The sequence below is a fragment of the Lepidochelys kempii genome, chromosome 3 (genome assembly GCF_965140265.1).
Source record: "Lepidochelys kempii isolate rLepKem1 chromosome 3, rLepKem1.hap2, whole genome shotgun sequence".
Taxonomy (NCBI): domain Eukaryota; kingdom Metazoa; phylum Chordata; order Testudines; family Cheloniidae; genus Lepidochelys; species Lepidochelys kempii.
In genome coordinates this window covers 206,076,558-206,220,736 of record NC_133258.1, presented here as the reverse complement: position 1 = coordinate 206,220,736, position 144,179 = coordinate 206,076,558, and the positions used below count along the sequence as shown (strand labels likewise).

Sequence of the window (144,179 nt, the reverse complement as noted above, 5' to 3'; positions counted from 1 at the left end):
GAGGTCTCCCTACCAACACTACAGAAAGAGGGATTCTAGGTGGACTCCTCCTGAAGGTTGAAACAGCAGACTGGACTTCTACATAGAGTGCTTCCGCCGACGTGCACGGGCTGAAATTGTGGAAAAGCAGCATCACTTGCCCCATAACCTCAGCCATGCGGAACGCAATGCCATCCACAGCCTCAGAAACAACTCTGACATCATAATCAAAAAGGCTGACAAAGGAGGTGCTGTTGTCGTCATGAATAGGTCGGAATATGAACAAGAGGCTGCTCGGCAGCTCTCCAACACGAGTTTCTACAAGCCATTACCCTCTGATCCCACTGAGAGTTACCAAAAGCAACTACAGCATTTGCTCAAGAAACTTCCTGAAAAAGCACAAGATCAAATCCGCACAGACACACCCTTGGAACCCCGACCTGGGATATTCGATCTACTACCCAAGATCCATAAACCTGGAAATCCTGGGCGCCCCATCATCTCAGGCATTGGCACCCTGACAGCAGGATTGTCTGGCTATGTAGACTCCCTCCTCAGGCCCTACGCTACCAGCACTCCCAGCTACCTTCGAGACACCACTGACTTCCTGAGGAAACTACAATCCATCGGTGATCTTCCTGATAACACCATCCTGGCCACTATGGATGTAGAAGCCCTCTACACCAACATTCCACACAAAGATGGACTACAAGCCGTCAAGAACACTATCCCCCATAATGTCACGGCTAACCTGGTGGCTGAACTTTGTGACTTTGTCCTTACCCATAACTACTTCACATTTGGGGACAATGTATACCTTCAGATCAGCGGCACTGCTATGGGTACCCGCATGGCCCCACAGTATGCCAACATTTTTATGGCTGATTTAGAACAACGCTTCCTCAGCTCTCGTCCCCTAAAGCCCCTACTCTACTTGCGCTATATTGATGACATCTTCATCATCTGGACCCATGGAAAAGAAGCCCTTGAGGAATTCCACCATGATTTCAACAATTTCCATCCCACCACCAACCTCAGCCTGGTCCAGTCCACACAAGAGATCCACTTCCTGGACACTACAGTGCTAATAAACAATGGTCACATAAACACCACCCTATACCGGAAACCTACTGACCGCTATTCCTACCTGCATGCCTCCAGCTTTCACCCTGACCACACCACACGATCCATCGTCTACAGCCAAGCTCTGCAATACAACCGCATTTGCTCCAACCCCTCAGACAGAGACAAACACCTACAAGATCTCTGTCAAGCTTTCTTACAACTACAATACCCACCTGCAGAAGTAAAGAAACAGATTGATAGATCCAGAAGAGTTCCCAGAAGTTACCTACTACAGGACAGGCCTAACAAAGAAAATAACAGAACGCCACTAGCCGTCACCTTCAGCCCCCAACTAAAACCCCTCCAACGCATTATTAAGGATCTACAACCTATCCTAAAGGATGACCCAACACTCTCACAAATCTTGGGAGACAGGCCAGTCCTTGCCTACAGACAGCCCCGCAACCTGAAGCAAATACTCACCAACAACCACATACCACACAACAGAACCACTAACCCAGGAACTTATCCTTGCAACAAAGCCCGTTGCCAACTGTGCCCACATATCTATTCAGGGGACACCATCACAGGGCCTAATAACATCAGCCACACTATCAGAGGCTCGTTCACCTGCACATCCACCAATGTGATATATGCCATCATGTGCCAGCAATGCCCCTCTGCCATGTACATTGGTCAAACTGGACAGTCTCTACGTAAAAGAATAAATGGACACAAATCAGATGTCAAGAATTATAACATTCATAAACCAGTCGGAGAACACTTCAATCTCTCTGGTCACGCGATCACAGACATGAAGGTCGCTATCTTAAAACAAAAAAACTTCAAATCCAGACTCCAGCGAGAAACTGCTGAATTGGAATTCATTTGCAAATTGGATACTATTAATTTAGGCTTAAATAGAGACTTGGAGTGGCTAAGTCATTATGCAAGGTAGCCTGTTTCCTCTTGTTTTTTCCTACCCCCCCCCCCAGATGTTCTGGTTTAACTTGGATTTTAACTTGAAGAGTGGTCAGTTTGGATGAGCTATTACCAGCAGGAGAGTGAGTTTGTGTGTGTATGGGGGTGGGGGGGATGTGAGAACCTGGATTTATGCAGGAAATAGCCCAGCTTGATTGTCATGCACATTGTGTAAAGAGTTGTCACTTTGGATGGGCTATCACCAGCAGGAGAGTGAATTTGTGTGGGGGGGTGGAGGGTGAGAAAACCTGGATTTGTGCTGGAAATCACTTTAGATAAGCTATTACCAGCAGGACAGTGGGGTGGGAATAGGTATTGTTTCATATTCTCTGTGTATATATAAAGCCTGCTGCAGTTTCCACGATATGCATCTGAGGAAGTGAGCTGTAGCTCACGAAAGCTTATGCTCTAATAAATTGGTTAGTCTCTAAGGTGCCACAAGTCCTCCTTTTCTTTTTGCGAATACAGACTAACACGGCTGTCACTCTGAAACCTACATCTAAAATGTAGATCCTTAAAACCAGTGCTTAATTTGTAATGAAAGAGGTTCCCGGGGCTCAAACAATTAGTTGCTGTGGCTCAAGTAATTTTTTTTACATTCATAACTGATGCAGCAAGCTCAGAGGTGCCGGGTAAAGTCCTCTTGATGCCTAAATTTCTGTTTATAGGCATATGCAAAGCCACCCAAGTCCCCATAACCAGCACCTAGTTCATGCCTAACCCCTGTCAGGTTCCTTCAACTAGACATTCCCTAACCTATCATGCCTTAAGGACCCATGGTAGGTTTTCCTAGAACAAGGGTTCTCAAACTTCATTGCTCCGCAACCCCCCTCTGACAACAAAAATTACTACATGAGCCCAAGAAGGAGGACCAAAACCTGAGCCTGCCCAAGCCCCACTGCTCTGGGGGCCACAGCTGAAGCCCAAGGGCTTCAGGCCCAGGCAAGGGGCCTGTAACCTGAGCCCCACCACCCAGGGCTGAAGCCCTCTGGCTTTGGCCCCGGGCCCCAACAAGTCTAATGCCCTGACAATCCCATTAAAAAGGAGTCGTGACCCACTTTGGGGTCCCGACCCACAGGTTGAGAACCACTGTCCTAGAACATTCCCATAGTATCAAGCCCCACACAGAACACAGCCAGAGGTGAAGATCATGCCACTGAATACCCAATATCCGAGTGATGGGAACCCTCTTGTAGGATATGAGAGACCCATGTGCAAATCCTCAATCTACTTGCTGTGGAGCAGGGACTGGGACATCTGTAAAATGGGGATAATCGCACTTCCCTGCCTCACAGGATGTTGTGAAGTTACAGTGGGAGATGGTTGGGCATTACGGTAACGGGGCCCTATATGTTCCTTAGATAACTAAATAGGTAGCTTGTAGAAGGAATAGTTTTTATTCCTCTGCATAGAGGCAGAGTCCAGCTTGTATTCTAGCCCTTGGAGATTAGGTTTACTACATGTTTGTTCTGTTCAAAACTTAGTAATAACTGTTGAAAATAATATATTCTAATTTTGCATTTACATATCATTAAAACTAATTCTGGGCCTCTCCCAAATCAAAGACAGCCACACCAGATTCTGCAGTGATATTGTAATTATGGCTGATACCAAACTCCATTTCACCTTTTACATCAATCAGTCAGAGATGAAGTGAGGTCACTGCCGCTGAAGGTGTAACGAATACAGCTAGGCTCCAAAGCAAGATCCCCAGTTTGTCTCAGGCATTTACATCTCACCTTATAGCATATGCTCACTGGTATGTCTTTGAATAACTCCAAAGATGAAATGATCATTTCATATCAATTGCTTGCTTTAATCTAATTCTGCTTTTGCCTCACAGGATGGGTACCAACCCATCTGGGGAAGAGTCTCCCTTTACTCTTAGGTCCAGTTCTTCTGTTTGTTTGTCTGCTTGTGCACTTCTGCCGTCTTCCCAGTTAATGACCATCACATTAGTTTTACTATTATTTATTTATATTACCTTAGCACCTGGGAGCCCTATCATGGCCCAGAATCCCATTGTGCTTGGCCCTGTATAAACACAGAATGAGAAGATGCTCCTTGCCCCAAGATACTATATCACATTGTCTACCCTTTGAGGAGGCTAGCAGGAGACTGCAGTAATGCCAACCCCAAATGTTCCAAAATCAGAGAATCCTAGAACTGGAAGGGACCTCGAGAGGTTGTCTAGTCCAGTCCCCTGCATCCGTGGCAGGACTAATTATCTAGCCCATCCAACCTGTTCTTAAAAATCCCCAATGATGGAGATTCCACAACCTCCCTAGGCAATTTATTCCAGTGCTTAACCACCCTGACAGTTAGGAAGTTTTTCCTAATGTCCAACCTAAACCTCCCTTGCTTCAATTTAAGCCCATTGCTTCTTGTCCTATCCCCAGAGGTCAAGAAGAACAATTTTTCTCCCTCCTCCTTGTAACAACCTTTTATGTACTTGAAAACTGTCATCATGTCCCCTCTCAGTCTTCTCTTCTCCAGACTAAACAAACCCTTTTTTTTCCCCAATCTTCCCTCATAGGTCATGTTTTCTAAACCTTTAATCATTTTTATTGCTCTTCTCTAGACTTTCTCCAATTTGTCCACATCCTTCCTGAAATGTGGTGCCCAGAACTGGACACAATACTCCAGCTGAGGTCTAATCAGCACAGAGTAGACTGGAAGAATTACTTCTCGTGTCTTGCTTACAATACTCCTGCTAATACACCCCAGATTCTTTTCTCTGTCTGTTGTGATCGGGTGGTTATTTCGTTCAAGGGAATATTGACATTTTAATTTCCTTTTCCCTATGATCACATTGGTGTGCTTTTCCCCTCTGTGCTAAAATTCTCTTCCTTATTAGTGAAGTGTGTGTCAAAAGAGTTCTTTTCTTCTGCCTGAGCCTATTCAAAGCAAGATATGCAATTTCACATGTATAACTGGAGGGCAAAAGTTGGTGAAGAGCATCTATAAATGGATTAGTAAATGGTGTATTGTCCTGTATGAAAGCACTCCCTATCCTGGATTTATTGCTAAAAGCATCCATCTGAACTAGAATCCAAGACTCTGCATATAATAGTCAAAAATGTGCCATGGCCAAGGATTGATTAAATGTTATGTTTTACCATGGAACAAGCTATTACCTTAAATTTCTCAACAAAGTTCACATCTATAGCTGACTGATTTTTTTCCCCCAGAGAGAATAACATAATATCCTTTATTGGACCAACTTCCGTTGGTGAGAGAGGCATATTTTCGAGCTACACAAAGCTTTTCTTCACTCCCACTAACTTTCCTTGAGCTTCTGTAGTTGTATGAAATTTTATTATGTTGATGACCTCAACAGCTATTCAAAGCTTTTGTGCCTTAGTATCACTGATGAAAGAGAAACCAAAAAACCTCCCCCTTTCTGTTAGTTTTTTTCAATAAAATGTCAACTCTATTATATGTCTGTCACCTCTATTACTGTAATGCTGGCTCTGGAACCGTAATAGGTTTCATTTGTAACCATTTTTTAACAGGTTTGAAAAACCTTGCTTATGACAAATTAACCCATGGGAGCGAGTGGTCTGTCTGCTGAAGAAAGTGTCTGCTTAGCCTCTTTTGTGTTATTATTTTATTTGACTGGTGACCCAAAATGTCCTAGCATCTCACACATACAGAAGGAAGATACTACTACTAAGAGCTCTCTGAGGCAAGAGATGTATTTATCATTTCTATTATGTTAGTGCTTCGAGTCCCCTCTTGAAGAGATCAGGGCCCCATGATGCTAAATTCAGTACACATCTAGATGGAAAAGATGGTCCTTGCCCCAAAGACTTTACAATTTAAGGCCTTGAACCTGCAAATACTTATGAATATCAGTAACTTGAAGCACATGGCTATTCCTACTGAAGCCAAGGGAACTACTGATGTGTTTAAAGTTAATCATGATCTAAGTTTATGAAAAGAGGCAATAGGTGTATTTAAAAAAAAAAAGGGCAATATGAAGACCAGTTAACAAGTCCCACTCTCAGAAATCTTCTATCTTTAAATCGAAATATACACTAACAAAGCTCTTTCCCATCTGATTGATATACCAAGTATGGAAGATGACTAATTGCATCCTCTAATCCACAATTTGGTGGTATATGTCAGTGCTGGAGAAAGATTTATAAAGACAAAGGGGAGTTCATATTTAAAAACAGAAGGAAAAATCCTTCCAGGATGGGAGTTGTTTAGATACTTGATTTCCCTTGGATTCACAAGCTCTAACCAACACCCATTCAACAATGACACTAAAAAACCTTTTCCCTCAAACCTCTCTTCCAAGGTGTTGCCCTTTGACAAAAGCATCTTTCAAAGTACAAATCTAGGAAGACAAACCAGCTCACAGGTAAGACCTTTCTGAATGAACAGAATGAGAATTCCTCAAGAAAATATTTTCCTTACTATCCTTTGCATAGTGACAGCTAATTAACTGCTTGCCAGGTTTTACAGCTTCACAGTCAAAAATGACAATTATAAAATGTCATAATTAATTAGAAGTTTAATGCTAGAACAAGCACAGTAAAGGTCCTATAAATATTCAAGCAACAGAAGCATGTCTACCCACCAATAGACCTGATTCTGCAGGGTAAAAAAACCCAAAATACTCATAGATGTCAGTAGGGATTTAGGCCCAGATCCTCAAAGGTATTTATACGTGTGTCTAGGCTGCAGAGCGAGGCCCCAAAACATTGCATATCATCCATATGTTAGGTAAGATAAGGGCTCAGAAGCCCTTATTTCTCATGTTAATTTTAAAGCTGAACGTTATGGCCAACAGGTCAGCTCCCCAGCTGGTAGAAATTGGTGCAGCTCCACTGAATGGCAAAATGTCGAGTTACATGCACTGGGGATCTGGCCCACTCAGTTCAATGAAGCTTCACTGATTTATTCCTGCTGGGAATACGACCCTCAATTTCCCTCTGAACAGCGGCTTGGCCTCTCTTCAATTTGTACCCATAAAATACTAAACTGTGTGGGTGCCAATCAGCGTTCTTGTTCCTCTAACTAGGTGATTCGTGGTCTATGAAGCAGCTGCAAGTATTCAGCTCTGCACCCATAATTCAAACATAGGGCCAGGGTCTCAGCTGGTGGAAAATTGCAGAGCTTCACTGAGGTGAATGGACCTATGCCAATTTATACCACATGAGGATTTACCCCATAGCATGCAAGTTAACAGGAGCAAATTTCATGATGGCAAATTGCCCCACGGGACTGTGGAAGACAGGAATTTTTAGACCCTGATCCAGCAAAAACACTTAACTCTGAAAATACAGATTTTCCCCCTGAAGTCAATGCTTAAAGTTTAGCCCTTGCTTAAGTTCTTTGCTGGATAAGGGCCTAGAGAAGCCCTTTTTTTGGCTCCCAGCAGCCTTAGAATCAAGGAAACGGCAAAATCATTTAGAGCAACCTTCCCCTTCCCAGCTCCCCTTCTTCAGCTGTGTCAAGAAAGTGTTCAGCATAGCTGAGGACCCAGCCCTGTGTATCTGATCTACAACAGGCTCCTAGAGGTAAAAGACGCTATCTCATTGATCCCTGAATTGTTTGGCCCCATTGTGTCTTTGTTGAGGTTTTTTCTGTTTTCTTCTCCTAGCTCAAGGTAGCGATTTTTTTCCCCCAATGCTGAGATAACTTTGCAGAAAGCACTTCCATGGTGATGACCGAGCTGAGAAACCTTGTGACACTTCTGTGTCAGATTCATCCTCACATGCACATTGGAGCAGAAAGAACTCCGTTCATTAGCATGATGATCAAATCCAGGAGAGAGAGAAAAAAAAGCCTTGAATATGGGGAAAAATAAATACCAGAGAAGTAAAGGTGCTCAATTTTTTTTAAAGAATGAAACTTATCTTATGAAGTCTTAACACCAGCCAGAAGAGGCCTGGACCTCTTAGCCATCTGATTGTTGTTTTGATGAAACTTCAGAAATCCCCACATATTTTAACCCTGCATAAGTGTCACTGGAACAAATAATTGCATTTTTTTAAAATGACCTTCATGTTTGTTTCAAGGCTTTGCATCCTGTGAATTGTTGCATGCTATTGACTCACATTCTGAACAGCTTCCTCAGTGAAAACAAAAACAAAAAACCCACAACAAATAAACTTCTTGGCTTGGCTTGTTAGAACTACCCTTTGGCACTCAATAGCATTCCTCAGTGCTCTTGGGGCTTTTCACGGGTTTCAGTTACATTTTAGGGTGACATTTCTAATAACTATTTCACGTTTCAGAGTAGCAGCCGTGTTAGTCTGTCTTCACAAAAAGAAAAGGAGGACTTGTGGCACCTTAGAAACTAACAAATTTATTTGAGCATAAGCTTTTGTGAGCTACAGCTCAGTTCATTGGATGCATTCAGTTTTTTTCCACTGAATGCATCCGATGAAGTGAGCTGTACCTCACAAAAGCTTATGCTCAAATACATTTGTTAGTCTCTAAGGTGCCACAAGTCCTCCTTTTCTTTTTTTAATAAATATTTGTGGACCTTGGCAAAATGTGAAGCTCTCTGGTCCAGATCTTAAAAGATAGATACTTAGGAACCTAACTAGCGTGACCATGTGTCCCATTTTGGCCAGGACAGTCCCCTTTTTAAGCTCTGTCCTGGACATCCCGACTTTTTGTCAAAAAAAAAACCAGGCATTTGTCCTGATCAGTTGGCAAGACCAAACGAACAAATGGCCAATTTACCAAAAGAAAGGGGCGGAATTGGGGGGGGGCAATGCAAAGTGCTGCACACTGAGGCTTGGGGAGGGGGTCAGCCCCAGCCAACATGGGACTTGGGCACTCAGCCCCAGTCCCAGCCTTGGGCAGCATGGAGCTCGGGGGGGTCAGCGCCATCACTGGGCAGTGTGGGAGGGCAGTTCTGGTGAGCCCCAGGCCATCCTGTCTTTACTTTATGAAATATGGTCACCTTACACCAGGGGTTCCCAAACTTGGTTCATGGCTTGTTCAGGGTAAGCCCCTGGTGGGTCGCAAGATGCTTTGTTTACCTGAGCGTCCACAGGTATGGCCACTCGCAGCCCCTAGTGGCCTCGGTTCACCGTTCCTGGCCAACAGGAGCTGCGGGAAGTGACGCGGACTGGGTCAAGCCACAAACCAAGTTTGGGAACCCCTGCTCTACACCTACCTCCAAGTTCAATTGGAGTTAGACACTGCCCCACACTGGCCTGTTAGGAGTTAAGAGAACTCTAGGGAGGCTGCACAAAAAGCAGCTAATAGGAAAGCAGCTGTGAGGAGCAGCCAATCAGGGCCAGGCAAGCCCATATAAGAAGAGCAGCAGGGAGAGGAAGCCCAGTACTGACTGGAGCTTGAGGAGGGAAGGTCAGGCTCCTGGCCAGGAAGAAGGGAACTAGCACCCTGGACAGAGAAGTGCTGCTTGCAGTGACTGAGGGTGCAGCAGAAAGCTAAAGATGGCTCCTGGTTGGCTGCAGGGATTTGCAGGCTGAGGTACTGAGGCAAGGGCAAAGAGGTTGCTGGGGCCATGGGGAAGTGGCCCAGGGAAATGAACTGAGGAGTCAGAGGGGATGTAGCAAGTGGCAGCCATCTAAAGGGTCCCTGGGCTGGGACCCGGAGTAGTGGGTGTGCCTGGGTCCCACCCCCTTCACCACTGAGGAAGTGGCCAGACAGTTGGCTGCAGTTGCCACTGAGGGAAGTGGGTGGATAGCGGACTGCAGTTCTCCCAGAAGAAGGGAGAACAGAACCAGATACGGCCAGAGGGCTGTGTCATGAAGAGGAAGCCATGGTCATGGGAGCGATGGGGGTCCTGGAGCAGTAGTGATGACGGTGAACCACCACCAGAGCTAATCCCTGGGACAGCCAGAAGGAGGCACTGCAGTGATGAGTGAATCCTGTCACAGACACCTAAAATACCTCAGAGGATCTGGGCCACTGCGTCTAGAGTTGAGTGTAATTTGTCTGCAAGCCTGTCTGGTTGATATACTACTATGCGAGGTGCCATGCAAGTGTGTGTCTCATCCCTGCGTTACTTCTGAGCCTGAACCTGCTTAGCCTAATGAGTCATCCTAGAGCCAGAGAGAGTGATGAGTCAGAGGCAATTACCTGCTAGTCTTGTTATAGGCCCCACACCATTCAACCAGGGTTCAGCCAATCCACAGGTCAGGACCCACCCAGGGGATCCCAAGGCAGGTAAATAGGCTCCTAAGGACAGCAGTCTCTTCAAGCTGCTTAATGTCACAACCTGGCTGGGAGCACGGACGTTGGCTTGATGTTCTGATCACATTGGTGCTTCTGCCCCAGCTGGCCCCATGTTCCTGCTCCAGCCTCAGCCAGGCTCCTGGTGCTCTTGCCACACAGATTAAGCCTAGTATTGATTTATTTTATACCAGTTTCCCACCCAGTGTAACTCACTGAAATCAATGAAATTACTTCTGACCTGTGCTAATGTAACTGAGGTTGGAACCCGGTCCCTATTATTCCTTATTTGCATTGCTCATGCAATGCCAGTCTTTTCTCTTGAGCAGAGATTTCCCAGATGTCAGATTATATGATACATTCATTATCTAGTTTAAAATCCATGAGAATCTAGATTAACAATGGGATACCACCTTTTATTTTACTTGAAACCTAAACCACATTTGATCCCAGGTCTAGAATCTGAGATTAATGGTTTATGCATGAAGTAATTGCACCATCCAGACTTCAAAGCACTTATGCTATTAATGAGAATGAGACGGTAGGATTTTTCAAAAGGGCCTAGGTGCCTCAACGTGGGAGTTAAGACCTAGGGGGCTTTTGGCAGTGACTAGGCACCTATCTGCATCATTAGGCACCTAAATGTTTTTTATAAATCTGGCCTTAAGTGACTTGGGAACAACTCCCATTGATTTTCCATGGGATTAATGGTCCTAAATTACTTATCGGCTTTTGAAAATCCCATTTGTATTTCTTAGAGATGTTCTGAAAGAAATTCTGTTTAAATACATATGTTTAGAAATTGTCAAACTATTGAATTAACTTAGATTTTTGCTAACAGTTATTGATTACTGTGTCACACTCCTTTTCCTCAACTGAGCAAGCACCTAGACATATGAGAGAGAATTCACAAGTGTGAATATGTATTTAAGGGGCCAGATTCTGAGTTAGTGCAAATCAGCGTCACGCCATTGACTTGGCTGAGTTAGGCCAACACTGAACTCCTTTGAAAATTCCACCCTACCTACACAAAACCCACATAGGCAAATGAGTCAGTCTTCCTAATGCAGGGGAAATCCAACAAGTTCCAGGCACCGATATCTGAGTTGTCATGGAACCAAGCTGCTACCATCCATTTTTACCTGCAGCTCTTAAGTCTACTGGTCTCATGCACAGTGATTACTCCACGGGAAAGACTACACATGAGAGCATCAGAGATTCATCTCAGGGACCTTGACCCCTCCTTAACAAAAGATGCAGAAAAATGAAGTGATACCATTCAGCATGAGCCAGCCTCTCTGCTGGTGCAAACAGGAGGTCCATGCAATGAAAGGCTCCTTCTACAGTTAGGATCCGAAAGTCCTGTATGCAGGTGCTAGCTTTAGGATGGGGAGCTCACCTGTTACTCCATTGTCACGCTGTCCTGCAGTGGCTCAAGAGCATGCGTACCAACTTCAGGGCAGACTGTTAGGAAACAGGACACAACCCCCAAATTGGCTGTGAGTTCTGTACTTAGATCCTGGTGTCCTGCAGCAACATCAGATGTTCTTCCATCTCAGTCTTGCCAAGAACGCATTGCATGCAAGTAGCCTTCTCAGCCTTCTTACAGAAAAAGGGGACATTGCATGTCTTCCACATTGGGCTGCTTTAACTTTAATGGTGCTCATTTCACCTCCTCACTGATGATGCTTCTTCTGGTGATGGTCTCTTCCCTCACTGGAACCTGTCCAGGTCAATGGCATATCTCCTAAGCCATAAGGTCTCCTTACTGATGTAAATAGGTACTTTTGCTGCATAAAGAAACTGCATCCCATTTGCATCCTATGAAAAATGTTGGCAAGGGGGCCTTATGTTAGTGCTGTACGTGTGTATTTCTCTTTACTGCATTATTTTAGAAACAGAATAACTACTAGCTACATGGTAAGCACATCCCATAGACTTGCGGGGGCTGACTGAGATGTCAAAGGGCATGTTTGGAGTGGAGCTTGAAGGTGTAATTTCCTGCTGTCGGAGACAGACCCGTGCTAGCTCTGATCAAGCTAGTGCACTAAAAATAGAAGGGTAGCGGCTGCAGCGGGAGGGCTGGGAGGGACCAGCCGCCCCATGTACAATCTCATCCAAACCCCTAGATACCGTCTCAGGGTGGTTAGCCCCTCCCACAGCTGGTGACCCTTCTATTTTTAGCAGACAGGCTCAGTTATAGCTAGCCAGGGTATGTCTACTTGGTCTGGAATTTACACCTTGCAGCTCCACTGAGCACACACCCATAAACTCTTTTGACTTGTCCAAGGCCATCAGCGGGTCAGCCAGAACAACACGTGGGTCTACATTCCAGTGCCATAATCACAACCCATCCTTCTGTCTCAGTGTCTATCCAGCCCTCGGCAAATCACTCATACCTTGCCAGCATCTGATTGTATTAGTCAAAACAAGCAAAGTCACCTCTCGTGAAAACATTCCACTAACACCACTCAGGCCCTGGTCTGTATTTCCATTCCAAAGCCCCTACTACTCAATTCTCCCACTCGCTTCCAAGTCCCTTTTCAGCGTCTCTTCCTTCCTCCCTCTGTTGGCACCTCATTCCTTTTGGCCTCTGAGCTCAAGATCCAAGTAACGATGGTTACTTTTAATTTTATATAGAATATTATACTCAGTTTAAAGCCAAAGGCAAGGATTCTTCAATGAATCTACTTTATGACATCCTCTTAGATATTGTATCTAAACCTGAACCAAAGCATCCCCTTGACCATACATGGACATTGGTACAATAAAGGAAATCGGTAGCGATCATTAACTCGGAATTCTTTTCTGCGGTTTTTGTTTTTCCCAAAGAACGAACACATGATAGGTTTCAGTCCTATCGGAGTTGTACATGTGAACAGGTCTAGATTTCCCTGTGTCTCTGATAGACCTCATAGAGGGAAAATTTTCATCCACAACACTTTCCAACAAAAACCAGATACCAAAACATCTGTTTCACCAAATTGTTTGCATTGTGGGGAGGGAGAAATCAGAAAAAGTTGAACCATTTCATTTTGACCTCTCCTTAATGAAACGTTTTGATTTTTCATTTCAAAATTGTCTTACATTTTTTAAAAAGCCCCAAACTGAAATAAAATATTTAGTTTTCGGTTGAACAAGAACATTAGTTCAACAAGACATTAATTTTTTTGTAACCTTTCTATTTGCCAAAACTTTCAGAAAATTTCATTCAACCCCAGATCAGTTTTTGTCAGACTTGACAGTGAACTGAAAGATTGGTTATTCACACAACTCTGCTCTCCGGTGACTGGGTGAGTAGTTTCCTAGCCTAGGACAGCAAGGTCTGGAGCTTTGTGGGTATATACCTTATGGGAGCTTTCTGTCGTCTGTACAACTCATTGTGTGGTATGATTGAGCGAATCTGATATGACTGGAGTATGAAAGTATCTTTCCCCCCTCCCTTTCTTCCCTCTGCTTTATGGCCATCTATGCTACAATGCATTTTTGTCTGCATTCCTTTCCCTGGGCCGGCAGGAGTGTCCCATGACCTCTGGAAGGAGGGTCCCAATTAATGGGGTCTTTTCCCTCCACTCCAACCTGATGTTCTCCTTCCCTGAGACTTTTATGCTTCTCAACAGCACAGAGTCTGCCAGACTGGGAGTGAGACCTCTCTACTGTGTCCCTGAAAGTGTCATCTATGTACCTCTCCTCTCACGAGCACCCACCTCTCCGTCTCCACCTTAGCTCCTCCCGTTCAGCCCCTCTGGTCTCCAGAGCCCGTGCTGGGTCTCTGGAGGACATGAGTTGCTTGCACCAAATGTATACATACGCCACCTGCCCCCAAGGCAGATAATCCTATGTGCTGCATTCAGTGCAATAAACTGGACAGTCCCCACGCTGCTGCTGGACTTCTGCCTGCATTCTTGCAAGGTTTTTTGTGAGGAGGGTTGTTGGCTTAAGTTTAGAGGATGTTTGTTAGGTGTATCTGCCTCTCATGTGCCCTCTCTAAACTCCCCCACAAAACTCCCCCCCGGTCGCTAGCTCCTCCGGTCGCTTAGAAGCTGCCTTTTTAATCCCCTGTTCTCCCTGAGTTAGCTCTGCCCCCTTGTCAAGGGCTTTTAAAGGGGTCAGGGACCAAAGCATGGCAGGCTAGAGCCTCGTTAGGAAGCTCTCAGCCTGGCCTAGCGAACTGCTAGGCTCAGCACACAGCCCCCTGAAACAGACCACAGGATCATCTTTAATCCAGCAAGCACAGGGCAAGCAAGCAATGAACAAACTAGCAGACTCACCCCAAGGGTCCTCCTCTACCTGGAGAACTCCCTCACAAAACTCCTCCGGTGGCTGCTCCTTTTCACTGGCTTGTGGGTGGAATGTTTAACAAACAGGGCAGTAGCCAGAAGTTTAAAGACAGAGTGGGTAGAAGGGTCGGAGTTGGCTGTCTGCATCAGGCATGCCATCACCTGCTTTGGAGTTCGACAATTCAGAAGCACAGGACCTGGAACGATTATGGATCAGTGCTGTGACAGTTAAATCACAAGTTGGGTTACAGGTGGCGTATGATATACGGACTCAGACAAGAGAGCAGGAAGAACTGCTCCTTAAGCGTCTACCTAGAATGTGTAGAAAGAAAAATTATGTTATCATGGGAGATTTCATTCTGGGGGGCATGTTTGAGGATCCTCATGTTGCCACTAGTAAAACATCCTTGGAAGATTATAGATAATTTTCTAACACAAAAAAAAGTATTACACCTACAAAAGGTCCCCCCCGCTGGTATTAGCTCATCTTAAGTGGTCACTCTCCTTACAGTGTGTATGGTAACACCCATTGTTTCATGTTCTCTGTGTATATAAATCTCCCCACTGTATTTTTCACTGAATGCATCCAATGCGTGAGCTGTAGCTGATGAAAGCTTATGCTCTAATAAATTGGTTAGTCTCTAAGGTGCCACAAGTACTCCTGTTCTTTTTGCGAATACAGACTAACACGGCTGCTACTCTGAAACCCAACTCAGAGTAATTCTACATTTAGACCTCTTTCTGAAAAGATGAATTGATCACTGAACTCAGTTTTAGTGGCTGCCATGGTACAAGTGAATGGGATCTAATTACTTTCATTATGTGCAAACAGAATGCAGTTCAGATCAGAATGTGTGTGCACACACAGACCAATTTTCAATAATTGTTTTCAGCTATGAACAAAATTACTTGGTTGGGCAGAAAATTTTAAACAAAAAACATCAATGATAATTGGAAGTTCTTTAAGAAAACTTTTAGCTGCCCAGAAAAACCCCTCACAATTCCATAATCATGAAAGAAGACTTCTTCATTTAAAAATACCATCCTGACCAAGAATGGAAATGAAAGCTGCAATTAAAAAAAAGTAAAAGAACTATATAGAACAAATGAAAGAAGGGTAACTTAATAGCAATGACCATAAATTAGGAGTGAAGAGCTATAGACAATTAATAAGATTAGCTGAAGGTCTCAATGAAAAATCTCCAGCCAGTAAGGTTAAGAACAGCGTAATGGAGTCGGCACCCACCTCTTGCGAGTGCCCCCTTTTGTTGGCCGATGTACATGCAATCACAGCTCTTTTCAGGGGCTGCACCCACCTCTCACAGGCGGCCCCCTTTGGTTGCTTCGGTGTGAGCTTGCTTTTCATTTTAGTTCTTATCTCAGGGTGGCACCCACCTCTCACAAGCACCCGATGGTTCTCTTGGTGGGTCTTCAGTGACTCAGCCCTCCGGCCAAGCTACATAAGCAGTCTCCCCTTCCAGGGTATACAGTCTTGAATTCTTATCACTGCCCTGATATGGGGCTGTAGCTTTTAGGCTTCCTAGAGACACTGTCTTCTTCAACCACCCAGCCAGGGCCCATCTCAGTACCCACAACTAGTGTCCTTTTCAGCAGCCCTCCCTGGGCTCAGTCTACCACCAGGACCCATCTCGGTACCCTCATCTGGTCTGGCCAGGTTCTGTGCTTGGTCCCCCCAGCCTCAGCCTTCCCATGCTGACTTTTCATGGCCCTGCTGCTATTCTATCCAGCCAGTCAGGCACTTGGTCTTTGGTAGCCTTCATTGGGCTCTGTTCAGCCTGATGAGTTCTGTGCAGTGAGCTGTCCATGGTCCTGCTGTTCATCTAGCCAGCCAAGCACCCAGTCCTCCCTCATCGAGCTCCACACAGCAACTGAAGGCCCTGCTCTGCTGCTTGCCTTTTATTGGCCACTCCAGCAGTCCCTCTGATTGGCTGCTCCTCTGCAGCCACTCTAGGTTGCCTGGAGGACTCCTCACTGCTCTACTCTGGGGCAGAGTGATGCAGGGTCACAAGGGCTCCAGCAGGGCACCTCCGGACCTAGTCCACCCTGTCATAGACAGTAAAGAGGAATCCTTACAATGGGATAGGTCAGTTAGGTCAACTAGATATGGATGGTATAATCTTCAATAAAGATGCAGAAAACAAGTAAAAGGCAGAAGTGCTTAATAGATATTTCTGTTGTGTATTTACAAAGACACTGAATGAGGTAGTCTACCTAGGGATGTACTTTTTATTCCATCAGTAACCAGAGAGGATGTTAAAACAGCAACTATTAAACATTTTTAAATCATCAGGACCAGGTAACTTTCACCCAGAGGTGGCTAAGTTGCTCTCTAAATCATCGGTGCGGCCTTTTTAGCAAACCTTGAAACAGTGGGGAAGTTCCAGATTACTGAGAAACAATCCAAAATTCTGCCAATATTTGAAAACTGCGAACAGAATGGCCTCAGTCTGACATCAGTTCTGGGCAAACCTATAGAAAGGCTGATGGGGATGCAATTAAAGAAATAAAAGATGATAGCATAATTAATGCCAATTAACATGGCTTTATGGGAAATAAGTCTTGTCAAACAAACTTGATGTCATACAATGAGATTATAATTTGTTTAATAAAGGTAACAGTGTTGATATAATGTACTCAGACTTCTGTAAAGCATGGCATTCTGACTACAAAACTAGTACTATCCAAAATCCATGTAACCTATAGTACATGGATTAAAAATTGATCTCACCAAGTAATTGTAAATGGGGAGTCATCAGCCCATGGCTTGTTTCTAGAGGGGTTCCAGAGGGAGTTGTTCTTGGCCCAGTATTAAATGTCTTTATTGATGATGTGGAAGGAAACAAAGTCATTGCTGGTAATGCTTTGAGATTGGTCAAAAATTGATCAAATGGTAAATAATTACAAGGACAGGTCAATTATACAGAGCTTGGTAAGGTGGGCTCATTTGAACATGTATTTTCATGAAGCCATATGCTAGATCTCTACTTTAGAGATAAAGAGTATAGGTCATGCTTGTAAGATGGGGGACTGCATCCTGGAAAGTGCTCTGAAAAGGACTTAGGTGAAATAGTGGATAACCAAGTGACCACGCACTCCCAGGGCCTTGCAGTGGCTAAGAGGGCTAATGTGAGCCTGGGATGTATAACCAAGAGCAGCAGGAATAAGGCAGTAATATTGCCTCTGTATACAGCAGTTGCTGGAATACTGGCTCTGGTGTTCACACTTCCCAGAAGATGTAAAAATTTACTTTAGTGGGTTTTGTGCCAGGCCTTAAAAAAGCAGCAGATAGTTTCTCTGGGGGGGGGTCTACCAGAAGAAAGCTAATGCCACTTTATTAAGGCGAGAAAAGGGTAATTCTATTTGTGAATTTAAGAATGCTTTCCTGTTGGTACAGAAAGGCCTTTCTTTGGGTGGTATATGGTTTCCTAGAGCAAATGTGCAATCAATAAATACCTGCCTGCTGATAAGTACTTGATTTCTCCTTTTGATATAGGCTTGCAATACACACTCTGACTCAGATATTAAATATCTGTGACCCAAAAGAGGAATGTCTTTGACAACATTTTGTCTTTCATGAACAGGGTCATTAAGTAACACTTGTAACTACTAAATCTAGGTTGTGTGTGAAAATGATTTCAGTGAACACAGAAAACCCCAGGTTTCTTTTCAATCTACTGATGTCTTTTGAAAGCAGTTCCTAAGCCTCCATTTCAAAGCCTCTTTCAATCTCTGCAAATTGTTGGTAACAGCTAAATCGAGGCAAACAGCTCATAACACGGTAACTCAACAATAAGCACTATCGCTGATTCTTAGAAGAAACTATCACTTTTCAGATCACTGCCACAGGAAGATATCATCATATATACTGGAATATTTAAAAAAGAATTCAGCTTTTATCCATATGTCAATTGCATCTTGCAAGGTCAGTAGCTTTACTGTAATAGACACAGGCAAAAATAGCAAGAACAACCATAATCCACCACTGTGATCAGAAGGCCAAGCTGATGGGTGAAATAAATGTTGTCCTCCCAAACATATCTTTAATTCAAAGTGATCTTTCACATGACATGTGCAATACTTAAAGATTCAATGATAATTCAGAGAATTCAAATCTAGTAGTTGACTTGCTGTTTGGTTGTTTAGTGTTCCTATTCTTTGGAATCACATTTCACAATTCAGTCTTTACGAACTTCAAAAGAAACAATCCATTTGTGTGCATTTAATGTCATAAAACCTTATAAATTCTGATTACGAGAATGATTCAGATTTTGTGAAACTTCTGCCACACTAGTCAAATGATTTTTATTAGAGCAGGTCAAAATTTTCAGACAAAACATTTTTCCCTCAGAAAATGTTGATTTGACTAAAAATTCAGCTATTTCATGGGAATGTATTGATTTTGTCTAAATGGTTGATGAAAAATCAAAAATACTCATTCTGATAAAATGAAGCCTTCCAATCTTAATATACAATACAAATGACAGTCAAAATGAAGCCTTTCAATCTTAGCCTAACACATTGTGTTGACCTTATCAAAACTCAAAAAAGGCCAAAATGGAATATTTTTACAATATTTCCTTGATTTTTCATCTCAATTCTGGATTAAACAAAATTTCAAGATCTTGGATTTTCCCCCGGACAGAATTTCCATTTTTTGACCAGCTCTAATTTTTATTCAGTTGTTTGGATTTATATTAATACCTACAAAAGGTGTGTAGTAGGATCCTCGGTGGTTTGGGTGGCCTAATGGTTAGCATCCACTCAGTCATGGGGTCGTGGTAAAGGAATCCGGGCTGCCCACTCTACCAGGCTCCGACCCAGGGCCCCTAGGAGGGTCAGCAATGTTGACCCCCTGGAGGGAGAAGGGGTCGGACCCTGTGAGTTACCCTCCGTGGGTCACTCCCTCCACTTATGGTCACAGAAAAAGAAAAAGGAAACCAAACCATCAGCCACAGCTGGGTCCAGCATACAGTCCTGGTACTTCTGGGAGGCACCCTTCACCCCTTTTGGCAGGAGCCTGCAGGGGAGGTCTGTCCTCTCCAGCCTTCTCCCTTCTGAGCTGGGTTGCTCCCTTTTCAACCCTGTCTCCAGCTGGAGCATGCTCCGCAGGGATGGAGGGGCAGGGCTAGCTGGACCCAATACTGCCCTTTAACCCCTTCCATCCCAGTGTGGGGTTTGTACCACACAGTGCCTATCTAAAACTCCAATTAACTTGAACACAAATGAAAAAAGAAAAGGAATACTTGTGGCAGCTTAGAGACTACCAATTTGAGCATAAGCTTTCATGAGCTACAGCTCACTTCATCAGATGCAAACCGTGGAAAATACAGAAGATGTTCTTATACATACAAACCATGAAAAAATGGGTGTTTATCATACACATTGTAAGGAGAGTGATCACTTTAAATAAGCTATTACCAGCAGGAGAGTGGGGTGGGGGTAGAGAAAACCTTTTGTAGTGGTAAACACCCATTTTTTCATGGTTTGTATGTATAAGAACATCTTCTGTATTTTCCACAGTATGCATCCAATGAAGTGAGCCGTAGCTCACAAAAGCTTATGCTCAAATAAATTGGTTAATCTCTAAGCTGCCACAAGTCCTCCTTTTCTTTTTGTGAATACAGACTAACATGGCTGTTACTCTGAAACAAATGAAAAATGCACTTAGTCAAGCAAAAAACAGCAGCTAACCCACTTCTATAAAACTAAGGGCTTGTCTCCACGGTAAGTTCCTGTGAATCTACAGTGCACCCGCTTGCCACACAGTAACGTCCCGTGTGGCCACCTGTAACAGGGTCCCCTCAGGGGCCACCTGGCTCCTGCCGCCGCTGGGCTGAGAAAATCACACCAAGAGAGACCTTGGTGCAGTGCTTATCTGGTGCTTTTATTTACAGGTTGTGTTCCCACCACCTTTCCACCATACATATAGTCCCCTTCTTTCAGTTCACCAGCAGGGGAGATGGGGCAAGCTTGCTCTCTCTTCACTTCCCCTCACTGCCTTTCCTCTAGTGCAGCTTTCCTCTTTTCAGCTTCTTCCTCCTGGCTTCCTTCCCTTGGGGCTCTTATCCAGCCCCAGCCTGTTCCAGCTTCCCCAATCAGGGCCAGATGACCCACCCAGCTCCAATTCACCTCCCTTAATTAGAGCTGGAGTGACAGAGGGTTGGCTAAGCAGTTTTTTGCTTAGCACCCTGTCACACCACCGCTATGGCACAGTGACAGTCCCAGAATGCAGCTTGGTGCCAAGCACTTGGAAGCAGTAATATGCTAAGCTGTGCCCTGTGGTGTCCCCGTGGGACATTCATGCATGGCAAGCTGGTGCACTGTAGTTTCAGCCTCCGGCTTGCAGTACTGTAAGTTGCCATGTAGACGAGTCTCACACCCCTAGCAGAGCACCTCTCCCCCACAAACCTCTTCCCTCCCTGGCACCCAGGATCAACATTATCAAAGCTGCATCCATCTTTAGGCATCTAAATTCAAGCAGCCTGCTTTATAAAGATGCTTAGCACATGCCAGTCCTGTTAACTGTTACGGCCTTTTTATTTAGATGCCTAAACATGGTTGCAGGAGCCTAATGTTATGCCCCCAAGATCAAAAATGTGAGCCTAAGCACTTAGGCTTTGCAGCATGCCCTGAAGATTCAGCAAATGGCCAAGCAAGGAAAGGAATTCCAAAGCTCAGAGTCTTTCCCAGGTCTACTCTACTGCCAGCCACCCCTTTTTTTAAATTGGGGAGGACACCAGCTCTAGGATCCCCACAGCAGTGGTGTGGCCCAAGGAGAGAGGTATTCTCTCAAGTAGGCAGGTCCTAGGTCATTTGGGCTGGGATGTCACCCAAGGAGCTAGGCACCCATCTCCCATTGAAAGTGAAGGCATTCAGCTACCTCTGGCAGGATCCTTTTCCAAGTAAGCAAAAAGACACCTTAACTTCCACCCAGATAAGCAGCCAGTGCAGATCCCAGAGCACTGGGGTTGTGTGTCCCGGCCTAGATATGCTACTTTATAAGGGGGTTGCTGAATTCTGGAGCAACTTAAGTTTTCCATGCTGCCTTGAGTGACCCTGCAACCCCATGTGCAAGGTGCCAATGCCACTCACTCCAATTTGGCCCGGCAGCCCTTCTCTCATGATGGAAGGGTAGCTGGGCCAAATTTGAGCAGCATTCTGACCCCATGAGACTGCTTGGCACCCCACCACCACCTTGGCAGTCCTTCCAGTGCCCATGGGCACCAGCCACCCTCAGCTCCCTGGGAGAAGTGAAGCTGGAACCCCCAGTACCCAGGCAGTGGGCAGACTGGCTCTGCTTCCTGGGGATGCAGAGGGAGGATGGGGTCTGAGGCTCCCAGCACTGCCTGGCCCCTGCTGGGGATACTGCCCTTCAGCCTGACCCTCTCCAGGTAAGAGCTTGGGGCTGGGTAGGGGGCAGCAGCAGACAGTGTATGTGGAGCTGGGGCCAAGGGGAAAAAGAGTGCAGGGCTGGGTGCAGAGTAAGCAGAGTGGGAGCACAAAAGGGAAAATGTGTGGGACTGGGGGCAGTGCAGGGGAGGCCCGTGTCTGGGCTCCCTCAGGAAAATTCAGGTTGCCCCCCTGCTTCAGAGCAGGGCGTGTCTCTGTGTTTGCACCATGCTGAACATAACAGAGCTCTGATCTTGGGCGAGGGCTCTGGGCAGTACTGTAATCCAAACAAATATTTAATGCTGCCACGTGACCACAACGGGATCCCTGATTCCAGCAGTGTTCTTCCACAGATGAGCTTGACCCAAGTTGTTCAGAACTCTGTGGTCGGGGAGTGAACGTGCATGGGCCCTCTGAAGACATCAGACAGTTCTTAGGCCTTGATGCTTCCCAGCACAATACGCTGCCCAAAATAAACGATTTGCCCTGGCCTGCTTCCCAGCATGTGGCCAGGCCGTGTGAAGGGCTTGTTACCCTGTAAGTAGGAGCAGCTTTCCTAAGAGGACAGACAGCACTGGGCCATTGCCTCGTCTCCTCTGGTGTAAAGCAGCACAACCCCACAGCCAGCCATGCAGTCATGCTGATCGACACCAGTCCCATTGTGGTTTTATATAGTCGTTACCTCAAGTAGTTTTCAATGCCACACTCGTTCAAAGGCTTTGCAAATGCTTCTTTTCAATCAACCATTGAGGGCTTTCGCCTACGGAATATGCAACTCTTCTCTCCTTTCCATTCAAATGCTATCACCTGGCTATATTGACCATATCATGTAGGCCCAGCCCAGCAGTCTATGGACGCAATTCTCATTGAAAGCTGCCATACCAAAGCACTTGCCATCCATGGCCTAAGGTCTTGCCTTCTTCTGAGGATGTCACTACTAGGGGCTATTATTGTTTTTAAATTATTATGTGTAGGGTTTGCAGCATGCCCAAATGCCATTCACTTTGACTCCCTCAGGGAACTGATGGACAGGATCCCCTGGGAGAATAACATGAGGGGGAAAGGAGTCCAGGAGAGCTGGCTGTATTTTAAAGAATCCTTATTGAGGTTAAAGGGACAAACCATCCCGATGTGTAGAAAGAATAGTAAATATGGCAGGCAACCAGCTTGGCTTAACAGTGAAATCCTTGCTGATCTTAAAACACAAAGAAGCAGCTTACAGGAAGTCGAAGATTGGACAAATGACCAGGGAAGAGTATAAAAATATTGCTCGGGCATGCAGGAGTGAAATCAGGAAGGCCAAGCGATGGTAAGAGTAACAAGAAGGGTTTCTTCAGGTATGTTAGCAACAAGAAGAAAGTCAAGGAAAGTGTGGGCCCCTTACTGAATGGGGGAGACAACCTAGTGACTGATTATGTGGAAAAAGCTAATGTACTCAATGCTTTTTTTGCCTCTGTCTTCACAAACAAGATCAGCTCCCAGACTGCTGCACTGGGCAGCACAGCATGGGGAGGAGGTGACCAGCCCTCTGTGGAGAAAGAAGTGGTTCGGGACTATTTAGAAAAGCTGGATGAGCACAAGTCCATGGGGCCGGATGCGCTGCATCTGAGAGTGCTAAAGGAGTTGGCGGATGTGATTGCAGAGCCATTGGCCATTAGCTTTGAAAACCCATGGCGATCGGGGGATGTCCTGGAAAAAGGCTAATGTAGTGCCCATCTTTAAAAAAGGGAAGGAGGAGGATCCTGGGAACTACAGGCCAGTCAGCCTCACCTTAGTCCCTGGAAAAATCCTGGAGCAGGTCCTTAAGGAATCAATTCTGAAGCACTTAGAGGAGAGGAAGGTGATCAGGAACAGTCAGCATGGATTCACCAAGGGCAAGTCATGCCTGACTAATCTAATTGCCTTCTATAACGAGATAACTGGCTCTGTGGATGAGGGGAAAGCGGTGGACGTGTTGTTCCTTGACTTTAGCAAAGCTTTTGACACGGTCTCCCATAGCATTCTTGCCAGCAAGTTCAAGTAGAATGGGCTGGATGAATGGACGATAAGGTGGATAGAAAGCTGGCTAGATTGTCGGGCTCAACAGGTAGTGATCGATGGCTCCATGTCTAGCTGGCAGCCGGTATCCAGTGGAGTGCCCCAAGGGTCGGTCCTGGGGCTGGTTTTGTTCAATATCTTCATTAATGATCTGGAGGATGGTGTGGATTGCACCCTCAGCAAGTTTGCAGATGACACTAAACTGGGAGGAGAGGTAGATATGCTGGAGGGTAGGGATAGGATACGGAGGGACCTAGACAAATTAGAGGATTAGGCCAAAAGAAATCTGATGAGGTTCAACAAGGACAAGTGCAGAGTCCTGCACTTAGGACGGAAGAATCCCATGCATTGCTACATACCTAGGGATCGAATGGCTAGGCAGCAGTTCTGCAGAAAAGGACCTACGGGTTACAGTGGACGAGAAGCTGGATATGAATCAACAGTGTGCCCTTGTTGCCAAGAAGGCCAATGGCATTTTGGGATGTATAAGTGGGGGCATTGCCAGCAGATTGAGGGACGTGATCATTCCCCTCTATTTGACATTGGTGAGGCCTCATCTGGAGTACTGTGTCCAGTTTTGGGCCCCACACTACAAGAAGGATGTGAAAAAAATTGGAAAGCATCCAGCGGAGGGCAACAAAAATGATTAGGGGGCTGGAACACATGACTTATGAGGAGAGGCTGAGGGAACTGGGATTGTTTAATCTGCGGAAAAGAAGAATGAGGGGGATTTGATAGCTGCTTTCAAGTACCTGAAAGGGGGTTCCAAAGAGGATGGCTCTAGAACTGTTCTCAGTGGTAGCAGATGACAGAACAAGGGGTAATGGTCTCAAGTTACAGTGGGGGAGGTTTAGGTTGGATATTAGGAAAAAACTTTCACTAGGAGGGTGGTGAAACACTGGAATGCGTTACCTAGGGAGGTGGTGGAATCTCCTTCCTTAGAAGTTTTTAAGGTCAGGCTTGACAAAGCCCTGGCTGGGATGATTTAGTTGTGGATTGGTCCTGCTTTGAGAAGGGGGTTGGACTAGATGACCTCCTGAGGTCCCTTCCAACCCTGATATTCTATGATAGTACCATAGTACTTAGGAACTGCAGTCATGGGCCGGGACTTCACTGTGCTAGGCGCTGTACATAGACAGAACAAAAAACAGTCCCTGCCCTCAGGGGATTACAGTCAAAATTTAAGAGACAATGGACAGACAGAAGAGGGAGTACGAGCACAGCCTTCAGAGACGACATCACAGCTGGTGGGGCTACAACAGAGACCACTGAGGCAATGGCCTGATTTTCATCTAGGTGATGAGCACCGATGTCAGTGGGAACCATGAGCACTCAAATGAGGCCATGCACTTTTAATGACTGGAAAAAGGGGGTGGGGGAGGGATAGCTCAGTGGTTTGAGCATTGGCCTGCTAAACCCAGGGTTGTGAGTTCAATCCTTGAGGGGGCCATTTAGGGATAGGGGGCAAAAATTGGGGATTGGTCCTGCTTTGAGCAGGGGGTTGGACTAGATGACCTCCTGAGGTCCCTTCCAACCCTGAGATTCTATGAATCTAATGAAACCAAAGCTAGATTGTGATTCATGGGGATACAGCATCCCAAGATCACTGAAGTAAAAGAGTCTTTCCATTGACTTTGATGGGCTTTGGATCAGGCCCATAGTCTGACTATCTTAGATTTTCATTGCATATGTTAACATCTGAGGGCGTGTTTCTGTTTTGTGGTTTCCAAGTTGCTAAATAGCTTTACTTCTCCTGTGCAATTGATGGTGCCTAAAAAGCACAAATTGCCAGCAAAGCATCACCCGTGAAAAGCCGACTGGCTAGGGTGGGGTGGAGATAAGAAAGTGGCCTAAAATATCTGTGTGCCCTCTGAAGGCTCTGTCGCCAGCTAGTGACAAGTACAACACTGGTTTAAATCCAGAGCACGGAGAAAATACCTTAGCAACTTTATACAGTTTAATCCCCCCATCATAAATATAAAGGGAAGGGTAAACATCTTTAAATCCCTCCTGGCCAGAGGAAAAACCCTTGCACCTGTAAAGGGTTAAGAAGCTAGGATAACCTCGCTGGCACCTGAACAAAATGACCAATGAGGAGACAAGATACTTTCAAAGCTGGGCGGGGGGGACAAAGGTTCTCTCTGTCTGTGTGTTGCTTTTGCCGGGACCAGAGCAGGAATGCAGGTCAGAACTCCTGTAAAGGGTTAATAAGCAATCTAGTTAGATATGCGTTAGATTCTGTTTTGTTTAAATGGCTGATAAAAATAAGCTGTGCTGCATGGAATGTATATTCCTGTTTTTGTGTCTCTTTGTAACTTAAGGTTTTGCCTAGAGGGATTCTTTATGTTTGGAATCTAATTACCCTTTAAAGTATTTTCCATCCTGATTTTACAGAGGTGATTCTTTTACCTTTTCTTTAATTAAATTTCTTCTTTTAAGAACCTGATTGCTTTTTCATTGTTCTTAAGATCAAAGGGTTTGGGTCTGTGTTCACCTATGCAAATTGGTGAGGATTTTTATCAAGCCTTCCCCAGGAAAGGGAGTGTAAGGCCTAGGGAGAAAGAGATTTCCAAGTGGGCTCTTTCCCTGTTATTTTTGTTAGACGCTTGATGGTGGCGGCAATAAGGTCCAGGGACAAAAGGTAAAATAGTTTGTACCTTGGGGAAGTTTTAACCTAAGCTGGGAAAAATAAGCTTAGGGGGTTTTTCATGCAGGTCCCCACATCTGTACCTTAGAGTTCAGAGTGGGGAAGGAACCTTGGCACCCCGTAAAAATGTGATGAAATGAGACACCCTCCGACTGCAATGAGAGTTTCCTCGGGCCTCTTATGTATCCTACAAGCAACGTGAGAGACTAAATCTAGAACCGTCAGTCTGCAAGGCTGATAGCTTTAGAGGGTATGAACATGGGTAGTTCTTTACCAAGAGCTCAGCCATGTGACCCTTACTCACAACTGGTACCTGACTACACGTGCAGTTCTATTAGATACCATTCACGTTACAGCTGGCAGAACTGGACACCAAGTCTTTTGGGAGAATATTGGACCATATCTTTGCTCTGCCAGTCCCTGCTGTGCATCCATATCACCTTCCAGGTGCCTGAGCTCTGGCAGATGTTTATAGCCAATGGGAAAGGAATTGTATCGTGCCCTTTCCACGTGCTTTGCCACCTGTTGGTGATGGCGGTTTTAAAAATAGACTATCAGAAGGGGAAAAGGGATCTTTCAGGGGAAGTTAACATTAAGGATTCTTTAGGGGGCAAGATGGATGCAAGCACAGGTTCTTAAATTTAAGTTTTTGAAACATTACAGTCAAATTAAGTGCTCCAGTTGCAATTTGTTTCTGCTAAAGTTCAACGCTCGCTAGTACCCCAATCCTGCTAAAATTTAAGCCCACCGTTAACTTGAAGCATGTGAGCCTTCCCATTGAAGCCAGCAGGATCATTTGGGGTATTTAAAGTTATATATTTGCTTAACTGCTTTGCTGCATTGGGGCTTAGAGGAGCAGAAACTTATTTTTAGATTTTAATCATACAAAAATTGTGTCATCATGGTCAAGATGACACAATCGCTGAGACTGAGGAGGATTCTGAGTTGACAGAATTGTTAATTTGACACTTCCCCTTTCATCCTAAAGGACTAACTGGTCTTTAAAGTGAACTGGAAACTTTTATATTCTGAAATATCTTTGGTAATAACATACTGTAGAAATCACTGTGTAGCCGATCAAGCCCTCACCTCTGCAGCACCTCCTGCTTGTCATCCAGGAATTAGCACTTTCCAGCCTCAGAGCACCTCCTGCTGGCTGGTGTCTCATCTGCCTCAGGCCCCTGTGTCCCTCCTGGACCCTGGTGCCCCTTTCCTTGGGGTGCCTGCCCACAGCAGTACCCCCACACTCTGGGTCTCCCCCTCCCAGGAGAACCTCCAACTCTCTAAGCCCACCTCGCCTCAGTGGCTACTGTCAGTCATCTAGCCCCCTTTCTCTGGGGCAGACTGCAGTCTGTAATGGCCACTCATCATTGGCAAGGGGGTTGGACTTGCTGCCTCTGCAGCCCCAATACCTCCTTAGGCCTTTACCGAGGCCTCAGCCTGTAGAGTTGCCAGGCTGGAGCTCCCTATCTCCTTTTGCCCTTTCCCAGCTCTGCTCAGCTTCAAGTACCCTTACTCCTTCAGACAGCTAGGTCCTTCCCACCCCCAGGCTGGAGTGAGACTCCATTTGCCTCCTGGCCCGGCAGCTCTTTTATAGGGCCCAGCCTGGCCCTGATTGGCTGCCTCCCAGCCTTTGCTTATTGGCTCTGCCCCAGCCCTCTCCAAGGGCTGGCCTTTTAACCCTTTCAGAGCCAGAGCTGGGTGACTGCCCTACTACACACTGGTTTAAATTTTATTTTATGGTAGGTTTCAGAGTAGCAGCCGTGTTAGTCTGTATTTGCAAAAAGAAAAGGAGGACTTGTGGCACCTTAGAGACTAACCAATTTATTTGAGCATGAGCTTTCGTGAGCTACAGCTCACTTCATCGGATGCCACGAGCTCACGAAAGCTCATGCTCAAATAAATTGGTTAGTCTCTAAGGTGCCACAAGTCCTCCTTTTCTTTTAATTTTATGGTAGTTATCTTTGTAGTTCTATTATTAAAATGACCTGCTCTTCAAGACTGTATGTAGCATGTCACTCATGTAAATACATCAATACAATTTTGGTCTGTTTTGTTTTTTAAAAAAGGAACCTGCAACTTAAATCCACTCTGGTTTTGCTTTAGTAAAGCTTGAAAGCTCAGGCCCTCTGGAATTAATGTTCCAAGATGTATTTTCATACATAATATCTAGTTCCTCAAACTTTTGCAGAGTCTGTTGCAAACAATGAGCAGCTTCCTGTCGACTTCAAAGGGTTTTGGATCAAGCCCTTACAGTCTGCACTGGTACAAGCTTAGTATTAAATATTGTCAAAGATTTTCTTTGGTTGGTTTTGATTTTGATTTTTTTGTTTTTAGTGGATAATAAAAGGTTCCAAAGACGCTCCCATATCATATTGTTAACCTAGCCCTTCAGCTCTGATTCAGCAATTCAGGGCAATCCAAACTCTTCATCCAAACATGGTTGATGGCTTTTCCCTGTCTTCATGAAAACAGCTGCACCCCAAGTCAGTGTGGGCTAGCAGCTAGGGCACTAGCCTGGCTGTCGGAAAGCTAGGTTCTAATCCCAGCTTTGCCGCCGACCTCTGCGTGATCCCCGGGGTAAGTCTCCCTTTCCGCTTTTGTGTCTTTAGATTGTAGGCTCTTGGAGGCAGGGCATCCACTCATGCTGTGTGTTTATGCAGTGCCTAGTACAAAGGGGCCCTGAGCTTAGCAGAACGCTGTAGATGCTAATATAATACGTACAATAAAGAAATGCTACATGAACCCTATTACGGACATACCGATATTGTCTGAGTGTAGATTATTAGCATTGTAAGCTCTTTGGGGCAGGGGTTGTCTTTTTTGTACAACACTTAGCACAATAGTTCCAGGTCTGTGACTCGGGCTACTAGGTGCGATGGTGACGATGATTAATAATATATTGTTCATGCTGTTACTCTAAATAAACGCAAAATCACCAGTCAGAATCTATCACTGAGATCTACAGGTGAACTATTGTATCCATCGATAAGATATAGCTTGATCCTGAAATCCTTACTCTCAATCCAGTGGGCCTTTGGCCTGAGTAAGAACTGCAACTCTGGTCCAAGGCATAAGAACATGAGAACAGCCATATTGGATCAGACCAAAGGTCCATCTAGCCCAGTGTCCTGTCTGCTGACAGTGGACAGTACCAGGTGCCCCAGAGGGAATGAACAGAACAGGTCATCATCACGTGATCCATCCCCTGTCGCCCATTCCCAGCTTCTGGCAAACAGAGGCTAGGGACACCATTCCAGCTAATAGCCATTGAAGGATCTATCCTCCATGAACATATCTAGTTCTTTTTAGCACTACAATGCTAATACAACTTGCAATGAACAAGATCTTATTTATTTATTTATTTGGTGCATGCAATCTGACCAAGCCAACCCACAGCATTCTTATCAACTATGTTCAAGGCATGAAGACCTCTAGGGTAATTTTGCAGTCCTCCACAATTTGTGTCATGGTTTATGGCTGCCCACATTGACATAAGTGGACTGTCTTTAAAACACCACTGAAATTCCACTGCAGCACAAATTCCATGTGTAACTGTGCCTCAGTGGGTCACAACTGAGGATGCCAAATTCAGGACAAACTGCTGAGAAATATGGCAGATACACCCCAAGACTGGTGGCTAATCCCCCATAGGATATATGAAACCAGCAACAAAAGTAAACTTCTGTTTCACCACACTGGCTAACAAAAAGTCATAAAAGCAGTTTCCTCTGGCATTCCGGTCCTTGTATTACCACCGAAAACACCGGATTTAAAGGTGAGTGGTTCTTTACAACCAGTCTCATCAACTGAAAGGTTCTTCTGATCCCAAAGGACCAGCCACACACCCAGGTCAATATATAACTTAGATCTTACCCAAAAATCACGCTGATGCCAGTCCTTTAGTATCTAAAATCTAAAAGTTTATTGAAAGAAAGAAAGAAAGAAAGAAAGAAAGAAAGAAAGAAAGAAAGAAAGAAAGAAAGAAAGAAAGAAAGAAAGAAAGAAAGAAAGAAAGAAAGAAAGAAAGAAAGAAAGATGAGAGTTAAAATTGGTTAAAGGACTCAAATACACACAGTAATTGTGAAGTTCTTGGTCCAGGCTTATAGCAGTGATGGACTAAACTTCTGGCTTAAGTCAAGTCTCTGGCTGTTTCCAAATCATTGGAAGGCCCTCAGTCCATTGGTTAGAATGCTCCCATTAGTATAAATTCATAGTCCAGAGGCTTCGGCAGGATAGAGGCAAAATGGACGGGTTTCCAGGGCCATTATGTCTTCTGCCATGTGGCGGGAACCCATTGTTCCAAACAAAAACCTCAGCCCAGCTAGTGAAGAATCACAGGTGAGGAGATGGTATTTGGCGTTACATGGGCAAGTCACATGTTCATGCCCAATTTCGCTCAGTCATTGCAGGAAGCTATTACCTGCACCCCAAACAGCACGTTTACAGGACAGTCCACTCAGTGTAGAGGGGCTTCTCAATTTGAATAGTCCCTCCAAGGTGTGCTGGCTAACTACTTCATGGGTGTACCCCGGGAGCAAACATTTGAAATCCAGGTATAGAGCCAATATTCATAACTTCAAATACAAAAGTGATACATGCATACAGTTGGCATAATCACACTCAGTGAATCATAAACTTTTCAGAGACATCTTACATGCCACATTGTGTACAAGATTTGTTGCAACAAGGAGCCACATGGTCATATTTTAATCAGATACGGTCACACCATGTCCTGTAGGAAACCAGTTCAGAAGGCTCCATTGCCTTAAGGGTACATCAAACCCGCGTTGACATTGAGTAGGGTCCAAGACAAGTTAATTATTTGTCACTTTCTCTGCAGACCATAAAGCTCATCATGTGGCCTCTACCATCAATCCCTCACCCGGTAAACTCATCCACAAGGGGCGTGAGGGCAGACGACCATGCGTGTCCCCCGGACATGCCCATGGCGTCTGGAGAAACGGATTATCCAACTAGCTACCCAGCTGGCTAGGAGAGGGATCACCTACCCCTGAACCTTTGATTCTACCCACGTTCACACGGGGATGGGCTGCCCCTGGGGCACATGGCAGGGGCAGGATATTAAGGACAAAATTCAAGGGTTACCACGAATCTTGGTCAACCTGTCAAACCGGTTCCGGGCGATGATTTTCTAGTCATAGGTCCGGCACTTAAGGTCCTCCAGCTGACCAAGGCCTTCTGCCTGCATAGCACAGCTGGGCATGAGTCCAAAAGCCCAATAATGTAGCTGTGGTGAATTGTTTTAAAATCATTTTATAAGCTAACAGCATTCGAGAATGACTCTGTTTTACCCCACAGAGGTTCAAAGAAGCCCGGTCGCTCCTGCGGGGAGTGTGACCGGTTAGGCAGGGTGTGTGTGGGAGTAAGAAGGGAGGAGGGTGGTTGTGGAAATACGGGCACACGCTGCCCTAGGGCCCTGATCCTGCAACGCGTCTGACTCGCTTCATCGGCCAGCGCCGGCGCTGTCGGCTGCCTGCTGCACACGCGGGTGTGCGTGGCTCTGAGCAGGGCAGTCGAGGGGACTCCCCAGGAGAGCATTTGCCCGGATCCTGCACAAGGAACTTTACTCAAGGGAGTAGCCCCGTTCAGACCAAAGAGAGGATCCACCTAAGGCGGGGCGTGCGTTTGCAGCTCAGCCCTGCCGCTTGCTCGCTGGCTTCTCCTGGCTGTGCTGGGGGGGGGGGGGGGCAGAGGGGTGTGACCATACGGGGGGGCGTTCTTAGTAGGTTTAAGGGACAACCTGCTGAGGCGGGTTTGGGGGGGGCCGCTGAAGACGGCCTGGGAATCCAGGGCAGGTGCCCTGCGCAGCGACCGAGCCCTGCTGCCTTCGGGTGACATTTTTCTCTTTTTTTCAGGAACTTGGAAGCACCCTTGAACCTGGCCCCGGCTCCATTGAACTCCATGGGGCCCGATCCCTCTGCTTCCCCTCCGCAGGACTGACCCCAGAGATCACCCTGCTGCTTCTGCCCTAAAATGGGGCATTTTAAGGCCTTTGGTGCCATCAGGTCCCACTGGACTATGACAGTCTGTCTCCGACCTCCGGCCATCACCTGACCCGCCCAGAGGGCTAGGAGAGGGAATGTTCCCCCCCCCCCGAACCTTTGATTCTACCCGCGTCCACACGGGTGATGGGCTGTCATTGGGACACGTGGCACCAGCCGGTTATTAAGGGAAACATCCCCGAGCTCTGCTTCAAACTTGAAACTGGTTTTATCTCCAGATTTCAGTGGCACTCAGCTCTTCACTCCCTGCCCCCCCCAGCCCCACCCCCCTTCCCCAGTTGTTCAGGCTATTAGTATCACTCAGCCCAAGGGAAATTGTGTTGCCAGATTGCTTGGGTGTGTCCTGGCTGGGAAGCCCACCGTGTGGACTTCAGGTTCCTCTGTTGCCAAGTCAAACTCCGGCTGTCAGATCGGTTCCCTTTCCTGCTTTCCAGCAGCAGTTAGGAGGCCCCGGTTTCCTAGTTAGCTGGAATCCCTCCTGGAATGGTGCAGCTCATTAGAAAAGGAGGAAACCGGGGAGCGTTTTTGAGTGGGAAGGTAAACACCGATCTGCAGAGGGGAAAGACCGTTAGAACAGCGGGGGGCTGGGAACGCACTGGAAGCAAGACATCCGGTGTGGGGAACAACCAGCTCCGGCTGGTGGGCCCGATCCTGCAGATTTTGCTCAATGGGAGTTGTACCTGGAGGATCCAGCCCATTCCCAGTGTCTCTGTCCCTTGCATTTTTTTAGGCCGTTGCTGATTTGTACCTAAGTGGCGTTAAATGCTTCTCTCTGCGGCTCCCCTCAAAGAAAGGTTTCCTCGGCTTTCTGTGAGCCCAGCTCCTGCTTCCCTTTCGCACACGAAGTCCCCACTTGGAGACGGTGGGAGTTTGGGGTGGGGGCAGGACTGCAGGATCGGGCCCTGCGAGCTTTGCCAAGGCAGTGATTTGTTTGCAAGAGGAGACCCGACCAGGATCCGCCCAGGGGAAAGGAGCGGCGGGCTCACCGAATGGGACAGGAGAGGAACCCGGACGAACCCTGCTCTAGCCGGGGGATAAGGGCTCCCATAGGTAGGACGTAGGTCTGGGGAAGGCGGCCTGCCTGCAGCCAGCAACCCTACTGCAGATTGCTCCTGCAAAATACGGCACGTGCATGGACACCCTGGGAAACGTCTCGTGCCCCCTTAATGACCAGAGGTGGCAGGCGAAAAGCTCCTGGGGGGGGGGGGGGTGAATGCATTACACCTGGGGCTCCTTGCTCTCTCGCGCCTGAACACGGCCGCCTGCAACCACGCTGAGCACAGCCCGGCGGGGCGATCCGGACGAAATGTGGCCTTGTGTCGCCCGCAACCGTTTCTGCACTGAGCCGGTGCAGTGTGTGAGCTCGGTGCCCGCTCCTCGCAGAGCAGAGCGGGCCGCAAACTGGGCGTGAAGGGGGCGTGAAGGGGGGGGGGGGGGAAACGGTATCAAATAATCGATCTGCTTCAAAAACCCCGGTGCAGGTCGGTAGCGCTGATATGTGCCTTATAGAAAGCGTATACATGGAATAGAGACCACACACACACACCCCCCAGAGTCTCTGTTAAATGCATACTTGTTCTATACATTATATACTACACAGACCTGTGCGCAATAAACAGAGTCTTGCATCCACTTTCTAGACATCACATAGCAATATTCTCTATGTGCATATACAGGTAAACACCATTTGATCATTCTCATGTAAACACCATTTGCTAGTTACCATACACACAGAAACCAGACCCTTCGTCGAGACAGACCCAGCACAGAGCCTTGCTGTGGGATGCATGTCCTGGGCGGGATTTGTCTAGTCCGCACCGAAATGACAGAAAGTCTCTGCTGGCCTGAGAGGGTTGTAAAAGCTGCCCGAGCTAGGGCTGCAATTTAGGCAATTCGTTAAGAGCCGTTTGGGGGTTGTTTTAGCCGCAGTCCGCCCTGATCCCTAGAGTTTTTGGAGGCTTGCCTGGCTCTCCTGGGTGCACTGAGCAGCCTTCCCACCGGGAGAATTGTGTAATTAACCAAGTTTCCGAGCAGCAGCCCTGTTAGTCTGGAGCCGCAAAAAAGACCAGGAGGACTCGTGGCACCTTAGAGACTAGCCCATTTGTTTGGGCATGAGCTTCCGTGGGCTACAGGCCGGTGAAGTGAATTCCAGGGCCTTGGGTGACAGGGCTTTCCCGGCGCAGTCCTTGACAAGCTTCATTGAGAGGGTGACTCTCCGCAGCGCTGAGCGGACCCCAAGCAAGAACCGCTCGTTGCTGAGTCGGTGGGATCCTGATCCAGGGGCGAACAGTCTGGGCCAGGGGGTTGTTTTATTTCCTAGCCGTGGGTTAGACTTCCTGCAGGTGGCGTTAGGACGAGGGGCAACCCCCCGCCCGTCAAGCCGGGCAAGTGGGCTGAGCCGACAGCTCCCGTCCGAAAGTTCATTTCGTCCGCAACGCAAAACTTTTCCGGCGACCTGTCCCTGTTCGCGTTAAATGGGGGGGGGGGGAGGGGAGGGCATTGCTTCGCCTGCAGAAAGCCAACCCCCCGCCCAAACCCCGGAGTTTTCAACTCCCAGAGATGAAAGTCACTCGCTCCTCAAAGAATCAGCCCGGGGTGGCACCGAATTAGCCCGCACCGCACGTTTGTCCCGCAGCAGCTGCGGACTGAAAGCGGGGGCGTCCTTGTCCGTTTCCACAGGGGCTAATCAGTGTTCGGGTTCTGGAAAGTGACCCCGGGTCACTGTTTCCACCACCCGCCAGGCAGATTTCGTTATAACACACGCTGGGAGGGTTACGGCCTGGGGAGCTCAAGTTGGGACCCGAGGAAGTATCAGAGGCCGGGGAATATGAGGGAAAGCCCTATCATCAGACGGGATACTGCGGGTAGGAGGCTACCCTTGTTGGCCTCTCTTTTCTTGAGTAAAACCAAAGCGTACGTGAAGGTAACACAGACGCGGAAGAAACACTAAAAAATAGCTGAGCCCGGAGAGAAACGAATAATGTTGGTCTTTATACAGCGCCTGGCGATCTATCCCCCTGGGACCTGCGGGCACCCTGGGTAAAGCGTTGTAATCTTTCAAGTGTTTATGGTCAAGTCGGTTCGAGGGATTTTCTCTTTTGAAGACCAATACGCACCCAGACAGACATCTGGTTCAAGCCAGAGGGAAATCCCGCTGGGTGAACCTTTGGAGAGCTGCTGGTTTAATATCACTCCTGAGAGCTTGGATTTGGATGGGCAGAGGAGTATCTGATACCTTCTTGTTCCTACACTTACATCGCGGCTTGTCCCTTGGAGTGAGGGCTCTGGTCTCTATTTTCCTCCGCAGTCTTGTTCCGACGCGGCATTGTTACTCATCTCTCAGAGCACTCCTCCCAGAAAAACAATATTGGCTTCAAATCTAATCTCTGCGGTTTTTCTGAGAGTTATTTCTAAGCCAGGAGCGTTTGGGGCTTGTTGTGGTGGTGGCTGGCCATATCCTTGCTCTTAAATCCTAACTCTGCAGATTTGGCTCGAGTTCCCAAATCCGATGCTTATTATCCACCGCTTGGAGGCTTCTCAGTGACTTTTGGGGTGTTTCTTTTCTTACGGCTTCAACAAAACTAAAATGCTTTAGTCACCTTGGTGAGAGACGCTGGTCGGGAAAGCCGGGGGAGATCTGGTTTAGTCAGAGAGAGGAGGGGGTGGGGTTTACACGCCTCGGAGAAGGCCGGCTCTCCGTTATAACGCCTAGCGGCGTAGAAGTGAAACTGAGCCTTTCCCACAACGCGCCCTGGCACCCGCAGATCGTGGGCTCCGAGAAAGGAGGAAACCGGGGGGCCCTAGGCAGAAATGCGCCTCCCCCTCCCCAGTAAAAGCAGGATACTTACAGGAGAGGGTCTCGGGGTAGGGTTTAGTCTCGCTGGCCTCTGGATTTTGATACTTTGAGCTAATTTGGAAGTGCCCCGCCGCTGCCACCAAACGATGCGTAAGAGCCCCAAGGACGCATAAATTAGGTGTCTCTACAGTGGCAGAGGACGGTCCTTGTAACCTCGTCTCCTAAGCTCCTTTTGGTGCTTGTGGAAGGGAGACCGGGGGGGGCGGGGACCAACCAACGGGCTCTTTCCCGGGGCGGGGGAAGGCAGCGGGCTGGGGGTTCCCCCTCGCCCTCGGCCCGCCCCGCCGCAGCCCAGCGCTGCGCGGGGACCTGTCCGGGCGCGCAGGGGCTGGAGCGGGGCGCAAGGTGAGGGGCGCAGTGGGGAGCGAACTGGATTTCCGCCCCTGGGCACTGCCGGTTGTTGGCTCCTTGGGGCTGTCGCTCCGCCCCCCAGTGTCTGTCGTAAACCTGGCGCCGGACTAAAATAAACCCGAGATAAGAGAGCTCAGGGCTCGCCTCCCTCCTCCTGCCTCCTGCGCGGCGAGCGCTCGGCTCCCCGGCGCGCTCCGGAGCCCCCCTCTCTTGGCGCAGCCAGCCGGCCGGAGGGGAGCGGGCAGCCGCCCGGGGCTGAGCCCCCGCCAGCTCCCCCGCTGCCCGGCGGCCGAGCCATGTCGCTGAGCCCCAAGCACACGACGCCCTTCTCCGTCACCGACATCCTGAGCCCCATGGAGGAGAGCTACAAGAAGTTCGGGGCGCTGGAGGGCGCCGGGCACCTGGGCTCCCCGCTGGGGGCTTATCGCCAGGCGCAGGGCGCGCAGGCGGCCCCGGCCATGCAGCAACACGCCATGGGCGGCCACAACGGGGCGGCGGCCGGCGCCTACCACATGCCGCACGGCGTCTCCCAGTTCCCCCACAGCGCCGTGGGGGGCTACTGCAACGGGGGGCTCAGCAACATGGGCGAGCTGCCCGCCTACCCCGACAGCATGCGGAACAGCGCGGCGGCAGCCGCCAGCGGCTGGTACGGGGCCAACCCGGACCCCAGGTACTCCACAAGTAAGTGGGGCGCAGGCGGGGAGCCGGGGACGCTGGGCTGGGGGGGGCTCTGCCGGGAGGCAGGGAAGGCAGAAGGTTGGAGGCTCTGGGTACTCCACAGCCCCCGGGCTGAGACTTTCTTGTCTTGGGGAAGCCACAGGTCCTTACCCCAGATCACGCGAGGCAGGCATTGACCAGAGAAGCGGGACATAAATAGATAGATGGAGTGTGTGGAGATAGATAGATATGGAGATGGATGGGTGGAGTGTGTGTGGGGATAGATAGATAGATAGATAGATAGATAGATAGATAGATAGATAGATAGATAGATAGATAGATAGATAGATGTGTCTAGGGGTGGATAGATGGATGGATGGAGTGTGGGGGGGATAGATAGATAGATAGATAGATAGATAGATAGATAGATAGATAGATAGATAGATAGATAGATAGATAGATAGATTGTCTAGGGATGGATAGATGGACGGATGGAGTGTGTGGAGATAGATGTTTTATGGGGATGGATAGATGGATGGATGAAGTGAGTGTGGGGATAGACAGATAGATGTGTATGGGGATGGATAGATGGGGTGTAAGAGGCTAGCATTTAGATCATTAGAGGGGTCTGGGGCTAGACAGACAGGGGTCTGTGGGACAGACAGACAGCGCCCTATGGGGATTAGATACAGCTGTTTCCCTTGCCCTGATGCACCCCACGCCCTTGCGATCCAGCCGAGGTTTCAGACCCGGTGGCTGGGGGGCAGGTCCTCCCGCCAGCCCTGCCCCAGGCCCAGCTGGCCCTGCGCCCGCATGTGGTTGCCCTGCCCGCCCTGCTCCCTGCCAAGCGCAGAGCCAGGGCTCGCGGCTCCCGTCGGGCCGGCCTAGCTCTCAGCCTCCCCTCTGCTCAGTCTCTAGGTTCATGGGCCCCTCGGCCGGGATGAACATGGCCGGCATGGGCACCCTGAGCGGGATCGCCGAGGCGGCCAAGACCATGGCCCCTCTCCACGCGGCGCCCCGGCGGAAGAGGAGGGTGCTGTTCTCCCAGGCTCAGGTCTACGAGCTGGAGAGGCGGTTTAAGCAGCAGAAGTACCTGTCGGCGCCGGAGCGGGAGCACCTGGCCAGCCTGATCCACCTCACCCCGACGCAGGTCAAGATCTGGTTCCAGAACCACCGCTACAAGATGAAGCGGCAGGCGAAGGATAAGGCCACGCCGCAGCTCCAGCAGGAGACCAGCCTGTGCCAGCAGCCGCCCTCCCCGCGGCGGGTGCCCGTGCCGGTGCTGGTGAAGGACGGGAAACCCTGCCAGGGCAACCCCAGCAGCACCCCGGCGGCGCCCACCCAGCCGGCGCCCCAGGGCGCCTCCAGCGGGGGGCTCCCGGCGTCCAGCAGCGCCGCGCACCAGCAGGTCAGCTCGCTGAGCCAGGCCCCGGAGCTGGAGGAGATGTCGCCCAGCCCCCCCTCCCTCCACAGCCAGGTCGGCGGCATGGCCCAGATGGACACAGCCAACCTCGATTACAGCAGCAGCCTGGTCAACCCCAACCTGCTCTACAGCAGGACGTGGTAACGCGGGGGGGGGGCTGCCTGGGACTGCCTGGGGAGCGGGCTGCAACCCCCCCCCCCGCCCCAGCCACCCACCCCAACAGTGATCGCGCCTGCGGCTTTCTTCCCCGTGAGTCCGTCCCTGGAGGGAAATATCTGCGCGCCTTCCTCCTCTCTCGTTGTCGTGGTTGATTTTATTTTATATGATTCGTGAATTAGGACGATGATGATTGTCTGGGATTGCAACGAAGTGCATCGCTCAGGGCGGCCAAAGCTGCCGCGGACGGGGCGCGCCGCTGTGGACTTCTGCGGGGGTAGCTGAAAAGGCGGATGGAAAGTCTTGCACATTTGGGGGGGTGGGAGGAGGGGGAGCGGGAGGGGGAGGGGAAGGGGAGAAAGAACAAATCAAAGGGGCAAGGAAGCAAACAAGCAAAAAACTCTCCTTGCTTCAGGATATCTGAGGCCACTGCCGGCTACAGGTGAGGGCTTCCCTGATGACCGCCTGACTCCGGAGTCTGGGCTGTAGCTTTAGTTTAATGTGCGATTAGCCAAATTAAAAGGCGACGCAGCAGAGTGACAAGACTTCGTGTTTACCGCCATCAAGTCTCCGATTTTTATTTATTTCTTTTTTTAGGCTAGTTAAAAACACAAAACCCCCAGTTGGTTGGTGTCTCTATCTTATAAACCAATTGAACGCGAACAATAAAGCTTTTGAAGTGCAACTTATCTGGCAGAATTAATTTTATCAGGGTGCCCCTTAAGTGCAATTTCATTATTATTTGATTGCAAGTAAATTGAATTGTAACTCAAGGTCGATGAGGCACATAGCAGTGCTAGCTGAGAACAGTTACTGCCATTTATGTGACAGGGAAAGTAACAATCAGATGGAGGAAAAAAGACTTGTATCATACCAGCGGAGGATATTTTTACAGAAGAGCTTTTGAACTTAGATGCTCAGATTTAAAAACAAACAAACAAAAAAGCATTGTTGTTGTTATTATTAATTATGATTATTTAGTAAGTACGTGGATGTATGTTGACAAACCAACCACCCCTCTCACTGCCTGTAAAATGTGACCCGTCCCACCCATGAAAGATTGCCGGTTAAGTTAAACTAGACCGGATGAAATAAAGAAACCCAGAAAAAGTCCCCCAAAGTGTAAGTCCCCCCTGCTCTTGGTATCCCAGTATAATGTCACCCGAAGCTAAATATTGTTGGTAGAAAGCCTTTAACCATTGCCAGCCGCGCCCCTACAGCTACGACCGAGGGGGAAATGAAGGAAGGTCCAGAACCTGCCACGGACAGCGGCCGACCCCCGAAAGGGACACCCGAGAGGCAGAATGCTACGTACTAGGCTGAGTCTTTAAAAAATTAAAAATCAAGGAAATTAACAAGGAAAATAAATTACAGCAACGTGTTTTCTTCCTCCCGCCTCTTCCCGAATTAAAAAAAAAAAAATACAGAGAAACTCAATAAACCGTTGACTTTTTCAGCAATTTTTCATAATATAAGAAATCGCGGTCGCTCACAAAAAAATTCTGCTTCCTTTTTCATTGAACAAAAGAGGGTTTTTGCCTCTTCATACAGCAATTTTTGTTCCAAGCTGATCTTTACCTGTCACTTCAGAGAACCATAAATATTTTCTTCTCTCGAAGAAGTGAGGGTGATTCGGTTCCATTATATGACGTAGGTCTATTTAGGGGGTTTTATTTGATCTTTTATTTATTTAGACACTAGTATGTTTTGGGTGTTCGATAGGGAAACTCAAGGTACAGAATGATTTAATTAAATAAATCGCGACTGGAGTTAAATGCACTCAAAGCAATTTGTGTTATTTAATTAATGCAAATAAATGGAATATCAGTAACCAGGTGTGCTTCATAAATTATCAGAACAAATAAGTGGAATCTATGCTCCACTAAAGAGATATAACCTCAACATGAGAGATTTTGGAGTTTATGATGTTTTTACTGAATGTTTTGGGTCTATTTTTAATCGAACTATTTCTATACCTCCTTGGATGTTTGGGGGCGGGGGAGGCGGAGGGGAGTGGGTGGTTTGGCTTACATATTTTTGATCTAATATTTTAACTGAATTTTTTATCATCTGCTTTTTTTCCTTCAATATTTTTGGTCTGCATTTATAGCCAAGAGATTTTATAATCTGCTTCGCGCTCCCTCCCCCTTTAAATAATTTGGGTATAACATCCTCCATGAGTGTTCGGCCAAAGGGATACTTTTAAACATTTAGGAAAAGTTATTTTGTGATTTAATCGCGAGTATTTCAAAAAGAAGTAATTTTCGGATTCCTCCGGAGGTACGCAAACAATCAAACTGTCTGAGGAATAAATGGCCGGTACTATCGACCCGTAGAATGGTCTCTGGGGGGGGGGGGGAATATACATATAACTGGAAGGATTTGCAAATAACATAAAGGTGTCTGCTTGTGAATGCAGTGAAAGGATATGGAAAATTCTTGTTATTTTGGTCAATGTACGAATTCGCTTCCGAGACTGAAAATTGGTTTAAGAGTTTATCGTTTAATATAGGAGGGTACTATTTCAATTTAAGATACTCATGATTTATTTGAGAAGGAAGATACATGTTTAAACAACATCTGGGGAAACAGATTCGATAGATACAGATCTATATAATCAGTAACATTTTGCAAGCCTGAGTTTTTCCTCTTGGAACAAAAAAGCTTTGTTGACATCAAGCAATGCTGTGGAGAAAGGGAGCAGATTGAAACCTTTAGGAGAATGTGACCTTCTTCAATATTTCCCGGTTAAAATAGAGATGTGAGGACTTTATTATACTGGAGAAAAGAGACGACAGAAAGAAACAATCCGTTGTCACCGTGCTATAGGGCTGACTACGCATAATGTTTCGCTTACAGCTTCCAGTGAAATGAGAAGGAAATATAAAGCGATTACCTTGTCTCGACATGTAACAGAGGGGAATAGGTTTATGTAAAAAAAAATCAATTCTGGGTCGGGGGGTGTGTGTGTACATACATCCAAACACACACCGAGCATATTCTGATTCGGTGATGAGACAGATGGAGCAGACTACTTGCCCATCATCCCTGAAATGTAGACGATTGAATCCGAGTCCTGAGTGTGTGTGTGTTTCGGGGGGGGGGGGGGGGGGGCTTTCTAGCAGAGACAAAGGTGGGCGAGGTCATATGTTTATTGGCCCAACTTCTGCTGGCGAAAGGGAGAAGCTTTCGGGCTCCCACACAGGGCTCTTCCGCAGAGCCCAGAGAAGTTGGCCCGGCGACTGACCTCCCCCGCCTTGTACCATACGGGGAACGCGTGTTCCTGCCTCAAAGTTAGCAGCCTCCACGCTTCAGCCTTCCCCCGCCGTTGAGCTGCATTTTCTGGCCAGTCGCCGTCGGGGTTCCTTTGGCAACTGGGGCTTCCCAGGCCTGTAGTCCGAATACCAAGGCGCGGACGGGGTGCAGCTCATTAACTGGAGAGGAGGAGAAGGCTCTTCACCGAGAGCCAAGCGGGAAAGGGTCTCAGAGGAACAAAGCCCCCTCCCTCCCCCGCCCCGGAAGTTTAGGGTGGCCCAGCGGCGACTGAAAGGCTTCCTTGGGCTACCCCCGCAGGTCCGGCCGGCTCCGAGCTCTGGGAAGAGCCTTGAAGTCGACGCGGCTAAGGCGGCGAGCGGGCAGGTAGGCGTGAAACAAACCCAAAAAACCATCCCACCCCCCGTCTTCGCCCCAGAGCGTGCCCTGCGCGTTTGGGGCCAGGGCAGAGCTACAGACCTGGCTCTTTGCTTTGCGTCTCTCCTCGCGCCGGATTAGGGTGTTTTAACGGTTTTGTTTTGGCGAGGCAATCGCAGGCCGGGCAGAAATTCAGCTTGGTTTGGTAGCACGCCAAGCCCCAGGTGGAGCTGACTAGAGGGGAATTGGGAGTGAAAAGCCAAGCGCTGGATTTGGAGATCGGGACGTTCCGCTCCCTTGCTAATTGCTGCCCCCGTCTCTGTTTTCCTTTCAGAAAGAGAGACGCAGCCGGCTCTTACGCCCTGTGCTTGCTACCGCTCCTGTAAGGAAGTCACGGGGAGATTTGGGTCCATCCTGGCTCTGGCCTTACCCCCCACGCGGTATAGCCTAGCGCGCTGGGTGCCCCGAGGCAACACCTAGGTTAGTTGGTACGTGCTGAGCCCAGCCAGGCGAGGGGGACCCGGGCTGCTGCCAGGCCTGGCCAAGGGGCTATGAACGATCGCGAGCAGCCGGCTGCAGAGAAAAGGAAAGTCCCCCCTCCCCCCACTCTCGGCCTCCAGGGACTGGTCCTGCCTAGTGTCCCCACTTTAAAGGACTTTTTTTTTAGCCACAGACGCGCCAGACCCTGGCATCAGGTGGAATCCAGAGGCCTGTGAGCTCAGTGGCAGGGCTCCCACTGGCTGCCATGGGGGCCTGCATGCGGGCTGGGCGAGGAGAGGATGCGATTTCGAGCCCGCCGCAGGCACCGGGAGTTTTCATCCAGCAAGGGCGATCGGCGCTGGCTCACCGAGGGGGGGTTCCCAGCGAGAATTTCCTCCAGGCTGCGCTCGCAGAGAGGTTCCCCCAGAACAGGTCGTTTGCGGAAATAATTAAATGGCAGCAAACGCTGTTTTTAGAGGAGCGAGGCAGGAACTGGGCGCCCTGCAGTGGAGTCTTTCCCCGCCCGGTGTGAACGGTCAAGCTCCGTCTAAATCACAACGCCGGTTTACACCAGCCCGATCCTGCCCCGCTGGCAGTGCCGTTGCGCTTTCCCGGTTGATTTCAGTGGCTCTGGGGTCATTGTGTTTTATGAAGGCGGCTTTGCACAGGGCTGCTCCCCCCGCGCGTTTCTTGTGAGGACCCGACAGAGAAATCGGTAGATAAGGGTCACCTGCCTGTCAACCCACCAGTGCCCCAAGCCCCTGCAGCCGCTGTCCCCCTTGGCCGACCGACAGCCGGGTTGAGAACCATTCCCTCCAGCAAGGCAAAGATGGGCTGGGAAAGGCCAAGCCCTGGGGCACGGACCTGCTCCCTTTGTTTCAGTGAATCCATGGAAGGGGGGTGAGAAAGGGGCCTGAGGAGCATTGAGGGAGGGAAGTTGACCGGCAGCCCTCGGCCACACTGGACCCTGCACCAGCGTCCCCACTAGAGATCCAGGGGCAGCCCTTTGTTCCTCCAAAGCCCAGCTCCCCTCCCTCCTGAGTCCCCTCCGCCTCTCATTTCCCCTCCCTGCTGCTGGCTCCCTCAAGATCCACCCCAGGGCTCCATCAATGTCTTTCTCCCCACCCCCCAGGCTGGGAGCAGAAAGTTTAGAAACTAGACCAACTCAACCAAATGCAGGGAGAAAGGTGCGGTTTTAATGATGCCAGGACTGGCCCAGGGTTATGAGCGATTATAAGCAACCGCTTGCAGAGAAAAGGAAAGTCTTTCCCACCACCTCCCAAGGACTTTTTTGTTTAAGCCACAGACACACCAGACCCTGGTTGGAGTCTGTGTAAACATGTTCCTATCTGTTCTCAACATCCCCTCAGGAGCAAGTAATCCTGAAAGATTCCAGCCCTGAAATGGTGCTAAAACGAGTTCTCCAAACCCCTCTTCCTCCACCAAAGTTGGTACTGCTAATGTGTTAGCCTATTTCTTTAAGCATCAGGCGATGTGGATTCTAGGACCTCATGCACTATACAGCTAGTATATGGAATCTCACCCAGTAATTCCTGCAATGGAGGGAATTATTCTTCCCTAAATCAAGCTGATTTTGGCAGGAATAAATCTGAGTTACATCCCTCCCCTGAAATCCTTATTAAAGAATGCACTCTTCCTTTGCCAAACCCAGACATGCAATTGCACACAGGCTAACTGCCCGCACAATAACTGCACTCACAATTTTGATGCTTGCAGACAACTGGCTATTTGCACTCACCCCACACACTAACCCTATGTGTTCATGCAATTGTAAGGACATGCCAAATAAATCACCTTCTGAAAGTCACACCAATACTCCAACTGCACTATTAAATTATATATTTGAATAATTATGCTTGGCAGGAAATAAAGACACTTTTCTGAAGGGGTTAGAGAGAAGCTGCAATGCACAGAACAAACAACAGAAAGTAAGTACACACACAACTGCAATACTTTGCTACAAACACCAGAAATTCCTGACCTACACTAGGTGTGAAAAATGCAAAGCCCAGGTACAAAGGTGCATTCAGTTTTCATTTGCAGGATGTTTATTCTAGGGCATTTGATTTTAGCTGTCAGTCACATTTGAAAAGGATAAACAAAGGACACATTTTGTTTAGATTTGATGTTAAAAACACCCATACACAGGGGGAGTGCTTTGAGAATGCCTGTATGTATGAAAATTCAGTTTCACTGCTGCTCCTGTTCCGTTCAACACACCATTTTAACGTAATGCACTATAGGCCACTGCAATCTGATGGCATACATCCGTTTCTAACAGTAGGACTACTTTTCGAATCACAATGAAGTATTCTGCTCCATCCCCAATCACTTGCAAATGAATCGAGGTTCATGATTTCTTCCTCTCAAGGTTACGTGGGTCTGGTCTTTTTTCCTGATATTTGAGTATTAACATTTGTGCCCTTGAAGGAGGACGCCGCTTAACTGCCTATATCAGATGGTCCAGGAGAGACAATTTCTTATAACCTTGTGTAAGAGTTAAAAAATACTTACATTTTAGGTAGGCTACAGTTACGCACACATACATGTGCATATTAAAGAAAAATATAAAATGAGATACTTAGAGATATTGCATCCGTTTTTCAATAGTTTACTTAACCTGATGGTGTATGTTAGGAGCAGAGAACTGTTTACTTTTTTAAGGGCAAACTAAAAGGTTTAGAGTCTTTTAAAAATACAGATGTTTATAAAGGAGGATTTTCCAAGCTATTAATTAATACCAAACAAAGAAAGATGTGCATATGCATTTAGATAAAAACTACACAAATATTCCAGAAGAAAGAGTCATAAGCCACTTAATACTAGTGCACATTTTCAAAAGCCACTTCATAGGGCAGTCAAGTAAAAACAGAATATTTCAATATTCAATACACTGAATACAAACCCCTTTGAAAATTACTAAGAAATACACCCATATACTAGCCAGCTAATGGTTGGTTAACCTTTGTATGAAAACGTGATTTTCTGTAAAAGATCTGTTAATTTCATATTCTACCAGGTAAAAGGCATAAAAGAGCAAGAACACACCAGACAAAAGTTGAAACATTTTTACTTACAAGTCCAGAAATCAAACTCGAGAGGCAAATACATCAATGAAGTGTTATTAAAAAGAATACGGACAAAAGCGTGTCTTTAAACCCTGTGTTTTTTAGATTACCTGCTGTGCCTACCTTCACAGCTAATAAACCCCTATTTCTAGGCACTCTTTAAAAATCAGTGTCTATTTTTGGGCTCTTATGTTGTGAAGTAAAGGGTGTTTTGATTTGCAATTGACAGGCATATGCAATGTATGCTTAGCTAGTAAGAAAGGCAGAACAGTACTCCTACTTCATGAAATGTCTCTCTCAAGCACGTAAGGGCTTTACGTCTTCTCCAGCACAGTTTCAAAGCAACATAAAAACCCTCCCCCCCCCAAAAAAAATCTTATCAGTAAGAAATATACACAGGTAAAACACACATTGCAGTTTAAAAACTACTAGTACATTTCTCAAAGATGCCTTCTGTCCACGGCTATTGTAAAAACAGGGTTTGATGACAGAAGACTTCAAGCGTCTAATTCCAGTTGTATCTTCCAGAGGGAGGTGGCAAAGGGTAGGGCCTCCCGGGGCCATATCCCTGCAAACAAACAAAAGCAAGGGTTTATTTTCTGGATTACTGTCACAATAAACAAGGTAGCCTAGCTTCAGACTCCATGCAAAACCGAAACAATACAGCCTTTACACAGAAAGATATCAAAGAAAGAGCTAAACATCTCTTAATAGTGTTTACAAATGCTCTCCTGGACACACACACTTCAGCTTCTACACAAGGAGTGAGCTCTGTGCAACACCAACCTCACACTTCCATGTGTGTTGGAAAAGATTTAATAATCCTAAACGAGAAAGCAAAAAGTCAAAAGGCAGCACTGAGGGTGATTTGAGCTGCAGAAGTAACTGCTAACCTTTTGCTTTCAGTAATAGTGGAATTTAAAAAGGTGCAAAATGAAAACAAGGGCAGGATTTGAAAAGCAAACTTTGTAAATCCATGAAGTAAACGAGGCTCTGCCATTATGTATATATAGACACTCACGTGTGCGCACACATTTTACACTAATAGTGGAAAGTAGAATACCTTCAGATGCACAGTAAGGGTATGCTTTGACACCTAGGATACTTCTATCCTAGTTAGGCTTCATCTTAACCTACCCATTATGATTAACTTATACAGTGTTTTGTCTTTATTTCGATTTCATTTACATAAAAGTACAAGTCTGTATATTTTAGCTGTAGACAACTGATCTTCTGCCAAAGCAAAAACCAGATACATGAGACTTTTCTTGTTAGATGCATTTCTGTTGTGCTGGCTTCTTGCAGGCATCCGTTCTGTTTTAAAGAGCATTTTAAACACTAGGTGACATGATAGCAATGCATGTCAACTGACTGAGTACTGAGAGTACAAAAGACTTCAAGTAAAGTGGTTACTGCTTTAGATATAAATTTGTATTTAATTTAGTTGCCACACCCAATATATCAGATTCATGGTGATAAGCTTATCTGAGGGGAATTTAGAGAAGTCAACTTGAATCTCCCTCCAAACTGAAAATGTGGTGCCTACCATTGTTACCAATAATCCCAAACTTTACCATAGGAGGTCAAAGGAAAGTTGCAGAGGGAGGATGAGTATCCAATTTTCCAGCCTGATTTCAATGCTCTCCCCTCACCCAAGCCCTGAGAATACCTCATTCCTTTTTTATTTATCATCACAACTGCTCATATTGTGGACTGGGGCAATTATGCATATATTCTTTGCTTTCAAGCTTCTTGGTGAAGATGCATTTTAAGTAATTCCATTAGAGATTTCCAGAACTGACCCTGTCAATACACATCTTTTCGCAAAGTTCAGCCATTATACTTAAAAAGTGTGGTGTAGATGAAGAAGGTTCTGGTATGGTTTAACAAACCAGTGTAGACAGAATCACACTATGTTAAAAGATGTCAGCCCAGTCAGTGCCCCAGGCTAGAACCAACACAATCTGATCTCCTCTACACAGGCCAAATAGTGTTAAAACATGGCTTGTCTACAGCAGGGTTTCACAGCCATTCCTGAGCATTTTAAACTTTGCTAACAGGCCTATACCTGATAAGCCCACTTCTTTCTTACCATACTCCAAACCAGAGAAGCAGCTTGAGCTAAAGACATTACCAGACTGATCTTTAAAGCTTTGTGACAAGGTCCTTAGTTCAAGGAAAGATCCCACTGTTGCTAATACAGGTTCAGCTGAACTAGTGTAGAGTTAGGAGCACTAGGGTAGATCACCTGCTGGCTGCAGGTGTTTCAGCATCATGTAATCCTGCAAAACTAAGAGACATGAGGATGGAAATGGTGTTGGCAGCTGGCAGGCTGCCTCCCTGGGGCTCCTATCACTGATTCAGATGAATCAGCCTTGGCTACAGTGGGAATTTTATCAAGAATTTCCCTAGGGCAGAGATGGCCAAAACAGCTTCGTTGTTGTCACACACTTTGGTTGATGCCACATTTGAAATGTTCATTACAAAAATTACATCTTCTTGAAATGGGGCTATTTAAACATGCTTACCAGAGGCTCCCACAAATGTATATTATGCTGGTATGTGTCTGTGTGTGTGTATATATGTTATGAGTTGCTTTAAAGAATAGCCACAGTACAAGTCATCAACTCATTTATAGATCATTCAAGTAAAAATGACCCACTGTAATAGAGAAGGGAAACATGATGCGGTGAAAAAGCCATAGCAGGAAATTCACACTAGCAAGCACTAAATGACAACTGTCCAATGATCTTAATAGGCTTATTAGAGAGACAAGGTGGGTAAGATAATATCTTTTATTGGACCAACTTCTGTTGGTGAGAGAGACAAACTTCTGAGCCTCAGAGCTCTTCTTCAGGTCTGGGGAAGCTACTTAGAGAGTCATGGCTAAATACAGGATCAAACAGATGTTTAGCATAAGTGGTTAGCACATACAAGTTGATCCAATAAAAGATATTACCTCACCCACCTTGTCTCTCTAATAACCTGGGATTGACACCACTCCAACAATATTGCATATTGAATAGACTTGTATTTTAACAAAATGGAATTTTCAGAATTAAGAGCATAATTTTATCATTAGACACTGAAATGTAAGTTTGTATCCAAGCAATTATCCCAGCAAAGCAGATATGGATATTGACTCATCGTTGTATTACTCGTTTTACACTGGCATAACACTGAATCCAATGAAGTTACTTCAATTTTACTGTGGTGTAAGGCAGATTTAATGCAACTGATTCATCAGTATCAGGTTCCCAATTAAATGGGTTTTATTTTATATTTATAAAATGGGAAGAACAAGAAGATTGGGTAGTTATCCAGCATGTGGGGTACAGGCCAGAACTTACCCTTCTGATAATAACCATATCCTACAGCTGGGAGCAGGGGAGTATGAGAAACTACTTTAAAAATTAACAGAAATAAGGAGGAAAGTATCTTCAAGTTTCATAGCTTTCAGCCACATTGCTGGGGGTGGGGGGGGGAGGGTACAACTGTGCATCCTGGTGCGTTACCCATTTATTGGGAAAATGGAGAACGTGTGCATGTGTGGGGAGAAGGGGTTCGATATGCTGTCGTTTTTGGTTGTTTATTAAATTTATATTGTACTTTTTAAATGATGGCAAGACCACCTCAGGTTTGAATATGAACTCTCTAATGTTTGCTAACTTAAATCTAAATAAGTAACTTTAGTGTGTGTGCGCGACTGTGTGTGTGTAGGGGAGAGAGGCTTGGCAGAATTCAATTTGCTTTTTTATAATTTCAACAGATAACACTGACGATATTTAAGCTTTTTTCCCCCTTTTTATCAATTTAAATGTTCACAGTTGAATGAAATTATGGGGCACTCATACAACTTAATGACAGAGTTTATATTAAAAAAATTAAAGTTTTATAACTTAATATAAATCAGGGATTCTCAAACTGGGGGTCGGGACCCCTCAGAGGGTCACGAGGTTATTACATGGGGGATCACGAGCTGTCAGCCTCCACCCCAAACCCCACTTTGCCTCCAGCATTTATAATGGGGTCAAATATATAAAAATGTGTTTTTAATTTATAAGGGGGGGGGTGTCGCACTCAGAGGCTTGCTATGTGAAAGGGGTCACCAGTACAAAAGTTTGAGAACCAGTGATATAAATTGTCGTCACTACGTGTCAAAAATATACAAAGTAAATATCCTTTAAATTCAACTCCAGAAAGCTCTCCAGCAGCATTTTTTATTTTGCCTCGCTGTAAGTTTTGATCATCACTGATGGAAATATTTTATTCATCTGTTTGTGTGTCTACAGTGAAATGAACCGTTACCGACAGTTACCAATGAAAACTGAATCCTTCCAAGACTAGCTAGCTACACACATGCATACACGTGTGCACTTTTGGCTATTAGGGTCTAGTAGCCCAATAGTTTCCAGTCTAAGTTAAATCAGTATCTTTCAGCAAAAAGAAAAAAATTCTAACTATAGATATTCTAAATTTAGGGGTTTGATATGTCCTTCAATTCACCTATGAGGATGTGTTAAAGACAAACCCCTAAAACAGAACCACGTTAAGATTCAAAACAAAACAGAAGATTTTACTTGGCAGAAACATTTGCGGTGAGTATTTTCCCTTTTCCCATAACACAGATACTGCACAAGTGACCCAGAAGAAAACAACGTACAATCACACAGTGCTTTATTACCTGTCTTCCTCTATCCATTCGATCATCAGGTCTGTGGGGGTAATTCATTGGTCCACCTAGTCCTTGGTACTGATTTTGCTGGAATGCTGCACCCTGGGATTGTAGCATGCGGTTCCAAGATAGAAGAGGGGCAGCCCCAGAATTTCTGTGTAAAGAACATGTGTATTATAGCATGTTATTAATGTATATATAACGTCATATTACAAAACCCAACTTCTTATAGACGTATAATAAATGGTTCGATTTGCTTAAGCACAGATCTATTGTGTTAATTGCATAGCCATGTTACAATCTACGGGAGCTAGAAGTGCCTCTAAATGATTTGGCCCACACCCTGTAAGGAAGAAGTCCTGCACAATTTTAACTATCAGACCATGTTTACACACTGCTTCACTCTCAAACATACTAAGGTGAAGAAACAGATGCTTTTGAAAGAATGAAAATTTAATTTTGCAGAGTCAGGGATTTTTTGAACTCCCTAGAAGGATTTTGCTCATCCTGTATTTTAGAGACAGGTTTGCCAGTCTGTTTGAAGTGACTGCCAATGTAGATTTGAAACAAAACGTCACTGCGTTAGCTAAATGTAACACACTATCCAAAGAGTAAACGTGCAACACAGGAGAATGAAGCTTTATTTTCTAAATGTCCAGACTTTGTGGGAGTCCATTCTTTCTAGTTAATTGCAGGTTGTAAATGAATTCTTACTGCCGAGTATTTTGAATCTAGGGTAGGGGCCTTGGCTGTTTTTTCCCATCCATTATTCTGCTCAATATGTCAGAAGGTCTGATCGGGAAGAAACCTTTTCAAGTTCTATTGATGCAGTTTTCAATTGACCATGGTGACCTAGCAACATAAGCACTAATTGGCATGGACTGACTGACATTTGCTGTACAGTTTATATGGGAACACAAATTCAACATCTATTTTAACCTAGTTTCTCATCCTAGATTACTAGCAGCAAGAAATATTTTATTGCCTTTAAGTAGCTAGTCTAAAATTACAAATATAAAACAGGCAGATCCAATCCTTGTTTTATTACAAATATTAATAAAAATAATATAGCCATGTACTGCTTAGGACATGATCTCTCCACTGCTAGAGAATTCAAAATCCATATTTTCTGCAGAGAACACACCACAGTGTGTTGAGGGGAAAGAGAATTAATTAGAAAATTAGATATTATTCACCACAATTCATACACAAATCCTGTAAATTTAAATCTGTTTTGGTTACAGTTCAACATGTATACATTGATATTCTATTATGATCTCTGAGCAAAGGAGGAAAGTAATTAGCCTAAAATATCAAAATATTGGACAACTGATGTATGGGGTAACCGTTTAATTTTAAAATTGATTGTAATAACACTAACTTCAGTATTACTTCCCTTGTCTTTGAAAAACCCGGGGCTGGATCCATTTGATTAAAGATACTAAAAGTCATCCCTGCCAGAACTCTACCAAAGTCAATGAAGTGACACCGAGGCTGAATTTGGCCTACTCTATTCAAGCAAGCACTCAGGGTTTTAAATAAGGTGATCACATTCTCCTTCTTGAAGTTTATACAAGCATATTACACATAGCCACCTGTAAGACAGCTGAAAGATCAGTGTAGGGCTTACTGAGGGAAGGACTGGTGGGGGTAGGGAACGTTTTAATGTGGTTTAATGTGAACTTCACTGATAGGAATGGGGACATAAGTCTATATTAAGCCAATGCACTGATCATGGCAAGCTGTTTCTGAGAACCCAAAACACAAAAAGGTAAATATAACAAGATGGGGGAAAAGTACATATTTAAAGAGGGGCTTTCATGTTTAAATTCCTATTCCCATTCATTTTAGGTTTACATTGTAAAAACTGCATTATGTTTACTTTGTCTGGCCAGATTTTAAGAACAGTTATGATGTCCAAAGCCTAGGCAATGAGAACTCTTACTGTCCACAGAGACAAAAGGACAAGATTCCTAGTATGAAGTATGACTTTCATGCTGAATGCATAGTTGGCACTTACAAGCAATATGCAAAACGATATTTACTGAAACAGAACTAAATGTTGCACAGAAGCAAAACCTTAATTACTGCTGAATTATACACCCCTTTTACCTATTTTTTTGTCTCAAACAACAGACAATGCATTCATAAAACGTTATCTGAAACATTTACTACTCAGGCCAATACTGTAATTATTTAAAATCAATGGCAGGATGAATTAAGCACTCCAGATCACCTAACAATCATGCGGAAATATTCCTTTTGCTTAAATACATGTTCAGCAATATTTTTATTTTACCTTTCAAGGAAATAATATCCTCCTCTTAAGGCAAAACACTGGATTCAAAATATGTCTTGATATTTTGTCAGATAAATCATAGTGGCGACAGCAGAAAATTCCATCAAAGCACTATGAACATTAAGTAGCATGAGCTTTGGTTTTCATTAACTAACAATCCCTTGATTTCAGTAAGTTTGTCAACATTTCCATTATAAAGTCACTACGCCACAAAAGTCTATGTAGGCATAGGCTTCTGTAAGGTCTCTCCTAATAAAACTGTCAAAACAGATTCCATTTAAATGAATGTTTAAATTCTATACAAATGCCAAGGGACTGTGGTTAAAATGCATTTGTAACTCAAGGTGATCTTAAATAAGGAGTTAAAATTATTCAGGCAGTCAGTGCATAACATGAATTTGGAGTATTTAACGCCCCCCAAAACCATCCCAAGCAGTGATTAAATAGTCAATATGTTGATTTTTAATAAGACAATATGCATGTGCAGCAACAATTATTCATAAAGGATTTTGGCAATTCACAGTTATTGCACACAGGGCAAAATTTACACAATATATTTTTGTATTAGGCAAAACATACATTAACTTCAGCAGTGTAATTTTGTAAGTCTGCATATTAGGAGTGTTTACTAAGATGGATCGACAATGTACTATGAGTGTTCCTTAGATTTAAAAGCTTGTTAGACACTTCTGTTGTTTTCAAGCCACTGTAAAAATGAAACAGCTATGTAGTATGATTGGAAGATTTTAGCTAAACCTGTTAAGTTACTGAATATTTATATAGCATCTAACATGTTCAAAATGCTGTGCAAGTACTATGTAGTATTAGAAGTAACCAAACCAGCATCCAGACTTCTATTCTGTTCTTCACTCACTAGGTTATGTACCTTATTTATATGCCAAAACCGTATTAATGCAAGATTACAGTTGACATTTTAATCTGACAAATCAGGAAATTAAAAGTTACAGTTCCCACAGGAATAAATTCTGTGCTATTGTGCATATGTATTACTATAGGATCTAGGCTCTGTCTTAATATACAGCTTGACCCCTTAATATACATGCAGTTATACAAAGTCACAGACAGAAGGGCAGTGCCCTTTGTGCTGTATTTGAATTAGGACAAAACATGATCTATTACCCAGTATTGTATGATTGTGTAATGAAACCCTAACATGCATGGTAAGTGACAGTTATGGTTGCTTTAGGAAGGTGTTTCATAGCAAGAAAATGTTAATATGTTTCAGACCTGATTTTCATTAGAGATTTCATCCAAGCACAGACTAAAACGATCCTAGCTCAGTTTAGATTTTCCAGTTATGCCATTAATACCCATAGTGAAATGATGGTGTTCTCTTCCCTGAAATGCGAGGGTCCAACCCAGATCTCTCAAGGTTTCTAGTGTTATGATCAACATCGCTCACAAACAACATTACAAATATATAAGGCTTCTCAATTAAGTCCAGCCACTGCCATTGGAAAAAACAAGCCTAGAACACAAAGCATTCTCACACAGCAGTACTGGAACAATTTTTATAGTGGGGGTGCTGAGACCCATTGAACCAAAACTGTCATCTCTGTATATAATGGAAACCACCTCAAGCCAGTGGGTGCAGCAGCACGCCCAGCATCTCTCGTTCCAGCACCTATGTTCTCACATGCTTATTCAGTGTTAATTAGGCCTTAAATGCTTTAGATTTTAGATGGACTGTATCAGAACTTCTCAGATCAGTAAGACTCTTTGCAAGTACGCAGCAGCTGCTCTGTTCAACAGTAACTTCCTGCGGTTTTAATAATTTATTTCCCCTACATATACTTTGAGACTCTCACACCACTGGTTCTAAAAACGTAAACACTCCTGTACAGACAACATGCTCATTTTGATTCTGAGAGAAGCATTTCATAAGCACCACGTTTCCCTCCAGCAAGCCAAAAATCTGACCACTTTCAATCCAGCCTTCCAGACATCTTTGAACCGGCTTCACTGAGCCCTCAAGATTCATTGTCAGGGATGGGACTACATCCACATTCCCTGCTGGCTGTTGTGAGTGGAGGAGGTTCCATTCTCCCAGTCCTGCCTCCTTTAGGTGAAGACTTTCTTCCTTATTGTGTTGCTCCCGCCCTCTGTTATGATTTCAATACCCACTTGCTTCCCAATTTGCCCCAACCCAGGCAGAACAAGAGGAGAAACCATCAGCAGCAGTGGACAGTGGCAAACCAGCACATGGACAGCAGCCTCACAATGCCACAAAAACTTGGTGGCCACTTCCCTCCTGCTGGGTAACTATCAACAAGTTGAAAACCACTACTCTATAGGGCATTAGAACCAATAAAATAGTCCCAGGTCTAAAGTAGTATCATGTCTATTACAACCAACTCTCCCCCAATCTCAAGTCCTTTAGAGGCACTGGCAGAGAGTCTGTTCAACTATGCAAATATTCACGCCCATCACCTTTTAGATGCATGCTTAAATCAGTAAGGCAAGTAATTTAATGTCAGTGCTCAGTGCATTTAAACATTTTAAACTTTTTTTTGTCTTCCTAATCAAGTATCTTCATGAACATAGTGAGTGTATTTGTCCCCACTGGGGAGCTAAGTCAAGCAAGCTAGTGGTTTTATAAACCAAAGAGGTATGAACACAAAAAGTACTAGAAAAAAAAATCTTGAATTGTGAAAAGCCACCTTATTTTCATTTCAAAGCTGGAAGGATTTTCTGCAAACTTTCCAAAGAGATTCCCTTCTTGGCTAAGCCATGACATGAACAACTTCAGTCCCATAAAGTAATTGGAGGAATACTGAAAATGGAAGTTTAAGAAATGAATGGTGATCTCCACATTGTAACATTACTAACACACTGCACAACGTCCACATATCCCACCTCCTACAATACTGAAAGCACACTGGGTAAGGTTAAGGAGCCAGTGATGCCACCATATACTAGACTAGACAATATATAGCTGTACAGCCAGATGTCTGGACCCTAAGTACAAGCATCTTTCCAATGTTAAAAAGGAAACTAAGTCCTGTGCCCCCATGCCAAGACCTCCCCCACTATTAAAACTATACGACACACGCACGCACGTCAGGATTGGTTGAAGAGGTGGAAGTAGGAAGTTGGAAATCCAGAAGCCCAAACAGAAATTTTAGTTCAATTATACTGAATCAGTGAAATTAGCCGACCAATAGAATGAAATTCCTAGCACTGTAAAAAAACCATTACAAGTTACCAAAACACACAGTACTGTTTCATTAAAAAAAGAAAACAATAGCTACTTGTGAAGCTACTTTTAGTTAAGATCAGGTATTTCAGTTTATTACATTGTTGAATATAACCCTGAAAATAAAGTTTATAAGGCAAGATTCCACATTAAAGATGGCAAATTAAAGTAAAACTGAACTGATTTTGAGAGAGATAAAAATGTTGCCATGGAAAATATGCGTATTTGTTAACAGCCAAACAACTTTTCCCCAGTCTGATTCTTTTCAGCATTAACAGCTGTAAGTAAACGTAGCATATGTAAAAGTTAGTGTCCATTTTAAATCTGTATTCTAAAATTGCACTATATATATATATTAATATAATTATTCATAGCATTCAGATATCCTGGAGTTTGTAAAGTCCTTCCGACTTAAGGGCATACAACTTATCAATGAAGGAACACATGTAAAACATCCCTTATTATCAAACCATGTCACATTCTTTCTATTCCATGGTACTTATTGGACTGCAGATTCTATAATCCTCCTCTGAGTCCCTTCTGCATTTAATTCAGTTCAGTCTTAAGTAGTTAAAGAAACTGTTTTCAGTGGCAACTAATAACTACTGACCTACAGTGACACTACCCTACAATAGGCTTGTCAGGCCTGAAAAAGTTGTACCAAAGAAGCTGATTAGGACTTCAAGAGGTTTGTAGCAAGAATCAATGGCTAGTCTGTACTAATGCTGTGGTTCCAGCACAGAAATGATAAAAGTGGAACACAATTAGTTATGCCTCATTAAGCTCCACAACCCTCCTAAAAAGAAATTTGTTTAGCCTGTACAAAAATCTAATGCAGTTTTAAGCTCTCTGTGTTGAATTTCATGGTATCTCAAAAGCTTCAATAAGATAAAGGCCAAAGATCCAAGAATGGTAACCAAAGCATCAACAGTAAAGTTAATTTTGAAGTTTCTGGTTTTTAATAGAACGTGGTTTTCTCTTTCTTTCTTAGCCAGAAACTCAATCTTTTAAAAAGAGAAATACTGAATTTCACACCCCAGAATAAAAATAAATCATGGATTTAAGATCTTGTAACAATTTGTTTTTAAGAGTTAATAAATTTAAATAGAAAATTAAAAGCCTAGTTTTTAAGACTAACAAATAACATTTTGTAGACTATGAGGGAGCTAAATATTTAAAAGCTTTTTACAAAATTTACCTTTCATATCTCTGTGGCGGCTGTTGAAACAGAGGTGTGGGACCACGCCATGATTCTTGGGGCCGTAGATCTGTGTAATGAAACAAAAAAGTCAAATATGCAAAAACCAGTCCCATACATCACTTATTGTCAAGTAGGTGTTAAAAACAAATTTTTAAAAGTTTCAGAGTACTAACAAACCCCCCAAATTGGACTTGCTGCCAAATACTTTTGGGCCAAATTTTTACTCTACACTGGTGTAATTGTAAAATAATTCCACGGACTTCAGTGGAATAACTGTGACTTGAAACCGGTGTAAGAGCAAAATGTCTCCATTCGTATCTTATTGATATACACAATGGAAAGCTAAATTTCAGGTAATCAAGAGGAAAAAAATTACAATTACTGGGACCAATACACTGGTTAATGTTTTAAACCTCTGAAGGAATACATTTTCTGGAATTTTTACAACAAAAGAAATTACGACTCCTACCACAACTTTTGAAAAGCCTCTTTCAGACAACGTTTAGCATTACCACCAAATACATCCACCAATAAGCCAGTATGTGTGAACTTTGTAAATGGGTGGGGGGAGAAACACACTGATAATGAATTGCCATATTTTTATAAGCATCAACCAATAATTCTGTCCTCTTTATTAGGCTGAATTATTCACCATACAATCGGAAAGCTGATAGGGTGTAGACATGATTTAAGAATACTATATTTTCAACTTTGCTGGCCACCAGAATATAATGATTCACTCTGGGTCCTTTTGAACAGTTTATTATACAGACGGGAAAAAATTGGCAAAATCTGGCTCAGGACACATGGCACTGTAGCAGTAAGAAACGGTAATGAAAGGGACCACCCACTTTTCAATTGTTTTCTTGTAGTCAAGCGCTAGCTCTGTATAAAGATGTACCAGCAACAACTTTGCTTTAATAAGACATGCAATTAAATGGCTGCTGTTCTTCTAAATAAATTGACCAGTAAACAGGATGAAAGAAACATTTAATCAATAGCTCCCTGGTCAGTTCAAAACACTTAAATTGTGTCTCAGTCAAAAGCTTCAGTTTCAGTGACATCTTTGATTATCTTCAATGGTGTTTAAGTGTGACCTAATTATAACAGCTGGTTCCAGAAGTTGTCTAATTGATATACTGTGATAGGATAGTAATAGCCTGTTAAATTGTCAATATTCAAGGATACCAAAGCTTAGCAATAATTTGATAGAACTCTACATTTACTTTTTCAATTGAGCTTTTAAGAAAAGCATGGAGAGAAGGAAATATGAGCCTCTCTTCTAGGAACTCAGACTGGATTGCTTGTGCATTTTAATGGTCTGATCTGAACAGAAACCTTTTATGGTAGCACTTGAGAGAACTCTGTATAGTGCAGGCAGGTCCTACTGAAGATAACAGCTTTGCTGGTGGAAATAAATTCTGATCTCCAACATTTCTGCTCTTCCTGCCTTGGGCCTCCTTCGATCAGAATGGGTCATGCTCACATCGGCCAGATTACAAAGTTACTTATAGTGTGGACAATATATCCGTTAGAGACTAGACTGGGATTCCCCAAACTCATTTCACTTGTAACTAATTGCTAATTTGAAGATAATGCATTATATATAAAAATAATGTTTTAGGGTTGCCAGAGAGTGGCTGGGGAATTTATGGGATCAAATTAGGATAAGGAAAAATTAGACGAATCAGAAGGTTTAAACAGTGAGGTCTATTAGAGAGGATAGGATACTTTAAGAGAAGTAGATTCATCATTCAGACTAGGACAGTACCAAAGCACTTGACTATGTACTGTAGACAGGGAATAGTACTGACTATACTGGCCATTTTTCAATCGTCCATGACCCATAGTTTCAAACCGCTCATTTTAAACAAACTCCATTTGAAAAGAGACGCAAAACGAAAGATCTGCATTTCAGGATTAAACATTTAACCCAAAAGGTATGCCCATAATTCTTTTAATTAGGCTGTCCACCTGGTGTCTCATACATAGTCCTGGTAAATGGCCCCACTTTTATATTTATAGAGGTCAAAAAAAAGCTGTCCCCTTTCCTGGGCTTGGACTCTACCACGGTGACCCAGCCATATGAAACCTCTAGGCTAGATTCCTTAATTCTCAGTACCTAAGCAACACGGTCACGGGGTTCCTAAACGGACAGCTGTTCCACAGGCTCAGAAACATCACCCCAACACTCTGGCCTCTTTCACTGGCTCCCTCTTGAATGCCTGGTCAGATTCATGGGTTTGGGCCTTGATTTAAGGGCTCCCCATGAGATCCTCCCCCAAGTTACTTCAGAGACCACCTCACAGTGTGCGAACATGACCTACTCACAACAGACACATGCCACTGAAACAGAACTAAGAGTTTCGTAAGTCAGATGTGTGTGCAGGAGACAGAGCTTTCAGCAGCTGACCCACAAACCTGGAACTCACTGCTGGAGGAGGCTGGGATGATCATGAACGTTAGCACTTCCAGAGTGAAGTGCAAAACTCCCTTTGATGTAGCTGTCCCACAGACACCCCGCAAAAAGAACCAAGTAGTGAACAAAAGTTAAGTCCAATCCCTGCTGACTACAGGGAAGAGGGTTTGGGTTTTTTTATGTGTACGCTTTATAATATTGGAAGCCACTCAGATACAGCTGTAATGGGTCCTGTAAAAGAACTGACAGACAGACTGACCAGATTCTTGTGTCACTGCTGATGGACAGCAGCAGCAGTATGGGAGACCTGGGGGTGGGGAAAAAGGAGGAGGCGAGTCAAACTGCCCTTTCCTGTCTAGTACACAGAAGATGGAGTGGGGTGGAGGGGAAGGCGAAGGGAGGGAAACCTCACACTTCCAGCAGCATGGAGATGCGGTGCTCCCTCTTTTCTTTGCAGCCAGAAAGTAGGGGAGCACTCCAAGCAGCCAGGAGGCCACGCAGATGAAAGAAGCTGTCCTTGTTCCTGGCAGTTCAGGGCTACACATTTAATCCAACACTCACTTATAAAAACCCCATGTCTTCTGCTCCTCAATAAAGTCCAAGGAAAGCCCTCCAGTGAGAGGAGGTTAGTCCCCACCAGGTGTAGGATGTATCTTTCATTTTGACCCCCAAATCACGAGCACCTGGTGTATGTGTGTTTCAAGCTCTTTAACCTTCCCCTCCAACTGAAAAGTTAGGACATAGCTCCCTTCAGGAAGTAACTCTGATCAAATCTCCTTGTATAGCACCAAGGAACACACAGATTAAGTATTCAGAAGCAGGAATATCTTAATAATGAAGTAGAGTTTAAAACAAACTTATTACCATTCGTTTGCATGGTTCTGACAGAAGATCACTTTAAGAAGGAAAAAAAGCCTGAAAGTGAATTGCACTTCAAAAAGGTACAAGCAGGAGAGGAAAAAATGACAGTTAATATTTTCTTTGGTCTTTACAAATTAGGCATTTCCTAGAGCTATAAGGCCATATAAACTGCCTTCCCCAGCAACTCCTCAAGTAACAATTTATCTAATCAGTGTAGCAATCAAAGACAAGATTTCATGTTTACTGATTGCACTAATCAAAATCACTTTTCAAATGCAGCTAATTGACAAGTTTACTGACTGAGATGAAAGTCATAAATCACATACTCTGGATTGTAGAAACCAAATATGCCATTTGCACAGTACCACCAGACTGCACTTGACTCCCCCAAGTTATCAGCACACAGACAATTATTCATCAACTGAAAATTGGTACATCAAAGTCAAATCAGAGAACAACGGTAAGAAACACCCACAGCACGCTCTTGAAAAAGAGGTGGTGGTTTGATTGACCACATTGCCCTTCTAGAGTCCCATTTTACCTCATCATATATAAAATACAAATCTCCTAAAATAAAATTCTGCTTCTTCAATCCACAGTTTTAACTGCATTCTCTCTACTTTTTCCAATACATTTTAAACACAAAAATTGTGAGAGTTTTCAGGAGCTCTTTAGTCAGATTACTATCTTGACATACAACCATTCCCACCCATTAAGGCCTATCTTCTGATCTCATCTGTGGTTGTTTTATAGTTATACAGAAAGAAGCTGCTCAGATCGGATTTTGATATAATTTACGTGTGTCTCATTTAGAAAATCTTTTCCATTTGGCAGTGTAGGACCTCCTAGCTGAAGACTTCTGACTTTCCAACATCATCTCCAAGAACTCCTGACAGAAGACGAGTTTGTCCTCAGGCTTATTTGAGGCTCCAATGGTAGAGCCTTTGAATTTCGGTGAGGCATGTGTCCTTGAGTTGAAAGAGAAGGTACAAGAAAGCTGCCACAGCTAGATCCAGAAGCCCATAGTACCCAAAAACCCTGTTTAGCCAGAATTAGGGCTATCAGTAGGATTATAGCTCAATCCTTTCTTTATTGCCTTGGGAACCATTTGTATTGGAGGAAACACATATAGAATGTTTGCTCCAGTTCAGTAAGATAGCTACTGTCTACTGAAGGAAGACTCAAATGCGAGCTAAATTGCTCTCAGCTTGAATATGTGTGTGTGACCAGAGCTCCACAGAAAACCATCAACTGTGGGTTGTCAGCAGGCACAGATGTGGGCTGCACTCTTAGAGGCATCCTCCATCAGTAGGACCATAGGAAAAAAGTGATCTGAAGAGAGATTTCTTCTGAAATCAGGTTAGTCTGTATGGTATCTTGAAGTACCATCACTGGATTGCAGAGGTCTTCATTCTCTACCTGGCAAATGGGAACTGAGTTAAGATACATGATGCCATTAATTCCAGGAGCCTCAGGAACACAAACTAGGTATTGACTGGACACCACCAAGCATTTCCTGAGATCCTTCTTGAAGAAGGTCAACTTTTGCTAATGTTGACACTACCATACTCCAACTAGGGGTCATCTTTTGAGCAGAACTGAAAACGGATTTCTCTTGGTTTATCCTTACTCCCTGTAAGTCTTTGGCAAACCAGATTGTATACTCTACAGCATCTGCTCCCTCACTAACCAATCACTGAAGTATTGGAAGAGATGGATACTAAGCCTCAAGTGAACTGCCACAAAATTTAGGGTAGTTAGTAAATAACTTGAGTGCAGCAGAAAGGCCAAACTAGATTTTCATGGCCTCAGCTAAAGCTTCCTCCTGGAAGGCCTCAGTATCATCAACAGAAGAGAAGGGAATAGGCAACACAGAAACTGGTGAAGAGTAAGGAAGCTTCTCAATCTTCTGTCCCTCCTCTTCCTCCAATTCAGATTTTATCTTCTTAAATGGAGATAGTATCAAGAGCAGGCCGTCTCTCAAGTCTGTTCAGGATGCTTAGGAAATGGCGAACACAACGGCAACATTTTTACCCTCTTGCTTTTTGAAAGATGCCTTTAAGATGACTGAAGATGGCAACTCATGCCACATGCTAAAGGAAAGCTGAACTGCCCATAAGATTGTTGACTTGACATCCCTTTTCCCTACATGGGTGGGAAAGTCCAGGGGCATAAGAACCAATCCTCATGTAACAGAAGAGTAGGGAAACCAGCACTAGAGAAATAATAATGACAGAAATGGAAAATCTAACATTAGGAACAGACTGGATTTTAGATTTGCAGGACCCCACCAAAAGAAGGGGAGACTTCAACAGTACCAAAAAAAGCTGAACTATTATCCCTGGAGATAGATGCTCAAATGAGAATACGAAATGAAATGCTCCTGTCTTGGCAAGTGTTGGATATGAGAACCAATCAAATCCAAGGACCCATTCAAGGAACAATCTGCTCTTTTACTGAATCTTCCAATTGGTAGAATGGGGCTCCTTTGGAAAAACGTAGGAGAAACCCCAAGATCGTGCCTGAGGCAAACTGATGGACTGGAATTCCACGCTGATCAGTGGATTCAAGCCTACTCAATTTGAAGGAATGATGGCATTGGGACATATTTGTATCTGGAGTGTCTTCTATACAATGAGATGCACTCAGATGCTGTGGTGATGCAAGCCACATAAGTACCTAAATGAAAAGGTCAGCTCCATGTGTCTAAGGCTCAGAGGATTGCTTTGAAAGTTCTCCTTCAAAGTGCCAAGACATGATCTTTAAAAATGCAGAAATCAGTACCAGACACTCATGGTACTCCAAATGGGTTATTCAATCCCAACATTTGTTTCCTTTTCTCCCTTCAGATGAACACAAAGATTTGAAGTCTCAGTATTTCCTAAGACCAAGGCAAAAGACAGTTATGCCTTCCATTCTGATTATCACACTCTTCTCTCCACACCATTACATGTTCTCTTCTATTTTTGATTACTATAAACACTTCTTTAAAAAATCAAAGTTAGTAGTTAGGGCTGGTGTCCCTAGTCTCTATTTGCCAGAGGCTGGGAATGGACAACAGGGGATGAATCGTTTGATGATTACCTGTTCTGTTCATTCCCTCTGAAGCACCTGGCATTGGCCACTGTTGGAAGACAAGACTCTGGGCTAGATGGACCTTTGGTCTGACCCAGTATGGCTGTTCTTATTCTTAGTAGCCACAGCCACTCCACATTGGTTAGAGCAGCTGGGAAAGCTGCATGTGCAATCTGATACCTCATAAATTTAAAGGTTTGATCCTGCAGTCATTAAGTAAACCTAATTTAGTTTGGGACTGGACAATAAGTTTAATTTAAAATGGCTACCATTATTTTATCTCTACTGTTCACTTCCACTGCCTGTGGCTTGTTATTACTGAAATATAATGAAATTTGACACTCCCATTCTGTAATTAATTTTCTCTTTCTCTCATGCATACATGCAAGCTGGCTAAAAGTACTGCAAATTTATAACATTTTCCCATTAGCTTTTTGCTCTCTCTAGTCTGCTTGTCCCAACTCTTCAAAACTAGCTTGGTCACTCATCCTTTTTCCAAAATCGGTTTTCCCCAGAATTCAATAGAGAAATGAAAGTCATCATTTTAGTACCTTTTCAGGCAGTTCACCTAACTTTCCTCCTGCCTCTCTGTGGCTCAGTTCTCTCCATATATCTGCTACCATCATTCCTCACTGTATACAGATTGAGCATGTAGCAGTGTCTGATCATGGGAGAAAGGAAGGTGGAAAGCTTAAGAATTTCAATGTATGAATGATTAATCATTTTAGGGTAAAAAAAGCCTACTTTAAAGAGCCTCTTGCCATCTGAAGCATGGTAACTGGGCCTGAACACAGGAAAAAGTCTTACTCCCCGTGCTCAGTCTCTTCTCTTGCTGTTCTGCTCTGTTGTTCAGGATACAAAATCCTCATCTGACATGTTTTCTGCTGGTGCTTCAGAGATCAGGATTCTGGCAAAGCCTGTACTTTCATGGTTGTTCATGAGAGGTTATCCAGTCAAGTCTAAACACACTACATGTTCTTAGAACCCACCACGTTTTTTCCCCCACTCCTGTTTCTAACATTGGGATGTGTGCTCACGGTCAAAAAAGCAATCCTGCTTGATGAAGTACAAATGCAGTTTTACAGAAAAGATCTTAGAACATTTTACTACACTATCACCATACAGAATAGCATCAAAGCTGTGCAACAAAGAGAGCAACCACACAAGATCAATCATCTGGAAGTGAAACCCCTAAGTGACTTAGGCCTTTAAAACAGATGAATATTGAGCAATTGTGGGCACACCAAACATATTGGCATGTCAGGTTAATGAAGGGTTTGTAAGAGGAGACTAAACTCATTTCAAATCATGACTATTAGTATTTAACCAGGTGTAAGGTGACAGTCAGTGAAATTTATCTATTATGCCACGTAGCTCAGGCATTTTTCCAATCATACAGTGAATACCCAATGATTAAAGTACAGAGGACTTTTAAAGATTACCTTTTAGAAGTTTTTCAATATTTTCTAGGATTGTAAGTATCCATATTCCTTTTAATATGATTTTGACTACAGCAGAACCCCATTTACCTGAGCCTCCATTTTCCGTCTCTCCATATTAACTGAACCCCCAGTGTGCACACACAGGAATATGGAAAATTGACGCTTTAGTTCTGGCCCCCACCACCCATGGCTGAAGCACATAACTTAGCTTTGCAGGGGCCACTGTGGTGTGGGGCCCCAGGAAATTGCAATTAAAAGGTTAAGAAACACTGTTGTAGACAGTCCCTATAATGTTCAGGGTTAGACTGTAAAAATTATCAGTACCTGTACAACTTGTTAAAAATTCATATTGGTTTTCTTGTTAATAAATGAACAAAACTTTATTTGCAAGAACTAAGGGTTCGTATATTGTGTTTAGTAGGTAAGTAGATGAGAAAGGAGGTATGTTTTAATGCTTTTCCAAGATGGGTCAGCTACTTTAAAAGCAACTCCGCATCTTAAAATAATGGAGAGAAAACTCTTTGCCCATTCTCCTGATTAGCTGAATTTTTTATTATCCAGTCTGGCCCCGGTCCCAATTAGATCGGATAAACAGGGTTCCACTCTATTTAGTGCTACTTTGAGTAGAGTTTTCCAATCTAGACAGTTCAATCAATGTCAGTGTAACTCTTATGTTAAACATCTTTGATGCAAAATGTCAGTGTTGACATTCAAACGGCTACCTCAAAAAGTGCTGATGTTCATGTAGTGCTCAAGAGAGGCACAAAGGAAAAACAGGTTTTTTACTTCCCCTTTGAGTACAAGGAAATGGTCAAGTTTCCTGTGCAGGACAGAACAGTTTAAATATTGAGATTTGCAACATCTCAACTTAGTTTACATCAACACAAGCAGTTCAAGCCATTTCTTTCACACTTATTTTAAAAGTGAAATGGGCTCAAAATTCAGAACCCCTTGAATAATGAGGGACTTAAATAACTGACAAATCTTTGAACAGGAATAAAGTTTCAAATTCCCACAATACAACAGTTTAAACCCTTTCTTTCTGCCTCCTACAGAAAAAAGTTTTCAAAGCACTAACACACAATACAAAGGTAACAATTTAAGTAGATTAAAAAAGTGAAGTCTGTTCAATATTCTAGCTCTTGGCAAAAAAAGAAAGCAACTAATTTTGTAAAGGCTGTATATGATGGTAGTTGCCTTGAGACATGTCTTATGGTTTTTTGGATTGAAGCCATGCTTTACAGTGATAAGCTAAATTGAGCGCTTTGAGTTCAACAAAGAAAGGGTTAAGGAGTGACTGAATCCGAGTTTGTAAGTGCCTACATGGGGAGCAAATATTTGATAATGGTCTCTTCAATCTATCAGACAAAGGTACAACAAGATACAATGGTTGGAAATTGAAGCTAGACAAATTCAGACTGGAAATAAGGCATGAATTTTTTACCAGTTAATGTAAATAACCATTGGAACAATTTACAAAGCGTTGTGGTGGATTCTCTATCACTGGCAATAAAATCAATTTTGAACATTCTTCTAAAATATATGCTCTAGTTCAAAGAGAAATTGTTTTGGGGAAGTTCTGTGTCCTGTGTTATGTAGGAAGTCTGACTACATGATCACAGTGGTCCCTTTTGGCCTTGGAATCTATGGTAACTCTACATGCACAAATGCACCTATTTCAATACTAGAGTACCGTATTAATATTGCAGAGGCTGGCCAGCGGACCCCCACAGTGACACAGGCATCTGTGCTGCTGCCTCCAGTCCCTCCCAGCTGAATCTCTTGGAGACTCAATTTTAGGTAATGCTGCTGCTAGATTTTAGTAGTTGCACTTCTATATTCCGACAAAGCATGTTCATTCATAGATTGAGAAAAGACTTCTTTTAAATTAAATTGATCACTTTTCTGTTTTATATTGGCAGGCAACTAGTTTTCTATTTTGTTGTTTTCTGCCAACATAATAGAAACACCATGTCGTGAATTTTTAAAAATGCTTTCCTCAGCAGTGATTTAACAGGCTGGCTCCTAATGTAAGAATACAACCGAGCTAACATCCAACGTCAGCACCTGTAACACTGGGGGTTGGGGAGGGAAGAGGGGAGGGGAGAGAATGACAAGGAACTGCAAAAAAGCATCCGTCGGCACCATAGTCACAGACTGGACACTGGTCCATGCTGTAATGCAGTTACAACAGTAGTCACTTCTTGTTTTATATAATGGTTCCTTTCTCCAAAGCAGGACAGTGGGGAATCTATATCAGAACCCATGAAGAAGCAGAAACATAATTCATTTTACTCAAGTCTTGTAACTCCTAACCATTCGAAGTGCCTTTCCTCTAGTCAGCAATCTATCAAGAAAAAGAACCCACGAACATGCTCTTAAACCAAATATCCCTTTAACTTTATTGTGAAGAATACTATGTAGTTGCAGCAAAATAAAAGTCAGACAGTTCAATTTTAAAATTCATTAAATTTGATAATGCAGGGGAAAAACAAACAAACAAAAAACTTACTTGACAACAATTTAGGAATCTGTGGTTGGCCACCTAGAAGCGGTCTGTAGGGGTTTCCCTGATAAGCCCCAAGTGGTGCTGCATTACTGTAGACTCCACTTCCTGACTGTCCTCTTTCCCTTGACATTGCATGGCTGTAACGTAAAAGAAATGGAAAGTTATTTTCTCAATGTCATCTTACTAGAACAGCTGCTACCAAGCCAATGAAATACCACAGCTTCTCCAGTGTAGTGATGGAGATGCTCATGAACAGTGCAGCAATTCACCACCTGTAAGGGTCCCATGCACATCATGAACGAAGCTCACATTTTATGAGCTGGTTGGTTACAGTGAAAATTCTCTTATACCACAGCTTACCAAAGAAAAAGTAGGGTGGGTGGTTTTTTTTTTTTTGGGGGGGGGGGTTGTGTGTGTGCACAGTGTAAAGTTTAGGTAACTATCATACATATTCTGTAGAAAAATGAAAATGCGGATACATTTAAGAGCGGTTTCATTGTTTTGTGTAGAAGTAACTTCACATGAAGGTTCTGAAGTTGGCTTGTTCTGGAATTTTCTTGTATTTTTAATTAACGTTTTAATAAGACATGTTCTCAACATAGCTACCATTTTGTGACGGCAAAGCATGGCAAGAGAGAAGTTGATTCATGTGCACTTGCAGTGAAACAATTCTATTTCCCAGGGTGTGAATGGAAGGAAGAGTGTGGCTTGCAACTTGTCATTCCTCATCCTTCTTCCAGGCTATAGTTCAATGGACAGAGGCTCTCACTTTCCTAGCTTTCTACAAGCGCAGTCTCTCTCCCCCTGAGCCTCTTATCTATCTCTAGTGCCTTTGTCTTCCTCCTTGAGAAAGAGGTTGAAGCCCAGCTGTCCAAATGATTAGGACAGTCTGAGCTGGCTGTTTGGTAACGTTAATCACCTTTAAAACATTTTCTGTACTTCTATACTGATAATACTCCACAGTGGCTTGTTAGATCGACTCACTCTCCCCAACGAGCAGATTCAAAATTATGCATGCCTGCCTGTGCACCTCAGCTTAGAGGAATACAAACCTAACCATTAGTTTCCGACGTATAATTTCAGATCATTCCCTTTGCTTGCAGCATTACTATACGGGAGTCCTAAATCTCAGAAAAATCATTTGGAATTTTGGAGCTGCATCACCAGTTAAATTTGGTGAACTGACTTCCATCTTTGTTCAAAGTACGACCAAAAATCAAATGGATTATGGCAGACCACATGAACTTTGAACAAATGTAATTTAAGAAAACAAAAACATGGAAGACATCCCAGTTCTAGTTACACAATCTTAACTATTACTTCCGTGTAATAGTCTCCTTGTAATCTCCAGTACTTCAAAGGGGTACTGAAGAAACACAGCAGGAAAGCCAATTAGAAATACTTTACAGAAAAATATCAAACAGAAGAATGTAAGCTTACTATAAAATTCAAGTATTTGAGAACATTTTGAAAATGTAACTCATCAGTACCGATTTTCAACATATAATTGTTTAAGTGTCCTACATATAAATACCAACTTTAACCATAGATCATTGTATATTCCTTTATTATTAAAAAGGGAAGATAAAAGGCATCTCAGCAAAGCAGTTAAGGACTGCTACTTTAACTGCTACTTTCACTCTCACAGCTACTCACCCTAACGTTCTGAATGCCGACTGGTCCAAATGAACTGGCCTTCTGTCTCGATTAAAACCAAGCTGGGGCCTCCAAGGCCTGCCATTATTGTTGGTTTTTTCCCAGTCACCCGGCTTCAGAACTGGTGCAGGTTTTCTGAATATTAAAATTAGAGAACAATAGTTTACTTCTCTACACATCATTATAAAAATGAAGGAAAAAGATGACAATTACTTACTTTGCTCCAGGTAACACTACAGCTTTGAATACAAAGTCTTCTTGAAATTGTGGATCTTTGAAATTGATACTAAGAGAAAAAAATATTTGAGATAGTTATGCTGGATATACATTTGGCCTGATAAGTAAGATCAAACTAGCCTAATGAAATAGTAGTTTTTTGCATTATTTACAGAACACTTAGCTGAATTATTTTTTCTAATAGCCAAGTTATTAGTTTGCTGTTTATCCATCTATCCCAAAACTTCCGGCAAAAAGTGCAGGCAAGGGCATACGGGATATACTGGCTCAGACAGCCCCCAATATACTCCAGAGGGATCACAGAATCATAGAATATCAGGGTTGGAAGGGACTTCAGGAGGTCATCTAGTCCAACCCCCTTCTCAAAGCAGGACCAATCCCCAACTAAATCATCCCAGCCAAGGCTTTGTCAAGCCTGACCTTAAAAATATCTAAGGAAGGAGATCCCACCACCTTCCTAGGTAACGCATTCCAGTGTTTCACCACCCTCCTAGTGAAAAAGTTTTTCCTAATATCCAACCTAAACCTCCTCCACTGCAACTTGAGACCATTACTCCTCGTTCTGTCATCTGCTACCACTGAGAACAGTCTAGATCCATTCTCTTTGGAACCCCCTTTCAGGTACTTGAAAGCAGCTATCAAATCCCCCTCATTCTTCTTTTCCGCAGACTAAACAATCTCAGTTCCCTCAGCCTCTCCTCATAAGTCATGTGTTCGAGTCCCCTAATCATTTTTGTTGCCCTCTGCTGGACGTTTTCCAACTTTTCCACATCCTTCTTGTAGTGTGGGGCCCAAAACTGGACACAGTACTCCAGATGAGGCCTCACCAATGTCGAATAGAGGGGAACGATCACGTCCCTCGATCTGCTGGCAATGCCCCCACTTATATATCCCAAAATGCCACTGGCCTTCTTGGCAACAAGGGCACACTGTTGACTAATATCCAGCTTCTCGTCCACTGTAACCCCTAGGTCCCTTTCTGCAGAACTGCCTAGCCATTCGGTCCCTAGTATGTAGCGGTGCATGGGATTCTTCCGTCCTAAGTGCAGGACTCTGCACTTGTCCTTGTTGAACCTCATCAGATTTCTTTTGGCCCAATCCTCTAATTTGTCTAGGGCCCTCTGTATCCTATCCCTATCCTCCAGCACATCTACCTCTCCTCCCAGTTTAGGGTCATCTGCAAACTTGTTGAGGGTGCAATCCACGACATCCTCCAGATCATTAATGAAGATATTGAACAAAACCGGCCCTAGGACCGACCCTTGGGGCACTCCACTGGATACTGGCTGCCAACTAGACATGGAGCCATTGATCACTACCCGTTGAGCCCGACAATCTAGCCAGCTTTCTATCCATCTTATCGTCCATTCATCCAACCCATTCTACTTTAACTTGCTGGAAGAATACTGTGGGAGACCGTGTCAAAAGCTTTGCTAAAGGAACAACACGTCCACCGCTGTCCCCTCATCCACAGAGCCAGTTATCTCGTCATAGAAGGAAATTAGATTAGTCAGGCATGACTTGCCCTTGGTGAATCCATGCTGATTGTTCCTGATCACTTTCCTCTCCTTTAAGTGCTTCAGAATTGATTCCTTGAGGACCTGCTCCAGGATTTTTCCAGGGACTGAGGTGAGGCTGACTGGCCTGTAGTTCCCAGGATCCTCCTCCTTCCCTTTTTTAAAGATGGGCACTACATTAGCCTTTTTCCAGTCATCCGGGACATCCCCCAATCGCCATGGGTTTTCAAAGATAATGGCCAATGGCTCTGCAATCACATCCGCCAACTCCTTTAGCACTCTCGGATGCAGCGCAGCCGGCCCCATGGACTTGTGCTCATCCAGCTTTTCTAAATAGTCCCGAACCACTTCTTTCTCCACAGAGGGCTGGTCACCTCCTCCCCATGCTGTGCTGCCTAGTGCAGTAGTCTGGGAGCTGACCTTGTTCGTTAAGACAGAGGCAAAAAAAGCATTGAGTACATTAGCTTTTTCCACATCAGTCACTAGGTTGCCTCCCTCATTCAGTAAGGGGCCCACACTTTCCTTGACTTTCTTCTTGTTGCCAACATACCTGAAGAAACCCTTCTTGTTACTCTTAACATCTCTTGCTAGCTGCACCTCCAGGTGTGATTTAGTCTTCCCGATTTCACTCCTGCATGCCCGAGCAATATTTTTATACTCTTCCCTGGTCATTTGTCCAATCTTTCACTTCTTGTAAGCTTCTTTTTTGTGTTTAAGATCAGCAAGGATTTCACTGTTAAGCCAAGCTGGTTGCTTGCCATATTTACTATTCTTTCTACACATCGGGATGATTTGTCCCTGTAACCTCAATTAGGATTCTTTAAAATACAGCCAGCTCTCCTGGACTCCTTTCCCCCTCATGTTATTCTCCCAGAGGATCCTGCCCATCAGTTCCCTGAGGTTGTCAAAGTCTGCTTTACTGAAGTCCAGGATCCGTATTCCGCTGCTCTCCTTTCTTCCCTGTGTCAGGATCCTGAACTCGACCATCTCATGGTCACTGCCTCCCAGGTTCCCATCCACTTTTGCTTCCCCTATTAATTCTTCCCGGTTTGTGAGCAGCAGGTCAAGAAGAGCTCTGCCCCTAGTTGGTTCCTCCAGCACTTGCACCAGGAAATTGTCCCCTACACTTTCCAAAAACTTCCTGGATTGTCTGTGCACCGCTGTATTGCTCTCCCAGCAGATATCAGGGTGATTGAAGTCTCCCATAAGAACCAGAGCCTGCGATCTAGTAACTTCCGTTAGTTGCCAGAAGAAAGCCTTGTCCACCTCACCCCCCTGATCCGGTGGTCTATAGCAGACTCCCACCACGACATCACCCTTGTTGCTCACGCTTCTAAACTTAATCCAGAGACACTCAGGTTTTTCTGCAGTTTCATACCGGAGCTCTGAGCAGTCATACTGCTCTCTTACATACAATGCAACTCCCCCACCTTTTCTGCCCTGCCTGTCCTTCCTGAACAGTTTATATCCATCCATGACAGTACTCCAGTCATGTGAGTTATCCCACCAAGTCTCTGTTCTTCCAATCACATCATAATTCCTTGACTGTGTCAGGACTTCCAGTTCTCCCTGCTTGTTTCCCAGGCTTCTTGCATTTGTGTATAGGCACTTGAGATAACTTGCTGTTTGTCCTGCTTTCTTAGCATGAGGCAGGAGCCCTCCCCTTTCGCGTTCTCCTGCTGGTGCTTCCTCCCGGTATCCCACGTCCCCACTTACCTCAGGGCTTTGGTCTCCTTCCCCCGGTGAACCTAGTTTAAAGCCCTCCTCACTAGGTTAGCCAGCCTGCTTCCGAAGATGCTCTTCCCTCTCTTCGTTAGGTGGAGCTCATCTCTGCCTAGCACTCCTCCTCCTTCTTGGAACACCATTACATGGTCAAAGAATCCAAAGCTTTCTCTCCAACACACACCTGAGTAGCCATTCGTTGATTTCCACGATTCGACGGTCTCTACCCAGGCCTTTTCCTTCTACAGGGAGGATGGACGAGACCACCACTTGCTCCTCAAACTCCTTTATCCTTCTTCCCAGAGTCACGTAGTCCGCAGTGATCTGCCAAGAATGATCTTAAGCAGTATCATTGGGGCCCACATGGAGAAGCAGGAAAGGGTAGCGATCTGAGGTCTTGATGAGTCTCGGCAGTCTCTCCGTCACATTGTGAATCCTAGCTCCTTGCAAGCAGCAGACTTCTCGGTTTTCCTGGTCGTGGTGGCAGATAGATGACTCAGTCCCCCTGAGGAGAGAGTCCATCTCTCCCTGCACTAGAAGCCAGCCCAGGAACGGATGTGGAGTTGTTACTCCCATATGCAATAGGGGAAGGCCATCTGGCAAGCCCTTAAACATGGTAGGCCCAGACGAAGGCTCTATCTAAGAAGATCATTCATTTTAGAGTGAAAGCAATCCTGTGGCGCAGCATCGCATTTGCAGGCGCCCGAGGAAAAGAAGGGGACTGAAGATCCCACACACGGTATTTCACATTCTAGCAGAAGTTGGCAATGCACAGGAGAAGGTGGTAATGCTTGCTTGGTGGGCAGACAGAGGTAAAGAGACTTAGATTATAAGCTCCTTGGATCAGGGACAGTCTTTGTTCTGTGCTAATACAGCACCTAACATAAAGGGGTGTTAGTCCCTTACTAGGGCTCCTAGGTGTTATGTGAATACAAATAACAAACAAGGAAAGCAAGAAAAAAAAAAAGTAAAAGAGTAAATAAAGGAAAGTTTTTATTAATCAGTATTTAATATTCTTGTATCTGCATATTTTCCCTCTGGAAAGGGGAGGGGGAGGGCAAGGGCCAACTGTGCACTCGAGGAAGAATCTTCTGGCCAGTTAGCGAAAGGGTTGGTGGGACTCTCTTCCATGGAAGAGTACCGTTTTCCCCTTGCATTTGATGAAGGAAGCCCCAATTCCCAACTGAGCTGCCTGTCGTTCCAATACATGGATATGTAAGTTGGCTTCAGTGGCATTCTGTAGACGTAGTACTCAAGGTGACAGGAGCACACTATTCTGGCTACCCTGGGCCAGTGGAACAGCCCCTGGAACTGGGGAGAGTGGGGTGGAAAGGTATACCCCTTCCCTCAAAGTGCGCTGGGCACAGGTGTGCTAGAGCTGAGGATAAGGCACTCTGGCTTGGCCTTAACCAAGAAAGGTCTGGTGCCAACTGATGCAAGTCATTCTGAATCACTCTGAAGAGCTGTTGCATGAGAAGTGACCAGAGCCTAGATTCCCATCTCTTCTAGCCCTTGGTGACACACAAAGTACCTGCTGAGAAGCTTAGACTCACCCAGGCATCAGAGGCAATGTATGTGTGGGTCCAGCACAGACATTGTTGAATCACATTGAGAGCATCATTTGAAACCTGTTATCTCACTGGCTACCCTATGACAATGCAGAGTACCCACTGCACAGAGAGGAATAATGAAAAAGGAGAACTAAGAGGGAAACCATGCAATAAAGCTACTCTAACAATAACAAATGTTTGTTTTCAACAAGGAAAACATGTCAGAAGGAAAAACAGCTGGAGGCTAGAGGGAGTCTGACTACATGCTCCGGTGGCTGAAAAGAATTGCAGGGTGCTGCCATGGGTCTTCATACAAACCAGGGTCAAAGCCTTTGGTATCTCATAGGAGCACCGCAACAAGGCTTTACAGCAGAAAAAATGTGATTATTACAATCTGGCAGGGGGGCCCACAGGTGTAGTACCTGAAACTACTTTTAACTTGTCACTAGAAAGTAATCAAACTCCCATTTGACCATGTTGTCCTTTTAATAATATCCTGAACAGGCGCATCCTGAATATTTCAGTCTTGAACAGCCTGCAAGCAGATACACCTATCTAGCTGAGCCATGCTATACCCCATTAGAGACTAGGGAGTACACAGACCATGACTGATTTTCACTGTCTCAAGTATTTGATAGATCTCCAGAAGTGAAAGGTTACAGGCGCAGAATTAGATACCCACTATTGCAATGTACCAACTTAAAGTAAATCAGAATGACCTACAACATACTGGCTCTAATTCAATTTACTGCCAAGTGCATGAGTAATTCAATCTTTTGTAACTAAAGATTTACCTTTGGAAGATTTGTATGGTTCTGGGAGGACAACAGTATACTTCATGATGAATAAAGAACATCATGGTTAAGGCAAAGTCAACATTTATTCCTAAATATGCTGCAACAAAAAATAGGCCAAATCAAAAGAAATGTGGCTACAGGTGAAGATTTCACAATGAGCGGGATACTTGTTTTTTCTGTCACTTGGTCTTCTCTGAGAAGACATTTGTCAATCTGTGCCAACATTACTGGTCGGGCCCCGCCCACATAGATGCAGCCCTATGCATTCAAAGTAGGCCCATAAACACTACCAGATGCCATCAGCCTCAAAGAGAAAGCGTGAATGACAGAACACATTCAACAGAATACAGGAGGACTGCCATGCATTAGAAGGTGGATTCTCTGTGAAGACTCCAATTTACAGATGAAAAGTGGTCCCACTCTCATAGGAGAATCCATCGGTCAGTCTATGGCTCTATTACATGGACAGAGAAAGCAACAGCACAAAAGGCACAAAAGACTAAGAAAAGGAGACAGACTCCTTTTAATCAAATGAAGGCATTAAGTCAGAACAGCAGAAAAGATACAGGAAAGAGAATGAGCTTCCAGACATGATTGTATTTATTTTTATTTTTAAAGGGGAAATGGCCTTCAGGATCCTGTGACCAAAGGAGTTTTCAGAAGATGCCTGTACTGTGGTATAACAGCCCTTCAAAGGCTTGTCAGGGCAGCAAGTGGGTCTGGGAGTGCCTTATTCCAGCATTTTCTGCCAAGAATACAGTTATAGGACTGGGAATGTGTGTGTTTAGGGAGAGGAAGTGCTCTAGGGAGGGCAGTAATCCAAGACTGCTGCCTCTATTTAAGACCTGAGACCAGTGTACCCAGTACAGGGTGGGTGGTAAATCCTCTCAGCACTTTGGAATTGCTAGGATATGATTGCTGGGAAGGGAGCAGAATATCATGTAGTCAAGGAGGCAGAATGGCTGGAGCCCTTTCCTCAAGACAGGGAAATGAATTTTGCCTTCTGGGCTTCGGTCTCTTGGAGGGTCTTCTCTTCTTATAAAAAAGCAATAAAACTTTGCCACCAGACCCCATGGGGAGAATAAAGATGTGGACAAAGAAACCCAAGTGGAGAAAGTCTGTTATACCATAACTCCATAGATGTAACCCTTTTGTTTGCTTAAGCCCTCAACAATGTCTAAAGTGAACGAGTGGAAGGAAATCAATCCCAGACAGAGGACATCATTTTAGACCACATCAGACTGACACTGGGTTTGACTCACTGAGAAATGTTAACTTCATATGACCTTTGCATACACATGGTGCTAAAGAAAGGGTCAAGCAGCAGGTAGCTTTCTAAAAAGCTACCTTATTAAGGTAAAACTTAAGAGCCCTTAAGGTAAAATTTAAAACGGAGGAAGAAAAATTCCCTGGTAAGGTAAAGAGGAGAACAAACCCTTAGAACTGCGCCTCAGTTTAACCCTAAGGACAACCTTATTGGGGAAAGCTGTAGGAAGGGTTTCTTACAGATAAGGGACAGACTAAAGAACGGAGACTCCAACCTATTACACTGCAGTTTAACTTTAAAAAGGGATACTGTCAATTTGACTTTATTGATCTTTACCCTTACAAAAATAAATTCCGTTTGATAGAGCACCAAATAAGCAGTATGTCATGAGTATTTCCCGCAATATTTTTAAAATGCAAATGAAGATTTTAACTTGACACGTTAGATTTTTACTTGTCTATACTGTCTGAAGGACAACTCAGGTTCAGAAACCTACCATGACCAAGTTCATACTTCATGTCAGAACACAAGATAAAGTTAACAATATTGTGTAGCTTTGGTTAACCTTCATTTTTTCTTCACTTGCATAAGAGATTAGATTCTGAAGCAATCTATGACAAGGAGCTGATTCTGTAGCAAGTTCAACAGCTACAGAACCCCAGATTACACTGGACCCCGGATTGATACATTTCAATAAGCAGAAAAACAAAACACCCCACAACCACCAGTACATTCACACAACATTAACTCACCTGATGGAAGAATTCGGTGTCAGATCACGCAACAATGGAACAGGAGACTCTACTGTCCTAATGAAAGGGAAAAAATTACCAACTTCATTTTCCTTAATTTGAGACTGTTACCATAATTCACATGTTCCTGTCTGAACAAAGCAGTCTGTAACCCACACAAACTGAAGTTTTGAAGAATTGTCTTGCTTTACAATTAAAACAATGGCTAGCTGTTCTTACATCTTTTTAACAGCAGTTTCCAAAAGATGCAAGAGTTTCCTTTCTAATTAAAGTATAATTCACTGGGTGCACAGTTCTATCATACCTCTCCCCGATTAGATAGCTAAACTGTGCCCCTTTAATCCAAGCAGTCAACAACTTGACACACAGAAGGTAACTGCCTTTGTTATTAATCAGAAGTATTCTCCTTCTCTGAAGATAACAGAAATAAAAGCCCCACTCCCTGGTTCATGCTGCTACCAGTAACCGATTTAAGAATACTACATAGCTTACTGGATCAACCTTTAGGTCATCAGCAAGTGCTATGTACTCTCTGGTTGGGCATGGTGATCACCATCTACTTGTTAGTTCCTTTTCACCAAAAACTGCAACTTCAGTAAACCAAGGCATAGGCAAGTGTGTATTACCACCCTCAGAAAACATGAATTCAACAATAGTATGAAGACAAATGATATAAATGATATTTATGGGCATGATATAGATGGCCATGATCCAATAAAGCACACAGTGCTGAAACCTCAACATCAGACTGGAACAAGATTCCCCTGATCTGCTGAAAGATGATCAGAGACCCAAACATGAGATTACTGAAGACAGTAGGCCCACTTATGAACTCCCCCCACCCTCATTAGCTCTTCACCTGTTAAAGTTTATCATATAGTACGTGGTGCACAGTATTCTCTTAATATCAAATACATAAGAACAGTCTCTCTCGGAAGGCAAATACTGAAACGAGGATGACCACTGTTGATTTCATAAGTAATGAAGACACTTTCTCAAGCATGTTAAGTCCACTACCTTCCAGTGCTCTTAAGCCAAACCCTTCCGAAACAGAGCAATGCAATGGGACCGGAAAACCATAAACACTAGCTGAAGTTTTATGTGGATAATAGCAAGCAACCTTCTTTGAACTCTAATGGAAACAGTACTTAATTCCAAAGCCAAGTATTTAGAGACATCAGATTTTTCTGGGTTTTTGTTGGGGAGTGGGGGAGTTTTGTTTTAGTTTAGACAAGCTAAAGAAAGTATCCTTCAGTGGCAAACAACTCAGACCGAAAGCTATACTCACTGATCTGGAAGAACTGCATTTTCATTCAGAGTAAGTTTTCCCTGGATTCCATGGCACAGTTCAGGGGGTATATCCACTGGCTACAGAAAAAATGTTTTTTCAGCTGAAGCAGGCAACTAGACTGCTCCCTCCCATAAATACAATAATCTTAGAACAAATGTAACATACCTCTGTGCTACTGGATTTGTACAGTTCTAATACAAAGTCACAAAGCAAGTGATGTTTCCCAACAAACATAACATCACCACCAAGACTATTTCTTCGGTCTAGAATAGGAGAAAGGAGAAATTGCGTGATAATTCAGTATGAAGGAGATTTAAAGCAGCAAAATATGCCAAGATAGCACCATTGTGTTGACAGGTGTCTGCTGTAGTTCACTAATTTTCTACTGAAAGTTTCGTTTCTGTTAAGGAGAGACTGTAATGCACACTCCATTGATATAAGTCCAAATTCTTCTCGATGGCTTGCACTTTTGAGGGGGATATGGGTCTCTTTTCAAGGAAATATTTCTCATCTGCTAATTATTTGCAATGGTGTGACCACACTTGTACAAACAATCCTCTGTCCATCAGGAAGGAGATATCCAGTCACAATTCGGAGCTCATGATTAGCTCTGACTATCTGCTTTGTGTAGGCAGTCTCCTTGGTTAATGGCTTCCAAAGCTGCAAAATATAGATAGGTCCCTACAGGATAAGGGCAGACTAGTGTGTAGTATGCCCTAACTTTCCACCCAATAGGCTGAAATGCAGAGCAATATGAAAGCAGGGAGGGGTCCTAAAAAGGGATCTTTACCCTGACTAGCCCATAAAAGTAATTTCTTCACCATGACTAGGATCTGAACGCAGGTTTCTAGGTTCTTCTCCCCTGGCATCCAGAAGGCTCCCAGGAGGAAATGCTGGAAGGTCTGAAAATGGAATTGTGTCTATGTAGGATCAAACAGATGTGTTGAGGCTTCCCTGGGCCTCTGATGACTGACCCAAGTTTCAGAATTTTTTCCAAGGACGGAAACACCTTTTCCCCTCTGTGGTATTGTTTGCACCCAGGTGCTTTTATCTCTGTTCAAAAAAAGAGTGCCAGAGAGGGAAGAGGCTTGGAGTGAGATGCACTACCAAATCCATCTTCAGGTGCAGAACCAGGCGGGCATGAAAAGTTTACTTATGACTAATTCTTTTGAAAATGTAAGAATGGCAGCTGCTGTGTTCAGGACAGAGCAGTCTTTCACTACTATCTGGATGATAGTGAGATGCATGGAAAGGATTCTGAATTAGTTTTCTTCATGGACCCTTTGCTTAATAGGAGAGATTTTGAGTCAATGCCATGAGACACTGGATAGGTTCGTGCATCTAGTGAGACCACCTGTAAATTCTAAAATGGGGGTAAGGACTGGGAAAGGGACGAGGAAGAACCTTCCCATTCTTTGGCCGATTCATCCATCCCCTGGAGGGAAGGGGGGAGATAAACACAGGTTATAACAGCCACCTATGGCAGAGGAGTCCCATGATAGGATGGAAGAGGGACAAAAGAAAAAGCAAGCTGAGAGGAGGCTGTATGGAGGAGATTTTTAGACTGGGGAAGATAAAGCTCCCACTTACCCCCCTTTGGAGCATCGGGAGGGACACTGCATAAGCTTGGCTGAGTCAGAATAAGGCCCTTGGATTTAGTCTCTCTAGGAGGTTAGGGCGCGAAAAGGTAATCTTGACATCCTCCTCCAAACTACTTTCCCCCTCCTCCTGTACTCGGGCATGGTGGCCAACAGAGATGTCCCACCTTATGGAGGGTATGCTTCCTGAACTGCTGTGAGAGCACCTGCATCAGCCCCATTCCCAGTCATATTGAAGCCACGAGGGAAGCTTGTAGCAATGTGGACCTAATGAACTCTGTTCATAAATAGGACCACAACAAGAAGCTGAAGGGTGGCACTGACACCGGGGCAGAGTCTATAGTTGCTGACTGGCTTTTTTCCTCCTCCCAGCTTCTTATCCTGGCTTTCCACCCTGAAGACAGAGACAGGCTGAAAAAGCCACCTTGAGCTGGCACTTCACCTGGAAGAATCCACCTTCAGGGAGCTTAGAAGCTGGTCATGAAAATTCCTGTATCCTGATAGGACACAAACTGCCCAGTGGACAGAGGACAGGTGTATTCCCATTTGGTTTTACCAGTCTCACCACAGAGAATAATTGAGTCCATTCTTCCGATTAAAATGTGTTCATCTAGCAATTACTCATTCATGCAGGGCGTACCAGCTGAATCATTTCATACAATAACTTGAAAATTAGATTGTGTTAAAATTCTGCTATGGATCCGCTTAATTTCAATAAGTGCAAGTGAAGTCTGATAATTCTGTTTTTACAGCAAAGATCACTCCATTTACAAGCCACTGAATTATTTGTGGAGCAAAGGTTGCAGTTTGACATACGGAAATCGATAGCAGCCATCTATTGTACCCTGTTCATTTGAGTTTTAATACTGCATGAACGATAAGTACACTAACAATGAAAGCCTTAACGATCACAGTCATCATAATGAAATATCATAATTCTTACTTTCATCGGGAGTGAGGTCAGGGTAAACCTCTTCCAGAGCAGCTCTCAGACGGCGCTCATCAACGAATGGCAGCAGAGCAACACCTAATTAAAACAAGCTATTAGTTAAAGATGCAAAACTTTCACAGTCATTGAGCTAAGCCACCAAGTTACCCTGCTTATCTAACAGCGAAAGATTAAATGGGTTTTTTTCTCCCTTTCAGTGTAAAAATTCAAAGCAATAGTCAAAAGGATTCAGTCAACATTGTAAAAAAATCTAATTCATTTGTTCCAGAATTTTCCAAATACTTTAGAAAAAAAGGGTTTAAAAAAAAAAGACCCACCACCACAAAAGCAGCTTTGACAAATACGGCAATTTTCTACAGTACCTTACTGAATTAAGTTTGTATCATTGTGGGCCAAGGACTGCACGTGATTCAATGGGGGAGCCCCTCCACAAATTAAGAATAGTAGCGGGGGTGGGGTGATTAGGCAAATTCACTCAGGTTGTAACACCTCCAGACAGGTACCACCCTCCTAGGGAGACTTGCCGATACAAGTTTAAAATGGATTCTCCAAAGGACAAAGACAACAGACAAAGATAAATAGCCTGAATTTAAAATGACTCAGGGACTTCCTTCTGATCCAGCAAATGGACAGGACCTTCTATCCAAAGGGAAGGTCCCAATCCTCAGGGAAGGGTTGGAAAGACTGACACTGATCAGAGCACTTGTGGAAATGGGGGTGGGAGGGGTGATCTCTGATAAGCTTATTAACATGTGTGCAGGTTCTTTTATTGTTTTAATGTTTTCTCTGTAATGCTTTCACCTTCAGAGTAAATGTGCTTGCTTAGGAAAAGCTGTGTGGTAACTTAAAACGATGGCTAATCACACTGTTTAAAGCCTCTGAGGAGAAGGCAAAGCAGGACTGCTTTGGCAGTCTGATTTTCTATAGAAATCCCTGTAGGAAGGAGACTGGAAGCCTGGAAAAACCCCAATGAGAAGGCAGAGATGTGATGGCTCAGGAGCCTAAAAGCAGATGCCCATGGTGGACTGCAGAGGGGGAATACAGGTGCAGTGTCCCTGAATTGTGAGAGCGGCAATCCTAGGGTCATTTTTATATTGCATCTATTTTTACATGTTATCATTATATGTTATATACAAGAATAGCTTGATTTTTCAGATTTCATGCTGTGTTTGCAATGTTGACATTTAATTTTATTTTAATAAAGTAGTATACAGAAGTCAGAAAATATATATGGAATCCCAATTTTAGTCACTTCTGATTATAACCATGCTCCGCGAAAGACAGAAATGAAATGCTATATACTTAATACAGGAATCTTAACTTTTTAAAGTAATTATTTCATTTAAAAACTTTAATCTTTAGTATTTACTTTGCTAAACTGAATTAATTTTTTTAAATCTGGACAATTTTGGAAATAAGACTTAAAACTCTGATTCATAGTAACACATGGCATTGCACGGTTACAGGTACCCATTACCACAGAAGCATCCTTTACACAGTTCAGTTCAAGGTTAACACATCATGCCCCTCCAAAGCAAGCAAGTCCACTTCTCTGAATGGATCAGAACCAGGGGGAGGGTGCATGTGTGCAAAGAGTAACAACTAGGAGAACAAACTGCAAGAGACTAATTGTTAAGGGGATTTATACACCTATAGTTAGTAGAATGACTGAACAAAGATCCACTGTTTTGCACCGCGCTGTGAAAAGCGGCTGGAATGAGCCGAGCAGGAGCAAACTCCAAGCTGCTTGACTCATACCCTGAAAGCAAATTCTCAGCCAGAACAGGATTGGTAGCACAATATACATATGCTCCAAGTCAGTGAGGATTATTTAAAAGACAAGCAACCTGCCCTTCTGTACTAACTGAAGTTTCCAAGAACTGCCTAGTGTACACCATGTTGCAGTGGTCTAGCCCTGAGGCTATGGTAGTACAGCCTTGAAGCAACAAAAGCATGGAAATAAAGGATAAATCCAGTGAGGTCTGAAACCAGGAGGAAAAGCAGCAACCTTGTGACCAGGCACAGCAGAAGAGGCTTAAATAAAATCACCAACACATATGAATCCAGGAATAAAGAGCAAATTGGTAAGACTCGGATTGCATTACATAAACCTCCACTGCAGACAGCCACCGCTTCTGGTATATACTCAAAATGATTTCTCTCTGCCAGAAAGTATCAATTCTACCTTATCTAAATTGATCTAGCCACTGGAAGACAGCGTAAAGGAGATCATTCAGGTTCAGTGAAACAGGTGATACAGCGAAGTATCATTAGAAACATTAAAGACCATCCATATTATCCATTATATGTATTCCAAGAGAAAATGGAGGCCCGAGTCAAGATTAAGATCCCATTTTGCTGAGCAATGTACTTAGTGGCTCCTATGGTTATTTCCTGTACCACCCCTTTGCACTCCATCGAACTAAGTTGAGAACAGCCTTTTATGTGATCTAGAATTGGCTTTTCTGAGAAGCAATTAGAGGTGGCAAGAAATTTCTTTTCGAAATTTTGCCTCAATGTGACATTTGATCAATTTATATTTGAGTAGCTGAAGTCACTCTATTAGTTTTGTTAGACTTGGTTGCCTTTGATCTCCGCCAACACTGTACACTCAAGTGCTTCCCAACCAGAAGGCTGTGGTCGCCTAAAAGTACATCAATTTTCTCATGACTTGGTATTTTTATCGTTACCAATTCTACTGTATGGTTCTCCACAGATATTCCTACTTCATTAGATTCTAAAGACCTACAAGTTATAGAAACTTTAGGTTGTAGATGTGGGGGAATCAGTCTGGAGAAATCTAATCTGACATTGATTATCATGCACATTGTAGGGAGAGTGGTCACTTTGGATAAGCTATTACCAGCAGGAGAGTGAGTTTGTGTGTGTGGTTTTTGGAGGGGGGTGAGGGAGTGAGAGAACCTCGATTTGTGCAGGAAATGGCCCACCTTGATTATCATACACACTGTGAAGAGAGTGGTCACTTTGGATGGGCTATTACCAGCAGGAGAGTGAGTTTGTGGGGAGAGGGGGGGCGGAGGGTGAGAAAACCTGGATTTGTGCTGGAAATGGCCCAACTTGATGATCACTTTAGATAAGCTATTACCAGCAGGACAGTGGGGTGGGAGGAGGTATTGTTTCATGGTCTCTGTGTGCATATAATGTCTTCTGCAGTTTCCACGGTATGCATCCGATGAAGTGAGCTGTAGCTCACGAAAGCTCATGCTCAAATAAATTGGTTAGTCTCTAAGGTGCCACAAGTACTCCTTTTCTTTTTGCGAATACAGACTAACACGGCTGTTACTCTGAAACTAATCTGACATTGTTTTCCTTCCTGAATGACATCTTTAGTTTGCTTTATTATTTAAATATATATTTCTCATACGCCTCGTACAACCATTATGTTCAAGTCTAATCAAACAAAAAATTACTCAAATCTCATAACAAAACACATCCAAAAAGACAGGAGCAGGCCATGAAACAAATAAAAGCAGGTATTTCCAAGTTAAAAACCCACTGAAATGCAGCCACTTCTGAGGCGAAACAATGGTAATCCCTTATTGCAAGACAAATTTAAAATATTTCAATTAATCTTTGAAGATAAAAGCAATCCAGCAAAACTGAAGGATGAATATTCACTTTTTAAAATATAGGTACCTCTTTAAGAGGAATATCAAAAAGCATAAGTTAAAAATACAGGATTTCTAGATGCTTTTTTGATCAAGAAGATCAATCTATTCCTAGTCTTAAAAATACTTCCTGCATACAATTCCCTCTTAAATATGAGAATGCCAGATGCTAATCCAGAACAAGCAATTTATAATACAACTCTGCTTTTTAAAAAGTTACAAAGCAAGGATTACAGAACATTGAAAACTCTGGCAAGCTATATGAAACATCTTCCATTGTTTTAGGCTGTCAACTTAACCCAGAATCAATAGCTTCAAGTAAAAAGCTGGAGGAGCTAAGGGAGACAGAGAGGTACAACTATGAGACTTTCCAGGACACCGTAGAATGGTCCCACCACCCGGGTTTAACAGCCTCTGGGCTGTTGAAGAGGATGAAAACCTCAGGGAAGGAGAACATCCAACTGGAGCAGAGGGAAACAATCCCAAAGTTGGGATCCTCCTTCTAGATGATGTTGTGGTATCCTCTCGCACTGAGGATACCTATCCACGGGAGGGAACTCCAGTTATTAGGAAGAGACAGGTATTAGTAATGGGCGATTTGATCATTAGAAACATAGATAGCTGGGTATGCGATGACCAGGAGAACTGAATTGTGACTTTCCTGCCTGGTGCAAAGGATGCAGATCTCTCGAGACATCTAGATAGGCTTATGTGTAGCGCTGGGGAGGAGCCAGTGGTCATGGTACATGTAGGTACCAATGACATAGGGAAGGATAGGAGAGAGGTCCTGCAGGCCAAATTTAGGTGCTAGGTAAGAGACTGAAGGTCAGGACCTCCATGGTAGCATTCTCTGAAATGCTTCCAGTTCCATGCGCAGGGCCAGTTAGAGAGGCAGAACTGCAGGGTCTCAATGCATGAATGAGACAATGGTGTAGGGGAGGAGGGGTTTAGATTTATTAGGAACTGGGGATGCTTTTGGGAAAGGGGGAGCCTATACAGGAAGGATGGGCTCCACCTAAACCAAAATGGAACCAGATTGCTGGTGCTTAACATTAAAAAGGTCGTAGAGCAGTTTTTAAACTAAGGGCTGGGGGAAAAGCCCACAGCTGCGGAGGTGCAGGTGGTCTGGACATCCCTTAGGAAAGGATCTATAAATGGAGATTCCCTATGTTCTAATAAGGAGTAGAGGATGGATGATAATAAAATACAGGTAGGATCTGATGAGAAACAGTCAAAAGAAAAGAAGTCCCATTCAATTACATCATGTAATGGCAGACAGCTAAAAAGTGACAAGTTTTTAAAGTGCTTATATACCAATGCTAGAAGTCTAAATAATAAGATGGGTGAACTAGAGTGCTTCATATTAAATGAGGATATTGACATAACGGGTATCACTGAAATTTGGTGGAATGAGGATAATCCATGGGACACAGTAATACCAGGGTACAAATATATATTGGAAGGACAGAACAGGTTGTGATCGTGGGGGAGTGGCACTATATGTGAAAGAAAACAGAATCAAATGAAGAAAAAAAAATCTTAAATGAACCGAACTGTACCACTGAATCTCTATGAATAGTAATTCCATGCTTGAATAATAATATAGCAGTAGGGATACATTACAGACCACCTGACCAGGATGGTGATATTGACTGTGAAATGCTCAGGGAGATTAGAGGCTATTAAAATAAAAAACTCAACAACAATGGGGGATTTCAACTACCCCCATACTGACTGGATACATATCACCTCAGGAAGGGATGCAGAGATAAAGTTTCTTGACACCTTAAATGACTGCTTCTTGGAGCAGCTAGTCCTGGAACCCACAAGAGGAGAGGCAATTCTTGATTTAGTCCTAAGTGGAGCACAGGATCAGGACCAAGAGGTGAATACAGCTGGACCGCTTGGCAATAGTGATGATAATATCATTAAATTTAGCATCCCTGTGGCAAGGAAAACACCCCAGCAACCCAACATTGTAGCATTTAATTTCGGAAAGGGGAACTACACAAAAATGAAGTTAGTTAAACAGAAATTAAAAGGTTCAGCACCAAAAGTAAAATCCCTGCAAGCTGCATGGAAACTTCTTAAAGACACCATAATAGAGGCTCAACTTAAATGTATACCCCAAATTAAAAAACATAGTAAGAGAACGAAAAAAGAGCCAACGTGGCTAAACAACAAAGTAAAAGAAGCAGTGAGAGGCAAAAAGGCATCCTTTAAAAAGTGGAAGTTAAATTCTAATTAGGGAAATAGAAAGGAGCATAAACTCTGGCAAATGAAGTGTACAAATATAATTAGGACGGCCAAAAAAGAATTTGAAGAACAGCTAGCCAAAGACTCAAAAAGTAATAGCAACAAAAATTAAGTACACTAGAAGCAGGAACCCTGCTAAACAACCAGTGGGGCCACTGGACGATCGAGATGCTAAAGGAGCACTCAAGGATGATAAGGCCATTATGGAGGAACTAAATGAATTACTTGCATTGGTCTTCACAGTTGAGGAGATTAGGGAGACTCCCAAACCTGAGCCATTCTTTCTAGGTGACAAATCTAAGGAACTGTCCCAGATTGAACTGTCATTAGAGGTGGTTTTGGAACAAATTGATAAACTAAACAGTAATAAGTCACCAGGACCAGAACCCAAGAGTTCTGAAGGAACTCAAATGTGAAATTGCAGGACTACTGTCGTCTGTAACCTATCATTTAAATCAGCTTCTTTACCAAATAACTGGAGGATAGCTAATGTGATGCCAATTTTTAAAAAGGGCTCCAGAGGTAAGCCTGACTTCAGTATCAGGCAAACTGGTTGAAATTACAGTAAAGAACAAAACTGTCAGACATATAGGTGAACATAATTTGTTGGGGAATAGTCAACATGGTTTTTGTAAAGCCTCACCAATCTTCTAGAATTCTTTGAGGGGATCAACAAGCATGTGGATAAGGGGGACACAGTAGGTATAGCATATTTAGATTTTCAGAAAGCCTTTGACAAGGTCCCTCACCAAAGGCTCTTAAGTCATGGGATAAGAGGGAAGGTTCTCTCACAGATTGAAAACTGAGCATTTATTCCTACCCTTTGTTTCCTATCTTTTAATCAGTTACCAGAATGGAGAGAGGTAAATAGTGGTGTCCCTCAGGGGTCTGTACTGGGACCAGTCCTATTTAACATATTCATAAATGATCTGGAAAAAGGGGTAAACAGTGAGGTGGCAAAATTTGCAGATGATGCAAAACTACTCAAGATAGTTAAGTCCAAAACTGACTGCGAAGAGCTACAAAAGGATCTCTCAAAACTGGGTGACTGGGCAATAAAGTGGCAGATGAAATTCAGTGTTGACAAATGCAAAGTAATACACAATGGAAAACATAATCCCAACTATACAAATAAAATGATGGGGTCTAAATTAGCTGTGACCACTGAAGAAAGATCTTGGAGTCATTGTGGAGAGTTCTCTGAAAACATCCGCTCAATGTGCAGCGGCAGTCAAAAAAGCGAACAGGATGTTGGGAATCATTAAGAAAGGGATAGATAATAAGACAGAAAATATCATACTGCCTCTATATAAATCCATGGTACGCCCACATCTTGAATACTGCATACAGATGTGGTCGCCCCATCTCAAAAAAAGATATAATGGACTTGGAAAAGGTTCAGAAAAGGGCAACAAAAATGATTGGAGTATGGAATGGCTGCCGTATGAGGAGAGATTAATAAGACTGGGACTTTTCAGCTTGGAAAAGAGACGACTAAGGGGGGATCTGATAGTGGTCTATAAAATCATGACTGGTGTGGAGAAAGTAAATAAGGAAGTGTTGTTTACTCTTTCACATAACATAAGAACTAGGGGCCACCAAATGAAAACAGGCAGCAGGTTTAAAACAAACAAAAGGAAGTATTTTTTCCACACGACGCACAGTCAACCTGTGGAATTCTTTTCTAGAGGATGCTGTGAAGGCCAAGACTATAACAGGATTCAAAAAAGAATTAGGTAAGTTCATGGAGGACAGGTCCATCAATGGCTATTAGCCAGGATGGGCAGAGATGATGTCCCTAGCCTCTGTTTGCCAGAAGCTGGGAGTGGGTGACAGGGAATGCATCACTTGATGATTACCTGCTCTGTTCATTCCCTCTGAGGCACCTGGCATTGGCCACTGTAGGAAGACAGGATACTGGGGTAGATGGACCTTTGGTCTTAAGAAGTAACTAGAGCTACAGCACACGGAAGGGGAGACATTGGGAGAAAAGGGTTCCTTCTTAATACTGCTGCACATTACCTCCTAAGAAAAGCAGTTAACAGGGATCCCTATAATTTATCAACATTATGTCATATACTTTGATTTAATATTACCAAAATATTTTACATCTCATTCTTCTAGCTATGAATATTTTACAGTGTCAGTCAATCTACATAATAAAGTTAAAGTTACTTTTCCAAAACAGAATCAAAGTTACCAGAAAGAGTTCAAGCCTATCTAAACACCACCAAAAATCACAAGAAGTGATGTATGAAACTAGTGATTTCAAAGATATTTGAAACTCTCTGCTTAGATCCAACTTCTCAAAAAATCAAATCCTCAACTGCAACAGCACTGCCAATCCTACACGATGAATTAACAAGATCATGTTCAATCAGGAGAAGTCAATTTAAACAGAGGATTTAACACTCTTCAAGATTGACACTAACTTGCCAATAGTCCTTGAAAATCCCTTTGATTGACAAGCCTCTAAAATACTTGTCGTGTAGTAAATTTCCATCCTTAGCTTTTTTTATTTTAAATTTTTTTTTTTTTTTGTGGTGAAGATTTGCAGGACCATGCCTAAAAAATGTGTAGTCAAAGATGCAATAAATAGACTCAACCAAAAAACAAAACATGGCCTGAAGATATTTTTGGCATAATTCCATAGTAAGAAATAACTAGATGCTTACATGTAGCATTTAACTTAGCTGCCCTATTAAGATGTTTCTAATATTAATAAGGATCAATTTTCTTACTTTATTTTTGCATTATCTGTTGGTATTAGTATTATCTCTTCTCTCTTTTCATAGACTCTTCTGAGTCTCCCACTTTCATCAGGTTCCTTCCCCTCCAATAAGCAGCTTGTTTTGGCCTCTGTTATAAGAGAATGCACACTTGACTCCCACAACTCATCTTCGAGCTGTTGTCCAAACAGCCTCTGTCTTCACCCCTTCGTCTGCAAACTCCTTGAAATCATCTACAACCACTCTCTCACTTTTCTTTCTAGAGGCTCACAAATAAAGCTTCAATTCCTATCCACTCCTGTGAAACTCACTAAAATCAGTAAGAGCCTCTTTCTGAGCAAATCCTAGACCCTGTATATCATCCTCATCCTACTTGATCTATCAGGTGCCTACAAGGATATCCCCCTTCTTGAAATCGTGTCTGCAGTTGGCTTTCATGACTGTCCTCTCCTTGTTCTCCGCTCACCTCTCTAACAAAGTTTTCAGTGTTTCATTGGGAAGGTTCTTTTTATCTCCCTTCAATTTTTGGTAACTATCCAACAGGCTCTCTTCCATGCCTTCTCTTCTTTTTCTCTCTGTACTCCCTCAGTGGCAATCTTATTCACTTGCATGACTTTGACTATCAACTTTGTGCAGATAATTCTCAAACCTACCTCTCCACTCTCCATTCAAACGCATGTCCCTGCTTGTCTTTTTGACCTCCCCTCATGGTTGCCCAAGTCTTCACCCAAAACTGTGCTCTTGGTGTCCTGCCCCATCCCTTGATGATCCCTGTCACCATGGACAACGTGATCTTCCCAGTCGCTCAGACCTGTAATCTGGGCATCGTCTTTGAATAAATCCAGTCTAGCTCTAGATCCACCATATTCAAGCAGGATTTAGAACATTGCTACTACCTGACCAAGTCACCCTGAATTTTCATCACAAACACCATTCCAATCTCTGTTGCAAATCTGAGCACCTCTCTCCATTAGATAGCAACCAGATCTCACCTCCTGCAGCCCTTATGCCCACATAAGCTTGGAGGGGGCTACAGATGGGAAGGTGGTGAGTCAGAGAAAGTGCATGAACCCGCTGGAGGTGAAACGGGAGAGGACAGTGGAGATCTAGATCTGGGAGTACACACTCCAGAGCTTAGGGAAAAGTCTCTGCACACCTATTTGCACCACGGGGACTTGTATTTTTTCCTCACTATTGTCTAACGTCAGCAATATGCATAGGAATCATTTCTAGCCATACTAGGGATCACCATTTCTTATAGAACAAAATTATTAGCAGCACCCAGAATTAGTAGACCAACTAAACCAACTGAGTTATTCTATACGAATTAGATTAACTAGGAAAGAAAAGGATGTTTTGTTATTTCTATTTTTGGACACTTGGGAGGACACCACATGACAGAGGGCACGCAATTGACCAGAGGTATCATGGGAGGGCAATGTTGTATTAAACTGGCAAAACACCTAATTTAAATATTGACAGAATAATACAACTAATATTTTAAAGAAAAAAAAAAAGTACATTAAGTACTAAATATTATTTCTTCATTCTTAGTTTGTATGTACCTGAAACGTTTCTCTACTGCCTACAGCATTGTTCACAAGGAACTAATGAACTACTGATTGAACAGAATACGATCCATTAATTAAATGCAAAGGAGACAAAAGACATAATTATATAGTAAGGCTGGTCAAGAATAGAAAAATGATTAATCTATTTCTGGCCAAAGTTAACTGGTTCAGAATGACTGCTAAAATTACTATTAATCATTGCTAATCCTGGATCAGTTACTGAATCATAATTTGCTCTTCACATGAATTTATTTTTTTAAAAATCTGCTGTAAAATGCTCTTTCCTTCCTTAAATAATGCATTCAAATATGACAGTAAACCTCATTAATCATTATCTAATTAAAATCCTTTCCTATTTTGTTCACCTTTTTCAGACATCCCCCAAAATGAAGATTAAGGTTTCAAGTTCAAATAGAGAAAGATCTTAAATTTCACCTTGCCAAGCAAATTTCTTCCCATTCAAATCAATAGCAAAATCTTCAGGGTAGAAGTCAATTATACTTGATTCCTGCATTTGAGAAAAATCAAAAGACCATTAGAAACAAGTCTGCATATAGCTGGATGAACCTTCTCTGTTTCTTATCCTGCTTAACACAAAACTGTTTAATATGGCTAATGAAAAGGAATACACTGTAATATAAAATACCATCCAAGCTAGAAGGCTGCAGGAGAACCCCACAAACCCAACAGAGATTCAAGGATTGGCAAAAGAAGACAAGCAGGATAGGATTTTGGGGGAATTCAGGAGAATGGAGCTAGGCCTGGAATAATTCTGGAATAGGAATATTTTAATATAGGAATATAGGAATATCTGGAATAGGTCTGGAATAATTCGCAGGGTTTCTTGGAAGCAGAGATTTTGGATTTGCTCTAAGGAAATGAGGTCAGGAAAAGTCATTTAATACATTCAAACATTTGAAACAAAAAGATTCACGTTTCACAAAGCTGTATGACCAGACAAGTAAAATTGTTACTTTCCCCGGTCAGTATTATTCCTTTAAAACAAACCAGTAGCAGAAAGAGAGGATTCTTACTGGATCCGTCATGAGCTTCCGCCATGTTGGTGGTAGAAAGTTACCACTAGCAGCAGGAAATACTCCCATGAGTTGTTCAAGTGGTCTGAACTGCCAAAACAAAGAAAGGAAAAATGTGAGTGACTTCCAATAACCTATTAAAAGACAGAATAATAAATTAATGTCTCTTACCGGTTTTGTACCCTTTTCAAAGTCTGAGGGCAGGTCTGCAATACCTTCAAAGTCAGAGGCAAATGGCGCATAATGGAAAGGATAGTACCACTTCCAGGAAGCACAACCCTAGTTTTGCAAAACAAGAGACTAATAAATGATACAGCTCAGAAGAGCTAAATAGTCACATATACTATTAGTGGCTATCGAAAGATGACTAAACTTAACCCAGTGTGAGCACCAGTGTTATAGCCATGTCATGGATAAAGTTAAGACCTGTCAAGGGTATTTTTTCGTAAAAGTCAGGGACAGGTTGCGGCAATAAACAAAAATTCACGGAAGCCCATGACCTGTCCCTGACTTTTACTAAAAATACCGGGGTGGGGAAAACAGACAAAACAGAGCATTGCCAGAAGCTTGCAGCTGCCCCAGCCCTGCTGCTGCTCCTGTGGGAGGGGCTGACCGCTGCTGCTCCAGCCCCAGGGTTGCTGATCCAACCCCAGCCACTGTTCCAACCTTGAGGCTGCTACTCCCGCCCCAGAAGTCACAGAGGTTCTGGAAAGTCACTGAATCCATGACCTGCATGACAGATTCACATCCTTAGTCACAGAACTGGGAAAGTTGCCTCCCAGGTTCACTGAGGAAAGAGTTGCTAGTTCTAAATCTCTTTTGAAATTGGGCTACTCCACCAGAGTTCAGGTCAAGGCTGAACAGATGTGTCCCAAGAATTCAGCAGAAGGCTATGTGGTTAAACTCTATGGGCAGTGAAGGAGACTGCAGGGACTTCCTGAAGAACTTTTGAGACAAAGTCTTAAGTCAACACATCCCTTTGTGCCTGTTACCAGAGATAGAACTGCTTCATCCAAACACACATCCAGAAGAGGTTCTCTGAACAGTATTCCAACAGCCACTCTTGCCAAAGTAGCGACCTTACTCATGAAAGTATGACTTCTCCTACATTACTGGCATACTCCCCCTCTCCTCAAAATGCGTAGAAGCACATATGTAGTTCTAGTCCTAGTTCTTAATCCTTGGCTGTGTGTACTTTGTCTGAAGTTTGTGTGTTAGAATGAGCAGAGGTCACTTAACCAGAAGTAGTTACTATTGCATGTAGTTTCTGCATATTCCCTAGAGCGATGTGCGTCTGGAACAACAGAGTTTCAGAACCTTCTAAATAGCCATGTCACAAGCCTTCCTTGCAACACTGAATGTTTGGTAGCCACAGCTGTAGGAGGGGCATGCAGCCCCAACTGCCACAGTATCTAAGAGGATAAGGCAGGAGGGAAGTATGAATGTGTATAGGCAACTATCTTAGAACTAGTTACAAGTAACCTCTTCTCAATCATATGTGAGGTGGCTTCTACATGTCCAATACCTTCCCCAAGATGGCAGGCTGAGGTGTTCTAAATAAATAGTGATTGCTAAGCTGCCCTCTTATGGTATCCGCTTGAGAGGTCATAAAACAAAATAGTGTTTGTAAAGGTGTGAACGGAACTCCATGTTGCATCCTGCAAATATCAAGTATGGAAACATTACTTAGGCAGACAGATGCTGTCTTGGTATTAGTTAAATGAGCCATAAGAGAGACAGGTATTCAGACATTATGTAATAAGTAGCAGATTTCACTACATAATGTCTTTAAGTGGATAAAATTACGTGGAAACGGTATTCCCTCAACACTGATCTTCTGTATATCTGGGTATCTGAGTGACTTCAAAGTCTTGGTCCCATTTAAGCAAAAAGTTTAAAATTCCATATAACCTTTCAGTATGAAGTCATGTCTCCCCAGGATGCACGTGATACTTTGGGAAGGAGCAAAAAGCATAATTGACAACTTTGGAGAGGAAATTAGTAGGTGGTTATTGGACAACTTTTGTCAATCAAAGCTCACAACTCACTCTCCTCTCAAGTGTAAATGTGATGAAGAATGTTCTCTTAAGGCAAAAGATGGAACAAAGAACCATCAAGTAAGTTTCCTACTTAAAACTTTGATCAGAGCATTCTACAGCATTCTACTTTGCTTGTACGTATGCCTGTGCTTCTTTAGGTATAAAACTCAGAATAAGATTGCAGTCAACCTGAACGATAGTCACAACGAACGGTTTGGAACAGTTAAATCTTGACATTTCTTGATCATTTCAGCACACAGAATCCTACTTTTGAACAGGTCTTAGCAAGTTGGATATAGAAGAGATTAATTCAGTGAAGCTGTCCATTAAAAAGCTTGAAGATGCAAGCAAAAAAAGTCTTTGCTCCCTTTTTAAATCTAATCTTTGTAAGTTTCTGAAAAAGATACTTTTGTCAGCTGTTGATAATCAAAGGAAGACTCACAGAGTGAAATCTGCAGACTCGCAGAGTGAAATCCTATGGAAAGTGATAAATCTTAAAGAACGGAAGTGGTCTCTCAAATTCATGAAGAAGGTGGTAAGCATTACAGAGTTAGCTGCAGAAAAAAGCCATTCTGACTGCTTGGCTAGCTGCTGAATCTTAAAACTGTTCCGTCTTTCTAGCAAGCACAGGTTCTCTTTCCTACTGCTTCTTCAGACACAGGACACATGCAGAGGTACTAGGTCGCATGCCACCGTCCTAATGGGTTTAAACGCAACTAACTTCAGTTTCATGGTCTTCCATAGGTTGAGTGAGACCATATCTGATTTGATGGAATTTTAACAGGAAAGAAGGACAAGAGCACGTTAAGTGAATGAGACTTGATCTGCTGGGTTGGTTACTCTGTTCACTTTTCAGAATGGCTTGCCTTCACGAATTTGCAAATTATGTTGTGGAAACAGTGGTACTACTTTTGACTTCCTTTACAGTGGAGGCGAACGGACACAGGAAGTTTTTGTATTGCTGTCAGTTAGATTGTTTTACACCTCCATTTTTTCTAGTCTTCTGCTTTTTTCTTCCTCTGATGCAGTTTATGGGTAAGCAAGTGAATTTCATGACATTTAAACTATTGTCTCCCTGAGCATCATTTCTTCAAGTGTAAAGTGATCCTTTTCAAATCCCAAAGGAGGGCTCTTTGCCTGAGACTATTCTCATAACACAAGAACTAGGGGTCACCAAATGACATTAATAGGCAGCAGGTTTGAAACAAACAAACAGAAGTATTTTTTCACACAATGCACAGTCAATCTGTGGAACTCCTTGCCAGAGGATTTTGTGAAGGCCAAGACTATAACAGAGTTAAAAAAACACTAGATAAGTTAATGGAGGATAGGTCCATCAGTGGCTATTAGCTAGGATGGGCAGGGATGGTGCCCCTAGCCTGTTTGCTAGAAGCTGGGAATAGGGGACATCACTTGATAATTACCTGTTCTGTTCATTTCCTCATGGGCACTTGGTATTGGCCACTGTCGGAAGACAGGATACTGAGCTAGATGGATCTTTGGTCTGAGCCAGTACGGCCGTTCTTATGAAAGACAAATTCATCTACACAGCTTAAGTTTCTAGAAGCTACGCTTTAAAACTAAACCAGATAGAGTTAACAATTAGCCTACTCTAGTCCACTTCAGATTTAAAAAAAAAAGACCGTAGTTATTAAAATGAGCAATGTGTGTTTGCACAAGAAATAGCATCTTTATGGGAATAGGAATTTCTGGCCAACAACTTGCAAACATGTTTTCTACCGTTCATATTTAGCTGTCATGCAATCGCAAAATTTAAAGAATGGCAAACACCCTGCCTTGTTACCTACATGAAAGTGAAAATGGCACACCAGATGCCAGGCTTTTTCATGATTCACTGAAACCTAAAACACTGTTCAATCTATCCTGCACCTCTAAATGTAGTATTTCATTTCAAAATACAAATTAAAATCAGTGACCTAGCAGACTGATCTAAATCGCAAGAAAAACTAGTAATAAATTTTGTATTTAGTTAATATAACCCCACTTACATATCATATTTTCATACTGAAATAGCACCAACAAAAACTAAACAGACAACACATCCTACAAACAAAAACACACCGCTGCATACTATCTTCGCTACTTGATATTATTTAAACTATCTATTCCCACTTCATACAAACTTCAGCTTATTTTGTTCTCAGAGCACGAAACTAGTTATTAACCATCATTGCTACAATCCCCAATATGTCTAACTAATCTCTTGCCAATCTGACATCTCAATTATCAAAAGATTTAAATCAGATATAGATTACTTCAATTATAATGCACTTCATGAAACATCACTACAGTCCACAGAGAAGACTGACAATTCTGTACCTCTCAAATTCTTACAAGCATTTTGCATTCTTTCCCCTTTGTTCACTCATTTGCAATTAGTTTTACCAGCCCTTACATTGCTATATTCCTCAATTCAAAGAAAAAGCTTGGTAGCTTCAAATATTTACAGTGCCGGACATTTCATAGAATATCAGGTTTGGAAGGGACCTCACACAGCTTTTATTCCCTTAGAAACAATCCTCTGCTGTTCAGCTACCGTTAGTAAGAAAATATTAAAATGACTTATTGATGTTGTGATTAAGCATGAATTTTCTATAATATTTTATGAATCCTACATGTGCCTCAGTTCCCTATGTATTTGCATGGCTTGCCAGTGGGGAAAAAGGATTAAGTTTGCCCTTAGCACAGGCTAAACAGACACAGGCCTGTGTGTTATCTGGCTGCGAGAGCCTGAATGGGTCATTAAAAAGGATTGGCCAAGGCAAACCCCTTATCACCAGAAAACTGGAGAAGACAGTGGAAAACCCAATCATCAGGACACTGACATACCAAAGGACCCAAGGGGAGATGGATTTCCCTGCCTCTCAATAGGGAAACTGAGCAAAGACCCCAGCTCAAGAATAAAAGGACTGGAAGGTGTGATAGACAAGAGCAGGCTTCTGGAGGAAGCTGGGGGGCCCTTGCATCTGGGAACTGACTAAGAACATCCGATAGAGCCTGAAAATGGACTTTCATTACAGGTTGGCTCAGGCTCTGGGTTAACCAGAATGGACTATGCTTTAACCATCATTTCTCTGTGCTAACCTAAGGACTTCCTATGCTGTGTCCAGTTGCCTAATAAACCCTGCTGTTTTGAAAAGCTGTTAAGAGTGTCACTATAAATAACAGGTAGAGGCGCATTAATCCCTGAAGAGAATACACGTCTCTACCCGAGTTTCCCTCAGCTGGACTCACTGAACAGAGCTCAGCGTGAAGAAGGGCTGCAGCCCAGAGATTCAGTCTCAAGAGGCGGTGAGGCCTACCCCGAAGGAAGAGCGAGACCCCTTGAGAGTCTGGCTCACTGAAGTGGTTCCTCCAAGGTTCTTTCCAAAGCTGGGGGTGTAGCACCAATCCTATGGATCCGTGAGAGTTTACAACCATGATCTACTGAAAGACAGACGGGCTGCAGACAGGGAAGAAAATTAAATTTAATAGAATAAAAATTTACGTACCTGATAATAGTACCTGAGAACCCAGCAAAGCCCTTCAACATAAGACTGTACAACTTTACGACGGAATTTCTCCTCAGACACATCAACATCAAATTTGTTCTTATAGTAGCGCTGTTTCCAACCAGATTCCCATAACCTACACAAGAAGCACAATTAGATTTTAGTTTATAATCGTTTTCATATTACATATTTAAATGTCTCAGATTTCGCAACGAAAGCTAAGGCAAATGCTGTATTAGCATGAGGGTAATGGTATGGCGAGCATCTCATCTCAAGAGATGCACCAATTTAAAGTCACTTCCAACCCAAATTACCATTTGATTTCTGACCATATCTTCTACTAATTTAAACCTGGGCTTGGAGAGGGTGGGCAGGGACGGATGGAGACCCAAGAGCCAGAGGAGTAAACACACTGGCCAGGGACTGAGATGAAAGTTATGATTGGGGAAGCCAAACTTGAAAGTTCAGGAGTAACACCCTGAGGAGCAGTTTAGTCCTTATTCTGTGCTGCCTGGACAGCATTGTGATTTCTACAAAAGATGCTGTCCCTGAACCCTGCTTGAGTGGATAAGGATAGTTTTCAAAAAATAAAAAAATTGAAATCATTTTTATTTTTAAAAACAAACAAACCTATTTAAAATGTGAAGCTATGACAACCTATGTTAAGACCTAAACTTACTATAATCTATTAAAAGCACTTAAAGATATGCTGCATCAGAGAGCTCTCCTCAAGTTTTAAGGACTTGAGAAAGGAGTTCCCTTTTTCAATTAGATACAGAGTCAAGGGACAACCATCTAACTCAGGGGTGGGCAAACTTTTTGGCTAGAGGGCCACACTGGGGTTGCAAAACTGTATGGAGGGCCATGTAGGGAAGGCTATGCCTTCCCAAACAGACTGCCTCCACCCCCTCCCACTTCCTGCCCTCATCAGAACCTCTGACCCCCCCAACCCCCATCCATATAAGCTTATAAAGAAGCATATAAGCTTCTTAGGAACTTTTGAAAAACCTAATAGGCACCTATCTGCATCTTTAGACACCTAAGTATCTTTGAAAGTCTGGCCCACAGTCTGTTCACTAACTATCGTTAATACTTCATTTACTAAATCAGTTTTAAATGCAAAACATGTTTTGATAAACCATCTTTGTTTCTTTATGTATCCAGTGTATTTAAAGATATTGTTTTAGTTAATCAAAACAATCCTAAAATGTGAAGATTTTTGCATTTTTAACTGAATTCTGATTTCCATCCAAATGTGGCTTGCACAAATCACAAGTAAAATGACAGCCTAGTACATAAGAAACGGATCACTCAACATTTTCTAAAATAATAAAAATGTAAAAATTAAGAATGTGAATAAATGTATGTTGAGCTTTGTAATTGCTTAAATAAATATGTATAGACAGTGCATCCTAGTTAGCAAAAAGTAACCACCAATTTAGTGTGATGGCTATATTTGGTGGATATATTAAAACATGTTTATTTGCAACAAATGACAATAAACCTGTCTTTAGGAAAAATTAATAAGTATAAATGCAAAAATATCAAATATTTAAATCAAGGTTTCCTGCTTGCCAATTTATACTTCAGTGTGAATGCACAGGAAAAGAAAAGAAAGAATAGTTTGGCATAAGATCAAAGGACATTGATCAAATATGGAATGCAGGATGCAGTGATGAATGTTACTCAAACTTTGCACCCTACTAAGATTTTAATGTGCTACACTTAAATAAACTTTTCTTCCTCTCTGTACCTAGGTCCCCGCCCCCTTCCCACCACCACCAATTGGTACATTTCTCATGAAGCTATTCCAAATAGGGAATGAAGTGACAGTGGATTTCTCTAGCCTTTCACCTTTTGAGATCTTGGTTCAAACCTTATTTGAGTTATGAGTGAGTTGGCTAAACTTGTTTTCACCTTATTCCTACCCCTTCATTTATTTAATCAGAGGGCATCTTGCTCATAGCTAACATACATACCCAGTATAAAATCAATATTAAAAGATGTATTTCAGTAATCAATATAAATAAAGCTGCACACCTAGTATAACTGAACTTTATGGGTTAAATAGCTCAAAAATTCACTTGCAAAACAGTGGCATTCAGCTCACATAATCAAAGCTAAACACTGAATGTCTAGCCAATTTAGCGCTTGGTCTCAAAGGGAGTAGTGGCTTGGAGGACAAAAACCTGTATGCATACTAATCTAGATACTTAGATTTAACAGCTATAGTTTACACATCTCACTGGAATTTACTGAATATTCTAACCCTCCACATTAATTACTCATGGATAAAAAGATCATAGGAAAGCATCTGAAGGCACTGCTGCTCTAAGCTAAATGGCATTAATTAGGCTGCATCTACTTCAACAATTTGCTAACAAAGTGCTACAAAAAATGGCTTCACCTGATATTATCCTCTGGCTCAGGTTCACTGTCACTGTCTTCTACTTTTCGCTTAATTCCTCCTGCTGGGGAAGGGGTGCCATCAGAAGTGAAACTAGTATTAGGAGATGTTGAAGGAGTCTAGGGATATAATCATATATAAACACAGGAAAGAAGGGTTTTATTACGCATTTCATATTCAAATTAATGGTTTTGTGTGAAGAATTAAGAACGTTTGTTATTTTTACTTTAAAAACAAACTACACGCTACACAATCCTAAAATATTAGGAAGTCCACTAGCATAAAATAGAGCTTTATAATAGAAATCAAACACTGGAATGTAAAAACAAAAACCAACAACAAAACATGATTTTTTTGTGACAAAGCATAAAACGTTTGGTATAGCCCAGTCTAACAGTAGGAATAAAAAACAATTGGATACAAGGCTTATTTTATTACTTCTCAAAAAGAAAAGGAGTACTTGTGGCACCTTAGAGACTAACCAATTTATTTGAGCATAAGCTTTCGTGAGCTACAGCTCACTTGAGCTGTAGCTCACAAAAGCTTATGCTCAAATAAATTGGTTAGCCTCTTGCATCCGATGAAGTGAGCTATAGCTCATGAAAGCTTATGCTCAAATAAATTGGTTAGTCTCTAAGGTGCCACAAGTACTCCTTTTCTTTTTGCAAATACAGACTAACATGGCTGCTACTCTGAAACCGTTTATTACTTCTGTTTATCATGGCAAAAAAACAGGTCACAATGTGCAGACTAGAATATAAAGATGACTTAGAATTCAGAACTGGCAGCCAAATTTAGAATATTTCTGAAAATTGCAAGTAACCCTCTATTCAAATGTAAGTATTTTAACATAGAAGAAAATTTTAGGAAGTAGAGTTTTAGGAAGTCGCTCTTATTTTTGCAGATCATAGTTAGAAGATATTTACGGTAAATAAAACTTAAACACTGAAGGTTGTGGCAAACTGACAAGAGCTAGGAAGTTAAAATTCTGATGAAAGCCTCAAACAATTTGCTTTAATACACAAAATTTCAGGATTAAAGCAAGTAGTAAATTAAAAAGGCAAACTTATTTACCCAGGCTTACTGGACAAAATACTTACTAGGAATGGAGAAATTTTTATTGAAATGTGCATTTACTGTTTGGATGGACAAACAGAGCAAAAGGGGAATCCTTACTATACTTCCACAACAACCACCTCTAGTTTTCAATCACTCAACTTTCCTAAAGTTTGCCTGTAAGCAGGTATAGGAAATTTTTAAAGAAAGTATAAACAAATTAGCAGTTCAGTCTTTATTTTTATATATTAGGGGCAGCAGGGAAGATATTCCTTTGCATTATAGAAAATTGATTTTTGAACAGCATTATAGCTGAAACAGAATCTAGAAAGTTAAAACCCAGCCACTGTGAAGCTAGCCATTGCAAAAACTGGTTGGAACTTGGCTATGTTACAAGGCCCTAGGCAGGGGAGAACAATTTGCACATACACAATAGATATTTTTTTCCACCAGTGCTCAAAAGGGAGATACCTGTACATAACGTAGAGCTGCCTGACTTAGCTGCATATTAAGCGTGGACACCTTCTACGGTCCACTGAACGAACCAGAGCTAAATAGCTTATGTATGTGCAAAGAGTCATTCAGTATGTAACACTGACAACCAACACTAAAAAATACAATTGGATGAGTATTTTTTGAGTACGCTGTTTCAGAGTAGCAGTCGTGTTCGTCTGTATCCGCAAAAGGAACAGGAGGACTTGTGGCACCTTAGAGACTAACAAATTTATTAGAGCATAAGCTTTCGTGGGCTACAGCCCACTTCATCGGATGCATAGAATGGAACATATAGTAAGAAGATAGATAGATATATTACACACATACCGAAAACATGAAAAGGTGGAGTAAGAGGCTAATTAATTGAGTTACCACTGCAGTGGTCCTCAAACTTCTGTACTAGTGACCCCTTTCAGATAGCAAGCCTCTGAGTGCAACCCCCCTTATAAATTAAAAACACTTTTAAATATATTTAACACGATTATAAATGCTGGAGGCAAAGTGGGGTTTGGAGTGGAGGCTGACAGCTCACGACCCCCCACGCAATAACCTCGCGACCCCCTGAGGGGTCCTGACCCCCACTTTGAGAACCCCTGCTCTATTGCACTAACATTAAATATCAAATGGTGCACCTTTCAATTTATTTTCAAACTGCAATTTTTCCGACAACTTCACGGGTGTTTTCACTCAGAGCACAAGGGAAAATAAACTAAAATACTCTCCACTGGAGAGCATCCCCCTCTAAACCAAATAATCCTACAAAAAGGACAGTCTACAGAATTGTTCCCAGAGACAGTAACTACCTATTTTTCAGCCAGCCTGAATGTTATCTCCATCTGTTGGAGACAAGAAAAGAACTAAGCACATTCAGCTGTGACAGACATTTCACAGGGGTGGGACTGTAAGAGGTTTTTTGTTTTCTGCCTGCACTGTAGTGGAAGTTGGATGTTATACCCATTCCTGGGTTAGAATAGAGACTGCATGGACCAGCACAGTGTGGGTTTTTTTTGGCAATCACAAAAGCATACAGAAAATTAAAGCTAACGTAAACAGCTCTGGCATCAGCCAGCATCATACAAAATATGAGCTTAGTATAAGAACCTATACAGAATGGATTATACATTGACCCAAATGCAATGTACTCCAATGAACAATATTTTCATTTAAAATTAGAAAAAAAAACTACTATTATGTAAAACTGGGCTTTCACTGGTCTTGGAAGATGAGATTTAAAAAAAAAAAAAAAAAAAAAAAAAGCTAAAATTTCTAACCTGGAGTGGATTTTAACTCCATACCGGCGTGCTCCTCAGTGGCCAGAACATCTCCTTGGAGTTACAGAGATCCTGTTTGAGCTCAGGTGCCTTGCAACATTCTTGAACTCCCTCAATGCACATGCGTAGCATAATCCATGAGGCACATGAACCACATGTCCTCTAAATATGAGGCCAGAATAGGTCCGCTTTAAGACACAGATATCAAACCAGGGCTCAGATCATTGCACCAGTGTCTCAAATACTTGAGGGTTACCCCAAAAGAGTGCAGGGAACCCACCAGCCCTTTGGGGGGTGGGAAATCAAGTTTAAATGTTATTTGAAAAACAATCTGCTTCTCCAGGTAGGTAAGGCTGAGGCTCATCTACCCATTTCACAAGCGTAATGGATCACAGGGCTGTCTCTCATGAATCCCTTGTTCAAATAGCCCCAAATCTGGATCACAAACCATTCCTGCTCTACAACACATTCCATTTATCCCCCTGCCCTAGATGCAATCCCAAGCACCTCTCACTCAGATTCACCCCCACCTCCTCTATTGCTAGAAAGCATTCACCTGTTCAACACACACAACCCTGACAGATTTTAGCAATATGCCTTTCAAACTTTTTCAAATTCCTGCCCAAGGTAGGACTCAGAATGACACTAGGTGGGATGGGTCAGGTTCAAAAGGACTACTGCTTACCACCTTCAGCTATCCAGCTGGGGTGAAACGTTGAAAACTAAAAATCCTGTTAACCCATCTGCACATGCTCACAGTAATCCATCAGGCTCCTGAATACGCATGTGAGGCTTAGCATGGAACTGTATTAGAGATCACCCTCAAGCATTTGAGACCCTAGTGCAATGACCTCAGCTCTGGTTTGATCGCTATCTATGGGGGGCAGGGGGGAGTTGCCAGAAAGTGTCAACTTTAAGAAGAGCTGTTTTCCAGGGGCTCAGGAATCTCTTGGCCAAAGGGCCAAAATTTGGACCACTGACATACCCTGTGCCTCTAGGAGATGCAACAAATCTCCTTGCAATCTGATTAACCATACAGATTTTAAAGCACTTAAAGTGCCTGTACTAGAACCTCAAAAACAACCGAAAAACCCCTTTTGTGAACATATTCCACCAACCCCATATTGCTAATTAGAGATTGTAACGCCCTGCGGAGCGAGTATTCATCCAGTCACACAGCATGACAGAAGTAAAAATGAAAAGTTTAGAAAAATGAATAATCTTTTTAAAAAATATTAACCCCAATTCAGTTGCTTAGTTTGATTTTATTTTTCCTACATTTCTTCAGAGGGCAAGTTCTTAAATCCCATGCTCATAACAGCCTCAACTCCATAATCTTGTGTAAGGATTCAAGTTTGCTTAAAAGTGCTTATTTTTGATTGGAAGGGCATTCTTTGCCTTATATTTACCTTTTCAGAAATATTTAATCAAGGATATTTGAAATATTAAAATGAACAAAACCTGTCTTAAGTAGCCTTGGAAAACTGATTAAAAACTTGACTATTTAAGTTGTTCTTCAAGAAAGAAAGTGAAAATGGAGCGATTAAGAGCTTAGAAGTAAATTGTAACACTAGTATATTCATTACTTTTTTCCTTCTTACAATTATAACAAAAATCTAAACATCAACTCACCAAGTTCTGTTTGTCTTGCATTCTCATTTCATAGGCTGTCTGCCTGGGGTTACTGATTGCCTGAGGACTAGATCTATTTCCTCTCCCCAAAGCTTGAGGGGAAAACTGGCCACCAGGAATAAAAGAAGGCTGATCCCTCTACAAAAGCAAGCAAATATACACATGGTGATATAAATCTAATATTGGAGATTACAAGAATAAAAATTAGCACGTACAGCTGATATTCCTTTAGAGTTCTTAGATTATCAGTTGCTAGAATATAAAATGAGCACAGTTGGATCACAATTATTTATTCAGTTCATCTTAGAAGAAGTATGTTTAAGCAAGATCTTGTACATGTAAAATATACCCTCGGATAAGATGGCACTTACAATTTCAGGCCTTCCTATTTTCAAGGGTTTTATTAAATGCGCTCTCAGAAAGTTACATTTTTGTACTGAAGTTCCAGAAACAGAAGAAAATATGATTTTTTCTTTTTAACTGAAGAAACTCCATCTAGCTATTAGTGTGTGAAAAATAGGATTTACATTTCAAGGAAGATAAATCATTTTCTTGCACTCTGATAGCAATACTTAGACTTGATATGCACATAACACTCAATGAAAAGGGGCTCTATAAAGTTTGAAAAACTTTGGTTAAATGAAGTGACGATGATCCTCTGACACTCCTCCACTGTATATCTAGAGTCCTTGTGCCTCAAGGAAATACAAAGAGACATCAAGCTCTGGGAAATGGCTGGGGGCATCTGACATATTAAAAGCACTGGACAGAGATACTGTCTTGAAGCCAAGGTCCCAGTGTACTGAGGCCCTTCTGGGTTTCATGGATCATTAGGTCACATTGTAAAGAAGCTACACCTATTTGAATGAGCTAGCAAGTAACATGTTTATTATACAAACCCTAGATTCAAATGAACATGCCAGAATCTATTCTAAAAAGTTAGGAAGGACATTTAGTACAAAAAACACAAATTAAATGCAATTTTAAGGGTTTAACATACACAAGTACATGTTAAGGCTGTCACAACAATCAACACTTTGCCATTGTGAATAAGTGGTATTTTGTATTACTGTGAATAAATCTGCACATATATTTTAGTCACAATATGAGCAAGTTACACTTGCAGAAGAGACCTTGTTGTGGAATTCTGACTTGCCTGTTTAAAGGTTCAAGCTTGATTTAGCATTAACTGTTTAATTTTCTGTAGTCAGTTTACTAAACTCTTAATCAGGCTCTCAATTAAGAGGCACATCTTCTGTTCTCTCTGCTGATTGCTGACAGTGTAACCCAATGGCACAATCCCTCTGAGCAACTGGTACTGTAAAGTATTTGATACCGTAGTCACATTGTACAGATATTGTTATCCTTGAGCACCTTAATCTTTTCCCCCATTTTAAATAGGTTTAGATTTAATTACGTGATTTTTCCATTCAATACTGCAAGTTTTTTATAACACACTTTGCATAGTTTTTGCCTTACTCTGAACTATCTTAATCATTACTGCAATTTTATCTAATTTACTGAAATGAGACTAAACTTGTTTGTCACAATATAAAAATGCCTGTAAAAATGATCTCTTTAAATTTACCTTCATTCTTTTTCTTTTTTCTTTTTGTCGTCTTCTGAAGTTCTCCTAAAACACGAGTAAAGACAACTGAAGTAACCCAGTCTTAAAGGTCTTTCCTGAGACCCTCCATTAATCACCACACAAAGAAAGATTAAGTAGTAAGTCTGAGTAGGCATCATGGCTACAGACCTCTGAGGCTTGCAGAACTGAACTCTTCCGTGGCCCCATCTAGGATTACTGGTCTATGGCTTTTCTAAGCCACACTAGCATCCTATGGAAAACACCCTGCAAAACTGAAGGGCTTTCAATATGGCTCACAATACCCAGAAAATTACATTGGGACAACAAGATCTTTGAAGCACACATGTGAAGATGCTGAAACAGAGTTTTGCCCATCTGTCCACCTGGGTGAAGATACTACAGAAGTCCAGATGCTACAGGTAACTCAGCATAGATACACGTTTCTTGTCACAGTTGCTAGTGGCTCAAAAAATTCCTGACCTTTTTTTATTTTAAGATCCTGGATCTTGCTCCAAAGCCTGTTCTTCTACAAGTGTCAGGTTTGCTACTGTAGTTTAGCATATCATATTGAGAGAATTGTAGATTATGGTTATGACATACAGTACATCCTGCCAACATTGAAACAATGTTTTTCTGACGGGATACTCAGCACAGTTCTGTTACCTTGATTGAGGGGTTTTATTACTCTCCTTTTTTTGAATAAACTATTTAGGATTGTTTGCTTAGTACTTTCTAGCAATACAGGTATAACCCAGGTGCTAGGAAAATGCTGCAGTGTAGCGAGTTGTTGACCATTTTAAGTCGAATTTCTTTGAAACAGCTGAAGGATCTCTTCTGAAAAAAAGCAGCACTGTAATATTTACTGATTACAACACAAACATAATATATTTCTCTAGAACTTAACTAAATTTAATACAACGCACAAAGCTGCCACCAACACATTTAGCAGGGAATTTGTCAAAAATCTACCTGCTGGAAGAAAATATAACTAAAAATCCATAAAAGTAAAGAAGCTTTAAACAAGTCAGACAGCCAAAAGGACTGAACAAGTGCAATTATTTTGGTATTCTAAAAGCATTAATAGTTAATGCTTTTAGAATATGAAAATAGTCATTGGTACATTAAATTCTGAAGAACCCTTCCGTGTAGCTAACAGGTTTGACACAAAGCAGAAAAGTGAATACATGGTTACTTTTAGCCAGCTTTTACACAGAAGTAAGTGCTCCGAGTCAAGGACTGTCTTTACAGTAGTGTCATGTACTGTGCCAGCCTCATTCCCTGCACTAAAATAATTAATTATGGAGGGCTTGAAAAATCCACTCACCTACTGGCCATTGGCAAGAAAAAAGCTTGTTTTTTAAAACAGGACTTTTCAAATCATTATGGTTGAAAAGAACTAAATATGAACTGAAAAATACACAATGGAGTGAAATCTTATCTTTTAGATCATTCCAGTGCCTGTTAGAGTTCAGAACTTTCCCATGTTGCTGCAAAGTGAAAACTACGCAGGGTTGTCTATTTTCAAAGGTGCTATTCACTACACTGTGGGCAGCAGTGAAACTAACAAAAAAATCACGTAAGTTTCACTACAGTGTTGCTTGAAACAAAGAAAGGCCATGGAGTTATTCACTCTAAAGGATGACTCAAAGGGGAGACTGGTGAGGCAGGAAAGGGAACTGTGTGTGTGAAGAGACTAGCCTTATTTCATTATCAGCGTTTCCTATATCATTGTACAATACAATGAACATCTTCAAAGTAGTAACTGTGACACTGGCAAACCAGATGCCAGCTCATGCCAAGTGCTCCTGGGCCACACTCAACACTGACAGATGCACAGCTAGTAACCAGGCTGGTTTGCCTGTGTTAGTGTTATTAAAACTGATCGAGTTATAAGAAAGTGTTTAATGTTTAGACTTTATGAAATGCTTGGCTAATACTGCATCCTTATGTAGGATGCTTATAATATGTCCCATATTTTAAGGTAATATTTAAGTGTTTTCTCTGCAACTATAAAAATGTTTACTAAAACTATAAAACCCTAGTCAGGAGAGAAGCATTACCAAGTGTGAAATATTAAATTTACCACAAGAGGTGTCATCACCTCCCCCACAAAAGGTGGCTTATAGACACCAGACAAGCAATTGTGGAACATCAGCGGACAAAATACTTGGCTGACTGCTTCCCCAACACTCATGAAGAGGGTACATGCCCAGGCTCTCGTGACACAACAATTTGAACGTGGGGGGATGGGCATAAACATTCTAGCCAAGAAGGAATTGTCATCACTATACTGCTTGGAATTCAGACAGGGCAAATATTTCTAAGCATAAGCTAGGGATCCCCAAGCTGGTTGGCTTGGGTCAGCCCTAAAGGACATATAAAGCAAGCACATTATAGCAGCTATTACCTTTTGGAACCTAAGACTCTCATTTATGTATGTTGATCTGCTTTAATCTTGTCAATAACTCATTTTTTTTTCTTAGTAAATAAATCTTTAGTTAGTATTATAGGATTGGCTACAAACATAGTCTTTGGTTTGAGATCTGAGGTACAACTGACCTGGGGTAATTGACTGGTCCTTTGGGACCTGGAGTAACCTGAATATGGTTGTGACGCTTGGTGTAAGGGACCGTCTGTCACAAAGGTAAGCTTACCCGGCTGGTAAGACAGATTGGAGTACCAAGGGGGTTATCTGTGACTTCATATTACTGTGCTTTAGGAGTTCACACTTGTTACTTGGCTAGTGAAATCTAGTTCTACAACATATAACCAACCAGTTTGGGGACACTCTGCCCAGAGGTTGGCACTCACGCTCACGAGCCTCTCTGGACAGCTTGACAGCAACGTTTTAAGGAAAACTGTTTCTAAATTCTACTAAACACTGCAAAAAACCAGAGGTTCCCAAACTGGGGGCACCACCAGGCTACTGGGGGGCGCACACACCTGACAGGGCTGCACTCCAGGGCCAAAAATGGGCTCTGTCCAGCAGAGGAAGCATATGGGGTTCTGCAAGGACAGTCTCAGCTGCCAGGACCAAGTTCCATGCCCATCTTGCTCCCCTACTGCCACAGCTACCAACTGAGAGTTTCACTCCTCTGCTGAGGAGGTTGGTGGGGACTTTGAGCAGGGAGCCATAGACTGCACCCAGGGAGGTACTAATCCCCTCCCCAGGGCCAGACAGATTGGCCCCAGCCCTTCTGTGTGGCCCCAGGGGCACAAAGCCTGCACCAGGGAAGTGGATGGAATTGTACTAAACAGACAGAGTCAGGAAGGCCAGTATTCATGGGGTACAGCCTCCTGCTCCCCTCCTGACACCAGGGCCAGCCCTTCAGTGCACCCCTCTTGCACTCCACTTATACAGGAGGACAAGATCAGGAGCTGGCTCCCAGTAACTGAGACAGGTGCGACTACAGCAAGACGCAGGCGGCTTCCTTGACGGCTACATGGTGAATACCCCTGCGCCTCCCATGGGGTACTAGGCACCCTGCTTCCTCCCTCCCCTGTGAGAACTGGGTACAGGGCACTCTTGGGTGCTGGGCACCTTGTTCTCCAACCCCCTTGGGTGCTGAGTACTCCCCCCCCCCAATATCGTGAGTACTGGTTACCCCTTTCCCAGCCCCAAAGATATGGCAGGCACACGTGGGACATGAATCTGAAGGAGGACGCAGCAAGAAGTTGAGGAACCTGTGATATAAGCCATCTAAGATGATCGTGGAGTTCAGAAATGCTTTACCTCATCATCTTTCCTCTTTTTAAAAATGCTATCTTCAACTTCTCCAACAGCCAACATGATCATCTGTACCCTTTGTAGGTTGACATAACCACTCTCTGTGAGGTACCCCTGCAAAAGAAGAAAGTTAATGCATGTGGTGTAGGGGGTTCCTCCCAAAATTTTGGATTTTTGTTTTCTAATAGCTACACAAAAAGTTTAAATGTACCCCAGTTTTGTGCACCACATTTTTATATATGCCAACCAGACGATCAATTGCTCCCTCCCTGTGAACAAAGCATAAAAAGAGTTAAGTTCTAGTCTCTCTGCCACTCTCGTTTACAGCGCTGCTAGATAGATCCACAGAAACAAATGTCAATAAATCTATTCTTGTATATCCAGTGGCTTTACATACCTGATCTCCAAAGATGGCAAATGAGGAAGAAAGTCATTTCCCACGAAGAAACACATGAAGACCCAGTCATCTACACTTCTCTCAATATCAAAAGTAAAAGGCAAACTGGCCATCGTTAGCTCTTTTTCCAAATACTGCAACAAAAAAAACCAGACATTGGGAAGCTGGTCGGATGCTACTACAAATAGACTTTACATAAAGCAGCTTTACAAAACAATTTTGCATACCTCTCGCAGCACACTTAATCGGATAAAAATAAACTCTTGTTCAGAACCAGGAGGACAATCTGCAAACTGATCATGCTGCAGTACAAAAGAATATGGGAAAGCATTACTCACATGCTGGTCCACCTTAAAACTTTTTGGCTGAATATTAAAGGTTTAATCCAAAAGGAATTAAGTATAGAGATACAAGTCCAATTCCTGAAGTCTTTATACTATTTTTTCTTTGACAAATTGCCTACCAACTTTAATAGTAGTTTTACCCAACTAACTAGTAATGAAAGAGTGAGTAGTTTTCAAATTAGCACTGTACTGTAAAAAAGAGAGTCAGGTCATTCCATTCATATTACTGCTGTTGTACTTCAAACCCCCCCCCCCCCCAACAAAAAAAAACAACAACACAAGACAACAAAAAATCACCCACCATCTGTGGACACTAAACCTTACTACAATTGAACTAACAATCAAAGAACTACCACAAACTGTTAAAACTCTTACCTCTCCTTGTTTCTCCCTTGGCAAGCCTTGACAATCCTTAACCTCATGGCCAAACTGACTACAAAGACCACAAGGTTTGGGTTTATTTGGTTTAAACTCTTCTCTGATTATAGTGAAGTTTGGTTCATGTGTAGCTAGTCCAAGCATGATCAGATCAGCTATCAACCACAGCAAGAAAGAAAAGTAACGAAAAATAGACATTAAGGCTTGCATATGAGTTAAAGAATCAAGTGTATTCCATTTTAAACAACTGCGAGCAGGGCATGTGGGGGTGCATTCAGTACAATCTGAAATACTGTCCTGTAAAAATCAGTGTTGTTTGATACTACAGGTATAAATTAATTCTTCAGCTATGGATAATACTGGATCTTGCTCCCAAAAGTAAAGTAGAGCTTCCAAAAATACATTAACCAATCCATGGGATACTTCAAATGCATGCATCACCCTAAGCATCTAGCTTATTCACCATCTGGAAACTGCCAGTGTTAAAAGCTTAATCAACAAACTTATTGCTACAAAGGAGGAGGACTTACCATCAGCCCCACACAAACAATGATGAGTGTTTGGGTCATGGTTTGGTTGAGCTAAACAAAAGAAAAACAAGTGTGTTCAAATCAAGCTATTACATGCAATTTCATCGATTCTTCTGAACACGTCTTACAAGTATACAACAGAAGTGTGCATATTTTAGTTGACTTACCTCTCTGTCTTCTAATGTAATCCATGATTTTGTGTTCCCCTTCACCAGGAGCACTTGCATCAGATAAAATAACCTGTAAAACGTTTAGAGCTATGTAAACATTTTTTTTAAACTGTGCTGTTGACATTAAGAAGCGAGTAAACATTTAAGATTTTTTGTCTTGACCATATGAATGCCAAACTCTTGAAATGTTTAGTAATTGCATCTAAATTACCTTTACTTCAATATAAATTATACACTCATTGCACCCAATTTAAGAGTCACTTGTTATTTACACTCTCTGAATTACTTTATTCAAACAGATTTTCTACCAATTCTCTTAAAATAATATGTTAACTTCATCATAGAGTACTGACTAAAGTTAGTAGGACTGACAGTTAGCTAATGTATCCAAAGTTTTCGAAGCAAGTTTAAAAGTCAGTTAAAACATGTATGAGACCCCCCACAGACCTCCTTTAGAACTCTGGAATCCCAGACTCTCAGATACCACTGTGATGTGGATCATACAAGTACCCAGACAGACCAACAGTGAAGTTCACAAACTCAGTTGCTTATGAAGGGAACTGCCCCCCAAATTAGAACACATTTTAACAGCCCATCTAGGGTAAAAGAAATGGTGAGCAGTCTCTGAAGAGGCTGAATATTCTCCCTCCCAACACAGGGTAAATGCAATGTTATCAGTCAGCAGGAAGACTTGATGGGAAAAACAGAAAAGCCAAAAAGACAAGATGATAGAAGTGATAGGAATCATTTTGGTTGCCTAGTATTGTGTTAATCATAGAAGCATAGAATATCAGGGTTGGAAGGGACCCCAGAAGGTCATCTAGTCCAACCCCCTGCTCGAAGCAGGACCAATTCCCAGTTAAATCATCCCAGCCAGGGCTTTGTCAAGCCTGACCTTAAAAACCTCTAAGGAAGGAGATTCTACCACCTCCCTAGGTAACGCATTCCAGTGTTTCACCACCCTCTTAGTGAAAAAGTTTTTCCTAATATCCAATCTAAACCTCCCCCACTGCAACTTGATTGTCGAGTGTTGTCCTCCAATCACTTGTAATAAATGAGATCAAGAACTCGGGCCTGAGACCTACAAGAGGCAGAACGCAAGTTAAAAATCCAATACAGAAAAAGAAAAAAGAATTTTTTGTAAGAATGTGGGGGAAAACATAAGAGTAGAGTCTTAACTCACACAGTCTTTAGAGACAATGTACCTTGGCTTCCAATACCAAATCCTATTATTGTGCTCCTTAAACCCCATTTTTATATAAAATCATAACAAATGGCTCTACTGGACGGTGTTATTAGGATGAAATGTATCTTTTAGATGAAAAACCTTGATGTGCAAGTTACCCCCATCTCCAAGAACACCATAGTGCCAGAAGACACAGCTAATCTACTGTTTAAATTTACACTGTTCAATCATACTATAGCTCAGACTAAAACAAACCACTAAACTAAAACAATTTTTTTTTGAAGTAGGAAAGTGTGAAACTTACTGTCAAATTTTTCCACCCTGGGTCATTGTTTAAACGATCAGCAATGTAATAGCGAAGGCATTTAGCAAGATTGTCCATAAACTCGGTTCCCTAAAAGGCGAGAGAAGAAAATAAATTAACCCATCATTTAGGTGTTAGCAGTAGCTGGTTGAAGTACAAGACTACTTACTGGTGTAATACAATTGCTGTCAAATCTCTCTTTCACTTCTTCTGGAGGAAGAAAGCCACCTACAGAAAGAAGTTTAACAAAAACACGTCAAAATAAATAAGAAATGAACGCCACTTTTGCAGGATTATCTGGAAACAAATTGCTTATCTGAAACAGTGAACAAAAAACATGAGCCCTTCTAATAAAAACTATTTTTTGATCCCTCCAACCCAAGAGCAAGCTGTTGTTACCACTGCGTTATCTTCAATCAAAATAAGCAGAGAATTAACAAGGAACAAGACTTCATGATAGTCATGAAGTATTTCAGACAAGGTCATTGAGAAGAAAAAAATGAGTAAGCTCAAAAGCTTGTCTCTTTTGAGAACAAAAGGTGGGCAAATAAAAGAAATCACCTCACTCATCTCTCTCTCTACTACTCTGGGACCAACACTGCTATACTGTCACTGCAAACATGAACTAGTTCATGCAGGAGGCTGCAAAGATAACTTCTTCTCCCTGCTACAAGATGCTGGACAGAATTTGCCAGGAAGAGACTTCCTCTAACTAAAGCTGTTCTTGGCTTCCAAGAACTTTCCTCCTATACCTTCTCCACTTAGGGTGGCCAGATGTCCCAATTTTAGAGGGACAGTCCCAATATTTGGGAATTTTTCTTATATAGGCACCTATTACCCCGCACCCCCATCCCGATTTTCCTCACTTTCTATCTGGTCACCCTATCTGCCCATGTCTCCTTTCCCTACCTGCACCGTTGTGCCTTATACCACTGCCTCTCATTTAATGCCACAAGCATCTTCGTTCTTCCTCCACAGCACTTTTGATTAGCTCTCCATTACAACAACCACCCCTCCTCTCCCAACCTAACCTTAAAAAAATTAAAACGAATCAAGAGGTGCATGGGAGAAAGAAGGAGCATTTTTCTTTTGCACAATTCACTTTAGACTGTAAGCTCATTGGAGTAAGGATGTATTTTCATAAGTTACTATACTATGCATGCTTGTGGCAGTCACCGAGCCCTATATTTTTCTGTAGTATCTAGCCTCTGCTATAGTAAAAAACGGTCTATTTCAAAACAAGATGCCACTCTCACACTTAAAGCCATCAGCTACTGAGTAGCATCAGGTATGATGCAAACATCTGTACCTTTTGCCAAAATTTCTTGTCTTATTCTTTGCTTCTCTTCTGCACCTTCCATTCCTTCCTTTGATGCTCTGAATCGCCTGGATCTCTGCTGATTCATTTTTGCACGGGGAGCCTAAAACATGTGTTATAGTATTTTACTCAACATTGTATTTGATGTTTTTTTCCTTATCTGCTCAGCTGTTTTCTGTGACTTGTTAACACCCAACACAGCCTTATGGGGTTATTTAGACAATACATCAGGGTGGAGACAATCACATAAAAAGTTTTGCATCTTCCAACTGGCTCCTCCCTTCTTTTACATGTTCCCTCCTCCCCCAAATGAGTTCCCATAGCTGTAAGACCACAGGAAGCTAGTACTAGTATCACTGTGTGTTCTTTTGCTGAGCCAATTTCTGGGCAAGTGGTCTGTGATTTTCAAAAGGGAATGGGGGGAAGAATGTTGATACTTGGTCTTCACCATCACTGGCTGATAAAAGTCACGTGAAAACTAAATATGCTCTCCAGGAAGTTTCTGAAGCGTCACAATGGTCCGCCAGGTCCACCGCAATTGCAGTGACCCCAAACTAGTAGTAGTGACTCAGGATTTCCTGGCTCTCTCATGTGGTCTAAGATAAAGTTATGGACTTTGAAAATAAAGTCCTAGTATCTCCAGTCTTAGAATATTAAAGCAGACTAAGGGCTTGTCTTCACTACCCCGCTACATCGGCGTAGCATGTCTGGTGAAGACACACTTTCGATGGGAGAGCACTTTGCCATTGCATCAACGTAATTACTCCACCTCAAAACAAGGCAGAAGTGGTGCAGACTTACATGGTAGTGTAGACAAGCCCTTAGGCTTCTGACCACTCAGACTTCAACCATCCTTTTAGTCACCCACCTATATCAATAGCCTCGTTCAGGTATCAGCCCTAGAAACCTTAAAAACATCCATCTCAGGACATGAAGCACCCAGGAAACCAGTAAAGCCAACATCCTCCCATAACTCTTAAGTAGTCACCAGCTCCTAAACAGTACTTAATCAGGGAACTCTGCTCCCAATTTTCTCTTGACATCCAGAGTTCCACTCCCATTCTTTTGGGGACTGCCCTTCCTTTTCTCCTTTTGGACTAGGAGGCTGTATTAGCAGAATGTCGCAGATCCACCCAAAATACCCCTCTCCCCTGTTCTGAAGCCATATTTTGTATCTTTCAACTTCCTCATCCCTTTCCAGGGATTCTTCTCATAAGTTACCAAAAAGAAAGTCTATCCTTTGTTACAGACAGGAGCAGTAGGCTAGATGATACGGGCTTATATTGCTATCAAATTGTTATAGCCATTACTTTCTCAATCCCAAGAAAAGTAGTATTGGGAGGTGCATAGCTCAAATTTCTAAAGATGATTTTGCAGAATATCCACTGAAGAATTACATTCCTACAATCTAGATGTTTCATTTTTCAAGGTATTTGTGGAGTGACTGAGCACAATCGAGGATGGATAATTATGTACGGATTGTTCTATTAATAGCAAAAATAAGTTTCTGCATGTTGACTTTATGATAAATTTCCTCCCTTCTCCTTCAAGATTGGTTTGAGTTCTTGATCGGATGCCTTACGGAGACATGGAAAAAGTGTGCAAGCATAAGGGAAATTCCTGAAGTTCAGGCTCTGAACTCCCAGTATAAGGTTCTCTCTTGTTATAGTTACAATTTCAGACCTAGAGATGATCCCAAAACAACGGATTCCCTTGACTCAAGAAGCAGACACCCATTTCCTCCATCCTTGCCTCAGCTTCCGTGCAACTTCCAGCTGCTTGGCAGGGTGCCTGCCCATCAGTTTCCTCTTTAGCTTTAGCCTATTCATGCCTATATTTCTAGTTTTATCAGGACTCAGTCTCCACATTCTCTCTTGTCTTACCCTCTACTGCTGGATATTCCTCATTAGATCTTTGCCATCTCCCTGTGTCTTTAGGGGATGGGAAGGAGAAGGGAGAATGAGCGCCTGCGCAGATCTGAATCTACACTAGAGTTACCCAAGAACTGCCTGTGGGTCTGCTAAAGCTTCTGCTGATTATTCACAGTAATGGGAAAAGTTGCAGCTCACACTGATCACAGGAGTCCTGCCCAGAAAGGAACACCAATCTGCTACAATGCATCCCTTTATTTTCCTTATCTATCCCCAATTACTAGCTCAATAATGCACAGTAGTTAGCCACTACATCATTGCCAAAGTTGATTTTATAAACAGCATTTGCTAGTGAGGTAGGATGCAACTTGAGACATGACTGAGGGTAGAAAGGCCTTTTATAATGCTGCCAGGTGCCTGTCTCAGTGAGAAAACTCAGCAGTGGGTGCTAGTAGCATCCAAGTCTCAGCCACTCACCATGTGTAAGCTTTAAAATTTCCCTGGCAACATAAATGAAAAACTTACAAGTGCTGTATAACTGAGAAACATTATTTAGTATGAACTCTCTCTTACCACAATGTAACACCACAGGTAATAGGTTTACTGATGACATTTTTTTGCATCATAATACCATAAACTGTAACACGGGACACAGTATCCTAAAATCTCTAGCAGAGAACATTTTATTTAAGTTTGTTTTTGTTTGTTTTTAAGGACACAGCAACATAATTGAGTGCATATACAAACATTTATAAGATCGCCACAATTGATATTAAAGATCTACAAATGGGGCGGGAGGGGGAAATCTTTCAAATAGATACACACAGGCAGAATCTTGAGAAAAACTGATCTGGAGCCTTTGAAACAAATTTTAGTATAACTGATAGGGTTACATAATCAGAAATGGAATACTTAGAATAATGCTTTTTTGTTGGGTTGTTCCTTCAACCAAAACACCTGTATTAACTTGTTTCCCAAGGTACTGTATACAAGTCAGCCAAGGCAAGCTGGGGAAGAAGTCAAGCAACAAACGTAGCTGAGTTCTTGAAATCTTTCAAAATACAATTAAATTAGTTGCTAAATGTTGTGTGTCCATTTGTATGCTTTTCTGATCTTTCACAGCCTGCTTGCTGCACAAACTACCACTGATTTGCCACAAGTACTCCTTTTCTTTTTACTGATTTCATAGATTCATAGGATTTAAGGCCAGAAGGGACCATTAGACTGGCTCTTATTTACAATGGACTTGTGTTCTGAGGAAGCAAAGCAAAAGCTATCCCACATAACCCTCCACCCCAATATAATACACTAGACAAGAAAGCTTTCTTTGCTAACAGTTCTTTGACATATGCCAAGGTGAAGTGTTAGTCAAATGTTGGGTGTAGTAATTGAAACAATACACATTAAATGAAAAGCTAAACTACTGCCTAATGAAGTTTATGAAAGCAGACAGCATCAACTTTAGCATTATATGGAAACAAGACAAACATTTCAGTACTTACTACTCCATCTATTGCCATGTAGAGAAGTCGTCTTGGCCTGACAATGTTGAAAAGTCTGTCAATGTACTCAAAAATGGCAACCATCATTTCATCTTCATTTTTGGGAGCTGGTCTATAATTTAGCAAGACATCCTGTTAATGTTTCAGATAATATATAATACAAACTATTTATGAAGTGACAAAAGTGTCACTTACTTGTCCTCAGGATGTGTACATGGATGGATAATACCATTCATATCCAAATACAGGTTATCAAACTCCACCTCATTAGGATTAGGCTTGCTGGTATCAACTGGAATTTTGATGCCATTGCATTCTTTAGGCTGTGAACACAGTAATAACAAGTCTTTCAGTATTTGCCATATTTGCAACAATTTTGTTATCAGAGAGGCTTTAAATACGTCAGACCCAAATGAGATTTAAAAAGAAAAAAGGTGAAGGAGCAAAGAGTTGAATATCAGCCCACAAAATGATTACACATAGACCATGTCTACACTACAAAACAGGCTTTGTTTAAAACTGGGCAAACATTATACGTTGTTATATGGCCACACAGACAAGAAATAAAACACTCCCACTACAATTAGGTAACATAACCAAGTTTAAGCCAGGGTTAAAACATTGTTCTTTAACATGTTTATATTTTTCCCCTCTGTCCACAAAAGCAAGAATAACGGTGCAAAAGAGAATGTTGTAGGGCCAGCAGGACCTTACATGGCTTCTGTAAATTTGATTGACAAAGGGACCTGTCTATAGTTATAATCAGTAGGAGGTTTTACAATATCAGTCCTACTTCAGTCTTTGAACTTTATGCAAGAGATGAACTGGCACGTTTAGATAAACCAGGGCCATTATTTATTTCTCCAATATTAAATACTTAGCTTTACAGCACAGATAAAACAAAAAGACACCACTACTTTTTGGTTCTCCCTCTCTTTTTAGAGGAGTCAAAATCATGGTGAACAGATGACCAATCTTTAACTTACTAGATTTTGGGGCACAGCAGAAGCACTCATGCCAATCATGCTAAGCATCACTAGTAACAGTGATAGGGATAGGAAAGAAGCACCTGCTTTCCCTTTACCTTTGGGAAACATTAGTTAAGAACAGCCATACGGGGTCAGACCAAAGGTCCATCTAGCCCAGTATCCTGTCTTCTGACCGTGGCCAATTGCAGGTGCTTCAGAGGGAGTGAACAGAACAGGCAATCATCAAGTGATCCATCCTCTGTCATCCACTACCAGCTTCTGGCAAACAGAGGCTAGGGACACTCAGAGCAGGTGTTGCATCCTTGCCCATCCTGGCTAATAACCATTGAGGGATCTATTCTCTATGAACTTATCTAGCTCCTTTTTTTTAAACACTGTTATAGTCTTGGCCTTCACAAGATCCCCTGGCAAAGAGTTCCACATGTTGACTGTGCATTGTATGAAGTACTTCCTTTTGTTTGTTTTAACCTGCTGCCTAATAATATCATTGGATAATCCCTAGGTCTGGTGTTATGTGAAGGGATAAATAACACTTCTTTATTTACTGTCTCCACACTAGTCAAGATTTTATAGACCTGTATTGTATCCCACACTTATTCGTGTCTTGTCCAAGCTGAGAAGTCCCGGTCTTCTTAATTATTCCTCATATGGAAGCTGTTCCATACTCCTACCCATCTGTGTTGCCCTTCTCTGTATCTTTTCCAATTCTAATAGATTTTTTTTAAGATGGGATGACCAAGCTGCATGCAGTACTTAAGATGTGGACGTACCATGCATTTATATACAAGCATGATATTTTCTGTCTTATCTTTCTCTTTCCTAACGCTCCTAACATTGTTAGCTTTTTATGACTGCTGCTGCACATTGCATGGATCTTTTCAGAGAACCATCCACGATGACTCCAAGATCTCTTTCTTGAGTGGTAACAGCTAATTTAGACCCCATCATTTTGTATGTATAGCTGGGATTATATTTTTCAATGTGCATTACTTTGCATTTATCAACACTGATTTTCACCTGCCGTCCAGGTTTGAGAGATCCCTTTGTAACTCTTTGCAGATTGCTTTGGAGTTAACTATCTTCACTACTTTTGTTTATAGTTCAAGGTGTGAAAAGAGTTTAAGATTGGCCTCGAAAGACTAGCTTCCTCCTGCTCCCTGTACACAGACAGATAAGATCCTGCCAACGCTCTTGCCCACCAGTAGTCAGCTTTCCCTTTTGTGGGGAGGGAGGGAATACATCTCATTCTGCCCACTGACTACCAGATGTTTTGGGATGCTCAGACACCACCCATTACCTTCCAGTTTGAGGAATTTGTCTCCAAAGCAGATTGATGACCATAATTTCATGACCAATAACCAGACAAAAATCTATTACTCAATTTTCCCTTAGACAAATCAGTAGTTTCCAACTTTCATGCCCCACGCTCTTCTTTCCACTCTGGCACATTGTAAAATGCCATTACCTAATGAACAGACCCAAAACAAACAGTTTAACAGATTGCATTAAACACCAAACAGATTACAGGCTGCAAACCCTGAATTTTCAAACTTCTGGAGACGGTCATTCCGCTGTCTCACAATCACACATGCTTTGGTCCTGCCTCTTTAATAAAAGGACTGCTACTGCTCTCCTTATAAATAGTAAAGACACCTAATGCTCTTCATTATTAAAATTCGCAAATCATTTTTGAAGAGCTCTAGCATCTCCGTGGTATACTACAGTGTCTTGAAACTTAGCAGGAAGATACTCCTGAGGGCCTGATCTCTGAAGCACCCAAAATTAGTGGAGACTGTTGCAAGTTCTAACCTTCATTTTCCCATGCAACTATCCCTGCACCTCACAAAGGTGTTCCAAAGACAAACTGATTGCTCTTTGTGAGACTCCGGTATTATGGCAGCAAGCACCACAGAAAATCCCTTGAGGAAATTAATAATTCTGTTTTCAGTGTAGAGAGAACTAAATAATGCAGTAAGGCAGGCATGGGGCCACACACTGAATGATAAATACTGAAAAGCTGCCTTAATCCCTCAGCACCATCCATCCTGTGCATGGAATGAGACAGAGATTCTATTGAGAGAAAAAAAAAATGTATGGGATCACATAATTAGAGACTCAATGCACAGGCACAAGGGGGCCAAATTACAGTTCCATAATCAAGTACAATTTGTCATTAGTTATTTAGATTGTGGTAGCGTCCGACACATTAAGTGCTTGCCACCCAGAAGAAGACAGTCTGTACACCAAGAGCGCACAGCCCCACAAACACCTGTATGCTATGCTCAGCCTAGAAGTACTAGACCACCCAATCAACTTTTCTATTAAGATCTGCCTCCTCAGCCTTGATAAGGACAATGCAATGTCATCCTACTTTAAAAAAAAAACAAAACACAAACCACAAACCCATACACATATCCGAGCAGCTCTTATACAAAAGAGGCATTCAATCACAGAATCCAAGCTGGAATCAGCCTCTATCCTACTCAATCAAACAACTCATTCGCTCTTGGGCAGCTGACATGGACCATTTCTCTCAGTCCTGGTAAATGATGTAAGCCATTTCCACTCTGCAAAAGCTGTTAATAATCACATTTTAAGTGATCACTGCACAGCTGTGTCTTAAGGCTTGATCCAAAGCCCATCACTGAGACGCTTTCCCTAGGAAGACATACTTTCTAGAACTTCCTTTACCAAAATACCCCCACACAACACATCTAGCAACTTCAACTATCTTTAACTATTACTGCTGGGAGAGGGAAGTGTAGAGAAGGAGTGTGTACAAGAAAGAAGGCTGTGGGGGCAGTGATAACCTGGTGTATAACAGCTATGTTAATAGTAAGGTGTTTGCACGTGGGTGGGAGAGTGGAGTGTATGTTTTGTCACATGACTTCATTTTCTAGCTTTTTGTAGCTGTGCATCAGGTACGTTACAGACATAGCAACCAGGAACGCTTCAAAATGAAGTTTGTGTAGTAACATATTGAAGATCAGGCTAAAGATTTTGCTTAAACACTGATTCTCAAGAATGAAGTTAACTCAACAGGACAAGTTTCAGTACTGGAAACTTTTCAGTTCATGCGTCTGAATGTTTCTGTTTTAACTCAATAATGCTGCTGGTCACTCAACTGGTGTGTATATATTAAGATTCCCATAGCATCATCTTAAGCAAGTGAAATTATAGTTTGACTGTAATAATGGAGCATTAAACCCTAACATTTTATCCTTGAAGCGAGTTTAGGACATCACCTTCGTTTACCTGCTGAGAAAAACACTTTCAGCACAAAAAAAAAAAAAAAAGTTGCAGTAAGAAAGGGATTTAAAGTCTTCTCAGTTATAAGACCCGGCACACACTGCATCTCAAGGTAGAAGTTGAGAATATTCTTAAACAGCCTGATACAATCCCTAGGGCTGTCAAGTGATTGAAAATGTAGAAAACATCAAAAATAAATGGTATTCTATTATTGTTTTAACAGTGCGATTAATCGCAATTAATTTTTTTAATATATTGATTTCAATTACAACATAGAATACAAAGTGTACAGTGCTCACTTTATATTTATTTTTATTACAGATATTTGTGCTGTAAAAAACAAAGGAAATAGCATTTTTCAATTCACCTCATAAAAGTATCATAATACAATCTTTTTATCATGAACACTGAACTTACAAATGTAGATTTTCTTTTGTTACATAACTGCACTCAAAAACAAAACGTAGAACTTTAGAGCCTACAAGTCCACTCAGTCCTACTACTTATTCAGCCAATCGCTAAGACAAACAAGTTTGTTTACATTTATGGGAGATAATGCTGCCGGCTTCTTATTTACAATGTCACCTGAAAGTGAGAACAGACATTCGCATAGCACTTTTGTAGCTAGCACTGCAAGATATTTACATGCCAGATATGCTAAACATTCGTATGCCCCTTCATGCTTTGGCTACCATTCCAGCGGACATGCTTCCATGCTGATGACACTCATTAAAAAAAATGCATTCATTAAATTTGTGACTGAACTCTTTGTGGGAGAATAGTATGTCTCCTGCTCTGTTTTACCCTCATTCTGCCATGTATTTCATATTATAGCAGCCTCGGATGATGACCCAGCACATGTTGTTCGTTTTAAGAACACTGACTGCAGATTTGACAAAACACAAAAAAGGTGCCAATGTGAGATTTCTAAAGCTACAGCACTCAACCCAAGGTTTAAGAATCTGAAGTGCCTTCCAAAATCTGAGCGGGACGAGGTGTGGAGCACGTTTTCAGAAATCTTAATAGACCAACACTCCGATGCGAAAACTGCAGAACCCGAACCATCAAAAAAAAAGTTAACCTTCTGCTGGTGACATCTGACTCAGATGATGAAAGTGAACATGCATCGGTCTGCATTGCTTTGGATCGTTATTGAGCAGAACATGTCATCAGCATGGATGCATGTCCTCTAGAATGGTGGTTGAAGATGAAGGGACATATGAATCTTTAGTGCATTTGGCACGTAAATATCTTGAAACATCAGCTACAACAGTGCCATGCGAATGTCTGCTCTCACTTTCCGGTGACATTATAAACAAGAAGCAGGCAGCATTATCTCCTGCAAAAAACCAAAAACTTTTTTATCCGAGTGACTGGCTGAACAAGAAGTAGGACTGAGTGTACTTGTAGGCTCTAAAGTTTTACATTGTTTTATTTTTGAATGAAGTTATTTTTTGTATGTAATTTTACATTTGTAAGTTCAAATTTCATGATAGACTGCATTACTTGTATGAGGTAAATTGAAAAATACTATTTATTTTGGTTTTTACAGCACAAATATTTGTGATAAAAATAAATATAAAATGAGCACTGTACACTTTGTATTCTGTGTTTTAATTTAAATCAATACAGTTGAAAATGTAGAAAACATCCAAAAATTGTTAATAAATTTCAATTGGTATTCTATTGTTTAAAAGTGTGATTAATCGCGATTGTTTTTTTTGAGCTAATGCATGAGTGAACTGCGATTAATCAACAGCCCTAATAATTACAAATATAGTTCAAACTTCACTTTATTATGCTCAGATTATGAACACAGGAATAAAAGAGGGCAGTTGTTAGTGGATTTTCGAACTCATGTGGCATCATTCAGTAGTCTGAAAGAACCTTTATCAAATCTTTTCTGAGTTACTGTTATGCACTATCATCACTGACTACATCCTTAAAATGAAATCATCCGTTTCCCAGATCTTGACGTTTTTGGATAAGACTTTACATTCCTTGTATTACCAGATTCAAATAGAGAACTGAAAGCAGAAAATACCACAGATCATGCACCAGGTCCAGAAGAACTATTACTCCAGTTTTAAAAGCCATAAAATAACGTCTTGCTTCACATCTCTTACAGATAGTCCATATTCATGAAAACAAGGAATCCTGCCAGTATTTTCTCTTAAAGCACGAATCAACGTTTAAAAAATACTGAAGATAAAATAAATCAGATGGTAAGATTTATGATCAGGATAACTTCAGCCTTTTTTAAAGCTAATTTTCTCTCTCTGATTCTCCCTTCTATTATGCATCCAGATCAGTCAAGGTACATCTCAGACTATCTGACTAATCATGAAATAAGAACATTATGTAATATGGAGAATTAAGCAAAAATTTGTATCAGATGCATTGATACATGCATCTGATACAAATGTATGAGTGGGTCTATTAGCCAAAGTTTTTTTCTATCCTAACTTTGAATAATTTAATATTATAAAGCTTTTCGAGTCAACTGAGAGTGTCACTTTAAAAAAAAACAGTATTCATTCTGATTATATAATGGGACAAGACAGCCATCTTCTCTTTACTTCTATTTGTTCTTTCAATCAAACACCTCACTATAGCTAACTGATTCAGGTATAAAAGGCTTACAACTATATGATATAGAACATAAAATTGCCCTCTGGTGATATTTCGCTTCACCCTCAAGATTATATTTTGCTTATATTCAGGCTCTTTTTAAAGATTTTGTAAAGTAGCTTGGTTTAACTTTACCCTTATATGCTCATAAAACCAATACGCCGCCATCAAATTTTCAATGAAAAATAGTCTTGTAATGGATTGAAGTATCTGGTAACGATGTCTCTTGTGATATAACTAAATTGTTCAAACAACTGAAAATAGATCTCCGGATATGACACTCTAGCTGTCACTTTATTAGGTCATGTGAATTTGATTAATATTCTCCCCAGGATTTTGTAGTATCTTCAATCTTTCTCTTATTCCTGCTTGATTTAAGATTAACCAATTTATTTCTCTTTGTAAAATAAAAGACCAAGGATCGACCTGTTAATATTTCAAAAAGAGACAAGCTTCCATGAGATCCAACTCAACTTTTGAATTTATGGCCAGATTTCGATACCAAACAATCACAAATATACTTTATTCCATGTAGTGTCCCATGGAAAACAGGATTTACTCATGGAGTAAGTCACTATTCAATGTAAGAACACCAGGATCAGACAAATTAAATTTGCCATAAACTGTTTCCACAAGAGGTTTAAAATTCAAAATGATCTGGACAAACTGGAGAAATGGTCTGAAGTAAATTGGATTAAATTCAATAAGGACAACTGTAAAGTACTCCACTTAGGAAGGAAAAATCAGTTGCGCACACACAAAATGGAAAATAGCTGTCTAGGAAGGAGTACTGCAGAAAGGGATCGGGGGGTCATAGTAGTTCACAAGCTAAATGAGAGTCAGTGTGACACTGTTGCAAAAAAAAAGAAAAGAAAAAAGAAAACAAAAACATTCTGGGATGTATTAGCAGGAATGTTGTAAGCAAAACACAAGAAGTAATTCTTCCACTCTACTACACGCTAATTAGACCTCAACTGGAGTACTGTGTCCAAACGAGAAAATCCAGAGAGGAGCAACAAAAATGATTAAAAGTTTAGAAAACATGACCAATGAGGAAAGATTGAAAAAACCTGGGTTTATTTAGTCTGGAGAAGAGAAGGGGGGGAGGGGAGAGGAAGGACACAAATGACATGATAACAGTTTTCAAGTACATAAAAGGTGGTTACAAGGAGGAGGGAGAAAACTTGTTATCCTTACCGTCTGATGACAGGCCAAGAAGCAATGGCCTTAAATTGCAGGAAGGGAGGTTTAGGCTGGAAATTAGGAAAAACTTCCTAACTGTCATGATGGTTAAGCACTGAACTAAACTGCCTAGGGAGTTTGTGGAATCTCCATCACTGGAGATTTTTTTTAAAGAGCAGGTTAGACAAACACCTGTCAGGGATGGTCTAGATAATAATCACTCTGGACATTAGTGCAGAGGACTGGACTAGATAACCTCTTAAGGTCCCTTCTAGTCCCACGATTCTATGTAATCTCATTAAGTGTGGTCCCAAACATTAGTCACTCTCACCATTATACTTTAAACGCTTCAGAGAGCTGTCCAATTTTATTCCAGGATGTGAAAATTTTAGTTACAAAAGATGGGAAAGTGATCACAATCTTAGTAAGGTGAAGATTTTATGTATTGTTTTTTACCCTTACACAGATGTCTGATCAAATAAAAACAGCTTTTCAATGGTTTATACACAAACAAAGGCTGCTCTCATCAGTAAGATAAAAACCATACAGAATTAGGAAATACAAAATGAAGGATTAAATTTAAGGATTAAAAAGGTAGCAAAATCAAGTACTTTCACATTAGGAAATACCAGAATGAACATTGCCCACGCAACCTTAATTTAGCTGCCTTGTGTGTATGCATTATGATACAACCATAATGATGCAGAAGTGACTACCTGTGAAAAATCTGGGGGTAAGGACCTCTGATAGAGGCAGGGATGGAACCCCAGTCTCTAGGGCAGTTGTCAACTGCCCTAACCACAAGGCCATCCCCCTTCTTCCTACACTCCCCTGCCTCATTCATCACAAACCTTCAACTTCTGCAATAAAAAAAGGCAGGGACCCTATAGAAAACAGACTTCCTCATTACACCGATTCATTCCCATAGCATATCCAAGCTACCCGAATGAACTTGGGTCGTGTTTGGTTTAAAAGAGAGCTCATGTAAGACTACCATAATGCATATGCACAAGGGGGCCAAATTAAGGTTGCACAGGAAACATTCACTTTGGCATTTCCTAATTTGAATGCTTGACTTTGCAGCCTTTTACTCCTTTTTAATCCTTAAATCCCTAATTTTTTTATGGTTTAGTATATTTATGAGAGCAAGTCAAGGTTTTTGCTTGTGAATTGCCTTAGTTTAATAAAATTCTCTATGTAAGTGCTACTTAACTAGTAAAGTACTTACAAATGTCATCTTCAATGTGAACTTTATTGTCATTGTTATCTTTGTGAAGCTCATTCAAAAAAAGAGAAGAGAAACAATTTTGAAAACTACCAATCTGCAATCTGTGTTTGTCCTTTTTCTCTTAACATATATGGAGAGCATGAAAGTGTTTGGCTTCTATTCCAACCCAAGAAAGGTGAAAGAAAAGTGAAAGAGTTGCTTGATTTTTCACACTGAAGCAAAAAAAGCTGCAGTTTTTAGACCTTCATCTAGAACAGGATGGGCAAACTTTTTGGCCTGAGGGCCACATCTGGGTATGGAAATTGTATGGCGGGTCATAAATGCTCACAAAATTGGGGGTTGGGGTGTGGGAGGGAGTTAGGGTTTCAGCAGGGGAGTGCGGGTTCTGCGGTGGGGCTGGGAGTGAGAGGTTGGGGGTGCAAGAGGGTGCTCCGGCCTGGGACCAAGGGGTTCGGAGGGTGGGAGGGGGATCAGGGATAGGGCAGGGGCACAGGAGGGGGTCAGGGGTGCAGGCTCCGGACAGCGCTTACCTCTAGCAGCTCCTGGAAGCAGCGGCATGCCCTCCCTCTGGCTCATATGCAGAGGCAAGGCCAGGTGGCTCTGCACGCTGCGCTGTCCACAGGCACTGCCCCTGCAGCTCCCATTGGCCGCAGCTGCTGGCCAATGGGAACCGCAGGGGCAGTGTGTGGCGCCCCCTGGCTACCCCTACATAGCTGGGACAATCCACTGCTTCCAGGAGCCCCAGCATTCATGGAGCGGGACAACCTCCTAACCCCACTCCCTGGCTGGATCTCAAGGGCTGGAGCAGTCTGAAGGGTCTAAAATGTCTGAACGGCTGGATGCAGTCCCCGGGCCATAGTTTGCCCACCCCTAATCTAGAAACTAGTACGTAAGCTCAAGCAACTGCTGTAAGGGAAAGTTAATCCTCACCCACCTCATCGTTGACAGAAAAAAAACCCAAAACTGTTAGACAGTATTCCTTACCAAGCTATTGAATCATCCATTTAAATATCAGAAGAATGGAATGGCTATGCGAGAGATCATGAAACACTTGACAACGTTCCAAGAAGTCAGAGCACAATTATACCTCTCAATCCCAAAAATATTATGAAGAAATTGAAGGAAATTCAGAGCGAACGTACAAGCATGATTAAGTGGTTTGAGGACTATATAGGAGAAAAAATAAACTGAACAAAATGTGTTCAATCATTCTTCCCCCAAAATTTCCCATTACACCATTTTCCACCTCTAAAGTATGTAGTCTACAACTGTTACTTTTATATCATAGCATACACAAGTTTACTTGTAATTGGTTATGATGAAGCACTGACATTTTTGTATCAGTATTGTAAAACTACATTTAAGTTTGCTTTAAAACCTAAAACTCTGCAGCTGAGAAGTGGTCTTAGTTGCTAAAAAAACTCTTGTGATCTCTCCACATCTCTGCAGTTTGCTAACAATTATAAATCTGATAGAATATTTTCTATTAGTTACTTATTGCACAGGCCTAACAGCCCAAAAGAAATTAGCACTGTAAACAGAACACCATCTCCACAGCATCAGGCCATTCAGCTTTTCAACAGTATTTTTTCCTTTACATTTTCCACATTTTGCCAAAGTTTAATAGCAGCAACAGTGACCTCCAGGTCAGACATTTCACGGCAATTAATGACCAGACGTGCTAAAGACCTTCAGATTCACTTTCGGCTATCAATTCATCCAGTCAGTCATTAAGCAATAATGATTTCCTGGTAGCTAAAGTTAAATTGTCATTAATGATAGTGCCAATAAAAGATGATGGCATAAATAGAACTAAAAGCGAGTATAACAAATATAAGAAGTGCTAGCTTCTGTGCCACGCAAAACGACCATGGGGGGAAGTCGAAAAGTCAGCAAGACTTACAATCCCAGGAGGGCACGGGAGGGGGAAACACAAAAACCATTACTTGATACTAACTGTAGCTTAGGAGCAAACAAGTTTAGTTCTCTTGAGTTTTGCAGAAAATACAATAAGAAATGCTACATAAAAGGTCCAGTTTTCAGGACATTTGGAAACAGGAGCAGTCACGTGATAAGAAAACTTTTAGTTTCCATTCAAAGAACTAACAGGCAGATGCTGGACGATGTCATGGCACCACTATTCAGCTTCTTCCCTATTATTTATTACTTACACAGTGCCACAGGATTAGTTAGCACTACATATGACACACCAGCATTTGCTAGATATAAATCAATCTACCAAAATGTATCAAAAGACAACTGACCGTGCACCTTAACATAGCAAGTAAGGTCACGAATCGGCAGCGTACTAATGAGCTTTTCAGTCCTTTGGGTTTGTTCACAAGTGGGGAGAGGCGGTGTCTTTGTTACATGCTTGTACAGCGCCTAGCCTAATGGGGGGTGGGGGGAAGAGACATCCACAACACACACACAGTGCAATGCAGTCAAGGGAAACCCAGCTCTCCACGCAGGAAGATCTCGTGGCTGCCCCGGCTGGAGAGCTACTAGCTGTATCCCCACGCGCAGCCTGGGCTCAGGACACTCACGCAGGGAGAGCTGAAGATCAACCAGAGCTCCGGGCCCAGCGGGAAGGGGGCTCCCAGCTCAGCCAAGGGGTCGGGATGGCTACAGAGTCAGCCCCGTGTGCAGCTCCCGGAGTCCACGCGGACCCAGCGGGAGCTGGGACTGGGGCGGGGGGTGTTTGCGGTTCACGGGGGGCCGGGCCCCGGAATGCAGGGGGGAGGCTGCTGGAGGCCGGGGGGAGGGAGCAGGTGGTGGCTGGGGCCGAGCCCTGGGCTGGAGACGAGGGGGCGGCGGCTGGGAGCCGATCCCGGGGGGGGGGCGGGTTGCTGGGGGACGGAGGCCGAGCCCCGGGACGGGAGGTGCGGGGAGGGGGGGGGGGCGGGTTGCTGGGGGACGGAGGCCGAGCCCCGGGACGGGAGGTGCGGGGAGGGGGGGGGCGGGTTGCTGGGGGACGGAGGCCGAGCCCCGGGACGGGAGGTGCGGGGAGGGGGGGGGGCGGGTTGCTGGGGGACGGAGGCCGAGCCCCGGGACGGGAGGTGCGGGGAGGGGGGGGCGGGTTGCTGGGGGACGGAGGCCGAGCCCCGGGACGGGAGGTGCGGGGAGGGGGGGGGCGGGTTGCTGGGGGACGGAGGCCGGAGGGGGGGGCGGGTTGCTGGGGGACGGAGGCCGAGCCCCGGGACGGGAGGGGGGGTGGGTTGCTAGGGGACGGAGGCCGGGTTGCTAGGGGACGGAGGCCGAGCCCCGGGACGGGAGGTGCGGGGAGGGGGGGCGGGTTGCTGGGGGACGGAGGCCGGAGGGGCGGGTTGCTGGGGGACGGAGGCCGAGCCCCGGGACGGGAAGTGCGGGGAGGGGGGGCGGGTTGCTGGGGGACGGAGGCCGAGCCCCGGGACGGGAGGTGCGGGGAGGGGGGGGCGGGTTGCTGGGGGACGGAGGCCGAGCCCCGGGACGGGAAGTGCGGGGAGGGGGGGGCGGGTTGCTGGGGGACGGAGGCCGAGCCCCGGGACGGGAAGTGCGGGGAGGGGGGGGCGGGTTGCTGGGGGACGGAGGCCGAGCCCCGGGACGGGAGGGGGGGTGGGTTGCTAGGGGACGGAGGCCGGGTTGCTAGGGGACGGAGGCCGAGCCCCGGGACGGGAGGTGCGGGGAGGGGGGGCGGGTTGCTGGGGGACGGAGGCCGAGCCCCGGGACGGGAGGTGCGGGGAGGGGGGGGGCGGGTTGCTGGGGGACGGAGGCCGGAGGGGCGGGTTGCTGGGGGACGGAGGCCGAGCCCCGGGACGGGAAGTGCGGGGAGGGGGGGCGAGCCCCGGGACGGAGGGGATGGGGCGGCGCCGGCCTCACCTTCTCCTCCACGCTGTGGACGATGATGGAGGGGTACTTGCGGCTGAGCCAGCGGAAGAAGGCCGGGACTCCCATGGCCCCGCGTGGGGATACAGCCGCGGCCGCGTAGCTCAATTGGAATCCAGGCGGCGGCGGCAGCAACCGGACTTCCGGGGCAAGGGGCAGCCGCGAGGCATGATAGGGAAAAAAGTGCTGGGGGGGCGGCGGCGGCGAACGGGTTAAGTCACGTGATTTCGGGCGGCCATATTCGGGCATGCGCAGTGCGGGCTCTCTTCCTCTCCCCCGCCCACCACCTCAGAGGGGCTAGAGGCGGGGCCAGCCCTGGTCCTTCCCACGCACGGCTCCCGCGGCCACACGCAGGCCTGAGCCTGCAGGAGGCGCCAAGGGCCGCCAGCCTACGTCGGCTGTTGTGGGCCCGCCCGCCCCCTTTAGCCCGTTCGCAACGGCCTGACAGGACGGGCCGCCGCGCTGCTCCTGCGCGTGCTCGCAGGGACTGAGCATGCTCGGTGGCATCTGCTGAAGCCGGTGCCCTCAGGTGGGCATGAGAGAGCCGCTGCCGGCGACGGGGGGTCGGGCAGGGCGGAGCTGGCTGGGCAGGGGGCTCTACCCGACAGAGCCACCGCGAGGGGCAGAGGGGATACAAGTGCCCCCTGCTGCCCCCGGCCCAGCAAGGCAGCCAGTCGTGACAGGGCAGCAACATAAGAAGCACCCCCCCGGCGGCCCACCGGGGCAGCTGCCATATGTGACATGACACCGTTGCGGTGGCAGAAGGGCTCCAGCCGGGGCGACCCCAGGGCTGCTTGAGGGCACCCCCCCCCCGTAGCAGGAATTTCACACACACTCACCTTGCTCAGCCTAAGTTTGTGGTGCAGACCAGGCCCCAAGTCTGCTAAAAGTCCCTCCCCCCCCCCCGCCTTTCCAGGGGACTTAAAACCCCAACAAACACAAAAGCAACCCCCCCCCCCACCTCTTCACCTTTCCCCAGGCTACAGCAGACCAAGACAACAAAGGCTCCCACCCCTCTTGGACGCACGCCAAGCTGAGGCACGCCTTGGCAACCAGCCAAGATGGTCGCCCTAGGCCTACCTTCCCTCAGGAAGGGGCGGCTGGACAGCACTCTTCTTCAGCTCCTGACCCCAGCCACCCACCAACCCACCCACGACACGGCCCTCTTTGCTTTTAGCTCCTCTCTTGAAGCCTGGCACCTACTCCTGGGTGTCATGGGGCTGGGCTGATTGGGCCCCCAGCAGGCCATTAACCCTTTTCTGACTCACATGGAGTTTGTACATCTCAGCGCAGGCCGCAAGCGGAATCGGCTGTGTTGCAGAAGTACTCACCCCCTTTTCTGAGGCTATGTCTACACTGTGCAGCTTTAACGACCCAGGTGTGTTGCTACAGCCGGGCTGCAAGAAGGTGCACAGTGTAGCCACTGTTTGCCAGCTCTCCTGCTGACAAAAAACTTCCACCCCCCAATGAGTGGCCTTCCTGCCAACAAAGCGCTGTTCACACTGGCGGTTGTTGTCGACAAAACTTTTGTCTTCTGGGGGGCGGGCGGATGTTTCTTAACACCTCTGAAAGACAAAAGTTTTGTTGTTCAGTTGCCAGTATAGACATAAGGTACAATACAAGGTAGAGTGGCCCATTAGCACCCCTACAGTGATAGGACAAAAGGGAGGATTAGTGAGTGAGTCACTGTTCCATCTTGCTTTTAGCTGAGATGCTCAGAATACCTTTCCCAGACCTGAAGAAGAGCTCTGAGTGACTCAAAAGCTTGTTTCTCTCAACAACAGAAGTTGATCTGATAAAAGATACCACCACACCCACCTTGTCTGTTTTACAATCTATCCATAACCATTTGATCAACTTTCAGGAAGAATTGCTTTATTGGTTATGGTGAATTTTAATTTTTGTGGAAGTGCCCAGATCTTGGGATCTATGATTGGAATTATGATTTCCTATTAGTAATAATTATAAGTATGGGCATCATTTTATAAATTTAACTAAAGAAATAAATTGTGTAAAATCAATCAGAAGGATTTTCAGAACAAGCTTGTTTAGAGGATGTGAGTTTACAAAGAAGAAAGAAGACTTCTTGAAACCAGAAAAGAACATTATTTTTTAAGGTCAGGATTGTTGCTTACTCTGCATACTGGTGGAGGGGAGTAAAGGAGCGTAAGGCACTGCTTTTTTTTTCTCCATGCAGAACACCTTCATTGTAAGTAGCAGCGCATGACCCACATCTACACAATGCAGCAGAAGGCAAAAAATCCCTAGTCACTGCCAAGCTGACCTGGGGGGAAATTCCTTCCTGGAACCCAACAGGACCCACTGGTATAGATCAATAGCAGATTACTTACCCTCTGAAGCAACCACAATACTTTCACCCTCTTCTATTCCTAAATCCCTACACCACCACCCCAAGCAAACACAAAATAAAAAACCTTACCCCAAGCAGAATTTTTACCCTGAAAAAGAAGTTCAGAGACTCCATGAAGTCCATTAGGACTCTTGATTTATGTGGAAGACGATCAGACAGTGTGCTGATGGGCAGCAGTATAAAACCAATAGACAGCAAAGTGGGGACCAAGAACCCAATTCTGACTCCTGGGGCATTGCATCGCACTGCCCCTTCCTTAGTGCACCTTGGTAATTGGCAATCTTGCCTTAAGTATAATTTCCAAATGCATTATTCGATTAACTACAAACTATGTAAAAAAATTCTCCTCTGGCTCTCGCTATATGACACATTTCATCCAGAAAACAGTTGTATAAAGAAAATTCAGCAAGGGGTTGCTACCAAGACTTTTTAAGATTTTTTCCCCCTGTTCCACAGAAAGGATATGGGTGCACACAGTAAGGAAACAGGTCTGAAATGTAAGAGGAGAGGGTATTTTTCCCCTTCAGAACGGATTTACGGAAATGTTGCCTCTTGTGGTGATTCACAAAGCGAGCAACAGCAGCAGTCTTTAAGAAAAGTCATAATGATTATAGAGCGTTGAAAGTACATAACTGAGCTGGTGCAACTTCCACAGAAGCACAAACTGGAAAATTGGAAGGCACAATTTGTGACAAATAGAAGGAGCAGCAATAAAAAACATACCTTGTCACATCATTTGTACATTACATAAGCAAATAAAACTAAAATCAGCCATTTGAGGATGTTGAAACTGAATTAAATCTTCAGATATTAAATGGAATTAACGTGATCAAGATTTTGTACTCTACCATGACTTTGTGACAATATACCGACTTCATGATGTAAGCAGTGTCAGGATGAGCTCCACCCTGACATCTGGTGGTGAGGTGTGGCAAGTCGTGGAAAAGAACTTCAGGGGCCGATCTCATTTGCATAGGCACACCCACCCCGCCTAGAATGAGGCCATAGCTGCCCAAATGGTCACTTTGGCTGCTGTGGGATCCCCAGTGTCCCTGTTATTGGGGCAGGAAGAATAAATTGTTATTACCCGGATTATGGGAACTGTGCTTGGAACTGTACTTGGCCTTTTGTTATGATGGAGGGACTCACCATCAACTAAGTGGCACTCGCTAGGCAAGGGTCATGGGTTCCAAAACTCTGTGACTTGAGAGAGGCTGGGGACAAGTATTAATATTTGGTGGCATGGGTCCCCTGGGTGAGGGCCTTACATGCTAATTGCACTTCCTCCTCTCTCCACTGTGGAATATCAGAGCTAATTTTGATTTCATTAGAAGTCTAGTTACAGGCTGCTAAGCTCACTTTGGGCTAATGGTGCACCAGCACTGAGGCTCCCCTACTACAAGCTGAATTCACCAAAGAGCTGAACTGACTAAGAGCTGAAATCACTGAGCGTTGGGTTAAGTAATGGGGGAGCCTGAAGATATATTGTGGAGCAGTTTGCCGGACAGCTGGAGTGCCTTGTGGACAGGCTGGTGGAGCAGTTCGTAGGATGGCGGGAGCTGCTGGTGGGACGTGGAGCAGTTTGGAGGGTCTGGGAGCAGTCCTGTACTAGGAAGTGGAAGGCAAATGTAAACCTGTAGCCTTTGCCAGCCGAGGATTGTCTGATAGTGAAACTCGCTATCCCACCCACAAGCTGGAATTTTTGGCCTTGAAATGGGCCATCACTGAGAAATTTCGAGACTACTTGTATGGATAGACAACAGTCTACTGACTTATGTGTTAACAAGTGCTAAGCTGGATGCTACAGGGCAGAGATGGGTGGCCGCCTTGGCTAGCTATGAGTTCAGCATTAAGTACTGATCAGGGAGAAAACAATGTAGATGCAGATGCATTGTCCAGGCGTCAGCAGGTGCTGTGATACCCACAGATGGAGTGAGAGCTATTTGCAGTGTGAGTCGCCGAGAGCCAGAGGCCCGTGAGAGCCTTCAGGGATGTGCTGCGGAAGCTTTGGGCCTGCCCCCTGAATGCATGCCTTCTGCTTCAGTGAACTATATTGCATTGGACCAATCTCCTTTGCCCATGCTCAATGCAGCTGACTGGCAAGAAGCCCAGCGACAAGATATTGACATTCGTGATACACTACTTGCCAAAAGGGAGGGGCGAAGCCCAGCTGCGGTTGTCCCACCTAACCTGGAGGGTTAACTACTATTGAGAGAATGAACCAAACTAAAACTGATTCAGGGAGTGCTACACCGGATGACCACTGACCTTTTACAAAAACAACGAGCACAACTAGTACTGCCAAAAAACGTACAGAGCCCTGGCCATGAGGGCCCTGCATGATGACTTTGGGCATTTAGGGATGGAGAGGACCCTGGAATTTATTCGTAGTAGGTTCTATTGGCCCCAAATGGCTGAACATGTTCGCAGGAAATGTGAGACTTGCGCTCGATGTGTTCAAAGGAAAACTCTGCCCACGAGGGCTGCATATCTCAAGAACATCACCAGCAACAAACCTTTGGAATTGGTATGCATTGATTTCTTGTCTGTAGAGGTAGACAAGAGGAATGTTGTGAACATTCTAGTAGTGACTGACCATTTTACATGGTATGCACAGGCATATCCCACACGTGATCAGAGGGCCACCACCGTCGCTCGAGTATTGTGGGACAAATATTTCTCAGTCTATGGATTCCCGGCTCGGATACACTCTGATCGGGGCGGGATTTTGAGAGTCACCTTCTGAAGGAGGTGCTGAAGATAGCAGGAATTAAAAAGTCTAGGACAACGCCTTATCACCCCCAAGGTGATCCTCAGCCAGAGAGGTTCAACCGAACCCTATTAGATATGTTGGGAACTTTGCGACCAGAGCAGAAGGTAACCTGGAGCCAGCATGTCGCATTTCTGGTGCATGCCTACAATGCCACAAAGAATGATGCTAGAGGAGTCACCCCATATCTCTTGATATTTGGGCGAGAACCAAGATTACCCATAGACTTGTGCGTTGGTGTATCAGAGGATGGAGATAGCTATGAAACTCATCAGCAATATGTATCCCGACTAAGAGAAAAGCTGCGGGATGCTTATCGCTTAGCTACCGCTGCGGCTCGGAAGAACGCAGACCGCAACAAACATTGATATGATGCTAGAGTGCGTTCGCAGGAGCTCCAGCCGGGGGACAGAGTCCTGCTGCGAAATTTGGGTATTGCTGGCAAACACAAGATATCTGACAGATGGAAGGCAATACCTTACCTGGTGATGGAAAAGCTGGGAGATCTGCCAGTCTACAAGATCAAACCCGAAGACGGTCCAGGGCAAATAAAGACAGTGCATAGAAACCTTTTGCTCCCTGTGGGGGAATTGGTAAGCACCCCTTATGAGATGGGCCACGACAGGGCAGCCGGGCAGAACAGAGGTGCTAGACCAAAGCCGCCATCCAACACAGACAGCGGGCCCCGTGCAGCTAACTTACCCCTATTCTGCACATCTGAGAGTGAGTCTGAGGAGGAAGACACAACCCTGGTGTATCCTGGGATGGAGACAAGATTTCAGTCTCGATCAGCTGAACCAAACGAGAGTTTTCCCTCTTCCGCCCTAAACCCCATGGCGCAATTATTTAGGCCCCTTTCTGACCCCCCTGTGATGACACACACAGGTTACTGGACAATGGAGACACACAGGTAGAGGATGTCCTGGGCACCTTGGACCCTCCAGCGTTAGAGCTGGGAGTGCAGGGGCCTACGCCAGTAGCTGAGGGACCCTCCAGGGAAGCCTCTCCATCTGTCACGCAGGAGGATGTTCCCCCTACCTCGGCAACAGAGATTCTCAATAGAGGAGACAGGGTGATAAGACCAGTGAAACGGTTAACTTATGATGGACCTGGGGTGACTAGTGAGGAGCCAATACATTTAGCACACAGGCTTGTGGAAGCTAAAGTGGGCTTCCTGAGGCCCTTTGGAGGAAACCAATGAGTTGGTGTAAAGGGAGTGTGATTTGTCGGGACGACAAATTCTCGGCTGGGGGGGAGGATGTAAGCAGTGTCAGGATGAGCTCCACCCTGACATCTGGTGGTGAGGTGTGGCAAGTCGTGGAAAAGAACTTCAGGGGCCGATCTCATTTGCATAGGCACACCCACCCCGCCTAGAATGAGGCCATAGCTGCCCAAATGGTCACTTTGGCTGCTGTGGGATCCCCAGTGTCTCTGTTATTGGGGCAGGAAGAATAAATTGTTATTACCCTGATTATGGGAACTGTGCTTGGAACTGTACTTGGCCCTTTGTTATGATGGAGGGACTCACCATCAACTAAGGGGCACTCACTACGCAAGGGTTATGGGTTCCAAAACTCTGTAAATTGAGAGAGGCTGGGGACAAGTATTAACACTTGGTGGCATGGGCCCCTTGGTGAGGGCCTTACATGCTAATTGCACTTCCTCCTCTCTCCACTGTAGAATATCAGAGCTAATTTTGATTTCATTAGGAGTCTAGTTACAGGCTGCTAAGCTCACTTTGGGCTAACAGTACACCAGCACTGAGGCTCCCCTACTACAAGCTGAATTCACCAAAGAGCTGAACTGACTAAGAGCTGAAATCACTGAGTGTTGTGTTAAGTAGTGGGGGAGCCTGAAGATATATTGTGGAGCAGTTTGCCGGACGGCTGGAGTGCCTTGTGGACAGGCTGGTGGAGCAGTTTGTGGGACGGTGGGAGCTGCTTGTGGGCCGCGGAGCGGAGCGGAGGAGTTCGTGGGGTGGCTGGCAGAGCAGAGGCCTATGGAGCTGTGGGGCAGTCAGCTTCAGATCATGTAAGGTGCCTCTTACCCCTGTCCCATCTCCACCCAGGTTGGGAGGTAAAGCTCCACAGATAAACTTTCAAAGTCTGGGGCTGCCCTAACCAGGGACAGAGACTTTTGGGTCATTGGACTTTTGGGACTTTGGGTGATTTGGGGTTGCTGGACTCAAGAACCAAAGGGAAAGGGGCATGCCCCAATTTGCTTGGGGTGGGTTTTTTTTGCTCATGGGTTGTGTTATGAATCCTGTTGGTGGTGTTTCCCCAACATAATGCCACATTGTTTCTCTCTGTTATTAAAAGGCTTTTTGCTACACTCAGACTATGTGCTTGCGAGAGGGGAAGTATTGTCTCTTGGAGGTGCCCAGCGGGGGTGGTATATATTTGTCCCAGGTCACTGGGTGGGGGCTCGAGCCGGTTTGCACTGTGTTATTGGAATGGATCCCCTAGATATTGAACCCGGCCCTTGTTGCTGCCAACTCTGATGGGCAGAAGGGTTACAATTAGGGCAATGACAGTGGTGAGGATGTAAGAAAGAGTTCTGGGGAAACGTTAATAAAAATAATCTCAGTACTGGGTATTGAGTCATCTACACTGATTGAAGGGAGAGCGGGAAGGAAAGAACTGTAGGTATTTACAGTAAAACAAATTAACCCCATCTTGTACTTCTCATTATTCATAGCTTCAGTTAGCTATGATATTAAACCATGTATGAGTATATCTCTGTTTTAAAATCTGTGACTTGAATAGGTTTCTCAGTAACCTCAGATTGGTACAACATCTGTTGTGTGAGGTAAAAATAGGCCTCTGTTCCTTCAAAAATGTACCCTCACTGAAGCATGTTATTGGAGCGCTACTACTCCTAGAAATTAGTGTACTTATCACATAGAACAAATTAGCTTAATCCTATCCTCTCTCCCCCCCTTCCTTTTTCCTCACTAGGTGGTCTAATTGGTTTCCACTTGGGCCAGATCTCTCAGTTGGTGTAAACTGGTGTAGCGCTCTTGACTTCAGTAGCACCATATTGAATTACACCAGCTGAGGAACAAAATGAAACATATGCTGCTACGAACAGGCCTTTTGAATGACAATTTTTTCCCTCAATAAAATATAGGATAGTTTGTGAACAAAAGCAACAAGATGAACGTACTTATCTAGCTAAGGTATTTATATGGTTGCCATTACCCTAATATCTGAGTATATCTTAATCTTTAATATATTTTTTTCTCACTACCCCCCTGTGAAGTAGGGAAGTAATATTACTCCATTTTACAGATGGGAACTGAGGCCAAGCCAATGCTACAAGCTTACATCGGTATAACTATATCACTCGGGGGAGGGTGGAGAGTGCATGAAAAATCCACACCCCCGCCCAAGCGACGCAGTTACACTGACCTAGCCCCTGGTGTAGACAGCGCTATGTTGATGGGAGGGGTTCTCCTGTTGCCATAGCTACCTCCTCTCGTGGAGGTGGATTAACTACACTGCCGGGAGCGTAGGAGTAGCTGCGTTGCAGCAGCGTTTTAAGTGTAGACTTGCCCTGAGACACAGTGAGGCTAAGGCCAAGATCCTTAGAGATCTTCAGGAGACTAATTCCCATTGAAAGACCGTTGAGGATCTGGGCTTGAGTGACTTGCCCCAGGTCACGTCGGAAGTCTGTAGCAGAGCAAACATTTGAACCAAAGACTTTAGTCCTCTAACTACTGGCTCATACTTCCTCGCTACATTGGTTTTACACTGTCCTTAAGCTGTAGTTATTAATTTTTATGCACCATAGCAAATCTATTAAAAAGGTGCCAGCAAACAATGCGACCCAAAGATTTTGCTGCTAAATAATTTCCAGGGAACGTCAGACCGAAACTCATCTGGCGACAGTCTCATTAGCATTCTGCAGTGGAGATCTGACACAACGTGGTTTGGCGGAGTTTTGTAGTTTTTAGCACTTTCAGAATCACCTTGAAATCACTGATTCCGGGATGTAACTCCATTTTAAATCTCTCTGAATGAGGCAGTGCATTCACTTCCACACTTAGGTGTTTTCCATTCTCTCAGTCCAGGTCAGTCATTGACAAAAAGACTAATATTTGATGACAGATGGCTCTGTGAGATCCTGATAAGGCAATATCTCACTTTTGGAATTCAAGTGAGAGCCGAGTTCCTCTAGAGAATTATTTATGATACTATTATTGTGCCCAAACTCATTAGATGTAAAACATTCTGCCAGTCATCTTTAGTCTACACTTTCACAGCTGTCATACTGGCAGCCCAAAGATTATGACAGATGATGCTGATGGACAGTAGGATTGCAATCTTTACAGCCATAACAGATTTAAAGCTGTATGCCACTCATCTAAGGGAAAGTACTATACAAAAAAGTATAATAGATTGCTGCAGCTTATACACGACTAAATGACATTGCTAAATTATTTTTGGAGAAATTACTATGCCACTACAGAAACATCTTGTCCAGACATTTAATCACTGTCTAGGTTTTAATGGTTTAAGACCAAATTTTAAAGGCACCCACAACAGGTGTGTTTGCAAAAAAGGATGTATACCCGGCCTGCTCACAAAAAGCTGCATTAGAGCATCAGACTTTCAGTGCAATTACTGGATTTGTGTGTATAACTCCTTTGCCTGTGCAATTACCGGATTTTTGTGCTGGTTTGCATGGGTAAAATTAGCCCATGGACACTTTTGTAGGACAGTGCCTACCTGTGTTTGGAAAATTTGGTCAAAAGGTTACTTCTATCCATTTAGAAAAGAGTTGCCTATATACAGTCTGTCGTCCAGAAGTTGACTACCCTAGCGGAGGACTCTGTATTTGTATGGGGCACAGTGGTTCTGCTGGGATGGTGTCAGAAAAGGCTTCCACACCCACAAAGGTGTGGAGTGGCTGGATCCTCTCTCCTGCAGAGCACACCCCAGCCTGCTTGGAGGCAGGAAGCGAGGGCTGTGAGAGAAAGGAGGTCCAGTGTGCCCAGTGGTGATGGGCCTCACAACCAGCCCAGGAGCTGGCTCTTGTGTTGATGGCCCCTGCCACTCCCATCCCAAGAAGGGGTACAGTTGTGACATGGGGCAGAGACCAGGGAGACCTGTGACCCAAGAACCTATTGATGCCAGTTGGGATCAGGGCTATAGAGGTCCAGGGGTCTGGTATTTGCATTCTAGTTCACCAAACGGTGTCATGTAAAGGTTCTACTGAACCCAGGCTGGAAGGGGAAAACACGGGTGTTGTTTTTACTGGTAATCTAACAGCTGGGTGACATGGTATGGAGATTCAGGGCCTGAGGGCAGGTCTACACTTGAAATGGGGTACCGGCGCAGCTGCTCTGATGCAGCTGCGCCGCTGTAGCACTGAAGTGAAGACGCTCCAATGCAGAGATGTACTTCCGCGAGAGGCGGGAGCAACTCTCCTGCTGACATAGTGCTGCCTAGGGGGGAAAGATAAGGTCAGCAGCCCCCAGTGTAATTTAGACAGCTCTGGGGGGCTTGTCTATAGTACAAAGCCTGTCTATGGGCCAAAGCACTGCCTGCATTCTCTGCAGTGCTAGAAGCTCTAGCCCCAGCATGCACGCCCCCTACACCAGAACTGTAAGCAGAGCTGACCCATACCTACTGATTCAGGGGGGCAGGGCGGGGCAGAGTGAGGGCAGTGGCTTCAGTAGGATGACCATCTGATTCAGGGGGGCAGGGCGGGGCAGAGTGAGGGCAGTGGCTTCAGTAGGATGACCATATTTCCCAAAAGGGGAAACCGGACACCACCTGGGGCTAGCCCAAGGATCATCAGCTGGCAAGAGCAAACAGGACAAATGCCTACTTTGGCCAAAAAAAGCCAGGAGAGGGCTTAAAAAAGGGACTGTCACGGCCTAAACGGGACGTGGTCACCCTAGGCTTCAGCAGATGTTACTGAGCATGCTCAGTACAAGCCAACCCGCAAATTTGGGCAGGCATATGAGCCTGTATCCCCTCCCTGATGCGTCCGTGGAAGGCTGTCTTCCCCAGTGCCCATCCTGGGGAAATTCTGCCCTCACTGGATTTAGAGTCCTTTTCTGTTACTCGGGGCCTTTTGCTCAGTGTAAAGGGGTCAGAGCCACAGTGATGATCTCATCATTCACCTCCTATTGTGAGATCCTCCGCCACCTCCACTCTGCCTCATCTGCAATTAGCATAAACCTCTTTGCACCTTCTTCCCCACACTGCCCCTTCATCCTGCCCGACATTTCAAATGTATTACATTATGCTCCCGGACTAGTAGCCAATCTCATTTCGTGGGCAAGGTACTGATCGAAAGGTGAGGAAGGTGTCCTTTGATCTATAAAAATCGACACACTCATCATTTCAATGGTGTCACCCACTTATGTGTGGCGGGAGGGACTCACTCCCCACTCCCTCTCCTGGCTCCCTCCTCCAGGTCCTCCGGTTGGTGGAGATTTTGACAACATAGCAGCGTCAGAAATGGGTCGAGTTGAGTTTCATTCAAAAGGCCTTTTTCCCCACAGACACTGTGGCACCAAGCATGACAAACCCAGAATAATGATGTAGATCTATACAGTCAAGAAAAGGTTTTTTAAAAAAATCAACATTTTTTAAAATTTTACTTTAGCATAGTGATGTATTGCTTACCTCAAAAAGACATTGATCTTGGCTAACACTAGGGAAGTTGTCGTTGCTGTGTAGGACTGATACATTTATTCATCAAATTCATCATCAGTGTTTTCTCTGTCTTGGGTCACTGTTAGATGCGTTGTCACATTGATCCTCATCTACGCTGCACCTGCACATCTCCATACCGGGCAGGCTGCTGGCCAAACATCTGTGAGCTGGTGAGCATCTGGTCTTTGCACACGACCATTTGATTAGCTGGAGGTTGATTAAGAAGTGCATGGTGTTTCACACAACTGGTGTGATCAGTCCATCCTCCAAGACCCATCCATGCCTGATAGGATAGGATGTGCTCAGTCATCCCAAAGCCAATCCACTGTTTGACAATTTGCCCCCTTGATAGCCGGTATAAATGCACCCCTTGACAGTGGCTGGTTTTCTCCATTTGTCTGCTTCTTGGAAAACATCCACTGATGTAGCTCTGCAAGTGTCATAATGTTGGTCTTCAAATGGTAAACTCAGCATATGAACACCGCCAGTGCATTTATGATCTCATCAGTGATGGTCTGAGCCATTGTGAGCGCCTTCAGAGTGCGGAGAGGGTCTTCAGAGACTGCATCAAGTGCCTGCCAGTAAGAGACTTTGGTCTTTCCAGTAGCGTCACATCCTTGAAAAGGCATGGAACCCTGGCAGTGCGGTGTCTTTTAATGTCTCGGGTGATAGGGACATCTCAGAGGAACAGACAGTGATTCTGTTCCTCAGCAGCAGGAACAAAAACAATCTGGTGGAAGCCTTGGGTAGCATCTCACAGCAAGCACTAGAATGTCTGTGTCTTGGGCCAAATCTAGAGCTTAGTAGTACCTCTCCCTGTGACACTGATGGCATGCAAGATAATTTTAGTGTCAGCCTCCTCATGGGAACGATGAAGAAATTCCACTGAACAGTGTAAGGCAGCAGCTTCATTGTGCTATGCAATTCTTTACACGCTGGAGCATTTTTCCTGTAAGGTGTGCAGTGAAGTCATTCTGTGCGCAAGTATGAGACAGCATCTTCTTCACT

General features: G+C 43.5%; 2 protein-coding genes across 3 annotated transcripts; one reads left to right on the top strand and one right to left on the bottom strand.

The window, feature by feature from the left end:
- Positions 1–37,097: 37,097 nt before the first annotated feature.
- Positions 37,098–39,025, top strand: NKX2-4 (NK2 homeobox 4). Its single transcript, XM_073335323.1, has 3 exons — positions 37,098–37,482; positions 38,370–38,818; positions 38,885–39,025. Exons 1-3 carry the CDS (start codon positions 37,098–37,100, stop codon positions 39,023–39,025), a joined length of 975 nt encoding a protein of 324 aa, XP_073191424.1.
- A 7,197-nt stretch (positions 39,026–46,222) lies between these two features.
- Positions 46,223–131,551, bottom strand: XRN2 (5'-3' exoribonuclease 2). Of its 2 annotated transcripts, XM_073339796.1 has the most exons (32): positions 131,354–131,551; positions 118,412–118,539; positions 118,217–118,328; positions 114,835–114,946; positions 113,695–113,753; positions 113,526–113,615; positions 112,033–112,105; positions 111,866–111,916; positions 111,333–111,490; positions 110,841–110,915; positions 110,614–110,747; positions 110,428–110,485; positions 110,223–110,330; positions 106,490–106,534; positions 104,902–105,039; positions 100,448–100,566; positions 98,041–98,176; positions 92,661–92,768; positions 92,490–92,579; positions 91,891–91,963; positions 89,897–90,014; positions 89,015–89,112; positions 81,265–81,348; positions 78,889–78,986; positions 78,721–78,800; positions 77,433–77,489; positions 69,808–69,876; positions 69,591–69,725; positions 67,938–68,071; positions 57,626–57,695; positions 50,921–51,065; positions 46,223–46,804 (listed from the first exon to the last, which is right to left on the bottom strand). In XM_073339796.1, the coding sequence occupies exons 1-32, from the start codon at positions 131,426–131,428 to the stop codon at positions 46,742–46,744; spliced, it is 3,093 nt and encodes a 1,030-aa protein (XP_073195897.1). In that variant the 5' UTR covers positions 131,429–131,551; the 3' UTR covers positions 46,223–46,741. The 2 variants fall into 2 exon arrangements, with proteins under 2 accessions (XP_073195897.1, XP_073195898.1); XM_073339797.1 differs by lacking the exons at positions 89,015–89,112; positions 89,897–90,014 and having other exon boundaries at positions 131,354–131,549.
- Positions 131,552–144,179: the final 12,628 nt, after the last annotated feature.

Bases quoted from the DNA above. Each gene is read 5' to 3' on its own strand.
- NKX2-4 (XM_073335323.1), top strand. From the start codon at position 37,098: ATGTCGCTGAGCCCCAAGCACACGACGCCCTTCTCCGTCACCGACATC. The intron at 37,483-38,369 runs GTAAGTGGGGCG...CCCTCTGCTCAG, and splicing joins GGACCCCAGGTACTCCACAA to TCTCTAGGTTCATGGGCCCC. The intron at 38,819-38,884 runs GCCTCCAGCGGG...TCGCTGAGCCAG, and splicing joins CCCAGCCGGCGCCCCAGGGC to GCCCCGGAGCTGGAGGAGAT.
- XRN2 (XM_073339796.1), bottom strand. From the start codon at position 131,428: ATGGGAGTCCCGGCCTTCTTCCGCTGGCTCAGCCGCAAGTACCCCTCC. The intron at 91,964-92,489 runs GTAAGAATCCTC...TCTCAAATGCAG, and splicing joins GGAAGCTCATGACGGATCCA to GAATCAAGTATAATTGACTT. The intron at 69,726-69,807 runs GTAAGTAATTGT...TTTAATATTCAG, and splicing joins GTAGTGTTACCTGGAGCAAA to AAAACCTGCACCAGTTCTGA.